The sequence below is a fragment of the Cyprinodon tularosa genome, unplaced genomic scaffold (genome assembly GCF_016077235.1).
Source record: "Cyprinodon tularosa strain WSP-4 unplaced genomic scaffold, ASM1607723v1 ctg111, whole genome shotgun sequence".
In the NCBI taxonomy this organism is placed as follows: Eukaryota; Metazoa; Chordata; class Actinopteri; order Cyprinodontiformes; family Cyprinodontidae; genus Cyprinodon; species Cyprinodon tularosa.
Window position 1 is genome coordinate 274,431 of NW_024037905.1, and position 143,658 is coordinate 418,088.

The 143,658-nt window shown below is 37.9% G+C and overlaps 7 protein-coding genes across 10 annotated transcripts; 4 read left to right on the forward strand and 3 right to left on the reverse strand.

Annotated features, from left to right (window-relative positions):
- Window positions 1-2,063: 2,063 nt before the first annotated feature.
- LOC119791961 (neural Wiskott-Aldrich syndrome protein-like) lies at window positions 2,064-23,026 on the forward strand. 3 transcript variants are annotated; one of them, XM_038298370.1, is made up of 12 exons: window positions 2,065-2,503; window positions 11,800-11,934; window positions 12,106-12,192; window positions 12,455-12,551; window positions 14,306-14,329; window positions 17,503-17,692; window positions 18,098-18,140; window positions 19,272-19,425; window positions 20,245-20,262; window positions 21,270-21,793; window positions 21,893-22,001; window positions 22,394-23,026. In XM_038298370.1, the coding sequence occupies exons 1-12, from the start codon at window positions 2,399-2,401 to the stop codon at window positions 22,456-22,458; spliced, it is 1,551 nt and encodes a 516-aa protein (XP_038154298.1). In that variant the 5' UTR covers window positions 2,065-2,398; the 3' UTR covers window positions 22,459-23,026. The 3 variants fall into 3 exon arrangements, with proteins under 3 accessions (XP_038154313.1, XP_038154298.1, XP_038154306.1); XM_038298385.1 differs by lacking the exon at window positions 14,306-14,329 and having other exon boundaries at window positions 2,064-2,503; XM_038298378.1 differs by lacking the exon at window positions 20,245-20,262 and having other exon boundaries at window positions 2,067-2,503.
- Window positions 23,027-28,130: 5,104 nt separating this feature from the next.
- Window positions 28,131-34,094, reverse strand: lmod2b (leiomodin 2 (cardiac) b). The gene is made up of 6 exons (XM_038298395.1): window positions 33,544-34,094; window positions 31,861-32,427; window positions 31,465-31,725; window positions 31,181-31,390; window positions 29,991-30,443; window positions 28,131-29,257 (listed from the first exon to the last, which is right to left on the reverse strand). Exons 1-6 carry the CDS (start codon window positions 33,817-33,819, stop codon window positions 29,231-29,233), a joined length of 1,794 nt encoding a protein of 597 aa, XP_038154323.1. The 5' UTR covers window positions 33,820-34,094; the 3' UTR covers window positions 28,131-29,230.
- A 2,705-nt stretch (window positions 34,095-36,799) lies between these two features.
- On the reverse strand, window positions 36,800-43,569 carry asb15b (ankyrin repeat and SOCS box containing 15b). The gene is made up of 14 exons (XM_038298327.1): window positions 43,424-43,569; window positions 43,115-43,223; window positions 42,963-43,015; window positions 42,245-42,376; window positions 41,992-42,156; window positions 41,031-41,137; window positions 40,667-40,805; window positions 40,385-40,556; window positions 39,893-40,053; window positions 37,719-37,863; window positions 37,485-37,640; window positions 37,294-37,396; window positions 37,060-37,213; window positions 36,800-36,981 (listed from the first exon to the last, which is right to left on the reverse strand). The coding sequence occupies exons 1-14, from the start codon at window positions 43,449-43,451 to the stop codon at window positions 36,800-36,802; spliced, it is 1,806 nt and encodes a 601-aa protein (XP_038154255.1). The 5' UTR covers window positions 43,452-43,569.
- A 5,590-nt stretch (window positions 43,570-49,159) lies between these two features.
- Window positions 49,160-55,145, forward strand: LOC119791987. Its single transcript, XM_038298409.1, has 7 exons — window positions 49,160-49,352; window positions 51,036-51,143; window positions 51,239-51,295; window positions 51,375-51,533; window positions 51,746-51,905; window positions 52,095-52,195; window positions 53,371-55,145. The coding sequence occupies exons 1-7, from the start codon at window positions 49,341-49,343 to the stop codon at window positions 53,533-53,535; spliced, it is 762 nt and encodes a 253-aa protein (XP_038154337.1). The 5' UTR covers window positions 49,160-49,340; the 3' UTR covers window positions 53,536-55,145.
- A 10,297-nt stretch (window positions 55,146-65,442) lies between these two features.
- LOC119791995 lies at window positions 65,443-79,208 on the forward strand. The gene is made up of 14 exons (XM_038298419.1): window positions 65,443-65,637; window positions 69,221-69,421; window positions 69,556-69,927; window positions 70,003-70,191; window positions 70,278-70,637; window positions 71,137-71,475; window positions 71,546-71,899; window positions 74,652-74,854; window positions 74,950-75,057; window positions 75,273-75,365; window positions 75,462-75,572; window positions 75,798-75,921; window positions 76,941-77,177; window positions 78,149-79,208. The coding sequence occupies exons 1-14, from the start codon at window positions 65,562-65,564 to the stop codon at window positions 78,946-78,948; spliced, it is 3,567 nt and encodes a 1,188-aa protein (XP_038154347.1). The 5' UTR covers window positions 65,443-65,561; the 3' UTR covers window positions 78,949-79,208.
- A 2,059-nt stretch (window positions 79,209-81,267) lies between these two features.
- ints13 (integrator complex subunit 13) lies at window positions 81,268-89,766 on the reverse strand. Of its 2 annotated transcripts, XM_038298445.1 has the most exons (18): window positions 89,397-89,766; window positions 88,934-89,165; window positions 88,726-88,800; window positions 88,411-88,613; window positions 87,440-87,520; window positions 87,234-87,324; window positions 87,010-87,138; window positions 86,732-86,755; window positions 85,617-85,701; window positions 85,084-85,176; window positions 84,798-84,887; window positions 84,535-84,713; window positions 84,288-84,452; window positions 84,028-84,182; window positions 82,095-82,325; window positions 81,875-82,005; window positions 81,591-81,726; window positions 81,268-81,506 (listed from the first exon to the last, which is right to left on the reverse strand). In XM_038298445.1, the coding sequence occupies exons 2-18, from the start codon at window positions 89,153-89,155 to the stop codon at window positions 81,470-81,472; spliced, it is 2,127 nt and encodes a 708-aa protein (XP_038154373.1). In that variant the 5' UTR covers window positions 89,156-89,165; window positions 89,397-89,766; the 3' UTR covers window positions 81,268-81,469. The 2 variants fall into 2 exon arrangements, with proteins under 2 accessions (XP_038154373.1, XP_038154383.1); XM_038298455.1 differs by lacking the exon at window positions 86,732-86,755 and having other exon boundaries at window positions 89,397-89,765.
- A 3,281-nt stretch (window positions 89,767-93,047) lies between these two features.
- On the forward strand, window positions 93,048-117,588 carry ano6 (anoctamin 6). The gene is made up of 20 exons (XM_038298431.1): window positions 93,048-93,329; window positions 100,150-100,220; window positions 102,807-102,935; window positions 104,838-104,903; window positions 104,981-105,268; window positions 106,799-106,912; window positions 106,999-107,114; window positions 108,298-108,432; window positions 108,749-108,851; window positions 109,096-109,156; window positions 109,304-109,449; window positions 109,538-109,615; window positions 113,205-113,436; window positions 113,512-113,681; window positions 114,108-114,205; window positions 114,319-114,452; window positions 114,539-114,744; window positions 114,912-115,108; window positions 116,226-116,331; window positions 116,428-117,588. Exons 1-20 carry the CDS (start codon window positions 93,239-93,241, stop codon window positions 116,653-116,655), a joined length of 2,769 nt encoding a protein of 922 aa, XP_038154359.1. The 5' UTR covers window positions 93,048-93,238; the 3' UTR covers window positions 116,656-117,588.
- The last annotated feature ends 26,070 nt before the right edge of the window (window positions 117,589-143,658 follow it).

Sequence of the window (143,658 nt, forward strand, 5' to 3'; positions counted from 1 at the left end):
CGACTAAAAGCAAATGGTAGCTTTTATTCAGGGGGAGAAAAATACTATGAATATGGAGCTAAGGCAGAGAATTGGGTCAGATTTGCTGAAGAATATAAAGAATCAGCTAAAGAAAGAGGAATAATGATTATTCATTAAAATAAAATCCATCCTGACCCAAAGAAAATGGGTCAACCCAAACAAAACGTGGTTTGTGACACAACTCTTTACATGTCCATTGATAAAATGTGAAATATTCTCATATGTATGTGCAAACAGGGAAGCTCAATCCTATATACACAAGAAATATGGAAACTGAACTGTGTTTGGTTAGATTTTTTCTAAATGATGAGACTCTGTTGAGTAATAATGAAGGGAGGAACAGACTTGCTTAAACTTGTATCTCAGTGGAAAGATTTGTTCTAATTCACTCTCATGTTTGATGCAATCTTCATTAATATTTAGGAGGGGCCATCATAAAATGTTTTCAGAGAGGTTTAATGATGACACTTATGATCTTGGGATGGTTGTGGGAGAAAAAAAACACTAAAAGAATATCAGAGTCTACTGTGCTGCTGTACTGGGAGTTGTTTTCTTAATGAAAAATAAAAAAATATTATTGGAACTTTTAATTCAAAAATAGAAATCCAATAAAATGTGCTGCTGACTTATTACAAAGGGGATAGTGTACAAATAAGCAAATTTATAAAGCCATTGCCCCCCCAGCTAATCCTTTTGGTGGTGCCTCTGATTTGAGGTTAAAATGTTAATTTAAGTTTCTATCAACCAGTTAAAATATTTACGTTTATAGTGACGTGTGCAATAATCTGAGATGTCCTAACAAAGTATAATGTTTAACACATGAATAGGATACGAACATATGACTATACCACCTCAAATTTTATCTGTTGATTTAAATAAAGCCTGAATGTATATGGATCAAAATTACAAACAAAACGAAACTCCGTGTAACAAAGAGCTTTAGTTTGTGAGCCTGACTCAGCGAGTTGCTCAGTGGGACAAATATCCCGAGGTGCATTATTAAAATATGCAAAAACAAGAGACACAGCCTTTGTTTTAGAGCTTATCAATAGCTTCATGTTTTGAAACAATAGATGCTTAACAGCCAACATTTCTGTAAGGGACCAATATGGACATGGCTCCAAAATAGGAATGTTTAAGTGTTTCCTATCCCCCCCCCCCCCCCATGTTATCTTCCTGTATAAATTTTATGCAACAAAAGTCTGGATAAATGGAACTCATATAATTTTGCAAAACTACCCTTATATCCATTTAAGTTACAGTTATAGCAACGCCCAGTGTGCTTTGCCAATAAGGATTTTATGTCATCAAGTAAAGTAGGTCTCATGGAGGAAAGCCATTGCCCAATTAGTAACAAATTATACTAGACTATATCCATGTGTTGACTAGGTTATATTGAGTTTTTATGCTTGACCTACATATTCACTGTAAAGCACATCTGATTCAGCTCTGTCATCCCTAAGGCAAACCTCAGTAAGTGAAGCATTAATAATTATAATAATTTATAAATAATTTGTTTAATTTGAAGGCTATTTATAGCTGGTTGTAAGTTTATTGAATCAAATATTTTATTTCAAGTGGGGAAAAATCCCATAAATAAAGAAAATTCGGGAAGAAGTGGTACTTTTCAAATTTTAAGAACTTTAAAAATATTTTCTTAGGGCAGAAAATAAATGAATTATTATTTGTGAACTTTTATATGCTGATATGCTAAAGGAATTACATCTCTCGCTTTAATAATTCCCTTTTTTATGAAGCTTTATGACATATGTGCTGCTTTACCTTATTCCTTATCTCCTCCCAATTCTGTACACATTCCTGTCAGAAGCCACTGGCGGATAGGATCAAACCATCTTGGAGGGGTGGGGGGGTTGCTATGTTTTCTATGTGTTGTAAAATATATCCTGTAAATTTTTATTGAATATAAAAAAATTATAATGTGTATTTATTAAATACCCTTAATGATTTGTAAAGCTATTTAACTTTATTTTGTCTTATTTCGGACATGAAGGGAAGACCGTATCCCCCCGTTCCCAGATTTTGGAGCCACTCTAACTCTGCCATGTTGGATGGAGCTGGCAGGCTTCTAAAACGGCAGGACTTACAAGGAAAGTTTTCACCTCGTCCCGTCTTCGCTCCGCTGTCTCATTTTCGACCTCATTGCAGGGATCAAGGAGACGTCAAAGCTACACTCCTACACCGTGCAAGCCTTCTTTAATCTCCGTGCATCTTTAATCTCGGCGGAGGAGCGGAATACTTCAGCGCCCGGTGGAGGAGTCGGAGACAGGCCACGGATGACCGGGGGATTGTTTATGTCTCTTTGCTGGGCTCCTACAAGCAGTCAGTGGGCGCAGACTTCATAAACTGAGCCTGAATAATGAGTGGAATACCGCCGCAGCGGCGGCAATCCAACGTCGGCTCCACAGTCCTGTCCCCGCAGGAAAATGAAATCCTTTTTAACCAAGTTGGCCCCAAACGCCTCGTAAGTTCATATTGATGGATTCTTGCATAAGAGCTGGCTAAGAAATGTGGCTAATGCTGCTAACTTGTGACGTCCTGATAACTGATTTGTGAGTTCGTGCCCTACGATTTTACGACTTCTAAGTCAATTAACTGATTATTCTTGGGGAATTTTTGGACTTTGGGGGTTTTAAAAGAAAACTTTCCGTTTGGTTTACATCAAAGTTGGGAGTTGAAATCATCCAGGAAATCCTGACATTCCGCCTTCAGTAGCCTAACCGCCGAGAGCCTGGAGTTAACACAGCCGGTGCTGTTAAACCAATCAGAGGGGGGGGGGGGAAGAAGTGATTTCTGTATTCTCATTACATAACGTGGCTGCTTGTTTTCGGGAAGTGTGCGTCCACCTAGAAGAATGTGCAGTGGAGCAGAGCTGGGTGTTTTTTTTAGAAAAACTCTTCCCAATGGAAAGCAGACCCTAAAATCTGGGAGTAGCCTCCTGTTCTTGCACCATGACCTCAGCTGAGATGACAATGTGCAATGTCACTATTCAGTTTCACTAGATAATCCTATATTACATAGAACATTCTTCATTTAACTGCTTTATTCTCACATCCTGATTGACGGTGCTTGACGCTTCTTGCATGGTTGGTCCCCTGGGACTCGCAGGGGCGGAACTAGATGGGGGGGCAGGGGTGGCCATGGCCACCCTTAGCCAATCTGTGGCCACCCTTACCATTGTTTCCCTCTAATACAGATAGGGGCAGCAGTAAGGCTACGTTTACGCTGCAGACTGAAATAACCCAATTCCGATTATTTTTTTATTTTTTCCATATGCGACCTGGATCTGATCTTTTTATGACAGTCTGAACACAGATCTGATTTTTTTTTTTTTTTTCAATGCAATCCAGGCTGTTTGAATCCGATCCAAATCTGATCTTTTCAAATGCGACCTGTGTCTGAACAGCCAGGTCACATTCATCCGACCTGAACGTCATTAATACCAGACAGTGGTCACTCTTCTGCTTCTTGCTACCTAGAAGTGTCAAGAAAAACAACAATGGTGGATGATGATGTGGAGAGTAGTATTTATGTTTAACCATCTTGGAAAGATTGAGTTTTTAAGGTTGGGAAAGATCGCTAGATATTCTCTGGCACTACCATCCATGTTTACTTCCATAAATACAGAGCACGCTTGCTTGTGACATCATTGCGTCCTCTACTGCTATGCGGGACACTTAGGTTGTATGAAAGCAGTTCAAACAGGAGATCACATACAAGTCATGTATATTTGGAAATGTAAACGGCAATGCAAAAGAAAAATTGGATTTCACTAAAAATCGGAAGTGAGCATCAAGGCCTGCAGTGTGAACATAGCCCAAGACACACTAGAGGAATATTAAAAACATTTGTATTTTTCCTCTATTAACAATTACTTGACAACAAAAACACTGTGGTTAATTATGCACATCAATATATAATATTAAAGTACAAAATTCAAGCAGAAATAGATTTTGTGTGTTATGGGGTAAAGAGAAAAGTCATCTAGGAGTCTTCAGTAAAGTCATAGATAAATACCCATTTTCATAAAAACTTATCAATTTATGCAGAAAGATTACTGATAAAAATAGGTAAGTAATGACAATGGAAAAGATGTTTGCCCAAAACTCAAACCTGACAGAGTTTTATCCACTATATTTCTGTCTAGAAAGCATGGTTGTTTGAATATATTTTTCTATTTGTTAGCAGAGGCTGTGGGAAAGAATAGTTTGTCTTTATCTAGAAAATATGGGTGTTTTGCTCGTTAATTTTCCTGTTGGGACCGTGTAGATTGACCCTGAGATTTTGGTGCCTATCTTCTTTCGGCCACCCCTCTGTCTACAGTGCTTAGTGCCTGGCCACCCTTATAAAGATTCTCTGGCCACTCACCCCAGCAAGTTTAAATCTAAATGCAGTCTCTATGCACAATTATGGATGCAGCATAAATGGTGACTTGCGATGTAATCAAGGCTTTTAAAAACAAATCAAATGCTTAGACAAAGAGCAATGCTGGACATATTTAAAACTGCTAAAGCTCTTTTATATTGCTCTTTGTCTCTCTTCTATTGTAGTGGGATTGTGAATAGAGATGCTGAGATTATTTTTATCCATTTTATTAGCTGTCATTGAACTATTTCTACTCCATGGTGTTAAACCATAATCTACTTTTATACTGAAGTTGAGTGGGGAAAAACTTCTTATAACACCCTATATCTGTTTGATTTTGATTAGAGTCTCCATTTAGGTCTAAAAAAATATATAAATTATTGGGGTCATTGGTACTGAAACTGTTAAAATGTTTCCTGCAGTGCAAAAAACATTCAAATTTGCAACTAGGTTAATGTTTTAAAATGAGGTTTCCATTTCCAGTGGAAAAGATAACTATATAAAGTTGTACCTTCAAAATATATAATTATTTTTTTAGAGTGAAATATGAATTTTACTCTTTAAAGCTGTGGACACCGTTTCAGACAGATGATGATGCAAAGATCCAGAAAGTCACAGTTATAAGCAATTTAATAGATTTGTTTTTAAACTCTTGTCCTAAAATTAAAGGTAAAATGGCTCCATTTGCGGAAAAAGATACTAAAAAATGTCGACAATAGCCTCAATCATTGAGTTTAGTAACAGCCCACTGCTGCTGTTCGCTTTTAAATGTTGTTTCCTCATCTCTCTGACACAAATAGCAAACTAAGTTTCCTTTACTTGATAGCAAAGCTCAAGAAATTGCATTTTTTTTTAATATTACATTTCTGTGTCAAAAGTGGTGATATGATTAATTCTTGCAAAGTATTTTTCTGACTGATTTCCCAGCTGTCCTTACATTATTAGCTGTTAGCAAAAGCAAGGAGGAGTTGAAGTAATGCATCCATTAGTTAGCAGTCAAAGGCCGAGCCTTACTGATGCCTTTTATTGGATCCCATTTATTAATGCTTGTAAATAACTCTCTGATGTTAGATCAATAGTTTGGACGACGGCCTGAACTTATGCTGCTTTTTGCAACAGCAAACATTTAATGATTTACCATAAAATAGTGTATTATACATTTGAGAGTTGACGGGTATTGAAGTAACTTTTTTGACTTTATGTTTTAAGATCATAGTTCCATGTCCATCCTAATGTTTGCTCTGGTCCGGCTGTAGGTATCATTTGCCTTAAACTTGATGACGAGCTGAGGTTGTAGAAATGGAAATAAGTGTTTTTCTAAAACATAAAGCCTATTATTTCACTACATTTTTGACTCAAAAAGAAAGGAGGTCTTTGTGCACAACTGTTAAATATGCATGGTTTAGCATAAGATCCTTGAATTGTGACATCAGTCAAAATTATTCCAGGATGGATCATTTCATTGCAGTAGTTTAAAACAGAAAAGTAACAATTGTTTCTAATCCCACTAGAAAGATGTAAGATTTAAAAAACTAGCAATACCAAAGTAAAAATTAAAGATATTTCATTGGTTCACCCTTTAAACGTCTTCTGTTTCAAAATAAGTCACCTGTTTGCTCTTCTGCTCATAAAGTTGTTCTCAGTGGCAGTTGTTTTTTTTATTTTTCTTAATATCATGCTTTCTCAACCCCAGACATAAATATTAGATTCTTCTATCAAGGGTAGTACAATGCCGATGTGTCGCTGCCAGATTTTGCATGCATGCATCCTTTACTGTTGCTGTTTTGCACTCACAAAAGCTGCAGTAATAGTTGGAATTTAATGTATTGTGCATCTTTCTTCGTGTGAAGTTGAAACATTTGTGAACGGGTTGATTCATGTTGCTTGAAAGCAGAGAAAAGGTTGTTTTGTTTTTTTCAACCAGCTGTCTGGCAGTGTACAGCAGCAAGTAAATTTTTTTTTGTGATAGATTAAATGACTCTCACCTAATATAATAACTCTCCAGTCAGTGTGGATTAAAAGATTTTTGGTTAAAGTCAGCTGAAATCTTTTCCTGCAGTTTCATAGTTGATTTAACTCTGTCTATTCTCTGGTTACTTCCTCGTGGCGATAATAGTTTCCTGTAATTCTGCACAATAAAGGTGCTCAGGCCAGTGAGCCGTTCCATCTCTTCCTCTTTGTAAACGTGGATCAACTCGCTGCAGGTGAACCAACCACGGTTCCAGGTGTGCGCAGAGACTGATCGCTTTGGGAAAGCCCACATTTCCTGTCTCATGACAGACCTGCATGAGGTCACACGGTGACATGCCTAACCTCCTTTCATTTCTTTACACAAGAGCACAGGTTTCTAAGGTGTGGCCTACAGCTTAGTAACCTGTTTGAAATCCAGTGACGACGTGCCTCTGGCTTCCTGGCTATGTTATCTGGCAGCATGCGACCAGAGACGTGGAATGGGGAACATTCCTCCCCAGTTCCACACTCTTGTGTGTTTCTGTGTCCCATGCAGAGACAAAGTGTTTGTGACTGAGTGACGAAGGGGAGACTGGGGGTGATTGACGTTGTGTCTCCATGCTAGATCCAATTAAAATGGCCAACAGTGAGTGATGTCTTGGCTTGCAGAATTATTGCACATTATGTAATGCACTTATTATGCAGGAAATCTAAGAAACACAGAGTCCTCTTTGTTTAGTCACTTCTCCTGTCTCAGCAGTCTGGTTTTACAGTAAATTATGAGAAAAGAATTGAGTTTAATTAAAATCTATGCTTGCTTCCTTATATTTGGATATGAATGGGATTTTTTTTTTTCTTGTAAAGTATATAAATAACATTTGTTTGGGATTGGTGCTGTGCTTTATTTACTGTAAACCCCTTTTCTTTTTTTTTTAAAGGAGCAGATATTAGCCTTCTCTTCCTCAACCTCGAGGGTGTAGAGGAAAAACAAAAATGTAATTGATTAATTCAGATGTAATAAAGCACCAACATATCTAAAAGTAGCCGGACTCTGGCCCCTGAGAACTGGAGTTTGACTCCTCTGCTCCACCTGTTGCGGTAAAGTGGAAGCAGGAAGTAAATTCCTCTAAACATTTCTGATTATTAAGAAACAAGGACAAGGTCTTGGAAAAGTTGGCAGAGAAAACATGTTTCGATTCCAGCCTTTCCTGTATTTCCAGCTCTGAATTGGTATAGAAGAAGAGAATTGGGAAAATATTTGTTCCTTTTTGTGGTTTCTTTCTCTTTGCAGGACTCCTTCCTTCTTCGCTTAGGTTCTTTCCTCTGTTTCTTTCTTAGAATTCTCCTCTTCTGGTCTTCTGATTCTCAGTACCTGTGATTGTCTTTTCCTTTGTTCCTTTCTTTCAGGCCTTGTGTCCTTCTTTATTTCTGCCTCTGTCCTTCCATCCTTGCTCTCCTTGTGTAAACACTCGAAGCATCAGCCTTATAATAACATATATTTGTTGTCTATATCCTTTTTTAAATTTATCTTCCTCTCTCTTTCCCGACTTCCTCGTTTCCCTATTTTTTCTTTCTGTGATTCATGCCAACTTTTTCACTTTATCCTCTCCTCTTTTGTTTCCTTCCTACTACATGTCCCATATGTTCTTTATTTCCTCTTTTTCCATATAGTTATGGTGATTTTTTTATTAGTTTAAAGTGAACAGTAAAGGACTGCCGATTCTGGGAAGATGTTTAGGAAAAGTCTGGAATCTGGACCTATAAAAGTGTAGGAACTGTGTTTTTATTGTATTTTCAATCTTTGATGGGTTGATGATAAAACTGATTCTGATTTTGTGATCTTGTTCCAATAAAAAATAGAAGCGCACATATCAGCCTTCAGGTTTTAGTTCATTCCTAGTTGGATGAAAGTTTTATATCTCAAAGGCAAGAATCAAAGTAGCTGTTTTTAATGGGACAGAATGTGTCTGGTTTTCTTTATAGTGATGCTCTAATCTTGTTGACATGCCAGACACTGACAGGTACATGCTTAACAACGAACTCACTGATTGGTTTACTCATTAGTATTCCTCCTGCTGGTTCCAGCATCAGAAGTGGCGTCTCATTGGGCAAATGGTGGAACAGCTCCACTTCTGCATGCGTGTTTGTGTGGACTGCCTAATCAGCAGTCGTGTCCTACAGGAAGTTCATAGTCGACCTCCTCTGGATTTTTCTTCTTTTTTTTTCTTTTATTGGAAGGGGGGGTCTGTTTTCTTTTTCTTTTTGCTGGTTCAGATTTTCTCATTGCCTTCTGTTGTTTTTCCTGAGTCATCTATTTTTTATTTCGCTTAGACAGCTTAAGTTTTAGACATTTAGTTTTCTTTTCTTTGCCTGCCTGCAAATCACATTTACGATACTTTCCTTAGCATTTTTCTTAATGTCTCTGTAGCTTTTACAGGGAGAGAGAGACGGCCTGTAGAGCTCAAGGGTTTTAGAACAGTGAAGTCATCTTGATCTGAATAAATAAGGACAGACTGTGCAGAAGTTAGGCTTACATCACTGGATCATCGCTATGTTGGAGAAGTAGTACATGAATAAAGAGGCCGTTTGGTGATGTCACACACCCCCCCCCCCTTTTTTTTTCTGCAGCCTTTAGCTTTGTCAGGAAAAATCAGAGCTTTGTGGAGACATGAAGCTCTTTGACAACATTGTGATGCATTAAAAAAATACTCGTAAAGCTGTTGCATAATATTACCAAAGGGCCTGCAAGCATAATAAGAACATGCTGCTTCTATGTCATTTAATTTCTCACTTTTGGGCGTTTTTTGTTGAGTTTCTTAGGGCAGTTTGTGAGCAGATGTTGTTGTAAGCAGTGATTCCTGGAACTGGGTGCAGTAATGCAGACCAAAAGCCCCACCAGGTATTTCCTTTCCTGATGCTCCTGCTTTCATGTGTGTGTGTTTGTGCGTGTGTGTGTTTTAGTGGCTGTGAAACCAGATCCAAGCCCCAAACGCCCCAAGCAGCATGTAAAAACTATAGGAGGCTAATCTGGCCTTATGATCTTGCTTCTATGCTCTACAGGTGTTAGCCTATGGCAGACTTTTCCACTCTGAAGCTGATGAGCTTTCTGTAAGTCAGACTCCTGTGGCTTCATTTGCAAGAAAACAAGGAAGCCTTCAGTGTTCTGCTGCAAATTTCAACGCGATGTGTTGATATGGCAGATTCTGCTCCAGAGATTGCTGGGAAGTCTGCTTTGCTTATCCTCATATGGTTTAAAGGAGGAGGCGAACACAGGTTTAGGGTTACGTAAAAGCCTTTTGTGTTTTAGGCTTCGGATGAATATTATTTTTTTTGCTTTTAATACCTTTCTAGTTGGGTACTTTAATGCTGTTATGATTAGAGCAGATAATTATTTAAGCTAAAGGATGTCACCATCCGACAGCGTTGGGGAAACACAGGAAATGCTCTAAAAATAAGTAAACATTTCTTAAAACGTTTATTTAATATCAGCATTTGTATTTTTTTGAACTTATACCCTTTTTCACTGGCCAAAAAAAACATCTTTTAGTTGCGGTGAGAACAGCTCACTGACTCGTGTCTACCAGGGTCAAACGACTCTGCAAGCAACCCGTGCTAAAATCACCTTAGCTCTGATCGGCGTGTTGTGGGAACACCAGAGCCCGGTTGACCTGCTAATTTAGCTCAACCTGCAGACCTCAACACACTGCACCAGTTGCATCTGATCTAACAGGCCAAAACAACATTGTTTACATCCGATAAACATGGCGCAGCGCTGGTAAGAGAGATTTGGACAGATAAAAGAGCAAAACACGCTTACTCACCCTTGCATCCTTACGTGTTGCTCTCCATTGTTTACTTACCTGGTTTCTGAGACACTGGTGACATCAACGCTAACCCAACATGATGGTGTCACCAGACGTGCAGCTGTGGGAGGACAGACGGCATGCAGCTTGCCAGCTACAGATTAGAGCCAGCTTTTTTTGCCAGTGTGAGGGGAGCCAAATGCCGATTGTTACCGGGTCGACTCGTGTTTGAAAAACACGCAGTAATCCGGTCTTTTCACTGTGAAAGAGGCTTTTAAAGTAAGCTAATGGAGTTTTTTTTTTTTTTTTTTTTTTTTTTTTTTTTTTTCAATTCTAAACCTAAATAGGGCTGAAACAATTAATCGGATTAATCGAATATTGAAATAATCGTCAATGAATTTAGTAATCGATTAATCAAAGACTGGAGCATAGAGACTCTAAAAGATGCCTTTAGCCGACAAAGCAACCCAATTGGATCAATTATACCAAAATTGTAAATTAAAATATGTAAATATTTTGCTCTATCCATTGAGTGATGGCCTAGTGGATAGAGCAGTGCACTTGTGCTCTGAAAAGGTTGCAAATACCTTCACCTAGTTTAATTTTGTAAAAAGTCTTCTTTGAGGAACCTTTTGGCTGTACGATTATTAATCGATTAATGGAAAAAATAATGCCTTTGGAGAACTGTATTACCTATTAAAATAGAATGGAAAAACACATATATCAAGAGAAACTTCCTTACTTATGTTTAAGTTTTTGCTGCGTACCATCATGTTCTGCAGTGAAAAGTAGTAAGAACAGAACTGTATGATGGGGATGGAAACCTCAAGGATTGGTTTGACCTTCCCTTAAGGCCAAAACCAGATCTGTTTTTGTAGTGGCTCGGATACCAAAGCTCATAGATGGGATGAAGAAAATTATTTGATAAATTATTGAACTTTCCATTTTTTTTTTTTTTTTTTTAACTGCAAATTTCAACAGTTGTGTTGCAATAAACCTTGCCACTCTAGTTTCCAGCCAAAGGCTGATGTTTTTGTCTTTGTATTAATATAACCAAATTAAATCCTTCAGAGTTTCCCAAGGTTTTAAAGTTGGATCTCCACTATTCCAGTTATCCAGTCTCCATTAGCATAATCTCATCTATACGAAGGTTTTGAGCTGTTTAAAAATGGAAAGCATTAAAGATGGATTTATATTTGGTACTAGGGTTGATCCACTGTTGTCGCCAAAGTAGAATGTGGTTTGTATTGAATAAAAGGTAATAAAAGGGTTTTTTTTCTGAAGTAATTTGAGCTGTAATAAGCCCAAATTAAAAAAAAAAACAACCTGCGATTATCTTAATATGATTGTAAAGTAATTATCAAGACCTACATGGCTGCTTTGTTTGAAAGGCTCTATGATTTCAGTAAAACTCTGCTTTCCAGTAATGGATTTGACCTTTTGGCTCAAACTTCACTGTCATCTATGCCCACTGCTGAGGGAAATCTCTGAGGAAGATCACATTCGGGGGACAAAAATAACTAAACCTCTGATCATCCTGAAGATGATCACCTCACCCAGTATTTTTTTCATGCGTGTCTGATTCTGTGGTTATCTTTAAAAGTGCAGAAACCTGATTCTCTTCCATCCTTCCCTCCTCTAGGCATTGGCTTCAGGAGTGGTCCAGGTGTTCCACGCAGACCGTAACGGCAGCTGGAACAAAAAAAGCTGCGGGGCGGCCTGTTTGGTCAAAGACAACCCCAAACGCTCCTATTTCATCAGGGTCTACGACATCAGGGTAGGTGCTGATATGTTTGTATTTAAGCTGTGGAGAGGGCCCACTATGAATGTAAAACGTGATTTACACCCACTTAGCAGCTAAGAATAGCCTTAATGGTGTTTTGTATCAGTCTGATCATTGCTGAGCTAATTTTGTTCATATAACAGCTTGTTTTTTTCTCTTCCACAGGAGTTTAGGATGACATTTGAACAGGAACTGTACAATGGATTCACTGCTAACCAACAGAGACCTTACTTCATCACATTTGCTGGAGACGTAAGTCGTCTCTACCTGTTTTATTTTTCCTGGTGTCCAAGAGTAGTTCTTTCATATCATTGGTGTGTTCCCACTTGAGATGAACCATGATGATTTATCTCCATATGTTGAGTCACATGTTGGTGGGTGCAGTGGCCCACTTTGCAGCATGTTGTGTGTGGGATTGCTCACGATGGCGGTGAAGCTTCGTTCCCTCGCCTTATGCGTCATTAACTGAGGCTACATTTTTATCGTTTTGTTTTTTATCCATGTGCTTTCTCAGACGTGCCAAGTGGGTCTGAACTTCACCAGCGAAGAGGAGTGCAGGCGTTTCTATAACACCGTAATGGACCTGACAATGAGGAAAAGCAGGAGAACCGGTACCACCTTGCTACTTATTTACCCGCTTAAATCACCACTTACACCATTCCTAACAGAAGTATTTACACACTCTGAACTTTTTCACATTTAGTCATGATGGTGCCGCATTTCTTATTGAATCTGGTGGAGATTTCATGAGATGTTCCAACACAAAGTAGCACATCATTACATCAAGGATGTACCCCCAAATAAAATACATTCCTGTTTGCTTTTTCTACCATTTTTGAATATTGTGCTACTGAGTTTTGGTCCGTCACATGAACTCATCAATGCGTGTGGAAAAGTTCATGGTGTGCTAGGCTAAAAACAGTGACGAGATTAAGGCATTCTATCCTGTGCAACGACAATTTTTACCTTGTTCAAAATTATTTAATTATTAATTATTGTGTAATTATTACAACAGCTGTTAGTTTAAACTTCTAGGAGCACAGAATTAAATGCATGTCTAAACTTGTCAATGTTTAAGAGCTGATTTATGATAACAATTTGTTTTTGTTTTTTCTTTAGCTCCTCTGTTCCTCTCCTTAAAATCTCTTCCATTCTCAGTCCTATGTTGCACTTTAAAAAAGTGTACATTTAGTAAGAAAATCAGGAAGATACAGGTGCCTCTCCTTAAATTTAAACATCTTAAAAAATAATTTCTATTTGAGTAATTCAGGTCAGATTCATTCTATAAAGGGATTTATTTTAAGTGATAGTGTTCATTAACTTAAATCCCACTGATACTGAAAACCTAAAATCCATTTTTTAAAGAAGATTTTAAGATCATACATCTCCAATAAAGCATTTGAAAGTTGAATGGCTGATAATGGGAGTGCAGGGAACGGGGAAAAGGTCGAAGTCTGTACTAGAAAAGCCATTGAAGAGTAAAAATTACAAGTATCTTGATGCTGTTATTGATCCTAAATCAACTCAAACTGCTGATACTGTTTAGGACGTGAGCGTAGTCATTTTAGATGGCTGATATTTCTATTTAAATTACATTTTTTCACTGGCATTTTTTAAGAACTTCAAATTTTTTCAAAGCACATTTTCTTTTTTCTTTTTTTATCAGCTGTAAGCCATAATCATTTAAATTTATTGAATTGAATACTTAAAATATATCCCTGTGACTTTAATAAACCTATATGATCCATTTAATCTTTTTTGCATTGAAATCCTGTAAGGCTGTTATTTGCTGAAAATGTCATCTTTGTCTAACAACACTCATTCTTCAGCACCACTATCATTTTTTTTTTGTTCAAACTTTGGACCATGCTCTGTCTTATCTTTCCCTCGGACTCATACTTTCCCCGTGCTTTTATAAACTTATCAACACCTCTTCATCACCGCTGTCGTCACAAGCTTGATTTTAAAACCAGTTTCATTTTAACTCTTTAGCTCATTTCATTGTCTTTATATCTCTTCTCTTTTGAATCGTCTGCAATTTATGACTAACGGCATTCCCTTTTTAAATTTTAACTTCTGGAAGTCAAACATATTTTTGAAGTCACCTTTTCTACCTTGTTTTCCTTGCTTTTTATGCACAAGTATATCTTTTCAAACTGTGACTTGGAAGATTCGACTTCTAAACTCTCTAACATCAGTTTTCTTGCTGACTCCACTCCAATTACTGACTCCTCCGCCGGAAATGCAAATACCCGGCACTCTTCTTCCACATCTGGGCACTCTTTGGCGCTCTCTTCCTTTCTCCACTAATTAAAAGAAGGATTAAACTCTGGATTGTAATGATGTGATTTATTTTTGTTCACAGAGAAGAGGCGGGAACCTCCAAATGGTAGGTTTTTGATTGTCTATTTTGAAATGCTGAATACCACATCCAAATCCTACATTTTAAATTTTTCTTGGTGAAAATCCATTTTGCTGCTGACAGAAACTTGGTGATTAACGCCCCCCTGTGGTTGCAGTAAGCAATTACACCCAAATACTTTGACCAGATACCCTCAGATCCTTTCTTGCTTTATTTTAATCATTTATTAAATTTTTTTTTTTTATATATACAGTTTGTGTTTTTTCGGGAGTGGGAGGGCTTAATTAGTAGATTAGTAGAGTTTCATATTTTAAAAACAAACTAGCGTCCTTAATGAGTACCTTTTCTTTTCGGCTTTGTTGCACTAAAGTTTTCACATTAGCAAGCAACCTTTTTATAACAGCCTAAAAGAACTATAAGATGCCATTTCCATACACACATGTGGATAACTTGTTGGTACCCCTCGATTAATGAAAATGAAAAAAAAAATACTTTGGTAACAGAAATAACTTAATATTAAAAAGAGGTAAATAAAAATTCTATGAATATTAGCAAATCAAAGTCGGACATTGTTGTTCAACAATTCTTCAAAAATTTAGCATTTAATTTGGGGGGGGGGGGGGGGGGGGGTATGTGAAACAGGCCTAAATAAAAATGGTGACCTTAGAAAAGAATGAAAATAACGTGACCAAAGGGACATCTTAAATCAAGGTGTATTCACTAATTAGTATCACAGGTGTCTACAATCTTGTAATCAGTCAGTGAGCCTATGTACTATATAAGGCTACAGGTAATCACTGAGCTGTTTGGTGGCATGGGCTAAATCCCAAACGTCCCCTAACCCAGGGGTCGTCAACCCAAACGGCTCAAAGAGCCATATTGGACCTAAAAAAACAAAAAACAAACACGGGGTCCCTAAGTATTAGACCACTTTTAAAAAAATGACTACTTGGGCTTAAATATATAATAAGCCTTTATGATTAAATGTTTATCCTGAAGCAAATGTCACATAGCAGCATGAGGTGAGGGAGGAGCAGTGAACACTCATCGCACGCTGCTTCATCGCCCTTCACCGCGCGGTTTAAGTTTTGTTGCATTGATGAAATTATGGAAACGCATTCAATGAATCTTTCTATGGTGGACGTGTTTCTGTTGGGTGGAGTTGATTGAGTCATGAGGAACCAAGCAGGAATTGCGCTAAGACATGTGTTGCAGGCTTTGACCACTGAACTCTATGGCTATGATTTTCATTGAAATAAATGTTTACATATATTATTTAAATGTATTTATTATACAAATGTTTACAGCATTGGGAAACATAATGAATGCCTGTTTGACCTCCTACACACCATATTAAAATAAATAAACAAAAAAAAATACATTTTTCATTTTTTTTAAAGTTCCAGGGAGCCGCAAGGGGGGTGCTAAAGAGCCATGGCTTGCGGACCCCTCACTCACAGCTGTGGAAGGCGCCTGGATTGTATAGGGGGGGGGGGGGGTTTAAACATGAATGGCGTGGCCTCTTCTCTCCAACTGAAAGGGAAAGCAGTCATTACTATGGCAACGCAGTAACTCTTAAAAATAAATCTATCTAGTCAAATAAAACCATTTCAAACAGGATCTTCCATTTAGGAATTAATCGCATCTTGTTTATTTTTACCTAACCAGTGTTTTTTTGCCTTTGAAATCTACACCTAATAGTACTTTAAATGATTTCTCTCATTTAAAAGAAAAGGCTGGCTTTTTAACAGAGGTCCATTGGATTTTCATGTCCGCTGTTTGTTTTGGGTTAAATGTTCAGTTGTCATTTTCCCATCATCCCAGCTGTAGTCTTTTTTTCCCTTCCACCTTCTCCTGTTCCAGCCATTCTCTCCTAATCGATGACCTCAGCCGCTCCCCCTCTTCACTCATTTAATCTTTTCCCCATTTTCATCCCGTCTCTGACTGTCTGCCTCCTTTCCCCCCCATCCTGTAGAATCATCGTGTTTTTGAAACGTCAGAGATTAATATGGGATTATGCCCCGGATAAGTTTTAGTGGTTACGTAAAGGCCAGCAGCAGTACGTCCAGAATCCCTTTCTGGGATTAGATGCAGTTGCGTGTTTTGCAGGGTGAGACCAGGAGCTGGTAGTAGAGGAGCATGGCTGACGAACCCATCCTGGCAAGCCAAACTGAGCGTTGTGCTCCCACCAGTTGGGAATGGAGTGGGATGGATGTACGTCAGCTGCTGGCTGGTGATACTGGACATCTGCCTTTGTAGTTCAGCTTTTGAACTTGTCTTTTTCAACCAAGGTTCATGCAGACAAAGTCTGTAGAGTGGGACTAAAAACAAGAGGATTTTCCCATCTTTTACCGGCTGTATACCCCACTATCCTCCTTGCTGTGAAAACTGGAACCTCTGGAAGTCTAAGTGGACGTCCTTCCTGCTTCACATATTTAATTTAAATTTTTCTTGCATCAATGCTGATTTTCACCTGGGATCCGGTCCAAGAGCTGCAATGATGTTCTGCACAACCTTTCTTTCTGCCCCCTCTGAGGAGCTTTATTCTGAGGGTGGGATTGTAGGAGGAGCAGCTCCGGTAGCTGCTGGTTGTGGTGGGTTGGGTCCAGGCTGTCTTTCTTCATTTCACTGCCTGGTTCTCCCTCAGGATGAACTCTATCCGACTCTTTCCGACCGCCCCGTTGGCACAGAGGGACGAGCTCAGAGCCTGGCTGGTAAAATGCTGGTAGACGTCGGAGAATGGGGAAGGGTGGGAGGGCGATGCGCTCGGGCGGCGTCACCATCGCCTAAATGTTTCCATAACCACAATTCAGATGCTCTCTGTCCAAGTAAGCAGAGTGGAACAAAACAAAGACAGAATATGTCTTTAAACCTGTATCCTAACCAAAGTTTTGGCAACTGGTATCAAAGTCCTATTAGAAAACTTAATATTTGTCCTTTATAATGTAGAGATTACCCAAAGGTGCTCATTCCTGCCAGTTTAAGACTGCTCTACAAAGAATATACCTTAATTTAGATTGGAGTTATTGTCTTGGGGGGGTATAAACAATTAAAAACTAATGATTTTCATTTTAGCCTGTCGCCTTGATACTTACAGAATATACAATGTAAAAACCAGGCTTAATGTTTGAAATGCCTTATATTTATTTGTTTAATGATTGAGGTTAACATTACCATATCCGTACAATCCGTTTCTCCAGGACCGGCGTTGCCCATGGCTACCACGGACATCAAAAACCCCGAAATCAACAATGTTCATCGCTTTCACAACAACTCTCAGGTGAACAACCTCATGCACGCCTCCTTCCCCAGGAGGATCAAAAAGGACAAAGACAAGGGGAAGAGGAAGAGGCTGACCAAGGCAGACATCGGCACACCCAGCAACTTCCAGTGAGTAACCTTTGCTGCTCCTAAAGTTGATCCAGGTCATGGATAGATACAGTCAACTCGACCCACTTCCTCATTTAGTTTTTGTTCTATGACCTTGAGCTCATTAGATCCAACATCTTACTTAACTGCAAGGATATTATAACCTGATTAATGGATGTTAAGGACAAAAAAGGGATTTTAATTGGAATTTAAACAGCTGATCATCTTTATTTCCTGTCCAGTTGGTTAAATATTCTCCTTCACTGCATTCTTTCTCAACTTCTGTTCCTTCCTTCAACCTTTCCTTTTTGCCCTAAACTTTTTCTTTAAACCTGGCTTCACATTTTTTTTTCTTCAATTTTCCTCCATAAACAACAGTTTAGATCTTACTGGATTAACGTGCACTTTTTTGTGTTTTTCTTACAGGCATGTCAATCACGTAGGATGGAATCCAAACACCGGCTTTGATGTAAGCAGCAGTTATTCAGAGTTCATGTTTGTTTGCGTGTCTTCGCATGTCACAAGTGCATGACATTTAGACCTTCTTAAAATGTATCCGTCTGACAGTCAGGCGGTTATTTGAAATTTAATATCAGCCTCTAAACGCTAATCCGGGCTGCGTGCGGGGGAAGAGAACCAACCTGCATCTGCATAATCTGCAGTTCAGGTTCCAAAGAGAACAATCGGGGAAACTGTTGGATCCAAGATGGTAGATTATAGCTCATGCAGGTTTATTAAGCCAAGGACTTAAGATTTTTCTTTTTTTTTTGGTAGCTCATTTATCAGTTGCTATTTTTGCTCCAGAGTAATGGTTCAGTTTCAATGGCAATTCTTTTCTCCTTTTAAATATTTAAAGCGCTTTTGTCAAGTCATGTTCAGTTAAATACTGACTCTAGATTAGAGGAGCCTTATGAAAAGTGGAATCATCATTAAAATGGCTAGATCGTGATCCAGTAATTGTGAAATGAAACCTTCTGACTTTAACTTCAGTATCACAGTGTGAGACTGTCCAACATGGGGTTTGATTTGATGAGCAAAACAATCCAGTTCAAACATACACCACTAGGTGGAGCCAGAGCAACAGGTAGTGGTCTCTTATTTCAGGAAGTTTCCAAGAAGTTTAGCTCAAAACATTAAACAAATGCATCAAGTAAAATGTCTTCTGACCTTCAGCTTTGAATAAAAAAATCATGACTTCTCTAAAAATGGAAGCATGATAGAACAATTTATTTTATTTTTTTACTAAAATCTTTAACATTTACATATCTATTTATGCTAGTGTAAAGATGCACCATTCAAATTTGAGTTATTTTTCAGTTATATTCAGATTTTTATTTTATTTTTTCTTCTAGGAGGGGGCTAGTTTGTATTCTACCACATTTTTGGCTGGCTGTAACCACAAATTCAATTGTGTATAATTTGGATTTCTTTAAAAGAGACAGAATTTAATCCAATTGCCTTCATAAATCCGGTATGGGTAAATAATTTATCAGAAATGAATTTAAATTTAGTATAATACGGCTGATCTTTGCAGCCTCTGAGGTTATTGGACAAAACATTTGTTTAATTATTTTTTCTCTCAACTGTGTTTGTTTGTTAGATGAATAACCTGGACCCAGAGCTGAAGAACCTGTTTGATTTGGCCGGCATCTCCGAGGCCCAGCTAAAGGACAAAGAGACCTCGAAGGCCATCTACGACTTCATTGAGAAAAATGGAGGCGTGGAAGCGGTCAAAAACGAGGTACGGAGACAAGGTAAGACGGTCCCACTGTTGCAACCACACCCTCTGCTCTCCGTTCACATAAAATTTAGATTCACGGTGGGGTTTTACCGTGTAGAAAACAAAACGTAGTTCGAGATGAATTGGAAAAAATAGCTGCTAAATGGGTTCTACTGTCATATTCAATACATTTGAAAATCCAAATGTATGGTCTATGACTGTATTTTACGGAAGAGGATTAGGGCCACTGGAAAAAAAAATAAAGTTAACTGATTTTTAAATTTTATTTCAGTTTAGTATGGGGGAAAAAGTGAGAATTCTGACTTTAATCTCAGAACTCTGACTTTAATCTCAGAACTCTGACTTTAATCTCAGATCTCTGACTTTAATCTCAGATCTCTGACTTTAATCTCAGATCTCTGACTTTAATCTCAGATCTCTGACTTTAATCTCAGATCTCTGACTTTAATCTCAGATCTCTGACTTTAATCTCAGATCTCTGACTTTAATCTCAGATCTCTGACTTTAATCTCAGATCTCTGACTTTAATCTCAGATCTCTGACTTTAATCTCAGAACTCTGACTTTAATCTCAGAACTCTGACTTTAATCTCAGAACTCTGACTTTAATCTCCAAGTTCTGATTTTTTTTGTCAGAAACCTGGCTTTTTTCCCATACTAAACTGAAATAAAATTTAAAAATCAGTTAACTTTTTTTTTTTTTTTTTTTCCAGTGGCCCTAATCCTCTTCCATAGTATTTGGATGTTTTATTTTTAAAATAATAGGAAGTTCTCTTAAATGGGTTGATTGTCTGTAACTGACAATCTAACTGCTGTGGTGGTTCTATCCCCAGGTCCGCCCAGGTGGAGCGGTAGGTTTCTGTGCATGACCTGCCTTTAAAAATGACGCTGCATGTGCAGTGGTGCTCAGAGTCCCACCATGAAGTGTTTGTGGTCTCTGCAGACGTTCTGTGCTGTTCCAAACTTTAATGATACCTCAGCTGGCTGCTCTGTCACAAGACTTGCTGAATATATTTTCTGGTATTTTATTGAACAATATAATGAGAATCTAAAGAATTTCAATACCCTGGTTGACTTTTTTAACTCTTTGCATGTTAATTTATGCAAGAAAGAATAGATTTTTACTTGCAACTGGAACTTGATAACAGTTTGTTTCTCAAGTTTTGTTTATCTAAACCGTTTTGTCACTTTATGACGACAAACTTCAAAGTATTTTGAGGGGATTTTATGCATGGGCCACGTTAACTCTAACATTTACATTGTTCTCAGTAAAATATGCCCAGATTCAGTTGGAAGGGTCTTTCAGTCAGTCTTTGACTAGGCCACCCAGAGCACATTAACGGCTGCTTCTGTAAATAGAGCCAGTTTCTGACATTTTTTTGCCTCCTGCAGTGCTAATCTCTAAATTCTTTAATCTGTATTTTCTTCACCATGTTTGGCTGGTTTTGCTTTATGCTGAGCAAAGAACACAGCGTGCTAAACTGACTTTAGCAGTTAGTTTAAATTTGCTGAACTTTGACCTTAGTGCAGTGAGACACAAACTGGTCCCCGTTGTAGCCTTACAGGCTTTAAGGATTCTGCTGCATAAAATCCTGTTAAAATGCGAACTGTTTATAATGACAAAGTCAGGGAAGTCTTACTAACACGGTTGAGATCAGCTGCAGGTTAAAAGCTGATCCTGTATGGCTTAACGTTTTGATTGCATGGTTTGGTTTGGCAGAGCCGCCTGCTGATGGCGACTTCCTCACCAGAGGAATAAGCTAAATGAAACTCTGTGCTCACAGCAGCTGACATTCGGTCATGAAAAGTGTCCCAGTTTGTTCTGTTTTTAAGGTCTGTTTTGTGTTTTTGTTTTTAGCTCCTCCACCACCTCCGCCCAGGAGTGGCCCTCCTCCCCCTCCACCCCAACATCACAGCTCTGGCGCTCCTCCTCCACCTCCTCCTCCATCCCGGGTTATACGGGGCGCCCCGCCGCCCCCTCCCCACTCCAGGCCTCCCGTCGTGGCACCCCCACCTCCGCCTCCATCCCGTCCGGGTTTGTCCGCTCCACCGCCTCCGCCACCCAGCCGAGGCGCCCTCCCACCGCCCCCCGCCCCGGCTCATGCCTCCATGCCAGTGGCTCCGCCGCCGCCACCTCCTCCGCTTTCTTCGGGGTCATCCAGCAACGGCGCTCCTCCGCCACCACCTCCACCTCCCCCACCCCCTGGACCTCCTCCCCCACCCTCTATAGAGGCTAACGGAGGGGATGGCAAGTCTGCGCTGCTGAGTCAGATCAGAGACGGAGCCCAGCTGAAGAAGGTGGAACAGAAGGAGCGACCGGTTTCCTCCGGCGGCAGAGATGCACTTCTGGACCAGATCCGACAAGGAATCCAACTGAAATCTGTTAGTGCCAATCTCTCTCTTTTTCCAGTCAGCTGCCTGTAGCTGCAAACAATCCCTGAATATGATGGACTTATTGATGATGCTTTCCCATCTTTGCAGAGGGATGATAACTCTGAGCCCGCGCCAGCTGACGCAGCCCCTACAGCGGGCATCGTAGGAGCGCTGATGGCGGCCATGCAGAAACGAAGCAAAGCTATTCACTCCTCGGGTACATAAACATTCAGCATTCTCCATCTGCCATTCTACTCTCTATATACTCTATAATATAGAGAGTACTATAGATTAATTGAATGGATAAAACAATTTTTAAATATTTTCGAAGTTTTTAACTGCTATTTTATAGATTACATTCTTTTATATAAGAGAAAAATTTGGAGCCTTCCCCTATTTTTTTTTATTGGCTTATCATCTTAGATTATTTTATCTAATCTCAACTCTACTGCTACTTTCCCAGCATTCCTCCTGTTTCTAAATAATGATGTTCGTATTTTTATATTACTAATTCATTTCTTACACCAGTTTTAAATCTTTGAAAATATTTCCACCGTCTCCTTATAAATAAATAAAAACAACGATTTCTATGTTTCTATTTCTCCTCAGATGACGATGATGATGACGACGACGATGAGGACTTTGAGGAAGATGATGAATGGGATGACGAGTGAATCTTTTCTTTTTTTCCCCCCTCCATGACACTAAAATTGATCCCAGTTTCTTTAAATAAAATAAAATCAATGACTTCATGATTATAATTATAAATGTTCTATTAGTTTGTTGTACATTTCTTGTTGCCTTTATGCTTTTTTTTTTTTTTTATTAATCTGTGCAATACCTCGTTTAATCTATCAATGTTTGTCGGTCTAATCTTAGAGGTTGTCCTTTATCGTTGATAGGGTTATTTTTCCTTATTTCCTTTGTTCCTATTTTTGTTCCTCTGTTTGCCTTTTTTCAAATCTTCCTTCACACATGATCCTTATTTCTCTCCTTAATGTGCAATTTTAAATGTCTCTTAAGCGTTTGAGCTAAATGTTTGCTTTATTTCTTCTTTCTGGATTGATGATGGTTTACGTGAAAGCGAGACAAGTTGCCACAGATTTAGATATTTGTAACATTAATAGAAAGTGAGAAAAGAAAGTTATTTTCATATCCTGTTGCTCTGTAGTTTATTTTTTACATATTCAAATAATAAATAATTCTAGTTTATTGGTCATATTTTCTTAAGAAAAAACTATGGAAAAAAAAGGAAGATGGCACATTTTGGATTTAGCTCCATTCACTGTGGAATTTAAATTTACTCCAAACTTTGAGTCTTTATATTTTTGCACGGATGAAAAAAGTGGAGCCTTTCTGCGGGATTATAGATTTTAAGGTTTGCATCATGATTTAAAATACATACTTTAAATAATAAGGATATGAACTGGTTATCTGTCACACTATAAACCGTTTTATCTCTGCAACACTACAGGTTAAATTGAACTTGAGCTCATTTGTTCCTTTTTTTTTACACTAGAAAGTGGAGTGTTAATAAATGTATGTTTATTGTAATCAGGTAAATCATCCTGTGATGCTAAAATAAAGATATTTTAGTTTTGCACACTGATTCTTATAATGGGTTCATGCTAACCTTTCCTACATCTCACCATGTTGGTTTTAGCTGCTTTATAATGTAAAAACATCACAGCATTTCTCAACTGTTACTGGGATTGGTGCTCACTGGCATCTTAAAAGTAAACGTTCCCTTTATATCTGGTTCTGCTTTAGTGAAGTTCAGCATAACGGTGCAGCAAGCAAATGGCTGCAAAACCCCTCACTGCTTAGAACAGTGAAATCTCTTATGGTTATTTTTGAGGAAACGGGCATTATTCATTTTGCAACTTGAATGTAATGTTTATTATACCCAGAAAAGTCACTCCAGGAATTAATAGATGTGTAATTTTAACAGGAAAAGCTTCTATCGGCTGCAGGAAACTGACTCTCTTTATTCCAGCCTGTTTAGGAAAGTGTTTTATACCAAAGAAAGATAACATTTCTAACTGGTACAGGAGACTTGAAAGTGGAAATTTGAGATTTGCAAAATAATTAACTTATAATCTGTAAAGCCCAGCCAACTAGCTAGGTTCACAGCTAAAAGCAGTCTTATTTCTGCTACTTTCAAAGCACATGTATCTGGAAATGCAAAATGTAATCTAATAAATAAAGAAGCAGAACTTCATTGTGCAAGATAAAGACCATCTTCTATTTCACATCTGTACTAATTCCGCCTTTCCTACCTAAATAAATCAATTTAAGTAAAATCAGCCTGCAGGGGAATATCTAACTACTTTGATCAGGAGTAAAAAATATGGAAAAATTAAGGTTAATCAGCCTGAATGATCCAGAAACACTGCTGATTTAAATTGGTGTGTTGCTTAAAAAAAAAAAAAAAGCATGTTAAAAGTAAATCCTAAAGAAAAATAAGCAGAAGTTAGATTTGCGTACAGCTATACAGTTTAAACATTTGTTCATAAGGAAACTAAGCTGATGGAAAAACCTTTTTTCCTCTTTTAAGTTGCATTTCTATTGGAAGCTGTTCTAGCTCAACCCCACATTCTAGGTTCAATAAGCAGCTCATTAAGCTCTAAATATTCCTCTTAATTTCCCTTTAATGACGTGTCATTGATTAAGGTAACTTTGAAATAAGATTAACAGGTGTTTGATAATAACCTTAGTTCTTATGCCAATTGCCTGAGAAATAGCAGCTTTTACTGATAACTTGAGTAGCTGACCACCAGATCACAAACAAATATATATTTTCGGGTCCTTTTCTGCTGGTTATGATCTTTTTTTTTTTCTTTTTGCCTTTTTACAAAAAACAAACTGTCGATCTTAAATGTTCTGACCATGAAAGACAAAGTGCCACTTGTTTGACTGGGGTAGAGACCTGTTAAAGTGTAATAAAGCTCTGTGGCAAGAAACAAAGCAGCCATAATTCTCTGTTAGCTACTTTAGGACAGTAAAAAAAAAAATGACACCAGGTCCTTCAAGAGACTTGAGAAGTATTGAACTCTAATGTTGTAAACTCCAATAAAAGTTTGATCTTCACAAAAAATGCTGTGTATAATTTTTCTTTGCACCATGCTTCTTAAAATGGGATTTTTTCAGAAAAAACACATTTTATTGAGGATGTTTTGCCCCATAAGGCGGGTAGGAGTAGTAACTATGGAGGAAAGTAAAGAATAATAAACGTTGCCCGCTCTTTAAATTGATCGCTCTTTATTATGGATGCAATAAATGATCTAAAATAAGGAACCTTTTATTAGCAGGCTATATATTTTTAGGTAATGCCCACATCAGCTGAACCTTCATCAGCTACAGAGCTTATAAAAGGGATTAGAGAAAGAATGGCACTTTCCACTGGTGTTACGACAGAGACTCACAGAAGCTTTTATAGAAGCAGAAGCAGCATTTGGGTTTTGACTTGATGTTATTCATCTAGCTGGGTAATTTGAATAATTTTGTTACATAACATCCTGCATCAATGTTCCTACTTTAGGTAATGGCTCTTTTGCAGGGTAATGGATGCATTCTTGATAATCTGCCTCCTTGAGGTGGAAGGCTTTTTGGAGTAATCGTAAAACACCATTTATTTATTTTATGTTATTTTTTTGTTCGCCATCTTTTAACACTAGCAAGACTTGGTTGTTTTGAACTTTTTTGTTTAGCTTAAAGAAATTCTTATTGCCTTGATTTATATATTTATGCTGTATTTTATTCTTTATTGTGTTTTATTATTTTTTTAGCTATGTTCAGCACCTTATTTTCAACTGTTGGCTGTTTTAAAGCTAATAACAAATAAGGTTGTTGATGATGATGATCAAGAAAAATAAAAAAAAATCTTTAAACATTATTTAAAATCTACTTTTTACACAGACTCATTACTTGAAAATTGCTCAAAACATTACACACACAAAAAAAAGAAATTGCGTGAAAAAAATTCCTTATACTCTTAATAACTAATGGAGTTAGCAAGTTTTGATTGGTATTGCACCCCTTTTAAAATTGCTGACCTGCTGTTTGTGTGCTTCTGATTTTTTGGACAATATATGTTGGGTAATGATTTCCAAGTGGTGGAGATATTCAAACCTCCTTCCCCACATGTATTTTCCTTACAGATTAAGCCCCATTTAGAGGGAATATGTCATGCTTTCTAATAGAATTAAGATGAATTGCCAAATAGTAAGGTTACCACACAGATTTTCTAAATGAGTTTTATTTTTCTTAAAATAAGTGCATTTTTCTTGAATCTAGGAGTGAAAGTGAGTCACTTTACTATTGGAACAAGACAACTTACATTGAAAATAAGTACAAAAAAATCCATTGTTTCATTTTAAGTGCATATTATCTAATTATTTTAATAATTAAAAGTAAAAGTACTCATGCAATCTAATTTACCCTCTTAAGAGTAAATACACTTAATTTAAGACATTTTTAGATATATTGTTTCTGCAGTGTTGGCTTATCACAAAGACTCATTTTTTAAATTTGTGTGAAAAAAATGTGAAAAGTGCAAAATTAGACAGTGAATTGAAGTACTATGATGTGTCAATCAACTTAATGACAGATTGTAAAAACCAGCCTGTATGTTAAAGTTGCATGTCTGAACTCCTATGTAACCCGGTTTCCTTTCACATCATGCCAGCAAACGCTGTGTGGAATACCCAAAGATAGTTGAATATGAGTTCAGCTGTTAGTAGAATGATAATTTGACACAATAGACTCATGCACTGCACCGACAGAGAAATCAGGGGGCATGAGTTTATGGCTGATGATCTTAGCAGCCTCAGTGATATTGTGTGGTTTTCAGAATGGTGCTAACATTCTTTAAAAAACAATGAGACTTCTGTAGAATCCTCAAAGTGAGTCTTTATAGTAGCGATATAATTTTGCACTGTGTTTTATGGAAGGATGCCCCGCCCCTCGGCATGACAAACCCAACTCTGGTTCTGTCAGTTAAAAGAAACCTTGCATACAGCAAGCTTCCTCCTCAAAGCAAAGCAAAACAGCTGCAAAAGATCAGTTAACCACATATGCTTTATATTAAAACCTAAATATAGCCTAAAATTTAATTATGTCGGTAATGACCTACCTTTTAAGATCCTCCTCCTGAAGTCTCTGTTATACTTTGAACAGTTGTGCAGTCAAGGAGAAACAGACAAACAGGAGACCAGGATTAGAAGGCTTATATCTCTCCATGCTTCCAAACAACCCGTCCCATCATAAGCTCTTCTTTCAGTTTGGGTCTTTTATTATGCTTTTTTCGTTTCTTACCAAATATGAAGCGGAAATGTTTCATATCATAAACTAAAAGGCAAAGAAAACATTCCCTCCATTTACTCGATAGAGGATAAATGGTTTTGTCATCTCTAAGAAATATATGTAACTAGATCCTTTTCACTTCACCGGGCTTTAAACAGCAACTCTTCTACATGGGGAAGAGGAAAAAACAAAAACTGAGCCATGAGATTAGTGAAATATTCACTTACATTAACTTTTATATGTGAGCAGCTGTTAAAAAGCATAAACACCCAAGTTTATCTCACCTTTAATATAAGGTAACATTCACTTAGAGAGCAGGAACGTGTCAGGAATGAGTTTTGGATAAATCCAGAGATGGTGCCACAGTGGCTCACTGTATTTATTAGAGAAGGTAATGATTTTAAGTGCACATCTTTTAGGAAAATCTAGGGAAAAACCATCAAACTATGGAGCAGCGCTAAAAAGGGAAATTTGTCTGAGTGAAATTTACTCAAATGTAAGATTTTTTTTATTCAAAAAGGGATAACATTTGCAAAATATAACAGAGTTGAGGGAAATCAGCTCTTTTGAAAGAAAGTAGATTATCTCTGAAGAAGGCTAAAACTGTTGCCCTAAGAGTTTGTCTATAAAATGAAAACCTTTAGCTGAAATATAAATACCCTTATCAGACCCATAAGCTCATATTCTTGTCTTTCTGAAGTCCTTTAGGAAACTGCACAGAGCTTCGACAGTCAGAGCACAAAAAACTTAATGTTTAAGGGCAAACCTCCTTATAAAATGTGCAATTTAAATAAATAAACAGACTCTGGCAAAATCCTAGATATCATGGCAGCTGACGTAAACACAACACATGAATAATATTTGATCAACTTTAAGTAAATTGAATTTTTATCAAAAATGATATACAAATCGAAGCCTCATTTTGCAATTTCAGAAAATGTCCAGTTTTTATAAAATGTAATAAAACAAAGTTTCCTCTGCTGACCCTTTGATAACATTTGAAATTTACTGCTTTTATCACATCTTGTGTGCAAAGTTAACTCTGCTTCCCTGACTGTGTTAGGATCTTAGCACGTTTCCCTGTTTACATAAGAACACAAAGAGGAAGCCTTTTAGGTGACGCTGGTGATATTGGCATCAGCACTGATGTCACCGTTAGTTTGTTTTCTCTCCACTGGCTCTGTATTGCAATTTGATCAGACAAAGTGCGCAAAAACACGGCTCAAAAACACGCTTAGATGAGTGGGTGTGTTGTCCACGTCTTTGAGAGGGACTGTGCATCAGCGGCTCCTCACCAGTAAGCTGACTCACTCCGAATAAAAAAAAAAAAAAAACATAAAAAACTTTTTATAACAGCTTGTCCACTTTTCTCCCCTTTGATAAAACTCATCCAATAACCAAAGAACAAACAGAAAAGTCTCCCTCCATAGTGCTACAAATAAGCAAATGATATATTCAGAATTGAACACACATATTTCAACTAAGAACAAAACATATTTACAGTCTTACAAAGAATTAGACATGTAGAAAACAGTAAACATTTCAGAATAAGAAGACCGTAAATGTTAAAACAATGTTTTCCCCCCTGATGGTTTTGTGCTGTTTTTGCTTCCTGTCACACTTTAATGTTAAAGATCATATTTCAGGCTAAGGAACTAGAGTATTTAAACAAAACACTGTTTTTTAAGGGGAAATCTATCCAAAGCAACCTGGCCTGTGTTCAACTTATCACATTCAAACTAGACATTTAATATATATTCTTTAAATAGAAACTATCTGATCATACAATATGGCTGATGGATATAAAAAAATTCACATCCTCCCCAAATTTTGAAGAGATTTAGGAGCAAATTACTTTCATCCAAAGCCAGGTTGCTTTTAATAAATTAAATAATCATTTACGAATTGCATTCTGTATTTACTCAGGTTTAAAAAAAAATCATATTACTTTAAGAATAAAACGTTAAAAATGGGTTATTATATATATTTATGAAACGTAAAGATATTTCAAATTGAGTGCAAATTCCCAGCATATATGTTTTTATCTTTTCAGAGTGGGAATTTAGGATGGTCTCATCCTCCATCATCGTCATCCTCATTATCACCATTATAGTGCAGAGCTGATCACTGTTTTCTGCGTCCTCATCGTAGATGATGTGGAACTTCCACCTGGAAAATGACAAATTATGTTAAAGGACAAAAATGAGACAAATGATGAAGAACATTAAAAGTTTGTCACTGAACAGCAGCATCCTGACTGTTTTCAACCAGGCTAATGTGATAAAGTGTCAAGTCTGCTGTTATCGAAGCCCCCAGCGAACAGTTTCTATAAATACCTGTGCTGAGTGGATGGAATTTACCAGCTACAGCCAGAGACCCCATTATCTGAGGGCACGGATGATTTTCCAAAACAATGTAACAAGCTGTGCTCCAGCAGCAACGGGAGGCTAATACTCAAATCTCCACTTACTGGTGGAAAAAAAGCAAGCAGAGCTCTCAAAAATATGCGCTTTTGGTTTCATTATTTGCCCTGCTATCTATGTTTTCCATTCCTCTGTTATGGACGCCAGCTTATCATCTACTTCAGGGTAAAAATGCAGGCTGGATGACTTTGTCATTGTCTGTATTCGTCCTTTCCTGGCTCTAAAAGCAATGTGCTCACATCAGTGCAGGCTGGTGGTAAATCAGCCTTTACTACCTACTGCTGTCCAGGATCGGATTATACCACATCAGCGACTAAGATGAATCAGACACCACTGCTGTGTGTCATCTTTGTCAAAATTAAACTCCTAGATTGGGATGTTTCCCCTTAGAGAGTTTGTATGCTTCTACTTTTCAAACCAGAATATCCAAATAAGGAATTTGTTTTATGATCTTGGCTTTACAATGACCCCCTCCTCACCCGTCTGAGGTTCCTGATGCTGCTGCCGCGGATGGACTCCATCAGATGGTCGTGGGCAGACCTCATGGGCGTCGATGGCCTGCTGCCGCCCTCCCCCCCTCGTCTCTCTACCGACACAGGTCTCAGGGCGTTCTTGAGCTCCTTCAGGATGCAGCCTGTCTCCTCTTTCGCCGTCCCTTTCCCCTTCTTCCCCTTCTTCCCTTTCGGTTTGGCCACCTTCTTGCTGCCTGCCTCGTGGGCCTTGATGACCTCTGCTATCATCCTTGTAGGTTTATTCTTCTCCTGATGCGATGGCACCAAGGGGGGTGGGGGTGGTGGAGGAGGTGGAGGAGGAGGTGGAGGAGGTGGTACAGGTGGAGTCTGCTTTTTCAACTCATTGTTTCGGGGAAGTTTGGGTGAGGACCAAGGGGAGGCCCTGGGTGAACTGTAGGGCGATGAGCTGGGTGTTCCTCTCTTTTAAAGAGAAATTAAACACAATAGAGCAGTTTAATGAAGGCAAATGAAAAGCAGTTTATGGGTAAATAAAAACGGGTTAAAAAGATATTGTTTTTTTTCTTTTGATTTGACACAATAGACAAAAAAAAAGGCAAGTGGGGAAAAAATGGCAAGTGGAAAAAAAAAAGATATGGGTGTATTATAAAGCAGTTATTACATGAATATTACAGGTGCATTTTTAGGGGGTTTCAATGTTTTTATTTTATGAAATACATTTTCTTTTTTTAGCATTTTTAAAGTTCATCCTGTGCTGTTTCCCTCTGATCTGGGTGAATAAAAGATTTAATTTTAGTGGTGACCAGATTCTAAGAGTAAAAGGCTGAACCACAGAAACAATAAGCAGACCAATTAGTAGTTTGATCCTTAAGCACATATAACTGTAATCCTGCACTTCTCTGGGCCAGACAGCCAATCTAGAGATTTTAATCTACTAAATACTTTATATGGATGAAATATTTATATAATTAGTAATTCAGCTAGATGAGAATCTAGAAATACATGAAATAGAAATAAATCAAATTAACTGGGGTGAATTTAAAAAACAGCGCTGGGCTTTATAGTGGGAGTTTGAGCTGAAATCAGGTATATTGAATAGGAGTGTAATTTCATTTTATTGTTTTTTTCCCTTTTTTTTATGAATTGAGTTGAATGATCTTGGTTTAATCAGTCTTGCAGCCTGAAGTAAAGATGCTCACCAGAGCAGAGGTTCTGGAGTTGACGGCTCCATCTTGCTGTTGGCCCTGTTGTTGTTGCTTTTGCTCCTGCAGTCGTTTCTGCCGCTGGCGGTCCTGGTTTCTGGTCAGTATTCCAGTCATGCTCATTCTGGGACCAGCAAGGTTAAACTGGTAACCAAGCTTGATCAGAGTGTGGTTTTCTCTCAGAATCTTCACCATCTCCATCTCTACCTGCAGCAGGCCGTTGTGTTTATTTACAACTAATAAAAACTGTAATGTTTAAGGGGTTTGAACTGAATACAAACCTGTCCTCCACACATGTGCCTCTGGTTGTGAAAGCGAAGCTCGGTGAGGGTGTTGTTGCCTGGAAGTGCTTGAACCAACGCCAACACGCCTTTCCCACTTACATAGTTGGACTCTATGTTCAGGCTGGTAATGGATGCGTTCTCTTTCAGCATCTTAGCAATGGCCAGAGCGACGTGGTCATCAGCCCGGGTGCTTGCAAGACTGAAGACTCGAACATGGGTGTTGGATCTTAGTGCTTCAGCAAATCGGATAAGAGTTTCCTGATAAAAGCAATTGAAAGAAACAGAAGGATCTAAAATGAAGGAATTTGATTCTAAAATGAAACTAGCATACAGCAAAGATGAAAGCCTTGGTATAAACTGCAGGGATGCAAAGAAGACATTTAGTTTTTTTACCTGTTTGATGTCATCAATGTTGTTCAGATTCACTTCTGTGAGTTCGGCATCATCATCAAGGACGCGTTGCAAAGCGTCATCAACAACTGTAGGGTTACCAGTGGAGTTCAGGTCAGCTGGTGGAGGAGGAGGAGTCAGCCTGGTGGGCTCTACCCTCTGAGGTCTCAGTAGGGTTGGTTTAAACGCCTGAATCGTCTCTGGCTTTGTATATCTTGGTGGTTCAGGTTTTGGTTTATTGTCTTTAGTTTCTTCATCCTCCTCCTCTTCAGTTACAGGATCCTCTTCCTCACTTTCATCCTCCTCTTCTTCTTCTTCTTCTTCTTCTTCTTCTTCTTCTTCTTCTTCTTCTTCTTCTTCTTCTTCTTCTTCTTCTTCTTCTTCTTCTTCTTCTTCTTCTTCTTCTTCTTCTTCTTCTTCTTCTTCATCATCATCATCATCACTATCTTCCTCTTTGTGATTTTCCTTGTTTGAAATGTCCAACTTTTTCCTTTCTTTTTCATTCTCATCATTTTTTTCCTCCTCTTCACTGTTTTCTTCTGTCAGACAATCATCTTCTTGTTCTTCCTCCTGTGTTTGGATATATTTATTAGATTGGGCTGAACATGGGTGATGTTTAAGGCTAAACAATCAGAAATGTTCAATGTTGAATTATTTAATACACATTTGTCAGATCTCAGACCAGGAAAAAATATGTGTATACCCCAGAAAGATTTGCTCTAATTTCACAGTCTCTGTCAAACTCAGTTGCCATCAGATATTTACCTGCAATATATAAAAACATGGGCTGCTCAGTGGAACAGTGGGTAGGACTGCTTTCTTGCAGCAAGAAGGTTCTGGGTTTGGTTCCCTGATTACTGTGCATGGAGTTTGCATATTCTCCCTAAGCATGTGTGGGTTCTCTCTGGGTACTCCTGCCTCGTCCCACAGTCCAAAAACACAACTGTTTGTTTGTCTCTGTGTTGCCCTGCGATAGACTGGCGACCTGTCCAGGGTGGACCCCATCTCTCGCCTGTAGATAGGCACCTGCACCCCTCGAGACCCCACTTGGGATAAGTGTGATGGAAAATGGATGGTTATAAAAACCCATATGGCCTTTTCTGATTGCCTGACTTTTAACAATGCTAAACATTTGTTTTTGGTCTCCTGTGATTGCTCATGTTTTTTCTATTGGATAAATACCAGGACAAAGAGAGAGGGGTTTTATCATTTTGTCAGGATGTATTTTTTAACTCATTTAATCTTTTCTTCATCTTTCAAGCTTCTTATGGAATTTTCATGCATTTACTCTTAACTTAAGTGGTGTCACTGATTCAGGATTGAAGGCTCTAAGTGTCTAAGTGTCAACAAATGATCTTGACCTTTAACCACTGTGGAAGGACTAGCTTCTGGTTATTTAGAAAGATCCATTTGCACCAATATTTTCCTCTTCCTGACTAATTTCTTGAGAAACTCCAAAGACTTTTTCTTGAAATACTTTTCCTGATTGCCTTAACAAACTGTAATTGGGCTTCTTATGTTGCTTTATTGGTAACGGCTTCTTCATCCCTGAATGGCATTTCAGCACAGGTGAAAGTCAGAAGTGTGACAGAATAGCAAAAATAAAACAAATCTTTCCAGGGCCAAATACCTATTCAGTGAACCATACAACCATTTCTGACAACCCCATCTAAGTGTTTTTCTCACCAGTTTGGGGCTTCCTCCTGCTATCTCGTTCTCCAAAAGCCTACGGGTCTCATTTTCCCAGTACTTCATGAGGGCCTCTCTGCTGAAGGTACCAGTTGGGGTTTTGTCTGTCTGATCTCTCTGTCTGAGTCCAATGGGCACGTTGGCATCAGGATCAATGTCCACCAACTCCTTTTCCAACTCAGCCAGCTCCTCTGGGCTGAGCGATGCCAAGAGCTCGTCCTCATCAACATCTTCATACTTACTCAGCTCTCGACGATAACCGAAACAACTCATTGCCAAAGCCTGATAAGCACCTACCAGGAAGAATTAGTCAATAAAGGTATAACTTAGCGGAGATCCCAAAGGGAAGAAGTTTGAACAAAGAAACTCAAATTAAACATAAGGTCCACCATAAGATTTGATGAGATCTATGAAAATCTCTAGAAAATCAGATTAAAGATAAGTTGATCCATGCCAGGAGAGATTCCCGCAAGTTGTGTCCATTCAGAAGTATCCCTGATGAAAAGGTACTCCAGTCTAAACTGGATTCGTTGTGGCCGACTGACTTTATGTAAGGGTGAGTGTGTGTGTGTGTGTGTGTGTGTGTCAGTGTCCTCTCCTTTCTAATCTCACCAGCTGCTGTTTAGGCTTTCAGAGGGGAGATCAGAGGGGAACGCACAAACGTGTGGGCCCCATGATGCAGCGTCTTTTTTTGGGAGTCGTTGCCCTGAGAGGCAGAGCTACAAAAAGCTTGTGAGCTCAGAGTCTCCGCGGTCAGTCATTGCAGCGGTCAGTCACTGGGACTTGGAATGGCTTTGTTCATAGCCAAAAAAAGACTCAACTTAATGAGAGAGGCAGAATAAATAAGGGATATGTTTAATAAATCCAAAAAGTACATGTGACCAACCATGTACAGTGTTAGCTGCTGTGAGCATGATATTAAAAAAAAATTACTTCAAAAGGCAAAAACTAGAGGCATTTGGTTTGCATTTTACAGCATCACACTGCTGACAGTAAATTATTAGGGGAAATTATTTTACCCACTTTCAGATTTATTTAACTTTTTATCCTTTTTAAAATGTTTCACATCAATAAAAACATGTTGGTATCAAAGATAACCAGAGAAACGTCACTTGCCTGCCTTTTTTGCCCCAGTTGTTTAGTAAATTAACTGTTATCAATTATATTTTCTGGTTAAACTATGAATATTTCAATTATGAGCCGAGGCTCTAATGAACCACTTTTACAAATGTAGAAAAAAAATAACGCATTTTGTAAGAAGTTTGTTTGGATAGTTCATGTTGCAGACTTGTCTAGTCCTTTGTGTAAAATACTTACAATTATAAAGTCATTTCAAGTCATATCAAAGATATATATATATTTTTTTGTCCATTATTGTTTCTGTACAAATTAAAACAGAACTTTTTTTTCATTAATTGCTAATGGATGTTGTTCTTGAAACTGATTTTAAAAGTTACATGGTTTTGATTTTGTTCAAGTTTTATTTTGAATTTTTATTGGTCTTATTTTTCATTCTTGTGTTCTAGGTATTTGAGTTCTTAGATATTTCCTGTTTGCCCTCTTGTGTCAGTCTCCTTTTCCCTAGCCCCCTGCTTGCCCTTTGTTCACACCTACTCCCAATCCACTAATTAGCCTGGTCTTTGTTTCTCTCTCCCATATAATCTCATCCTCTTCAGTCAGTCTTTGCTGGTTCGTTGTCATTTCTTTGCCCTCTTGTTTTGAGTATTCCTGGCCTTCAGTATTTTTGGGTTTTTGTGGATTTATGTTTTGGATTTTTGCTTCTGTTGAACTTTTGGTTAATTAAGCTTCAAGAAACTCCTTCATCTTCAGTCTGCATTTGGGTCCTGTCAAACCTCCAGCACCATTGTGGCAAAAGGAAATTCATATGGCCAAATAATTTAAAGTCAATCTTTGCTCAGGTCAAAAACATTTTTTTTATTAATCAATGGTGTCAAAAGTACATACATTTGTTACTTAAGTAGAAGTATAGATACTGATGTTTAAAAACACTCTGGTAAAAATGGAAGTATCAACTTGACCTCTTTACTCAAGTAAAAGTGAAAAAGTATGTGCTCCAAAAACTTCTTAAAGAATAAAAGTATAAAGTAACCTTTTAAAAAAAAAACAGATGCCACTAAATGAATTAATAGCTTAATTTTTTTGACAATTTCGAAAAATTCTTTGAGATAGGGCCAAGGATGAGGGAGGTCTTGTTGGTCTCCATGTCCCGATACGCTCTCGCCTGTGTCTGACCTTTCAGACATTTCAGCATCTTTTTCTGAATCCCACATCGTAGCATGGCATAGACAATTCACGTTTGCAGTTTGAAGAACACCTGCTTGCTTCTGATGATTTCCTTTAGCTAATGAGTGTTTGCGTTATATGACTCATCCAATTACAATATTTTTCACTAGATGTGGATGGAGCCAATGATCTGCATTGGATGGCGCACATGACGTGAAATAAATATTTATTAACATTAAACCAAAGCTAAGAGTAACGTGTAACGTTTGTTTTAAACATGTAAGGAATAGAAAGTACAGATACCTGTGTGAAAAAGTAATGAGTAGAAGTCAGACGTAGGAAGAAAAATAAGTAATGGAGTAAAGTATAGATGCCTAAAAAGTGTACTTGAGTACAGTAACGATGTATTTTTACTTAGTTGACACCTCTGTTATTGAACTTTATTTGAAGATTAGATTTGCTGAAAACTGCCAGTGGAAAATTAAAAAAAAGACATAAAAACTAAACATTTCATCAAAATTATGAGCTGCATTTGGGACGGTTTGGTAATATTGCAATAATATAATGCAGCTTTATGAATCTTCCGATCCCCTATTATCAGGTTTAAAAAAAAAAAATAAAAATAAAATAAAAAACCTCTAAATTTTATGTAGGGATGTAACAGAAGGATTCTCCATTTCCTGACTTTTCTTTACTGTGTGAAAAGCTGAAAGGTACATACTGGTTGCAATATAAGCAGCTTTAGCTGATTTCTTATTTCTGAAATTCTGTTTCACTTGTTTAACTACATTTTTGCAGTCATCCAATTAGTAAAACAGGAAACCCAGATTCATCAAATATCAACTTTTTTAATTCACCATGGAAGCATTTTTCAGCTCTCTGCCAAGCTGTACACTTAAAGAAGCAACAGTTTGGTAAAGAAGATAAATATACATGTTTAAAATGGAAAAAAAAAAACTGCACAAAGTGCACACATACATTTACAAAATCTTGAACAAGTGTCTGCAGATTAAACCTTCTCATCACTGGAGTCCCCCATACAGGTGATGGGGGGTTCTCTGTAGGTCAAGCAGCTGATCAGTCTGGGAGGGAAAGGAACAGCAGCCATGGCTTCTTGGTTGTTCAGTATCCTGGTGTCCATTCTACTTCTGACTACGAGTCGACACAAATGCTGCAGGGAACGGGGCTCACCTGGGATAAAGGTAAAATTAATCTCACTCCATCTACCCAGTATATCATATCAAATCAGTGTCACGTGTTCAGATTTACTCAGTATAGTAGAAATCTCTTCCCACTGTGGAGTCCTCTCCAGGATGCGTTGCAGGTTGAAACAGATGCTGATGTGGCTCACGTAGTCCAGAAGGATCCTTACAACGCTGCCTGCCAGATGAGCAAGCCAGGACACCGATACAAACTCACAGAACTGAAGAAGAAAAAGATCAGGAACTTTTATTTTCCCCCACTGTAGCGAGAAGATAAGGATGCATGTGTGTCAATTCATACTGATGTCACATTAGGCTGACAGTAAATCTTGTAGGCCTGGTTGTGGAGGTCAGTCCAGGTACTGTCCATATCTTCACTTTTATTATGGCAGCACTCAAAGCACCTAGAGGAAGCATGGGAGGTAAAACCTTGTTTATATTTTGTATGCATTTCATAATTTAAACATTTTGATGATGGGTTAGAATACGTGCTTGTGAGCCTGATAGCCGCTGTTGAGCAGCAGTCGTAACATGGCGGGGTCTCTGAGACAGTAGTGAAGGGCGGTGGGGAACACCGTGTTGTTGATCACTCGGAAATAACAGTTCACATCAGCTCCGTAGGACAGCAGCAGCTTCACCATCTCATACCTGGACACAGTGGCTCGTTTTAGGGAAACCAGCATTAAATGTACATCAGGAAAAACACGCTAAATACATCCTGCAGACCTCTCTGCCCGTACAGCAACCAAGATGCAATGAAGAGGGTCTAGGTCTGTTCTTGCTCCAGCCTTCAGCAAGGTTTCAGCACAGGTGATGTCGCCGTTAGAAACAGCAAAGTACAAAGCGGTCTTCCTCAGGTCGCCATAATTCTCTGTAAGATTTTAAAAGGTCATTGGGAATTGTGAGTGTGATGTTATTAATGGTAGCCCAAAACTGGACATCAATACAAAACACAGTAGCTGCCAAAGAGAAGTGATAGCATTCTCTCTGACTATAATGGGATCTTATAAGATGAAGATCCCTGTGATAGATTATGCAGTGAAGGTGAGGAGGAAAAAAAACCTGAGAGCAGTAACTTTGAGACCTAACAAACCGCCACCCTACATGAAGAGTTAAAACTACCTTATGGAGAGTTCAGACTTACTACCATTGCTTCACATTTATGTCAAAATCTCAAAGAACATGTCATACTTGCAAGGAACTGCATCTTTGGGAGGAGAAAATAGCTCTATGGTGCCCTCGCTTGTGGACACCTGCACTCTGAAAGGTGCCTCTGCCCTCAAGCTGATTTTCTCCCCATGCAAAACAAAAGCCCAAACCGGCCCCTACACACTAACCCTCTCTTTGCGCGTTCCTGCAGATGGTCCACCACATTAAGTGCCATCCCAAACCACATAGTGGGTAGGGTTGACCGTTTAGCCCTTAAATAGCGAGTCTGCATCAGTGCATGCTCGCTGGAATTTGGCAACAGGTTTTACAGCGAAATAGTGGCGTAAGGAACACATTCCTCCATATGTAAGTTGGAGGAATGTTGGTTTGCTGCATCTTCGTCACGCTGACACAAAATCACAAGTTAGGTATATGAAAAATAAGTAATTAATTGAAAAATGGAAGGTCCTCTTTGAAATAGATTTATTTGACCGTACACATTCCTTTTAAGAAAGGGTCAAATGTTTAATTTTATGTCACCCTCAGCCACAGAGCTACAGCCACTCACATCGCATGTTACTGTGTTGCCATCCCAACCGTTGGGGAGAAGACGCTGTCCCATTCTCGTTTATACCCCACACCTTCAATTAAGAGGCCTTCCACTGCTGCGAGTGAGACTTCATTGGGAGTGACACTTGCTAGTTAAGGGTTAGTGGTTAGGGGGCAGTTTGGGATTCAGCCTAAATGTGTTTTGACAGACGGGTGGAGACAAAGCTCTTCTGTAAGCCTCTCCCTGATTGGCCCGTGCAGACATAGTCACACAGGGAGTAGCGTCAAGAAGACTTTAATTTACAGCTTCATCTTATAGGTGAAGACAACGGCAGAAGAGTGGGTTAAGAGGAATTCACAGCAGAGAAAAATAAATAAATAAAAAAGTTAACTGATTTTTAAATTGTAATTCAGTTTAATATGGGGAAAAAAGTTAGAATTCTGACTTTTTTTCTCAGAATTCTGACTATTTTCACAGAATTCTGACTTTAATCTCAGAATTCTGACTTTAATCTCAGAATTCTGACTTTTTCTCAGAATTCTGATTTTTTTTCTCAGAATTCTGACTTTTTTTCTCAGAATTCTGACTATTTTCACAGAATTCTGACTTTAATCTCAGAATTCTAACTTTTCTCAGAATTCTGATTTTTGTCTCAGAATTCTGACTTTTTTCTCAGAATTCTGACTTTTTTTCTCAGAATTCTGACTATTTTCACAGAATTCTGACTTTAATCTCAGAATTCTGACTTTTCTCAGAATTCTGATTTTTGTCTCAGAATTCTGACTTTTTTCTCAGAATTCTGACTTTTTTCCCATATTAAATTGAAATTAAATTTTAAATATCAGTTTTTTTTTTTTTTTTTTCAGTGGCCCTAATCCTCTTCCGTAGAGCACCAATGTAGTGCTTTTTAAAAGTTTTCACCTCTCTTAAAAAACATTTTCTTTTGTATGTAATCAGACCAGACTATACATGGATTTCTTTTTTTTATGTAATAAACCAACTCAAGGTGGAATGTAATCGTGAGCTGAATGTAAAATGCAAAACTTAGTCATTTAGTTGAACTGTTCCACCTCTTAATCAAGTCTATAACCCACTGCCAAAAAGACATAAGCAACTTACATGAATATCTGATGTAATCTAATCTCAGACTGTATCGGATGAACGTGGTGATGCAAACATTTACTTATGTGGTCGCACCTACCAGAGATGTGTTTATCTAGCTGAGCATTTATGTCAAAACCCTTCTGGATGAGAAGTTTGAGGCATTCAGTCTGTCCCCCGTCTGCAGCAGAGTGGACAGGGCTCTGGCCTGAGAGACGGATCGCTCTCTTTGTGGTGACAGGGATAAGAGTGCGTAGGACTCTATGGGAGAAAAAAAAGAGGAAGCAACAAAGTGAAAAACACTAAACAGGAATTAGTCAGTGGTTAGAGTTACAGTGTTATTCAGAAACTGAGAAATTATATTAAACAAAGGGCCCTTTGTGGAGATTATATGGATCTCTGTTCTGCAGAACTTTAACTCTGTTGTTTGCGTGTTGTGATGCAAAAAAATGAGTAGTAATTGTATTTAATCTTGAGCAAGTCTTTATTCCAAGAACCGAATCTGGTGAAATATTATGAACTGTGTATGATTTCACATCTAATGCATCAGAATGATGCCTGGTGTTTCACCGCTGCATGGAGCAGAACTCACAGAATGTGCCCCTCATACGCAGCTCTGTGGATGGGGAGCTGACAGGCGTAGCTGGCAACGTTTGGGTTGGCTCCGTGCAGCAGAAGCAGCTTGACACAGTCCAGGTTCCCTGACCCAGATGCATCATAGAGGACTGTGTCCCCATTGCTGGCCCGGACATTAACATCCCCACCTGGTGGAGGGCAGAAAAATTACAAAAAATATGGTAAAAAATAAATAAATTATATAAAGTTGGATTATATGCTCATTAGAGAATTGAACAGTGGTATTTTGAGGTTTTACCATGCTTTATAAGAATTTCTAAGGCTTCAGTCTTGCCGTGCTCAGCTGCAATTCCCATAGCAGACACTCCATGACTGTCTCTGACAGAAACTTTAGCCCCATAACGAAGCAGCAGAGTCAGAATAGCGGGACAACCTACCTGAAAAATAAGAGAACACACCTGTTTAAAAAGGATTTAATATAGAAAATATTGCTTTCTATGCAGTTATGTATTTATTCCATTAAAAGTGTCTAATAACAACAACAACATGTATGTTTTTGTAAATTCCTTTTAGAAAAATGAAATGTCCTAATGTAGTTTGTTCTGTATGTGTAGTGAGTTTGATTGACTCTATAGAAAAGTCTGGATTGTAGCTCCGCTCACCTTTGCAGCTTCATGGGTTGCTGTCCATTTTGTGAGACACACCTGTTCCACGAAGGCCCCGCCCATGATGAGGGAATAAACGCTGTCATATGAACCCTGTCTCACTGCTACAACATGAACAAAACACAAGATGTGAGATTAAAAATCAAGTTTTTCTTCTTTTTTTTTTTTTTTATACAAATGACTAAAACTTTGACAAAATGAAATGATACTCTCTTGATCTTAGAAAGAAAAAAATTATGCCTACGTTATCACACAAATAAGAAATAGCTTACAGATACAGTTCAATATTGTTGTTTATTTTTATTTTTTTGGCATTTAAGTAGAAATTTGTTGATTACAGTATTCAACGAAGCAATGAGTGTATCATAAATCCTGGTCATGTGACATTTATTTCAGTAAACAACTATCGTTTTTATTAAACAGATATTCTATTAAGTCCAGTAGTGGTGCTTTCTTTCTAAACTAAATTACAGAGAGTGATAACATCTCATTTTTACAAGGGTTACAAAGCATAAAAACATTCAATTGAAGAGTTCATCGTGGATTAATATATGAAAAATAATTATTATTGCACCTGCATAATTTCTAAATAGAAATTAAGAAAAATCCTATTTTTGTTTTTGGAGATTTCTTTTTTTTTTATCTAGCTATGGCATTTTAACATATCTCTGAAAAGAAAAAACCTACAGACCATGGCAAAAAGAAATGTTTAAAATGAGGCTAATAGGATAGTAGTAAAGCTCAATGTTCAAGAACTGATTAAGAGAGTTTTATCTTTTTATATTAACCATTGGTCCCAGTACTCTTCACTCACCAATACACTTTTTTAACTCTTACGAAATACTTTATCACAAATATTAAGGCTATTTTTTTGTTCTATTCCCTTCACTCTTCATTTAAATATTGGGCCGTGTAGAGCTGACTACCTGTCTGTTTTAGCAGTGTGATTTTGTGTTACCGATGAGCAGAGGAGATTCATTCCTTCTGTTCGTGTTGTGTGGAGAGGCTCCGTGCTGCAGCAGCAACTTAATGTTTTCCACCCAGCCAGCCTTTGTTGCCAGCGTCAGAGCTGTTTCCCCATCCTTCGTCTGCTCTTCCAGGGTCGTGTCTATGGATAGCATCACTGCAGGAATGAAGAATAAATAAAGAGCGGGTATAGAGATCTAACATTCAGCTAAACTGCTCAGTTACCCCCTGGTTTGCTTTCTTACCCTGCAGCACCACATGCAGCATTTCTGTCTTTGGTAGTACAGCTGCTGCATGCAGAGGCAGCCAGCCCCTGCTGTCACTCTCTCTGAAGGCAGAAACACAGCAGGACAGTGCCTGCAGTGCAACCACATCACCTGTGATCCAAAGGATAATATTTGCAATATTCAAAAGTGTGAATATATTAAATCTTTATGCACTGAAATAAAAATCACCATTGTGGTAGCATTATAGTAATATTATGAATGTGTTCATATACCTTAAACCTTTGCAAACTTTTTCATGTTCCAACCAGGAAGCTTGATTTTTTTTTTTTACAATTTTATATTAAACTCCAATTTAATGGAGTTTACAATTACAAAGTGAGAAGAAAATTTAAAGAATTTATTTACAAAAATTGTTGTGTTCTGCCTCCTTTCTTCTGATAATCATGAGATAAAAGCCACTACGACCATTTCCCTTCAAAACCAATACCAGTAGATATCCAGAAAGTGATACATGGTGATGGCAGCATCATGCTGAGGCTTTTCTTCAGTCAGAATAAGGAGGCTTTTTTTTAAGTTAACAGTAGAGTAAATTTAATAGAATATGATAATGGTCCAGTCAAAGTCTGCACAGAACTAGAATGTGCTTGTTTAACAGGATAAAAGCATTAACACTCAAGTTTGTAACGTTGCACAATCAGAAAGAGTTTAATGGATGTGTTGCTGTTTTTTCTTTTACCTTTGTTAATAGCCATCATTATGTTCTTAAAGTTTTCACTGTTTGGTTGTTTCCTGGTGAACAAACACAATTTTACTTCAACACGTACAGTATTGCTCAGAAAAACCTTCATCAGTAATAATGACTTTCATGCATAATTCGATTTTCCATACCGATCTGCTGACCCTGAACGTTGCAGCTTGTAGGCCTCCTGAATGCTCTCCAAGATGGCAAACTCAAACAGCTCTTCGTTAATGTCTTCCTGTTCAAGGTCGTCCATTTCTACATAGTGGTAAAATATTATAAGAAAGCTTTGAATATGACATGTTTTAAGACACACATACCTATAGCTTGTTTGCCTGTGGCATGCAGTTTGTTAAAATAACTCTTGCTAGAGTTAAGGTTAAAAGCATTTTAGCTCCATGCAGCCATATCTAAGAATAAAGTTGTGTTTTATATCATTAGTAATGTTTGTCTCTCACCTTGAGTTCTCTGGTGTGTTGCCTCCATGTTTTTGTTTTGCTGGGACCTAGGCGGTCTGGGTTATTATTAGACTTGGCCTACTTTAAATGACGGAGTGTGCTGTCTGTCATTTTTTCACTTCTCTAACAGCCACACTGTGGCATTCAGATCTAATAATTTCAGTGACATGTAGATGAAATCCACATGACAAGTTTGTGCTGCGATGCCACACTTTATCTGTCGAGCACAGCGGATCTATTGTTGCAAAAAAAATCTGCACTTTAGGTGGTACTGTTTTTAGCTCGAATATGATAAAAGCCTCAAAGACAAGAATCATGTAGTAAATTTGACGAAAACAAAAAAATGCTGCTTTTAATTTAGTTTTGAGTAACTTTTTTAGATATGATCTTATTGGATCAGATGCAGGTCATATTTCCCTGCTGGGATCGAGAAAATAAGAACCTACTCTTCTGGACCAAGAGCATCAAGCATGCAGAATGAGGAATTTTTATTGTAGTTATGAAACCATTTTGAGATTTCATAAAGGGCTGGGATTTCCTTTAATATGGGGGCTGAGGGGTGGAAACGCCCTGCAAAAACATGAAAGCACAGCGTATTTAAAAAGTTCTGCAAATACAAACATTTAGTTTGCAAACACAAAAAGAAGCATAGAAAACAGTTGAACTGTGACAGCAGTGTTCCTCTATTGCAAAATTTAGCTGTTGCATGCTTTTTTAAATCTATTTTTGTATGTTCTAGTCTTAGTTTTGTTTTGCAATCATTTTTCTATTTGCTTTTACACAGCAGGCTACTGTAATTTAACATTAAGACAAGAAATTGTGTTTAAAGCCCCAGTCTATTTGAAGTCAGGTTAGGGAAGTTTAAAGAGACCCGTACCCAGTTGCAGCATCCATATAACCAGGTACAAACTGACATGTTTAAGCCTGTGAGACTACATAGACCTTGTACAGGGAATGTTAAGACAACACATTTTGTTTTTCTGTTGTCAGGACACACTAATGCCTCTCTTCTCTCCCCTGAATTTGCTGCTTTTCTTTTTTTCTTATTCTTCCCACCTTACTAGTATAGACGTGTCTCCAGCTGGTAAAGCTGGCATGAAATATTGTGTTTATAGTCATTAGTTCACCTTCTTTTTCAGCTGTGATATTGTGGTGCACACACAGCTTAACCTTCACTGGCTAAAAAAAAAAAAGCAAGAGAAAATGTAAAATTAGTTATCATTGTTATTTTTGTTTGAGGTAGTAATTTAGCCAAGCTGTCATCTCACTAAGGCAGCAGTTTCTTGGAGCCTTATTGTAACAATCATGACAACAACAAACTAAAAGGGTCAACGATTCTCAATCAATTAATCAATTAATAAAACATGTTAACTTCTTCTGAGTCTCAGTCTGGTTCACTCCAATCACACTAGTGATAATTTTATTAAGGTAAGATGTCAGATAAATCCTTATTACCCATGCATTTCAGAATTAAAAGTGAACCCGTCTATTCACTCAGAGGAATGATTACATGGCTAAAAAAGTTGAATGTCAAAACAGCCTCAGTCATGAGGCAGTTAATTTGATTAAAGGGATTTATTACTGGAACTAAAACATATCTCTCTGACATTTTAAGAAGTTTTTTTTTTCATTTAAACTATTTATTTTTAACCCGCTACCATAAAATAGTTCTTGACTAATTATTAACTGATTAGCTAAGGCCTTGTTATGACTACTCACCTTAAAACTCAATATTTAGATAAAATTCCAGAGAGTGAATTCCCCCAAACCAGACAAGGATTCAACCACTTGAGATCATTCTGGCTTAAGAGGGTTATTCTTTATTGTAAGCTAAACTACTTTTATCTCTTTCCATATAAAGTTGTGCAAAATTCAACTTTTTCCTCGACATGCTTTGGGAATTTGTTCAAATAGTATTTTTCATTGTGATCTAAATCAAACGAACATTAATATGATTTTCCATAAGGTAGATTCCCCGGTATACCTAATAAAACACCGGCAGCATTGCTTATAGCTGGCAGACTCTTTGTTGATGTGATTAATAATCGCCAGTGGGAAAGCAACATCCTTTGAAAATATTTATATAATCTTAGGACTCTTAAAGGAAGTCTGGAAACGTCCAATAGTGGGTCACTGTGCTGCAGTGAAAAAACAAGTTTGTCTGTTTTAGGAATTTTATTCATATCATTCTAAATAAATAATACTTAAGGATATATATAGTTATAATTTAGGTAACACTTTAGTTACAGGAAAAATGCTCTATTTTTGCAGGTATTTATTAAACATTTTCATCATTTTCTCTCTTTCATTTACAACATGGGAAAAAACATCCTGAGAACCCTTAAAGCATTCTTGTGATGCTTTTTGACAGCCTGTAGCATCTAGTTATGCTGCTGTAATAATACTGGATTTTCAGCCAAATTCTGCAACTTTATTTCTGTCACCTTTTATAATGATGTTCTCCAGCATAAAAGTCAACTTAATTAACTTACTGCTAAAAAATGTTATCAGATGTGAACAAAAAGTCATTAATGTCCAAAATGAATTAAACTGCATTTGCCATATGCTTATAGCTCCTGCTGCCATCCAGACACTGGAAGCCATACTTAATTCGAGAGGTGCTCCTTATTGAGGGGACTGTTTATTTTCACTATTACAGTATAAGGTATATTAGGGCTGGAACTAACAATTATTTTGCAAATCGATTAATTTGTCGATTATCTTTTCAATTTATCGATTAATAATTGAATAAGAAGACTTTTTACGTAATTGAACCAGGTGAAACTACACTGGAAAAAATCTAAATCTAGATAAGTAATTTTTCTTAAAATTAGTGCATTTGTTCTTGGATTGAGGAGGTAAGAGACATTTTGCCAATAGAACAAGAATATTAACACTTAAAATAAGAAAACACAATTACATTGTCTTACAGGTGCTGGTCATAAAATTAGAATATCATGAAAAAGTAGATTGATTTCAGTAATTCCATTTAAAAAGTGAAACTTGTATATTATATTCATACATTACATACAAACTCATATATTTCAGATGTTTATTTTGTTTAATTTTGATGATTACAAATGACAACAAATGAAAATCTCAAATTCATCATATCAGAAAATTAGAATATTGTGAAAAGGTTCAAAATTGATGGCCCCTGGTGCCACACTCTAATCAGCTAATTAACTCAAACCACCTGCAAAAGCCTTTAAATGGTCTTTCAGTCTAGTTCTATAGGCTACACAATCATGGGGAAGACTGCTGACTTGACAGTTGTCCAAAAGACGACCATCGACACCTTGCACAAGGAGGGCAAGACACAAAAGGTCATCGCTAAAGAGGCTGGCTGTTCACAGAGCTCAGTGTCCAAGCACATTAATAGAGAGGCGAAGGGAAGGAAAAGATGTGGTCGAAAAAAGTGTACAAGCAAGAGAGATAACCGCACCCTGGAGAGGATTGTGAAACAAAACCCATTCAAAAATGTGGGGGAGATTCACAAAGAGTGGACTGCAGCTGGAGTGAGTGCTTCAAGAACCACCACACACAGACGTATGAAAGACATGGGTTTCTGCTGTCGCATTCCTTGTGTCAAGCCACTCTTGAACCACGGACAGCGTCAGAAGCGTCTTGCCTGGGCTAAAGAGAAACAGGACTGGACTGCTGGTGAGTGGTCCAAAGTCATGTTCTCTGATGAAAGTAAATTTTGCATTTCCTTTGGAAATCAAGGTCCCAGAGTCTGGAGGAAAAGAAGAGAGGCATTTCATCCACGTTGCTTGAAGTCCAGTGTAAAGTTTCCACAGTCAGTGATGGTTTGGGGTGCCATGTCATCTGCTGGTGTTGGTCCATTGTGTTTTCTGAGGTCCAGGGTCAACGCAGCCACATACCAGGAAGTTTTAGAGCACTTCATGCTTCCTGCAGCTGACCAACTTTTTGGAGATGCAGATTTCATTTTCCAACAGGACTTGGCACCTGCACACAGTGCCAAAGCTACCAGTACCTGGTTGAAGGACCATGGTATCCCTGTTCTTAATTGGCCAGCAAACTCTGCTGACCTTAACCCCATAGAAAATCTATGGGGTATTGTGAAGAAGAAGATGCAATACACCAGACCCAACAATTCAGAAGAGCTAAAAGCCACTATTAGAGCAACCTGGGCTATCATAACACCTGAGCAGTGCCACAGACTGATCGACTCCATGCCACGCCGCATTGCTGCAGTAATACAGGCCTAAGGAGGCCCAACTAAATACTGAGTGCTGTACATGCTCATACTTTTCATGTTCATACTTTTCAGTTGGCCAACATTTCTATAAATCCTTTGTTTTTATTGGTCTTCAGTAATATTCTAATTTTCTGATATGATGAATTTGAGATTTTCATTTGTTGTCATTTGTAATCATCAAAATTAAACAAAATAAACATCTGAAATATATGAGTTTGTATGTAATGTATGAATATAATATACAAGTTTCACTTTTTAAATGGAATTACTGAAATCAATCTACTTTTTCATGATATTCTAATTTTATGACCAGCACCTGTATTTCAAGTGCATATTTATCTAATTATCTTATTTTAAGAGTAAAAATACTAATTCCATTGGCAAAGTATCTCATTTACCTACTCAAATTAAGGGTAAATACACTTCATTTAAGACATTTTTACTTATTTTTAGATCGTTTTTCCAGTGTAAAACTTTTCCACTTGAGTTCTGGATAGAGCTCATTGATGGTTAAAAAAAAAGATTTTTATCTTAAATGCAAAATATAAAAAAAAAAAAAAAAAAAGGGCAATCTTGGTATAATTACTGCTCTTACTATGTTGCTTTGTCAGCTTAAGGCATGTTTTACAATCTGTTGTTTAACATTAATTGATTATAAATTAGTGAAAGATTATTTCAAAAATCGATTAATCATGATTTATCCGATTCATTGTTTCAGCCCTAGTTATAATACTGTAAAGTATCAAGATAATCATATAACTTCTAAGGGAACTTTACAGGTTTTTTTCTAACTTATTGCAGCATTAAGCTGTCTTTAAGTGAAAAGGTACATTTTATTACTGGCACTTTGAATTGTTTCAAACCTTTGAACTGTCCTTCTGATTATTATCAATGAAGCTGATATTTCTGTAAACCCATTAGCAAAGACTAAGGCTGCTAATCTACTGCACAGCTTAATTAATGAATAATTAACCTGACATTAGCGTCTACTGTCCCACAGGGATAACCCCGACATGAGGGCGAGCAAACAAAGTATACTGTGCTCAGGAAATAAAAGAGTTTGGTTATCATTTGCTTTCCTCATTTCCTGAATCTCTCTCTTGTGACAGCTATTGATTTGATAATGGAAATCAATTATGGATAATGGCTTTTACGTGGGTCCACTTACTGGGGAGTATCAGGAGCAGGTTATGCTGCAAAACATTTGCAGATGCACACAAAAAATAGAACAGACAAATCCTCTAAAAAAATGAAATGAAAGTTTACATGATTAAATAAAGCAAGAAATAGCATGGAGGAACATCTACTGCAATCTTCATCATTCTGTTCTCACTTCTACAAACAACAGCTTGGGGAATAACCCTGACATAGTCCAAGTGAAATATTCTTACAGGAGAACAAGCACCCACTTCTCCCGATGACCAAATTGATACGTGGGAGTTTATGGAAAAGTCTCAGACAGCGTCAGAGCGTGACATAATGACTCAGCTTGTAGGCGGCCTCTCCCCCACGTCAAAAGACCCCACCAGTTTGTCTGAAGTCAAAGCAGACTGCTGGCCAATCCTCGGGTTTCACTACACATTTGAACATCATCTACATGCATGCAAACATGCACAGAGATCTAAGTTCTCTTTTTAAAGACAAAAGGCTGGATTTCATGTGCTGGAGTTAAGATACCTTTAACCTTTGCTCCATATGAGGAAGAAAGTAAGTACATCCTTTACATTTTAAATGCTATTTTGCACAGAATGTCTAACTGTATGCTGGGCGCTTAACATATAAGATAACAGTCTCTTCTATATTCGTACACAGCTGTTTCAACTACTAATGGTTTTGCAGAAACCGACCTTTTTTAAATAAAAAAATACAGACAAAGTAATAGAAATGTGAGATATTTTAACAGCACAGCAGGAAAATGCCCTTCCTAGAGGGAAAACAAGACATGGTCATAATACAAAATGCTCCCATCAGGAGATAATTTTCTACTCTAAGGACTTAATGGTTGCTGCATGCAGTAATGTAAATATTTTATTTGTGTTTGCAGTTATTTTTTTCTCAAGAAAGTTACTTAAAAATAGGATCCTAAATAATGATTCTGATTATATATCTACTTTGATACTTTGATTTGCTAAATTAAAAATTTTACAAATATTCTTTTATGTTCTATAAAAAGAAATCAACCAAATAATCAATGTGAATCAGCTGTAATCAGTTCAACCTATTAACATTTTAAAACTTTTTTGCAAAAATAATAAGTTAAAGTTTATGTAGGACTTAATCTGACAGCTTTACAAAACCAAATACCCTGCTTCTTGTGTTTGTAATATTCTCCTTTTAAGGATTTAATATTTGACACATTTATATTTACACTGCAGTTTTTCACCAATTCACTCACACACTTACGGTTGCAAGCTACACTGGCCACAGCTGCCCCACAGCTGACTCACTGACAGAAGCCAGGCTGCCCTGTGACCACCATTAGTAGTCCATTTGGGTGAAGTGTCTTGCCCAAGGACACAACAACAAAGAAAACCAGAGCTTGAACTGACAACCCTCTGGTTGCAGGGCAAACTCTTGTATCCAACACCACTGTCACCCCAGTTTTTCATATATATGAATATGAAATATCTTAATGATTGTTTTGAAAGCCAATTAGCTTTAAAAAAGGGTTGATTCGGTACCGGTTAAAGCCACAGAAATATTGGAATTTCTACACTTTCAGGTGCTACTAATGCTAATTATTCTTTGTTTAAAAAAAAAGAATCTAAATCTTTAGACCAATTTTTTTTTTTTTTTTGCAATAGTGGATACAGATGTCAAGATTTTAAATAATACAAAGGTTTTAAAAGTACATTAAATATAGGAAATGAAGTCTAATTCAGATTACTGACATCACGGGAGCTGTAAAGATCAAACTAATCAGCTTTCTTTAAAATGCTATTATAATAAAAAGAAAAAAACTGAATCTGATAGAATAGTATAACAAACAGAAGAATTTACTGGGTGATAAGAAAAAAAATCAAAACAAGTTTAATTTGTTTACAACAAAAAGGTTTCTCTTGGAGCCTAAAAGTAGTGCAGAACAATGAGATCAGACGATTTTAAATTCAGTATTACAGAATTCAAACGTAAAAAAAAAAAAAAGGTTTGTATAGGTGTTTGAATGATCAAACACTAAGCAAACTTCTGCAGACATTTTTTTTTCCTACTGTTCAAAACCCTGGAAGAATAGCACCCCTGGTAAAGAGCCCTTGCCCTCCACAAGGTATCATCTTCAGTGCAAGCTGATAGTCACTTTCTACTGTAAATACAACCCAACTATATATGTATGTTGATGTCATCTAATCTGGGGTGAGACAATAATCTTTGGTATCAATATTCTGGATTTAGATCATCAGCACAACTTGTGTCCTCTGGGGTCTTTTTTCAAGTTTCCATCTCTGTTCTGGGAAATTTGGAACGCCTATCACTGATGATGTGAACAAGCTGTCCGTGTTGGTGAGAGTATTATCTTGCTGTTCATAACACACAGAAAGCATACCTTTCTGAATTGACTCTAATGCTTTTCTTTTCTTTCTTTAATTCCACTGCAGAAGCAGAATATCCCCTCTGATTATGAGATTCCTGTTAGTTATATTCCCAAAGATGTGGTACGTATAACAAACAGATGAGAAAAGAGGAATTTTATGATAACTTAGAAGGTTTTCTGATTGTTTGCGTGCATGACAGGCCGGCACGTGCTGGGTGGTTCTAAATATCTATCCTTTGGAGCAAAGTCTTCGAAAGCTGGCCAATATGTTTGGTTCCATGTCTTCCAACAAAGATAACATAATTGTCTTCATTGCAATGCTGAAGAGTTTACGCTTCACCTTTGAACACGAAGAGCTGGTGGGTAACAAGGAGCTTCACGCACTGCATGCCCTTTAAATGCAAATGTGATGTTTTACTTATTAGGTCAAAAAGATTTCAAATGACTTTTATTCTGAGAGGCATCTCTGAAGTCAAGACAAAGCAACGGTTTAGGGATTGCTTTGCACATTTAATTGCATTAGTGAACAATTTCAGGATGTTTTTTTTTTTTTTTTGGCTGATCCCCCCAGGAAACAGCAATGCAAGTCTTCCAGTGCCACTACCAAGAAAAGAGCTTACTTTCTGGACTTTACTTTGACTACATCCAAGACCTCTTACATGTTGCAACGCATGGAACATCAACCTTATCATGCAAGCCACCACCTTGCCTTAATCATCAACAAACACCAGGTACATGTTTTATCTGGATTTCTAAACAGTTTTATTTAAGCAGACACTTGAAAAATCCCAAAGGAAAAAAAAAAAAATACAGTTATTGATTGAATGTTGTTCAATAAGCATGATGTCATGCTTACCCACTATCTTATTTCTCGTGTCTAAGCATATTTCATTACAGCTGCAATGATTCTCTTTTCGCAGAAGGTCAGGAGAAGAGTCGTAAACACAGCTGGTTAAAGAGAAGCCCCTTGCTTTTGGTGATAATACCGTTCATAGCCTGTGTTGTGCTGATAGTTTGGCAGGTAAGAAGAACTATTTAATGTTTAGGGGATTATAACTATTCCTCAAAGCATATATGTATATTTTAAAATGCAACTTGGAAATAGAAATAAGGACTTTTACTGATCCTTAATCAGCAGTTTGTTTGGATTTTTATTTTTATTTGTATTTGTTCCATGACAATTTTAGTTTTTTTATAATGCTTTCAAATGCTTTAAAGTATCTTATTTCGTCTACAATAAAAAAATTGCTGTTAGCAAAGTAGTAATTATACCATATGGTATTATTACTTGTTTATTTCATCATATTGATCAGCAGATAGATGGTGTTTACGAAACAGTGTTTCAGGGTTAAAATATCAGCTTTAAATCAGGTTTTCCATTATGCTAAAATGCTAAAAAAAAATTCAACATCCATATCAAAGAGATATTTGATACTTGATACCATTCTTAATACGGCTGAGATTAAAATCGGCAAAAATATTAAAGGCATGAAAGAAAGTCTAACCATGGAACAAGCTTTCTTGCTAAATAAATATGCAAAATAAAAACCCAGAAATCTAAAATCATCAACAGCAAAAATATGCAAAAAAAAAAAGATTTGTCTTTAGTATCGATACTATGCAATAATAACATCTTATCTAGATCCAGTGTTTGGGCATCAGGTCTTTGGTGCAGCATGAAAAATGTAGTGGGAAATGTAATAATAAGTTTGATCATACTCATTAATGCATAACCTCTATTTGTGAGCATACTTTTAAAACTTGGACGTACAAAATAAAGAAGACATGGTTATGTTAAGTGCAATTTTATTCTCAGATTTGTTTTTAACTTCCGAGGTAAATTGAAGGCAGATTACATGGAACAAACTGTTTAACCTCAGATCGTAGAGTAAAATCGGTTAATTGCCTTTTGGTTTTAAAAGCCTCAAAGTTTTCTTTAAAAGGAAATTCCGGACGCTGAATTTCCTCCCACATAGATTTTATGTGTTTGCATCTCCACTTCTACCAAATCACATGAGATTATCTGCCCACATTTTAAAGAGCATTTTTCAGGAAGACAAGGCTTGTAAGTTTGACAGCTCATTAAATATTTAGGTGGTATTTGGAGCCCTGGTAATATCGAGCCCACTTTTACGATCATCTGCCATTTGCGCTTCTTGTATCTTTTTATGTTAATTTTCTGAATGTTTTCTATAGGTGAAGTCTAGGAGAAGGCTGCTGGCGTGCAGCACTTCAAACAGCCAAACCGCATCTCCTGATATGATCCCAACTGTGTCTGTCTCCATCCCACTTCAAACAGTCACCCACGCCGCTGACAGCCAGCCAACGGGGGAGGCAGTTTCTGAACATGAGAGTGGATGAAGCGTGATAAAGCGTGGAAAAATCAGTGTGGTCTGTCACTTTTTTTGCTCAAGCACCAGAGAAACTGGATGAGAGAGAGCTCATGTAAAGGAAAGGCGTGTTGGCAAAGTTCCCCCCCTGCTCTTGGGTCCAGACAGGACTCAAGAGCAGCTCCGAAACTGGATACTGAAGTAAAAACATGAAGGTGTCTTGACTGGTGAACAGCAGCTCTTAGCCGGTTGGTTTGGAGAAGTTAAAAGCCACTTTAATGTTTCTCAGGGTGGTGTTGGGTCTCATTTTGGAGCTTATCAGCAGGCTTCACATCAGCACAATGCCACACAAGTCAGACACTGTTATTTTAAACTGGAAGAGTCTTGATGTTGAAGTGATTATCTTTTCATTTCTCTATAGCTGCACATGAAGTCAAAATAGCTCCTATGCCGACATCTTTGGAAAGTATTCTGTAAAAAGTAATAACAACAACAAAAATGGGGGCTGGTACAACTTATCTTGTACTTGTTGTTGACATTGCGGAGATCTGTTATCCATCAGGAATTATGGACCTACTGGTCACAAACAACACTCTAATTGGTTCAACAAATCCCTGACTTTCTGAATCAAAGATCTGAGCAGCTGGCAGATAGCCATGGCCAGAGGCCCTTTGAATTTGGTCATTGTGCTTCGAAGCTGTTGAACAGTGAACTATTGCCGCTCCTCAGCCGCTGCGAGTGTGTTGGGAGGTTTTTAATGCCTCAGTTAAGAAGTCAATCAGTTTCAGTCATGAGAGCATGACTCTTAGAGTGTGAGTGCTCTTGTACTTTATGTGTCAGAGTCCGGGAGCGAGAGACAGGACAGGCACAGCAAGGCAAAGTGAGGGAGATAGAGGCAGACAAATAGATGAACGGATGAGCTCAGTGAGGAGCATAAGGAGGGATTGTTCTCATCACAAAAGAGCAGGCCGTAGGCTGGAGGAAGTGCCAGTTACAAACATGACCAATGTCGACAGATCTCTATGAATCAACAGGCAAAGAATCTCTGCAGACCGCAGGCTATATAGCCCAATCTCCAGGGACTGGTTGGTATTTCAATAAAAATACACAGGATTTATTTCCGTAACAGTCCAGTAACATGTAGTTTGTTACATAGTGCAATGTTTTGGATAAGGTTAAAAACCTAGAAAGCCTTTACTATCTTCAAAGATATTCAAACATTTTGATTTTGTAACTCTATGTGTATTTGTGTGTGTGATGTTTAAGATATTTTGTTACACTTTTGAATGTCTTCAAAAAACATCTAGTGTTTCCAACAGTTTCAACAACAGACTTAATTAAAATCCAAATGTTGTAGAGTCATGGTTTTCATATTGCAGTTCATGTAACACTGGTGTGACTTTGGCTTTCTTTTGGCTACAGAAAATAATCTGTTTTTTTATTTGTTTTTTTTTTTATTATTGATTCAAGTTGAATGTGAAGTACTAGTACTTGTCCACTAGGTGGCAATGTTACATTTAATTAAATCTAAGTTGATAAGGGAAAATCCAGATCAAGGTTTGAATTTCAGGGATAAGAAGGCAAGCCCAAGTTCAGGATCAAATATGATCGAAATGTTAAATAAAATATCACTGGCTCTTCCTTCAGTGTTTTCTTCTAACCCAGAATCATGTATCACCCAGCCCGTGTTAGTTGACATTTTCAAAAAGTATTTGAATGCTTAAATTGCAGTTAAACATAATTTGAATCAACAGAATGCAACCTGATTACCTTTTCCTTCTGAGACAAATGCAATCCAAAGCAACACTGGGATAAAAAACAAAAATCTTCTAAAACTGATTTTAATTGTAGGTAAATGAAAACAGTGAAGTTAAAGCAGGACAGATTTGGAATACATTCATTTTAAGCTAAAATCCAAACTGAGCCTGTGCCAACGGAGCGAGATGACGATTTCATCACTTTGATATTTTATACCTTGTACTTTTGGGTATAGAGTAGTTATAATTTAAACGATGCATCACCCATTTTTTATTTGATCTCAATAACTTATCTACATGTATAAAACTCCATGGTGAAGTGGTTTGTGCTTCACTGCAATGCAGATGACCAGAGTTCAAATCCTGGGAGCCCCACAAAGGGCATCCAGTGTAAAAACTTTGCCAAGTCTAAATGACTTGCTGAGACGACACAAAAAATGTAATTGTAATCCACTTTGGTAACAACTGTGCTATGGTTTGAGTAAATTGCATTTTGCAATACAGCATCAGACAGAGCTAATTTGGTTTAATTTACAGCCTATTATGTTTTATTAGTGTACAGGCAGCAAAACAACATTTTCAGGGAATGATATTTATAGATTTAAATTTTCATGTGACATTTCATTATTTTACGACCAATTATAGCCAAAATTAAATAAATACTTCACTACCACAGAATAAAATCATAGGTCAGGGTTTAGTACATGGAAAAGAAAAAGTTTTATTTTACGGTTATGAAAGTTAAGTAGAAAGTAGCATTTTAACATTTGAGTAAGAATTTTGACATGGGCCTAGTGCCTAGTTCAACACACTTCAAATATAAACCAAAACTTGAAACATGTATTTTGATTTTCAAATAATAAAGCATTTTTTTGATGTTTGTTTTTGTCGTCATCAAAAGGGAAACTAGAAAACAAATCAAATGCCATCTAAACGTAGTAAGTTCTATGCGTTAAAAATATAAGCTGTTTAAATATGTATTTATCTTTGAATGCTCCAAAGGATTGTAACTCCCAGGATAAATTAAAACCAGGAACAAACTCAAGAGGCTATTTTTGCAGAAAAGACCCAGTGTTGAAAAACTGAAAGTAACACCTAATCAGTTTGTTTCATGACAGAACAAACTTTTGTTAGAATTACAAGCTTTAATGATCCATTTGTCTGAATATTTGTACTCTTACAAACTGTTGTAAATGTATTCACCAAAGGAGTTTGCATGGTACATTGGTAAAAAAAAACTTTCCAACTTGAATTCTGACTTTAGAGGCCCTTTTAAGTTATGCAACGTAAAACTTGAAGATATTATCATATGATTAAAAGATTATCTTCATTTTATGTTATGGGTTAATGGGTGAAAATAGATAAAAATATATTTTTTTTTTCTAAATCCCATCTTGGCGGCATTGTATTCTTATTGGGAAATATTTGTAAAATAACTCATGGAGAAATACAACAGAACTGAGATTAACTATCAATATGTCAGGCAGTAACATATATTTGAGAATATCAAATATCCTGTATGCTGTTGTCTATGAAGTATTTACATTATTTATTTCTGATCCATGATGGATAAATGGATGAGTCTCTATTAAAGCAAAGTATAAAAAAGACAATGTCTCCAGGTTCAATAGCTTTAAGCTATAACTTATTTTATTAAATATTCTTTTAGACATTACATCACAGAATTTTTGATTAGTCACTTTCAAGTTCACTTAATTCAAGCAGATAAAGGAACCTTACAGTCAACAGTATCAGTTGCAACCAAGCAGGCTCAGTGTGCCGGCTTATTTACATAGTTACAGTATTTACCACTTTAGATAATATGTATATTATAACTCTGATCTAAATTAGACAGTGGTCCCAGACATTGACCAAGGCATCTCACAATAGGAATTATGAAATAGCAGGATCATTTAGTAACGCAGGCAAAAAAAAAGACTATAAAGAAGGCATGTCCAAAGTGGGTCCTCGAGGGTCGCTGTCCTGCAGGTTTTAGAGGTTTCTCTGCTTCAAAACAGCTGGTCCTGATTATTGCATTTCAACAAAAGCCTGTTGATCCTCTATCAATAGAAATCAGCTTTGCTGAAGCAGAAAAGCTCTAAAACCTGCAGAACAGCTGCCTTCAAGGACCAACTTTGGACATGCCTACAATAAAGAGTTCACAAACAAATTAATAATATGCTTGATTCTTTCATATTTTAATTTATTTTCAAAAATAAAACAAGTATTTGCTATAAAATTATTGAAACTCCAGACTTAAATTTACAGAAAGCAAGGATGACATTATATAAAAAAAAAGACAAGATTATAAACAGAAAATCCCAGAACTATAAACTGTACATAAAGGATGGATCATTTGTTTTAGATAGGGGATTGGGAATTAAGTGTATTTTTCATGCTATATATCATATTTCCACTGTATATAAACCCCATTATTGACCTTTAAACAAATTTTACAGTGTTGACCTTGTCAGGTGTGCTCTCTTATTGTTTGAAAGAAACATTCAAACCGTATTATAATGTAATTTTTTATTCTCCTAGTCGAGCTGATCTTGTTAGAACCGAAACGAATGCAACATATTTAAAGTCGGTGCTTTTATTTTATACAGAAACTTCCGGCGGAAGTAGCCAGGCTTTTGTTTTGGAAGGCTGGCACTCGGTGGCCGCCATTATTCTTCGTGACTTGACGCCCGAGATAAGACGGTTAAATATTTTGAACTATTATATTCAAGCATAATCTGTTGGTTTATTTGTTTACCTTGAGTCTCGCTTAGTTGGGTGAGCCAGGCGCACATTTATAGGCCAGTATGGACAGACGGACCAATACAACAGGTAAGTTGCTAAGCTAACTGTAGCTGCTGTCGATAATGGTATAAAAAAAGAAATTGGACGAAGCTTCATTTGCTTCGAGGAGTCTGTTTCTTCCTTATCACCAACATAAACACATACGTTTACTCCGTTTAAGGCAGATGTATAATAAGAAGGTCGGGTAATTAACAAGCTGTGAATGCTTTGTGATTTTTATCTTCTAAATGAAGCCATCCGAATGCGCGGTCCGTCTCAATATGTCACGCTATCTGAAGCGACTAATGAAACATTGGGGTAATGGAGTGATATCCGATTGTAAAGTTTGAATTTAAGTCTGACAGTAGCTTGCTTGGCGCTCAATCTCTCCATCACTGCACGGGCACGCGCAGACGTGCACTTTTCTAAAAACAACTCCGTCTGCACTCTGAAAAGCATGCGCTCCTTGCTGCAGCGCCCCCCTGCGGCAGCACTGGATTTTACCTCGAAATGGACCAAAACATAGGACCTGTGCAATCAGGTTTTAGGTATTTATTTAAACTACATTACCTGTGCAATTAGATCTGTAAGCGTTTGTTTGTGTCTCTGTAGATATTAAATCATATTGTTTCCCATTTCCTTTTCAGGTCAATACTATTTAATTAACCCCAAAGGGAAATTAAATGTTGCAATATCTCATACGTCATTTTTTTAAACAGGTGTTGTAGGTGTTGATAGCTTTAGGCAGGAAGGATCTTCTGTAGCTGGTCTGTCTTGCACCGGATCTGGAGAAGCTTCTTACTGAAAAATCTTCTGTAGAGGATGCTCACAGTTTTACATAATTTTCTTCATGTTTTGCAGAGTGGCTCAAGCTCATTTCTGTCACAAATCTAGTTGATACTGCCCTTGACTTTGACTAGCCCGTATAGCCATTGTTTGTGGGTCACACTCCTTAATGTTTTTGCTTGTTGCCTGACTAAATAGGAGACTGTCCAGGGGGTTTATTACTGAGAGCTTCAACATTTGACATCATATATTAGTAGTTATGGTTCTGCAGAAGGTTTCTTCCTGCTAAAAGGGAGTTTTTTTTTTCTCTCGCTACTACCCTGCTCGGTTTGAGGGATTGCTTTCTAGTCAATGGTTCTATGCAATCTGGTTTTCCTTAGATAGATAACTCAATCAACTGAAACTGAATCAATATGACTGTATGATCTGGTTTAATTATTAAGTGCCTTGAGATGACATATGTTGTGAATTGGCTCTTTATAAACAAAACCTGAATTCAATTGAATTATGCTTTTGTCTTAATTTGTTGATTGTTTTGGTATTTAAGTCCATGACAGAAGCAACAGATTAATGCATACTCTAAACTCCTTCAGATCTAGACTAAAGATCTGATTTGGCAGACTTAAGATCTAAACTCTTAAGTCTGCCAAAAGACCACAAAGACAGAAAATAAATCTTCAGCAGACTCATTTTGCTTTATGATTTGTGGATCAAACTGGGTTGAATGTTTTCTCAAATGTCAAGAATGTCAATAATTAATGTATCTTGAAATATATGTTAATTAGATCTTTTGGTGACTGAAAAAAGCAGAGGTTTTAAATCATGAATTGTGTAATGTTTTATTATTGCACATCTAACCCGCACTAACTGTTTTCATGCTTGCTTCCATCTGCAGGAGGTGCCCTTCCGCTGCCCTCCCTCCGCCTGCTGGCCTCCCCGCTGCAGCTGACCTATTCATACATATGGCAGGTCATACGGCAGAAGAACGTGAAGCATTACTGCAAAGTAGAGGAGTTTGTGACCATGGTGACGCAGACTGTTCCTGAGCTTCTGAGTTTCAAGCAGACTGCACAACTTATCCTCGGCTTAAGAGCGAGGGTGATTTTTCTTTTTTATGCATGCAACAGGACACTCAGATTCTTTGTTTTCTTCTTTTTTTTCCTGATTACATTGCATTTCTGTTTGCTCACTTAGATAATCTTGGACCTGCTTCAGAATGACGGCCCACCAGATTCCAAAACTATTCAGACCCTTATAAATAAATTAAAGATAACCTCCTCGACAGTATGTGTGCAACTTGTTCATACACCAGTTATATGCGTGTTTACCAACTAATCGCAATCTTCTAGATCACTAAGCATAGATAAAATCTGATTGAAATGTTGTTGTGCCATAGAAGGATAGGGAGGTGGAGAAATCCCAGACAAACTTCATGGTCCTGATCCAAAATCTCCTTAAAAATCCCACTGAGAGGAAGCGCTTCTTTCAGGTGAGGCCTGCCTGTTGATTTTAATCTTGGCTGTAAATCAAAAATAAGAAAATTAAAAAAACGATCCACTGGACTTTGTTTCAAAGTTTGAAGATATTTCGCTTCCCATTCAGGAATCTTTTTCAGTTAAATTCTCAATGGGAAACGAAACGTCTTCAAACTTGGAAACAAAGTCCGGTGGATTTTTTTTAATTTTCTTATTTTTTTTTTTTTTTTTGAATTACTATGACCTGGATGACTCATGATGTTCGCTTAACACATGGATCAACCTCTCTTCGCAGGAAGTTTTCCCTGTTCAGTACGGCGTCAAGTTTGACACAGCCCTGCAAGCCTTGATTGCTGGCCTGGTGTGCAAGCTAGAGCAACTTCTTCCCGTTCCTAATCTGTCCCAAGTATGCACGCCTAGCATTTTTGCAGACATTTTTATATATAATCAGATACAATATAGTTGTTTAGAAGAGACTGTTCTCCTAATTTCCATTCTCTGTGCTTCTGCTTTAGCTTGGTGCCATGATCTCAACAGATGCCACCGTCCTTGATGCATGTGGGGGTTTCCTCCCTGACCGTGGAGATCTAAAGACTCTCCTGCAACATCATCAGAGCAAAGGACTCCTAGGAGTTAAAGGTAGACTACACTTCAATATTTCTTAATGCGATTTATGGGACATACCAACACGGATAAATTTTTTTTGTGAGGTTAAGGTGAAAAAGAAGAAACTTGTTTTATTTTGTATAAAATCCTTTTTAAAACTGCTGTTTTTTCCACAGCAACCGTCTCCACCTCTGTGGGCGACCCGGTGCTCTCTTCCCTGGCCTTCATGCCCAAACCAGTAGAAACGCCGCCTCCACCACCACAGCCACAAAAGCAGCCCGAGGTCCCAGCTGCTGAGAACAGCCCCGCCCCTCTCAGTGACAGTGAAGATCTTGGTGCTTTTTCCGATGATCTTGCAAGCCCGGCGGGTTCTGTTGATGCGCCTCAGCAGGAAGGGTCAATTAGTGACAAAGCACCCTCTGGAAATGAAGCAAAGGAGAAGGCTGCCACAGCAACGGGGCAAAGCCAGAACCCCCAGATGGAAAAAAGTTCTGAACAGCAGCAGCAGGCTTCAGCGACTCCTCAAAGTGAGAGGAGAGATGGAACACAAGCGGGGCCTGAAAGGCCAGAGTTACAGAAGCTGCCTCTGAAATCCATCCCTTTCAGAGTTGTTCAAGTGCCAGTAAAGACTGCTTCCAGTTTAGCGAAGGACAGCCAGAAGCCACAAACCCAGCGGGTCACTTTACATCAGTGGGTTTCACAGATCGCCACCAACTCGATGTCTCTCCCAGCGTTACCGCCGCTTCCCCCAGGCAGACTAAGCGACGACGACGACCCAAGGCCGAGCATAAGACGAAAGAGGCAGCTGAGACTCCAGAATGATCGATTTACCTGCTCCGTGTGCGATAAGAGCTTTCCCTATCAGTCCAAGCTTTTGGACCATGAGCGCATCCACACAGGAGAGAAGCCCTTTCAGTGCTCAGCGTGTAACAAGAGCTTCCGCACGCAGGCTTTCCTCAACAACCACCTGAAGACCCACAGCACGATGCGCCCCTACGCCTGTGGTCAGTGCGGCAAGTGCTTCACCAAACTGCAGAGCCTGACGAAGCACATCCTGGCCCACAGCGGGCAAAAACCCTTCTACTGCAACATCTGCAATAAGGGCTTCACGCAGTCCACCTACTTCAAGCGCCACATGGAATGCCACACCAGCCAGATGACGTTCCCCTGCAAGCACTGCAGCAAAACCTTCCCGACGGCGTTCAAGCTGTCCAACCACGAGCGCTGGCACACCCGGGATCGCCCGCACATGTGCGAGCGCTGCGGGAAGAGGTTCCTTGTCCCCAGCCTGTTGAAGAGACACATGGGCTACCACATCGGCGACCGCCAGTACCTCTGCTCACAGTGTGGGAAGACGTTCGTTTACCTGTCTGATCTGAAGAGGCACCAGCAAGACCACCTACCAAAAACAAAGATCCCATGTCCCGTCTGTCAGAAGAAGTTCTCTAGTAAGTACTGCCTGAGAGTTCATCTGAGGATCCACACCAGAGAGAGACCCTATCGATGTCAACTGTGCGACAAGAGCTTCACGCAAGTCGGAAACCTGAAGGTCCACATCCGGCTACACACCAATGAGCGTCCCTTCAGCTGCGACGTCTGCGGAAAGACCTACAAGCTGGCGTCCCACCTCAACGTCCACAAAAGGACTCACTCGTGCAAGAAACCCTGGACATGCGAGACGTGCGGGAAGGGCTTCACGGTCCCCGCCCTGCTTAGGAAGCACGAGCAGATCCACGTGAAGGAGGCTAACCCCGATTTCGCCAGCAAGAGACGGATGAAGGGTAAGCACAAAAAGCAGTCCCTAAACAGGAAATATGACGAGGAAGAAGAGGTCAGCGATGAAAATTATTGAAGGAGACGTGAGCTTGAAGCTGATCTTTGCTCAGATGGGTCAATGAGAACTCCTACCACGAAGGACACAATTCATCATGCCAATGTGGATTCACATGGATTCATGACTGAAAACACTGAACTGATTAACAGACAACTGAATCTTCAGATTATGGTTAGAATTTAAAGAATAGCTCCTAGATGTACATGTGCACCAATAATGGACTTTCCTCTTGATCAGTTTATTGTTTTATTAAAAAATTAAAACGAAAAGAGAAGATTTTGGGAGATTAATGATTACAAAAAACTATGCTCCTTTTCCTGGCAGATGCTCATGTCTTAACTTTTTTTTTCATCAAAAAACTTTAAAACATAGAACTGCAGTGCAGCTTTTAGGTGCGACGTTCTTGGATCCAACAAAATTCCAGCAATAACAATGTTATCCCTCCCTATTCATGTATTAAAGACACTATCTTTAACAATTATGTTATTTTGAATAAACCAGAGTGTTGACTGATGTGTTTATAGAATGAAAGCTATCCATATTAGTTTTGATGTATTTACTGAATAGTCTGCCTACTATTTGACGTGCTGGTAACCAATCAGAGATGAAGAGAAAATTTGCAAGACCCTTAACATTCATCTGTTTTTTTGCTAATATGAGACGATCAATTAAAAATCAGCCATTTCCAATCTCTTGCTGATTGGTCAATCTCTAGAAAAGTCCAGAATCATCCCTCCCATAAGACTTAATTTGTATGGTAATTTTTTTTATCACATAAACACCTTCTAAACAACATGCTTTTCAAAGACACTTCACCCGCATTGTCTGACCTGTGGCACCTGTGTACGCCAGCCTCGCTTCTGTCAGTGTGCCCCAGGGCAGCTGTGGCTACAATGTAGATTGCTACCATTGATGAGTGGGTAAATGACTGAATGTAGTTTAAAGGGCTTTGGTCAAGTTCTCTTACTTGAAAAAGTACAGGCGGTATATATACATATATATTTTTTTTCTGTTTGATAAAATGCTGTAGCATGTTTTTACTCCACCATAAATATAAACATTTGAACTTTTTCTTTTTTTTTTTTTGTTGTTGAGTACCATAAGCCTTTTTGTCTTGATTTATGCAACACCTTCCTCTTTTTTTCCCTATTACTGTAAATGTAGAAAGCGACTCGATTTAAAGTTCTTCACAGCAAATGATGTAATTCAAATTTGCTGCTCGTATCTTAGCCTATATGTATATACCCTTTAAATAACATACCCATTTAGCATTTTTTTGTGTTTTTTCATGCTCTGATAAAAAATAATAAATGGTTAAAGCCCCTTATTTGCTAATGCTGTATTTTATAAATTTGTTGTAGAGGAAAGCGAATGTATAAAAAAAATGTTTTTTGTTTAGCCAGACTTGGACAACTTCTATTGTCATTTTGTATACACAGTGTGTAGACAAAACAAAATTTCGTTTTGTACAGCTTTCATGACATTTCCATTCCATCAAGTGTACCAGTAATCAAATGCAAACGGTGAGGGAGAAAAAACATGGTGCAAATAAAAACCCCTGCATTGATATGGAAGTTCAGAGCATTAAATATATATGTGCATTTATGCTGTGTTTTGGTTTGGTGTTATCAGTGTGATGTAAAGTCTGACATGATTTACACAACAGTTCACTTTTCTAAGGGCAGTGGGGTAGAAGCTGTTGCAGAATCTGCTGGACCTGCGTCGGATGCTGCGAAACCTCTTCCCACAAAGGCAGCAGGGATAACAGTCCATGATGGGGGTGTGAGGAGTCATTGATGATGTTACGGGCTCGGGCGCTGGGGTGAAATGTATTTTATGGAGGGAAGAGGAGCCCCGATAATCCTCTCAGCTGTTCTAACCACTCTTCTAATTTTCCTCCAGTCTGAGGCGCTGCAGCCTCCACACCTCACAGTGAGACAGCTGATCAGATTGATCTCTATGGTGCTTCTGTAGAAGGTCGTGAGGAGTGAGAGACTAAATAAATGAGACCTATTTTGAGAGTTTGTTTCATGTAGGTGAACAAGGACTGTAAATCGTTGATTGCAGTAACATCAAACCTTAGTGGTTTCCTCTAGAAGAATAACAGTTAAACAGTGAAGCTTTGGGCGATCCTCTGCACCAAACAGGGCACTATTAGCCATTAGCTAATCTGTTATGGTTAATTATTTTACTTGTTGAATTCAATTATGTTTCCCAGTGTTAACTGTGGTATTAGATCATAGCCCATTTCTTTCTCTCTAGAGTTAATATTGATCACAGCAGTAGATATCTGATATTTTATCTGCTGTGCAAAACTGTTGAATGAAAGTGTTTTTTGTTCATTCAAACTCTCTTCAGAATTACTTAAAAATGTCTATGCAAAAAAAAACAAGAAAATAGCTAATCAGTATTGAGTAAATTAATATACAATAGGAGTAACGTTATTATACACAATGTGAAATCTTAAACTTCAATTAATATTCTGTTAAATGCATTCATTTATTTTTGAAACACAAAGATATCGTTTGTGACAGTCTTTTTTAAAAGTTATTTGTAGGCCAAATACTTGCGCGGAGGCCTCTCCTCCCGTACCAAGATGGCGGCTTCATTAACGTTTCGCTTCATTGAACTGCGACCAAGGTGACGTCAAACCACATTCCTATTGGTTCACTTCTACCAACGTCACTTAAGCGACGGGCGGAATACTGGGCGCCATTTTGAAAAATAAAGAAGTGAAAACATTCCATATTAATCTTTTGTATTGTTATTATTGTTTTTTTTGTTAACTTTATATTTAAGGGACAAGAAACGGAAAATGGAGCCAACGGTGAGCTGGTCTCCCGAACAGACCGAGGCGCTCCTCTCCCTGTGGTCGGAGGAAAAAATTCAACGTGAGTTGGCAACACCGATAAGCAATAAGGAGCTTTTCAGGGAATGTCAGACAGTCTGGCTTCACAGTCAGAACAGAGTTCCTTAATTAAGCAGTGGAGGTAAACCTTAAACGCTTAGCTAACTTTATATGGGACCTTATAATCAACGAGGGAGCTGCTGTCGACAATGGGACAGAAACTCGATGCTAGATGCGGAAACGGATCCACTGTGAAAATATATGAGCAATCCATCATTTATCTACAAGCCCAATGCACTATCAGTAGCCTCATCCTTTATAAAAGAAGATATCTTTATTATTCGTTTATTCCTTGGGATCTTCTTTCAGAACATCAAAAATGTTCATTTCATTTCTTCTTTATATTAAATCTGTCCCCATCATTAACCCTGGTGAATTTTTAGCCCCTTAGTTTCTTAATTTGGTGATTTGCATCAACAACAAAAAAAAGGGGGGGAGGGGGTACAAAAATGTTGAGTTAGGGTAGTAGTTTCGAGGTGGATACTCTCTGATCTGAAGAATATCAACAGGTATATCTAAAATAAAAGATTGCAACAGAGTGAAATAATTTTTAGTCCTTTATAGAAAGTGAAAGGCTACACAAAATATTTCAAGGTACTGTTTTTGTATTTTTGATTATTATAGCTTAAGAAAACCCAACAAAAGAAGAAAAACTAAAGAAAACTTTTAGGAAATAAGAATAAGGCTTTTAAGCTCAAATGTTAAGTTGCTGAAAACTTTTGTCCATTTCTAGGCACTCAGTAGTTGGTTGTGTCGCATCTTAAATGAGTCACCGCATCATTGCGGCGTGGGATGAAGGCGATCAGCCTGCAGAGGTTTGATGGAAGCTCAGATTTGTCTATCTGCTGCGTTCAGGTCATCTGTCTTGCTTGGTTTGGTTTCTCATCCTTTCATCAACAGCCCATACATTTTCTACAGGGTTCAGGTCAGGGGAGCTTTTTGGTTAATCAGGTGCAGGAACATCATGGTCATTGAACCAGCTATTGGTACCTTCAGCAATGTAGGAAGGAGCAAAGTCCTGTTTAAAAAACAAAACAGCCTCTTCAGTTTATCAGCTGAAGAAAGTGGAAAGAATTCCCTACTATGATTTACTTTCTTCAGGAAACATTACTTATTTGCTTTTTTTCCATAGCCCAGGTTAGACACTTCTGAGGTCTCTGATCAGGATTTGCTTGACCTGAGGAATGTATGACTTATAAGTAGGGCTGCAACTAATGATTACTTTGCTAATCGATTAATCTGTAGATTATTTATTCTACTAATCCATTGAAAATCAGATAGCAAAAGGTTCCTTATAGACGTTTTTTACAGAATAATATCAGATGAAACTAAAACTTTTCCACTTGAGATTTTCTGGATAGAGCACATTGAAAGACGAAAAAAGTTTTTTTTTTTTATCTTAAATGCAATATATATATATATATATATATATATATATATATATATATATATATATATATATATATATATATATATATATATATATTAGTGCTGTCAATCGATTAAATTTTTTAAATCGCGATTAATCGCATCAATGCCTGAGTTAACTCGCGATTAATCGCATTTTAATCGCAAATTTTTTTTCTGATTGAAAATCATTTAAATACTCTCGATGACATACAAAAAATACATACAGGCTAGGTTTGTGCCAATGTTCTTTTTTTTAAATGAAAACAGGTCACAGACACTGATTTATGCCATAGAAACATATGGCAAGAAGATGGGGAGGCATGTAGCAAAAAATAACAAATATGTAGCCAAAAAAAAGGCCCTGAAAACAGGCTGATGTAAAAGACAGTCTTTACAGTTAATACAGTCTTTTGAACAAAGACAAGCATTTTACCCTACTGCTATAAAATGTAGTACAGTTAACATTAGATGTTAATTAACCAAGATAATAATGAACAATTTTCAATCAATACATCAAAATCAATAGACCGACATCACTAGATGGAGGTAGTCTATGCTCCAGAAAGTTACTTTTCAGCCTCTTAACAAAAATGAGAACACACACACCCACCCACACACAGACACACACACACACGATACCGACCTGTGGCGTACACAGACAGCAAGTGTGCCGTAGCAGATTCCATTTCACCTCAGTAATCAGTTTTCTCAGCGTTGCTACTAGTTACCAGACACTCAACTTGTTTGTTGGTGGTGGGGCTTAAAGAAAAGGCACTAGCGTCACCCAGTGTATGAGCGTCTTTTTTCCTTGAGGAAAAAAGACGCTCCATAGGCTTCAAGAGCGGAGGCTCTTGAAGCCTATGGAAAATGCATACACTGGGGGGAAATAGCCCCGCCTTCTCGCAGGCTGCAGCGGGATATACTTGGAAAATTGTACCATAAAACTACATAGCGTTAATCTCACGTTAAAAAAATTATCGCCGTTAAAATGGCCTCGCGTTAACGCGATAATAATGCGATAATTTTGACAGCACTAATATATATATATATATATATATTACAATTTCGGTATAATTACAGCTCTAAGAGGGTGCTCTGTCAGCTAAAGGGATATTTTAGAGTCTCCATGCTAGAGTTAACAATCGATTACTAAATTAGTTGAAGTTTATTTCAATAATCGATTCATTACTATTAATCCGATTAATTGTTTCAGCCCTACTCATAACCCTATTTTCAGCCTTGTTTGACTCCCATTTAAATTCCTAAACAGATCTTGCTTGACTATTTTCTCACGCCACCAATTTTTGCTGGTGCACCCTTCCCTGCCAACCTTCTTCCTTCCACTGAAGTTTCATTTAAAATGCATAGATTGAAAATTTCTGAACAACCAGCTTCTTAAGAGAGTAAATCAGTCATTTTAAACTTCAACCCTCAACAGCTGATGTTATGCTTTTATTTCTCCAATAAGAGCTCATTAGCAGAGCTTGACTGCAGCTTGTGAGATAGATTTTTGATTCAGCTGTGTAGGAAAATAGACACAGAGCCTGGAGGATTTCAGTGTGACATCCCTGGTCTAAAAGCTTAGGAATTGTTCAGTTAATGAGCTGATTAGGGTGTGAAGCTATGAGTTTCAGAAAATAAACTTCTTCATATTTTGTTTTATTTTATAAAACAGATTTGGGGATTTTCAGAATCTGTAAGGAATACTCAACATTAAATAGAAGGGAAAAAAAGTTTTAAAGAGACATTGGGACATATTATTATTCCGCCAATGACATTAGCTCTTTTCCTCAACATTATTAAAAAAACATCATGAATATATTCTGCTTTTATCAAAACACTTAATCAGATGATTTTTTTTTATGTTTTTTAGAAAATTAAATTACACCACTAAGGGATTGTCATAAATCACAACATTGATTGATCTATTTTCATTGTGGTGTTACGCAAAATTTCAAGTAGATAAACAGGCATCCCTGGAACCTTGAACCCTATATAGCAGGACATTTTGAAGCAATTGCTACAGGAGAGGAATCAATAAAAGATAATAAAAGGCACTTTAAAAAAGGATATTTATGTCATATGCATCATGATATCCAAAGCTATGCAGCATTAAAGTTTTTAAATGTAATGTTATTCTTTTTGACCCCTCGCAGATCAAGCTGCTGTGGCAAATATTTCGAATTCCTTCACCGGGAGTCTCCAAGGATCTAAAAAGAAGGAAAATACACGAGATGCTGTTTTCTACCCCATCAAAATGGAGGACTCTAATGCTTCGTGTTCAAGCAACGGGGCGGCTGAGTCTTCCTGGCAGACCTCAACCCTTTGGCAACCCAGCACCGTAGAAAGGAGAAGAGGTAAAGGCAAAGAGCTCGATTGCTGTTGTGGAAATAGAAACTTAGCTGTGGAGGTATAATGGTTGGGGATCACCTAACCTTAGGAGTGTTTGGATCTTCACCTCTGATTGTACTCTCTTGTTCTTTTTTCTCAGATAAGCCCACATGTAGTTGGTCAAAGAAGGAGGTCCTAACGCTGCTGACACATTGGGCCAATCCAGCCGTTCAGCAGGAGCTCAGTCGCAACGTGAGAAACAACGCCGTCTACAGCAGCCTCAGTGCCAGGCTGGCAGCGCTGGGGTACAACAAAACGGCCCAGAAGTGCAAAGAGAAACTGAAGAAGCTGAAGCAGGATTACAAGAGAATAAAGAACAGCAATCATTTGGACGGCGGGAAGAACATCTGGTTTGACATTATTGATCAGGTCCTCGGCGCGCCGCGTACCGCAGCCAGGAATCATCCAGAAACATCTGAGCTGTCCTCCGAAGAGCTCGCTCTGCCCGCTGTGTTTGAGGAGAACAGTAAAGGTAACCAGATGTAAATCCTACACTGCATTGTGCAGAAGTGAATGTTATTAGCTTTAAATGTGGAATTTATTTCAGGTAATTCACCTTCAACAAATGATTTTGAAACCTTCCCTGAGCCTTCACCCTCCGACATAAAGAAGGAAACAGATATCTTCGTCGTCAGAATTGAGGATGATGACACTCCATCGACAAGCACAGCGGGTTCCTCCTCTGCTCAGCAAATATCTGACATGTTTGCAATCAGCCGCGTTGGAAAAAGAAAATGTAGGTATACAAAAAGCTTAAATAGAAGCTAACACGGTAGCTGCCTTAAAGAGGAGCATATTCATGTTTTTTTTTTTTCTAAACAGATGTCCACACATGTAGCTGGTCTAAAAAGGAGGTCCAAGCATTATTGGCATATTGGGCCAATCCGGCCGTCCAGGAGGAGCTCCGTCGCAACGTGAGGAACAACGCCGTCTATAACAGCCTCAGCTCCAAACTGGCTTCGCTGGGATTCAACAAGTCCGCACAGAAATGCAAGGAGAAAATCAAGAAGCTAAAGCAGGACTACAGGAGGGTCAAAAACAGTCAACATGTTGGCTGGGCTAGGACTGCCTGGTTCGGGATTCTGGATGAAGTCCTTGGTTCTCAGGGCGCCACATCGAAACATTCAGAAGCTCCAAAGTCTTCATCAGGAGAGCCAAATGAGACGGACATGGAGCCTGAGGGTTAGTGAAGAAATACAATCAGTAAACGACTTAAGTTAATGTCTAAAAAAGATGTTATATTTCCACCTGCTTATAAGTTCATAGCAGGTTTACACTGGAAAAAATCTAGATAAGTAATTTTTTTCTTAAAATAAGTGTATTTGTTCTAGGATTGAGGAGGTAAAAGAGACATTTTGCCAATGGAACGAGATAATTTACTCTTAAAGTAAGAAAAAACAATTACATAGTCTTATTTCAAGTGCATAGTATCTAATTATCTGATTTTAAGAGTAAAAATTTTCATTCCATTGGTAAACTACCTCATTTACATACTCAAATTAAATAAATACACTTAATTTAAGAAATTTTTACTTTTTTCTAGATAGTTTTTCCAGTGTAGTAACAGGGTTCATGTGCAGTCTGGGAACGTTTAGAGTTTGGTTTTCCAGGTCTGAAGAAAAGCCTTGACAAATATTCTTAACCCCTTTTCTCTCTGTTCTGGTTCTGTATAATATCACAGATGCATATAAGTGGTCGCCTGATGAGGTCCAGGTGCTCATCACCCTCTGGGCGCAGCCAAACATTCAGAAGCAGCTTCTCACCTCAGAAGAAAACGATGAAGTCTTCACGTACCTCAGCGACGAACTGGCTCAGGTTGGCTTCAGCAAGTCGCCCCAGCAGTGCAGTCTGAAAGTGGACAAACTCAAGCAGGAGTACACAAAACTCAAACAAAGGGGGGTAAATGTGAGTGATAAAAGTGACTGGTTTGCCATCATGGATAGTGTTCTCTTCCCCGAAGGAGAAGCGTCCACAGAGCGTAATTTATCCGCTGTGCTGACGGCCTCCAACCCCCATGAAGGTGAGGAAGAACGTTTGGTGACAAACATTCGGTTTTATATTTGATTCTAAATTTGCGTCACTTTGAATAGATTTTTCACACACCGTTTGGGCGACTGAGGAAGTTGATGCGCTTCTCACCAAATGGGCTGAGGAGCATGTCCAGGAGCAGCTAAAATCCACCCAGGATGACGAGAGGGTGTACGCTCAGCTGAGCTCAGAGCTGGCCACGCTGGGCTTCGATAAGACCACCAGCCAGTGCAGGACAAAGCTCCGACTGCTCAAACAAGAGTATGGAAGGATAAAGGAGCAGAAAGACTCCAAAGCGCAAAAGAGTAAATGGTTTGCCATCATGGAGAAGATTTTTGGCTACCCTAAGCCAGAAATGCTGTCAAATCCTGCACCTCTGGAGACATCACAAAATAAAAGAGCTGAAAGACTGGAGGGTAAAGATGAGCACCAACATGTAGAGCTAACCACGCTATTATCGTTTGATTACAGAAACATAAATATTTACTAGTTCATTTATGTTGCATCTCACTTTAATATAATATAATGAAAAACATTCATTTATTTAAGACATTTTAATCAAAAGCTTAATTTGTTTTTTGTTAACGTTAAGTATTTTTAAAGTTATACAAAAAGAAAGTTTTAATGTGGGGCCTTTAATGTTGCTTTTTATTCAGAAGTGGCATTTTTTTTTTAAAGTGCAGTCTATAGCCCGTCTCTTGAATCAGTCTGTGGTACATATTTAAGCACCACCTTAAATGAATAGTACACCCAAAACATGATTAGCCTTCATTTTCTACTCACCCCCATGCTGAACAACACCCTGGAGTACTTTTTTGATATCTCAAATGCATCTGGAGATCTGGGAGGCTTCTTGCTGTCTGCTGACATTCACATAATGGAGGTCTATGGCGCCCGAGACAGAAAGGTCCATAAAAGTCCACAAAAAACGTGTCAATATTCCTCCATACTGCTCGTCCAATGTATTCCAAGTGTCCTGAGTGGGTAGCATCCAGAATTTACTCGAAACGAAGTCATTTAGAATGTTTTTAGAGCATAAACAGTAGTGTATAGAATTTCCTGAAAGCGCGCACATGCGCGCTCACGACGCTACGGAAGCCGGCAGACCAAACCAGATGAAAGTGCGCATTCAGCTCGGCAAAGAACTGATGCTCTTCCTCAACACTGAAGTCCTGAGACATTTTTCTTTCGTTGTTTCTTTCTTTGCACAGGTAAACAGCACATTTCTTCTTCTACGGTTGCATTATTGGCAGAGCAGACGCTGAATGCGCACTTTCATCTGGTTTGGTCTGCCGGCTTCCGTAGCGTCGTGAACTCGCAGGTGCGTGCTTTCAGGAAATCCTATACACTACTGTTTATGCTCTAAAAACATTCTAAATGACTTTGTTTCGAGTAAATTCTGGATGCTACCCACTCAGGACACTTGGAATACATTGGACGAGCAGTATGGAGGAATATTGACACGTTTTTTGTGGACTTTTATGGACCTTTCTGTCTCGGTCACCATAGACCTCCATTATTTGAATGTCAGCAGACAGCAAGAAGCCTCCCAGATCTCCAGATGCATTTGAGATATCAAAAAAGTACTCCAGGGTGTTGTTCAGCATGGAGGTGAGTAGAAAATGAAGGCTAATCATGTTTTGGGTGTACTATTCCTTTAATCTGTTATACACACCTTATTAATTTCCTAATGCTTGTATGAACCTTTCTTCAACATAAGTTAACCTTATCCTGCAGTTAACTTTGTCTCTACACCTTTTTAATCACTATATTTGCTTCCGCCTAACTTTTCTGTTAATATATTATAATTTTGCACCTTTTTGTAACTTTTTTTTCTTCCACTTTCCATAAATATGCACATTTTTAGTTTTTCTCCCTTTACTTAACTTTCCAATTAATATACCAATTCACTTTTATCTGACACTGTTTCTCTTTTCACCTAATTTTCCATCATTATGCTTTCTTTTTTATCACTCTTTGGACGTTGGGGTTCTTTAGCTATTTCTGTTTGTTGGTTCTGTACCCTTTTTCGTGAGGAATGCTAGTAACACTGTGCTGACAGACAGTGAAAGCAGCAGTCTTCCTAATTCCAAAAAAAAAAAAAAAAAGAAAAATAATAAAAGTTCTTTCTTAACCCTCTCAGGCTCAAATTAAGTTGTAGTTGCAGGAAAAAAAACTGATATTTGGAGAAAATTATCATATGGTGCAGTAAGATACAATTCAGACTTTTTCTTGAGAGAGACCTTCACATGCAATGAATTCTGGGATGTTGCAGATTTGCAACAGTGGCCCGGAGTAGTACATTAACACTGAAGACTGAATCTGATATGAACGTTAACTTTATTAGAATGTCACAAACAAAAAATTAACAAAACAAAACTTGAAAAAAAAAAATTTTCCCTCACAAAATTAGAGACTTTTTCCTCAAACCTTTTCTCCACCGACATCTCAAAACCTCTTGAGAAGGGCGTTTATGTTAAACTGTTGCTCAAAATATTGGCAAACTAGTAGATAAAGCATGTAGCATCCATTGGTACCTGTTTGGGCACACGTTGCAAATCCACAACATAGAAATCGAGATTCCTCTGGTGAAAAACCCAGAGGAGATCAAATCTATTTTGCATGTGCCATATCTATACACATTCGTGATTCATCTTATGTAGTTTTGATTTCAAAATAATGGAAATTGGTAGTGATACTTGCATGAAATTGGTGCTTAGAAAATCTGTTTCAGTGACATCCTGGACTCAGCCATGTTGAAAGTGAGTCATCAGTGTCATCTGGTGAGCTGGAGAGAATCTGTTTGTTGCAAATGCACAACTAAGTCCTTCTGTTGTACTTCTGAGTAACAAAATCTCTTAAAATATGGATGTGGAGTAATTAGCCTAATAGCATTTAGCTGTTGCAGATCTGCAACATCTGCCTGGAGAGGGTTAATTGGTCATATCTAATAATATCTAAATCTAATAAATGTCACTTTTTTAGATTTAGTTGATGTTGAGGTTTTTCTAAACTGAGATGCATCCGTGTTGTTAAAAGCTCTTCAAAAATAGATGTTTAATGCCTCACTAATAAAAAGATGAAGTTAGAACACATCAGCCTCAGTAATTTCATGGTTTAGTGCATTTATGGCCATCTGCTGATGTTAGCGTATCCTTTTGTTCTCAGGCTGTGGCTTATCCATCCCCTCTCTGTGCCTCCTGGTTCCCACCCTACGCCTGATGTGTGCCTTTGCCTGGAAGGTGATCCAGAGCGGTAATGTGGCACATTACCGGAAAGTGGAGGAGCTGGTGTTGCTGGTGACGGAGCTGGCTCCAGAGCTGCTTACGTCGAGGGAGAGAGTGCAGCTCCTGCTCAGACTGAGGGCACGGGTAACTGAGCAAATCAACATCATGTTGAGAAATACAATACTTAAAGATAAATGAGAAATAAAAACATATTAGGCTTTTTTATACCTCTGTTTCAGTTTGTGCTTGAGTTGTGTCAAAATAAAAGCACAGCTAACCTGCTAAACATCCAACCCCACCTGAAAATTATTAAAGATCTCAAGATGAGCGCTGACTGCAACCAAGAGGTAGGTATAATCAACCTTTTTTAAACTTTGCCAAAAGCAGTAAAACTATTTCTTCTATCAAATTAACATGAGTATTTTATGGCTTTTATGTTTTATAATAACATGAATGGTTTATTAGTGTCTTTATCGTGATAAAGACACTTTTTGCATCAAACTATTGCAAAGGACAGCTAACACTTTTTAACTCTTTTTTTGGTTTTCACTCTACCTTAAAGGACCTGAATGAGTTGGAGAGTTCAAAGTCAAATTTCGTAGAGGTTGTTTATGCCTTGGTTGAGAACGCAAAGGAAAGAAAGAGGTTTTTTACGGTGGGAATCTAAAACAGCGGTTATGATTCAAGCAGGATCTCATGGTTAATCACTTTCATTAGAAGCTTAACTTGCTCGTGGTGTTTGTTTTCTCAGGACGTCTTTCCGATCCACTACGGACAAGAGTATGAAGCCACCCTGCAAAGACTGGTTTGGAAATTCATTTCCAGATTGGACAATCTATTGCCCATTCCTGATATAAAACAGGTAAACTTCCTTGTCTTGTTCGTGCCAATATATACAGATTTACATTCTACAAAGATGAACACTTCTTTGTATATTTTTGTTCACAAAATATGTTTTTTAAATTGCCACTCGTTCATTTACCTTTTTCCTTTTATTGCTGTTGATGCCAACACTAACTAATTGCCAAAATGAATGGCATTTCTTTAAATGAATTCATTTTTGTTATTATTTTGATACCGGTTACAGACTGCAGAGTGGCTCAGCAGCGCCCCCTCTGTCATGGAAGAATGTGGGAAGCTAGTTTTGGATCCAGAACAGCTGAAGACGCTGCTAAACTTCCAGGAGCAACAAACAGGAAATCCAAACAAAAGTAAATTACCAAAGCCTAAAAACAAAACAAATAAAGTCTATGGCAAGCCTTTTTAACATAGATTCGGTTTCGTCTGACCATCCATAATTACGTTCCAGATATCTTAAAATACATTTTGACCATACAAAAACCACATTTTGACTATCTGGAATGGTAATTTAAGATATCTATGTTTACATTCTGATTAGGAAGAATAATAATTCAAGATATCTTAAATTACATTTTGCCTAGTCAAAATTCCTTTCAAGATATCTCAAATTACGACACCGGATTTGTCATTTGAAGCATCACACGCTGATTTAACTTTTCCTCCTTTGGATTAAACTGACAGTAAGGAATGTTTTAGGAATTATCTCCTGGAAGCCAATTAAAAAGATCATTACACTTTTTGACTGGTCAGGATGTCAATTTAAGATATCTTTAATGGAAAAGCTGAATAATTCAAGATATCTTTAATTAATTTAGAGATATCTTAAAAGGAATTTCGAATAGTCAAAATTACAATTCGAGATATCTTTAAATTTGTTTTGTCTAGTCATTATTTGCTTCTAAGATATCTATAATTGAGTTTTCACTAGTCAAAACTGCATATCTCCTATCCTAAAATACATTGAAGATATCATGAATTGTGGTGGCATTTGAGATATCTTTAATTAGAATTATGACTAGTCAAAACTAAAATCAAGATATCTTGAAATTACTTTATGACTAGTCGTAATTTAATCGTAGATATCTGAAATGTGTATCCTAAATTGACGTCTCCAAACAAGTTAATGGTAAATCTGAAATCATTTCGACTAGTCAGAATGTAATTAGAGATATCCCGAATAAGTATTTTGGCTAGTAAAAATATAATTAGAGATATCTTAAAATCGGTAAAACGTCTAGTCATCAAACAATTTGAGATATCTTGAACGTAAAGGCGGTACAACCGAATTTATGTTAAAACGACTTGCCATATAAAGTCAGCTTACTTGTTCTCATGTGTTTTTTAATATTTATCTGTTTTTCTGATACAGGCCTGCCACAGGCTCAGAAAATGTTTTTGCCTTCGCTCTCTCTCCGTCTGAAACCGAACTTGAAGCAGCCTTCAGCAGTCCAAAACAAAGGTTCAGCTGCTGTTCCTGCCCCTGCTGCTGACGACGATGTTGATTATGATGATGATGATGAGGAAGAAAGCCAAATGTATGACCATTCACGTCTACAGAACCTGAAAGATAAACAGACTGATGGTTTGGTAGCTGCCAAATGTTCAAGTAGGTATCCAGAAGGGTATTCACACTGTTTTTTACAGTTGAATGCAGAAGAAACTTTTAGCAGTTGTCTATTTTTTTTTTCCTGTTTTGGAGCAATGTTGGTTTTTGTTTTTTTAATCATTAATTTTGGTATAAGGGATAAACAAAAGAATCATACAAGTTGTCGTCAAATAATGGTTTTTATTTAGGAAAATAGGCGATCTAAAAAGACCTTCCCTGACAAACGTTGGTTGGTTTACAGAAAAAGCATTTTGTCCTGATCAACGTCAGAGCTCAGGATTAAGCAAACCCTGGTAGAATTGGCAAAATGGAGAGTTTCATGGGGGAAAACTCAGCTGAACAGAAGGGAAAATGAGGCTTATCTTCACATTTGCCAAATCATATTTTAATGAACAGAAAAAGGGTAGAAGTTTTGCAAGGTGTGGGTCTGATTACATTTGGTGTAAAGTTAGCTCAGCTATTCTGAAAAAGACTGTACTTGCATAGCAGTGGTGGTGTGATGGCCTGGGACTACTTTAGGCTCCAGTGTCTGGACAATGTGGGGAACCTCATAGAAAAACGAAGGAAAATGTTCCAACCCTAAGCTCATGTGAAGCAGGACAACAATCCAAAGACCCTAACAAGTACAACTCTGAGTGGATGACATATTTAAAGTGGCCTAGTCAAAGCCCAGTCTTAAATCTGCCTTTATGACATCAATATTACACATCTGTTGGCAATTATTACTGCTAATTGTGGCACAGCTACCATAGTTATTACCTTTATAAAGCAATAATGTGTTCACATAGGGCCAGGTTGGTCTGGATAGCTTTTCTACCTTATATGAATACTTGCAAAAATATGTTTTGTTTTCTTAAAAATTAGAGTTGTCTTTGTTTTATGATGACATTTATTTGTAGAACTAAAATAAACCTGTAAGGTAGAAAAAGTTTGTTCTATAAGAAGTGCAGCTGATAGTTTTTCTCTTGCAGGTGTCGTCTCTGCACCTTTAAAACTGCACCGCTGCTCCATGTGTTCCTTTACTGACACCAACGTTTCTGCACTTCTCAGTCACATCAGACAGGAGCATCTAAGTCCGTTTGAAGATGCTTTTGAAGAGAACCTCTTTCAAAACACCAGCATGGGGCTCAATTGTGAGTTTTCCAGCGAGCTCCTATCAAATGTAGCAGCCTCAAACAGCCAAGGTCCTCCATATCAGTGTGACAAGTGTGATAAAAGGTACCTCTCCAAATCGTCCCTGATCGTTCACTATCGGATCCACACGGGCGAGACTCCGTACCTTTGCTCCCACTGTGGCCAGGGGTTCAGGTCCTCGGCCTACCTCGACTTGCACATGCGCGTCCACACTGGAGAGCGACGCTACAAGTGTCATATCTGTGGAAAGACGTCTAACCAGCACCTGACGAGGCACATGCGCATGCATAGAGGGGAGAAGAACTACCTGTGCACCGAGTGCGGAAAGGCGTTTCTGTCCAACGGAGAGCTGAAGCTTCACATGCGGTACCACACGGGGGAAAGGCCATACATTTGCAAACACTGCGGGAAAGGCTTCATCGCCAAATGCCTGCTGACGGTGCACACTCGTCGACACACCGGAGAGAATCCCTACAGGTGTCCCATGTGTCCGAAATCCTTTCCCACACTGAGAGCACAAAAAAAGCACCTGAAGATTCACTCCAACAAGAAGTCCTTACAGTGTTTGGAATGTGGTCGGATCTTCAGGCTGGAGGACACTTTTAAACTTCACGTTAAAACACATGAACTGTTATAGACTCATTTTAGTAGGATTCTGGAATTTCAACATTCAGATTAGATGTTTGCCAAATATTTAAGGTTTTAAAACTTCACAGCCTCGGTTGTCTGTTGAAATATTATGTCTTTAAAGAAAGGAAAGAAAAAAAAACAGTTCAAGTTTGCAGTGCAATTATTTCATTATACTGTAAAGCTAGCATTCCAAAAATAAAAGAACTGAAATGACTGAAAATTTTTATTTTGTGCTGATGGTTTTATGATTACTCTGAAAATAAAAAATAATCACGATTTATCCTTTTCTTTTATCTATATTTTAAGTTGTACATGATTTACCCAAAAGAAAGAACTTAAAGTGAATATAAACTAACATAAAATGGTTATAGCTTATAAGACCTGTTGAATATCCAAATGTTGGAGTCTAAACTTTGTCATAAGGCCCAAAAAATATATATTATTAAAAATAAACAAAGCTTTTTATATTTTAATTAGACAAACAGTGGTCCAATGTTTGTTTAGGAAAACAATGTGCAAATCATCAGCATAATGAATGAAGGATAAATGATATATTTTGCAAACATTAAGCTGATTTTATTTTCCAATGTTGAATTGTATGTTTGCTAAATGTCCTCTTTAGCTCAACATTTAGCTGAAGATGAAGTGAGATGTTTAGTAAAAATGTATGTCGCAAATTATTTGAAGATAGCTTATTTGTTAAACTTTTTAATAAAAGAATCTGCATAATTTAGCTAAATGCAGCAAAGCATTTTCTACACATTAAGAAAATTTTGTTATAATTCATTAAATATTTAGCTAAATACTCTATGAAGTATAGAATCCCTTAAGTCGGTCCTTGAGGGCCAACTTTGGGGATGTCTGGCGTTAATAAATGTTTAACGTGCTAATATGAGGAGTTTATCAAATTAAGTGTAATATTTTCACATTGTGTTTTAAGTTAAATACATGTGTGAAATTAGAAGATGTAAGGATTTAGGTTTTAATCCTCTTTTTGCCTCTACAGTCAGATTTTGTTGTGACATCTCATCAGTGATCCCACTGACCTTTCCCCCTCACCGTGCGACTTCCATGAAGCCCTCAGCAATGTTGCTCACCAGTCGTCTGACCCTGTGACCTCACCGGGAAATCCCCGATCTGAACCGGGTCCAACAGAGCCCACCACAGTTAGTCACACAGTCGGTCCACAGTGAGTACATGGGATGTGTCTGCTGCTGTTCCCTCCTATATGAATGTATGGGCTTGTTCTGGGCGTTAGTCACGTAGATCATATGCTGGGATGACTTATAATGAGAACTGTTTGCATGAATAACAGAGAATATATGGGTTAATATAGTGAAAGAAAGCTATACAGATGACACTGAGTAATAGCTGTGAGATAAGCAGCAAGTATTTTATACCTAAAGATGTCACGTTTCATTAAAGTTAGAGCATATACATCATTAAAAAAATAAAACTACAGCAGTGTGGGTATAATTATGAAATAAATAAAATAAATTAAGCTCAAGTCTTTAGGGTATGTCTCTACTCACTTTGCAAAGCTATAAACCAATAGTTTTTTTTCTCCTTACCAAGTAGCTCAACCTGGAGAGAAAAACAGGAACTTTCAATTCTTGCCACAGATTTTCAGTTAGATAATGGTCTGGACTTTAACTGCGACATTTGCATGAATATTATCGGATTTCAAACCTTATACTGCAGGTGCCAGTGTTTAACTGTACCTCATTGTAAGGTTAACATCCACCACAGTCTGCAGTTATTTTTTTCTACTAGGTTATTGCATTTAACTCCATCACTTCCAATCAAACGACCAGTTCTTCTCACCCTACTTAGTTATCCCCAAAGCTTGCTTGGTGATGCTCCATCACCGTGTTCAATTATAGGTATGGTGTGTCATTTTGGGGATCTCCAAAGATAGATTTTTATTCAATTTGCCATATCCTGATATCAGCTCTTTGCTAAATTAACACACATTTTAGAAAAAGTTCCATTAATGCTTTATAAAAGATTACAATAAACAACCTGAAGTGAAATCTAAGCTGAGAACCAGCTTTATCTTAAATAACATTGAATTCATTCAAAGTATTTCTAATAAATACCTTTTAAATTCCTCACTAATAACACCTCTAAGAGAGGCTAAACTTTAAAAGTGTCTAAAGAGTCCACTGCTCCCCCTGCTGCTCAAAAAGGTTCACTGCATTCCAGCGACTTCATTTTAGGGAATGAGTATTTTATCATTTAAAATAACATTTAGAAACAAGCCAAACAGCAATTATTTGTATGTTTATAAATATTTCAATAAAGTAAAATACTAAAGTAACACTGATGGATTTTTCAAACAGTAAAAAGCAGAAACTTTTATTTTCTGGACAATTTTTATTGAGTAATACAATATGTAAAGATATCTACAAAATGATGGGTAAAAAAATTTGAAATTTTGCTGTTACAATTCACTGATCAATGCTGTTAATGTCTACTTTGGAGAATGTTCATGTCTTCGCCGGAGAAGCTGATGAGCAGTTGGGAGATCATCTAGAAGCTTTTCCATTCTCATGGGCATCCATCCTGTGATACATAAAATAAAAAGGACATTTAATCCCCTAGAACAGGACAAGGGAAGAGGTGAGATGAGGAAGGATTTGTTTTTACCCGTTCTCCTCTTTGAGGTTCTGGTAGAGCTCGAACTTGCTGTTCACTGAACTTGCTCTTCCAAAAAACTCCTGGTGCTTCCTAGAGTTGGCCACAGTGATCCGATTGGTCCACATGCTGAGGAGTGTGGCAGGCCCTGCAGAGAGGAAAAAACGTTCTAGTTCTAGTGTTTGTAAGACGGCTTCTGTGGTTTTCCTCAGTTCTTAAAATAAAACATTTTAAACCACATGAAAGAGCTATTTTAGATTTTATTGAGAGAAAAGATCCCATAGTAGGGCTGGAACCTTTTGCTCTCTCTGGAGGATGAATGTCCTCCGGGATCAGGCGAGGCTTCTTGTTGAGCGGCTCTGGTGAGTCCGGGGAATCTTTGATCACTTCTGATTCTTGTTCGTCCTTCTCCAGCAAACCCTTTAGTCTGCAGAGGAGTGGGAAACAACCAGATATCAGTCGAGGATTAGATTAAAAAAAGAGCTGCACATGCTGACCGGAAAACATAAGCCTGACCTCTCAGATTCCTGCCAGCTTTTATCTTCCGTCTCTTTGCTGCCGTTTTTCTCTGTCCGGTCCTCCCTCTCTTCCCTCTTCCTACCCCTCTTCTTCCTCTCCTCCTCCTCGGGAGGTTTGCTCCGGCAGGCGACGATGCAGTCCAGAACCCGTTGGTGTCTGTCGGTTGCGCCGGCGTGAGTCTTCACCAGAGTTTCCAGCTCGTTCCACATAATGCGGTACTGCTCGTCCCTGGTGATCACAGCAGTTCACATCTGTCACTAATCCTACTTACCTCTAGTATCTCCAACCTTTCAGCAACTTCTGTTTCTTTGAAGTTTTATTTGGTAGATCAACACCAAGCAGAATGTAATCATATTTTTCTTAATCTTTTAATCAAAGGCAAAATCTAATAGGTCTGATATATACTGTATTCACTGCCCTTCATCCTGTACTAATAAATAAAAATCAAGAACTAAGGAGCCAAAATGGTAATAAACTAGCAGCAAAAGATGGAAAACACTAAAGGGCTTTAAAGGTACACAATGCAACCGGTGTTGATTTTCCAGCGAGACTCCCCCCAGAGGGCGAAAGTAAAAGTGCACTGTTGTAAATATGCACAGCTGTTCTCCTGGTTTCTCCGTCAAGCCAGGCGCGGTTGTTTTGAGCTTAGCAGACAGGCGAACGCAACGAATGACTAATGCTGCGTTCACACCGCAGCTGGCGCGACAGAAGCAGCGAGTTTACATGCAAAGTCAATGGTTGACGCGCGTCAAGGCGCAGCAAAAGGTCCCGCGGCGCGTTTTGAGCAGCAGGCGCAGCACGTCTGAGCAGCTGAAGCAGGGAGAGAGACACAGCGCTGATGATCAGAGGCTATGATCTCTCCTCTTAAACAGTTTATTGACGCCTAAATTAACTTAAAATGCAGAAATCTGCCGGCAGAATATGCAGTTTGGACTATTTAGATCAAAAACACCTACCAGCTGCCGCGGTGAACCGCGAGGAGGTGACCTGGCCAGAGGCTGCTGATGAAGGGATTCCTTCTGTCGGCGCACCGCTGGTAGGTGGGGGTCTGAGCGGCTCCGAAGGAAAAAATATTGAAGGCAGGATAATAATCTGAATGAACTGACGGCACTGATTACGTTTTCAGGTGTATTTTCTAATTTAAACACATATTAAAACTACTTTATTCCAAATGATCACAGCAAATATAGCTGCAAGGCAGAGAAAGGATAGTGAAGCTCCGCCCAACGCGCGTCAGACACACTTTTGCACCGCACAGCCAGAGCGTCAGAACTAACTGGTACAAGCAACAAAAATGAAGCAGCAGACACGATTTTGCTGCTTTTGCTGCGTGAACGTAGCATAACTGCACAAGGATCGCCACTGTGCTAGCAACGAGAATGCTTTTAACTGGGGGGGTGTAGCAGTTCTCGGCCGTAAAGCAAGACTGACTCTCACGAGACTTCTGAGCCTGTGGGTGCGGGTCGGTTCTCCTGCAATTGCAAGTGCAGTATTTCCCCCACAGACCACCAGGGCGGCCGAGAATACCTTTGTTCAACCTGAAATGACTCATTTAATCATCCAAAACGTTATGGAACACATTAATTAACTGAAAAATGTTGCATAGTGTGCCTTTAAATTAGGTGACTTAATATTTGCATTTAGTTATTGAGAGATCAAGGACCACTGGTTAAAAGATGTTTATTATTTACAAATCATTGCTGAAACCCAACACATGTTAAAAAGCCTGTCATTTTAAATGTGCTAATTTTAAAGGTAAACCAAAGCTCTTCTAAATCAATGTGAGAACTGATGATCACGTCTGCAGGGAAACATTAAAATTCCACAAAATCTCACTGATTTCTGCTGTTAAAAACTGACAAAATGTGTGTGAAAAGCAGACACTTCAGATGAATAGTACCATTTATTTAACTCCTATGTGAGCAGTTACCTTTTTGGGCCTTTGCCTCTGGATCCAACAGTAGAAATGGGGAGGGGGTCGTTTTTCCTCTCCATGTCGACCAGGTTATAGATGGTTTTCTGGCAGGTGAGAACATCCTCCTCAGTAAGAACCTCTTTCACTATCAGATTAGCCAGAGGGACCACCTGGTGGTGGGATAGGGAAAAACACACATACAGAAGTGCCCAATGATTACTGAGATCATCTCTGTAGATGTAATAAACCCTCAGAGATCTCTTAGTGATGCTCACTGCCTGCATGTTAAAGATGGTGGTCTGGGAGATGATCATTGGCCAGTATCTGGTGTAGCGTTCCAGCTGAGCTTTGGCCCTTTCTACTGGCAGCTTCCCTGAAGGATCATGAGAAGATTCTGCGACAGGAGTGAGCCGGTTGTCCCTCATAAATTCACCAAAATCCTGAAACGAAACAGGAAAAAAAAACAGTAATTAAGCCACCTAAATCTCCCATATCAGCTGTGGTGCAGTGAGCTGAGCGCACAGTGATTCTGTAGTCCGTCACTCGTCCTCCGCAGCCCTCGCTGATGGAGGGCGGGTCCTCCAAGGTGGAGCGGTTGCTGTTGAGAACATGCAGGAAGATTTCCCCTCCGTGGCTGCTGAGCATGTGGCTGATGACCTTAGACCCAGACTTTCTTGGCTGCTCCAGTAACACTGATCTCCCTGTTTCCCAAAAAAATCAGAATATAATGTTAAATATTAATTATTATTACATCTAAAGAGATAGAAGGGTTTCTTGCTGTTCACCGTTGAGGAGAAAATTTGTCAGACATGACGACGGACGACTGTTAACGTCAGTAGGGGAGATGCGGTAGGCTCCTGTGCAGTAGTGCAGTTCTGAAAAAGTGAGAATAAACAGCATATTGTTAGTCTCATTAAGGCACTGGGGAAGGGCAGCAGATTCTCAACAAACTGAGATTTCAACTTAAAAAGAGACGTGCATTCTCTCAAGGCAGATAATATAAATAATGTAACTTAAGCAACAAGCGTAAACCCTCCAAATGCTTTCAGAAGTGGAGCTGATTCTGCTCACCAATGCTGTTTGTGCGTGGGGTGCACCATTTCAGCGTCATCGTCTCTTTAACGCCATTTTCACGAGTACTCGTACCTGCCATATGCAAGTCACCTGCACATACAGACACCATTGACTAGTGGTTTAAACTTGAACCCAACAGAGTAAAGAGACACAATATTTCGGGAAAAAATAGGGCAGGAAAGAGAAATATGTGGAAAGAAATGTGGATTAAAAAAAAATTGGCACAACGAAAGCTATAATTAATTATGTCACAATAACCTTAAAGAGCAACAATTTGAGTGAAAATCAGAATCTTAAATTGGGGGGAAAAAATCAATTCATTTCATGCAGCTCAAAATCTAGCTAATCTGATGGTAATTTGAAAAAAAGCGATGTGGCATCCAGATTAAATGCTTTTGGGAAAATCTGGAAAAATCTTTGCTTTAAGTGTAAAACAAAACCTGTTTTATCTGTAAAGGCTAAAGTATGTATGTGAACCAACCTGCTACTAAGTACCCGTTCTGTAAATGTGTATATAAACGAAGACCTACCGCTTTTAAAGAACTCCATGTGAGCGTCTCTGTGATGCAGGAGCTCCACGTCATAATTAGCAGATGTGTTGGCGTGCTGCTCTTCCTGCCCATCATGGTAGAAAGTGACAAACACAGGTCAGTACGGAAAACTAGACTTTAAACAGCTTAAACAACGTTAACTCTGCTTGCTGATTTCATGTTCAGAGAGGAGAACAAAGGATGGACGGATGGGTCTGAAGATTGGCTGATGTTTGGGATCAACTGATTCTAAGGCTTTACAAACCCAAACGGGAAAAAAATCTTTTAAACTTGTCAACAATGTACAGAGCTTTGCAAAATTATTCAAACATCCGATAAATTTTTCTTATGTTAAAAACAGTCTTTAATACATCATTGGGGGATTTTTATGTAACAGCCGAAAAAAATAAATAGAAAAGGATGGTTTTATAAAAAGGATAATGTTTCTCTATTGGATTTGCACATTTACTGACTAAAATTTGTCCCATTCAACTGAAATTAGGGTGTAGGCTTTGAGTAGGCCATTTTAGCAAACAAATCTGCTTTGATCTCAGCCTTTACTGTGGTTTATAACAGGTTTTCTCTCCAGACTACAAACCACAGTCTGCTGCTGCTATAGAGAGTGTTTAAGGCCGTCTAAATACCAATGCATGTCACACTTTTCAAGAAGTTGAATATTTTTGCAATGAACCATACATCTGGATAGTAATCATGGAGATTTAACAGCTAGAGGCTAAATAAAGTTCAGATTTAAATCGGACGGCACAAGGGAGAACATGAACACTCTAAAAGGAAAATAGTTTTCCATTGGAGAATAACCCAAAGGAAGGGATTTAACAACAAAGTTGGATTGGAAAACTTTTAAGGAATACACAGTAGTAACTCAGAGGAGGCAACGCTGGTCACATTCAGACACAACAGCAACATTATCAAGGAATTATAGACGCTTATCCATTAGAAATTTAAATACATGTCAATTTAGGCTCTTTAAGAGCAAACCTTTCCAGACCAACGTTGCCTTTTCTCTACTTGAGAATGACAGCTTTCAACAGCCGAGCTACATGCTGTGAACTCTTCCCTACGCCTTACGTTGATGTGTGTGTGAGAGTACTAACCTGTTCGCAAACATTTAATGTGGGCTAGCAAAACAGAAAATACAGCATGAAACCAGCAGCACGGTCACAGTCATATCGACATGCAGATGGGATGAACAAAAAGATAGGAGCAGAGAGGATTTATTGGATGATTCGGCCAGCGAGAGAAAAAGAAGCAGCAGAAATGTGAGCAGTTTAACTAGGAAAATAAAACAAGCAGGGTGATGTGAGAAGATAGTGTCAGCGTTTATGCTGGTGGACAAAAAGTGCACGCTAAAGGAAGGAGAGGAAGGCTTTACCTTCATGGGGATATTTGTTATAGTGGTGGAGGCCAAGTCAAAGTGCTGCTGGACCAAAATGTTGAGTTTAGAAGCCAGGTGTCTCCCAGCGTGCACGCTGTGAACCTCACTAGTGAGCAGTGGGGAGATCTGCAGGAGACACAGGTAGAGGGTGGCGTTATAATAAGAGCTGATGGGTGAAGATATAGGTATACATGCCGCCCCGACCCCGGGGTTTCATCCACCTCTTTCTTGGGCCGGTCTGACACCAGAGTGTCTTCCCCCTGGGGGTAGATGTGAACTAGAACCAGCTCACACTGCTGGATGGCCATCAACCTGAAATTAACACAGAACAAACCAACTAGAGTCACATTTGGCGAGAAGGCTGACTTATCCAGGAGTATGAACTAATTTAAAAAAGTGGCACCACCTTAGCATGCTGGCTACTGACCTGTCAGAACCCGCTGCCAGTTTGTTTTGCTCTGAAATGGTCTCCTGGATGCAGTCCTCCAACATCCGAACATTGGTATTACTGACAGAACAGACAGATGTTAGGGATCTCTTTTCTTTTTTTTTTTTTAGTAGTCGTCCAATAAAGAGGATTTTTGATTTGTATTCTTCATCCCTATTTGTATTCTTCTTCCCCATTTCTTTTTTCATAAATGTGGCTCTTTAGTCATCTTGTTTTGCATCTCTGACATTTTTTGTCACATCCAGATCATATATTGGAGTTATTCTTTTAAAACATTACACGGGGTAAGGTCCCCTCCATCACATAGCAAGGTAACCCACCCACTCGGCAGACATATTAGGACTGGGCCACCCTTTGATCCCCTGTTAAAATCCTGTTGTTTCACCAGGGAATAAAAGAGGATTCCAACTCCCGCCATGTGATTGAAATAAACATGCTACTTCTAATGATTACTTTTTCTTTAACGCTAAGCTGTTGTCTAATTTTTCCATTTTATTCATCTGAACAATTATTTTCATTTTTTGCCTGAAAGGGGATAAAATATTTAAAGTTTCAGCATGCATTATCGATTAGGTCCTTATAATCTATGCATTTTACAACAACCCCCTCCTCCATGAATTATGAAAATATCAAATATGATCAGACTGAACTGGAAATTAACAGCATAAATGAATGCAATTTTATTTTCAATCTAATCCTTTAATCCAAATGTTAAAACCCAAATAGCTACTTTAATATAATATTTAATTACTTGATGTTTTCTTTGGGTGTATATTTGATTTAAACCTGATTTATTTGGATATTAAATGTGATTAATACAGATGAAATGTATATATTTTTAGTTTGGCTTTATCCAGAGGGTAAGCCTGGTTTACCAAAATTTAAATGTACCATTGCATAAGGAAGTAGGTCGTATAGAACCGAGGAATTCACCATTTTTTATCTTTTACCTTTTAGCATTGGTTAAGCAGATAATCCGACCTCTGTTGGCCACCCTCTCGGCTGTGTCCATTAAAGCAGTGCGCTTCTCGTGTTGCAACTCTGTGATCTTGCACAAAGCCTCCACGGCGGCGACCAGGCCATGCAAGATGCTGCAACATTCTGGGTCCTCGCGTGGATTTGGCGGCCCGACAGCTGCCAGAGCTGACATCAGCTGTTATTAGAGGGGGGGGGAAGCTTTATGTAAGAAGGAAACTTTATGGAAGTGAAACAGTTTTTTTTTCTTCAAAACAGCTAAATTAATTGAGTGACAGGCAGCTAGTTACTTCATGAGTGCTCTGATCTTCTCGCCTCCAGGTGTTTAAAATGTGGAACTCTGAATCGCTCACGATATAATTCACCTGTGAATGACAGCAAGACACAAACAAGTTCAATAACTTTTGTTTACTATATTTTAAATATAAGGTTTATCATAATTAGTGTGCATTGTCAGTGCAGAAAACAGACAAATGAGCAAATCAGAATAGATCGAACCAGCTTGTCCTTTGGGTAAACATCAAACAGGATTCTGCAGTACTCCATGGAGCACTCCACAGCACAGGTCCACAGGGACTTGGACACAGGGGCCAGAGGAATAACTTGAGCTCGGCTCTTGGTCAGCACGTCACACTCAACCTGCTGCCGGCTGGACTCTGCCATGTAAGGACAGTGATCCACCACGAAGACGGTCTTATGTGCCACTGAAAACATCTTCATTTTTGCAGATCTGAAGTGAAAAACAACCCAGTGAGATACATTTATAAACGCAGGAAAGGCATTTTTACTTTAGTTTACAGTCACAATAATGGGGATCATTTCAGATTCAAAGCTGTGTCGTTCTGTCCACCGCTTTACATAAAAGACAGAGGTTAGTTATCGCATTCAAATAACACCGGATAATTTAGACTATGGAGCTGGTATGCTTTATGGTGACTGATAGGCTAAATAATTATCTCACCTGATCAAAAAGGTGTCTGGTCTTGAAACGGACGCGTCTATAGATGGTAATAACTTTTGCCCTGAGTGCAACTCGGTCTCAGGACATGTTTATAACTGCTAACAGCAAGCTAATGTCAGCCGATCTGCTAAGCCAACCGCTGCGTTAGCTTGTAAGCTAACATCAGGCGTTTTGATTAATAACGTTCAGTGCAACAGGCTGTTAGTTGCCCATTGTGTCAGCTGTATAGTGCTTAAGTGTGGGTCTTCTGATTAATCCACGGTCTCACAATCCGTTGAGATCTTGTTAAAGCTAAAAAAAAAAAAAAACAACCACAAAACACTTCAAATTAATTCGGTGTGGCTGCTTTGTTGTTAGCGGAAATGGATTCGGCTAGGTCCGTCGCCTTTTTAATTCCCCCTCTCTGTTGACGTCATTGCCCACTTACTTTATGGTTTACCAAACCTGTAATTTTAGAGTTTAAAAAAATAGTTTTTAGCCAGTTTTAACTAATTTAACAGTTTAAAAAAACAAATACACTAAATTAGCTTCGGTATGTATTAGAAAATAAATGATTAACGTCGTAGGAAGAAATGAAGGAGAGAAAGAAGGATGGAAGATTGCAATAAATTTAAATACATTTATAACGTTTCTTTACTGCAGTAATATAACAAACAAAAAATGTAACTTTTAAATTGGTTGCATTTATTGAAGCAGGGTGATATACTTCCAGATGGTTTTAATCCTTTTAACTCAATAAAATTTCAATTCACTTTATTTATATAGCGCCAATTCACAACACATGTCATCTCAAGGCACTTTACAGTTCACCAGACCATACAGTCAAATTGATTCAGAGTTTTCTATCTAAGGAAAACCAGTTGATTGCATCGACTCATTGACACGAATGCAATCCCTCAGACTAAACATGCTTGTAGCAACAGTAGAGAGGAAAAACTCCCTTTTAACAGGAAGAAACCTCCAGCAGAACCAGGCTCAGTGTGAGCGGCCATCTGCCGAGGCCGACTGGGGTTCAAGGAGACAGAAGCAGAGATACAAAAAGCAACTGTTAAAGGCGGCCCCGTACATGGAAACACACAGCCAGGCAGATGAGCTCTGGGCCAACTCCCATGTCAGAGGATAATAGAGCACAGCCGGCCAGTCAAGCACATTCCGCCAGTACGTGTATGGATACATTTTGTGTTCCAGAATGTTAGAATAATTAACAAACACATTTAACCCAATGATTATTTTTAAAATAGAATGTTTTTTATATCATACACAACCATGGGAATACTATCGTCTTGATAATTGATCCACAGACAACCAATGGCTGACATAAAAAACAATCCAAGCATTCTTAAATAAAGGATATAATTGCTGCTCGAAATGTATGGCGGGATAACTGCTCTCTACTTCCCTCTGTTACCCCACTCCCTAACAAGTGATATCCCTTTTTTTCTTTCTTTAAAAGTCAAGTGCTTGTTTTATTTGAAAATGAAAGTGTTGGTAAGAGTGTAGAAGCACAGAATTCAGCCGTATATTTGATTTACGGAGATGTTAATTTGATTTTCCAACAAGACAGTACTACTGACTTCACTGACAAAGAAGCAAGTACCTGTATTGATAACAGGGTAATACTGTGCTTGATTGGCTGGGAAACTCACTTAAAATTCATAGAGAACTGTTAAAATTTTCTTGAGGAAGGTGATGGACCCAACATCACAACCTTATAGCTACTATCAAGGGAACCTGAGATCCCTTTAATATTTGCGATATTAAACACTGATCTTCTCCACAATAAGGGGCCCTGACCACAGTACACAGTACAGGGACATGCTTTCAGTACGTTAATTCTTGTGCAATAAAGTAAAGCTCTTTTAATTTGCTTTGGATGTAATCAAATCATTATTTTTTTTATTTAAATATACCAAAGTTTCTCAAATGTTTTTTGCCTCAAAATCCTATCAAGCATCCTATCAAGTTATATGATGCTTGTGAATCCTTATCTGCCACTCTTTTTCCTTCCACTTAATGTTCCCATTACCACATTTCAGTATTGGGTATTGTGCAAAATTGGATTTGGGGCTCCTTTTCTTCAAATAGCATCAGCACCAGCATTTTCCATAAAGATTTAATGGAATCTATGAGAGACAAACTGATCTTAAAACCAATCACAGATCATCGGTTATTTGTTAAACTGTATTTGTGAACAAACTAGGCCAAGATGCCAAGAAAATATTAAACTCATTGCATAGTAACTATGTTGACAGAATAATCAGTCAATTAAGGTTTTTGTTTGTACTTTTACAAACTATAATTATGAATTCCTTTAAATATGAAAAATATATACATAAATCTATGTTAAAACTATTAAATCATAAGAAGGTTACAGTTAATAGATATAAGCGTCTTCTAATCTTCTACAAATAAGCCAATTTTGGGTTTTTATAGCTTTTAGGGCTGCAACTAACGATTATTCTGTAAATTGATTAATCTGTTATTTATTTTTCCAATTAATCGATTAATAATCAGCTAGCCAATGGTTGCTAAAATATTTTTTTTTACAGAAATTAAATCAGGTGAAACTAAAATGTTTTCACTTGAAGAGTTCTGGATAGAGCATATTGACAAATGAAAAAATGTTTGTTTTTCATATTAAATGCAAAGTTTTTAGATATTTTTTTATATGATTACTGCTCTAACTGGGCTGCTCTATCAGCTAAAGGTAGGTTTTACAGTCTCTATACTCCAGTTAACGATTAATCGATTACTAAATTAGGTGACAATTGTTTAAATAATCAATTAATCAAGATTAATCCTATTAATTATTTCAGCCCTAATAGCTTTTAAACGTACTTTATATCTAGCCATATATTGTTCTATGTTTATATTATTTCACCAATTTCTTTATATTTTATTCTGATACACTTCTACAATTGTAAACAACAGTTGTAAACAGTGGCGGATCTAGACCAAATGTGTTAGGGGGCCAGAGTGCTTTCATGGGGGCACAGAAAAGCATGAAATAAAAAACAGGCAAAGGGATTCAAATATATTAATAGAGCTGCATGAAGTGAAATTTCTGTTCAATTAGGTTTAATTAAAATTCTATTTCTTATGAGGTCAACATACATTCATAATTTAGGAATTTTACATATTTTTGTAATTTTAATTTAGGCGAAAATTACTGTTTTTTATTAAATCTAAATTAGAACTCAAGAAAAAAACGTATAAATTCACCTGTTCAAATTAGAGCAATTTGTTTTTATTATTTAGCAGATGAAAACTGGGGTCCTATCTCAATACCACTGAAGCTATCACCCTATTGTTTTTAAATAATTAGTAAAACAGAACTTGTAAATAAAAAATAAAAAAAAAGAAATAGATCCAAAGAACCTATCAGTAACAATGTCTGTTCCAGTGCATATCATCATTAGAATTTCTTTGAGTATTATGTCTTCAGTTCAGGGGCCATAACAGGACATTATCTACAGGGGCACTGGCCCCCTTTGGGCCCTGTCTAGAACCGCCCATGGGTATAAACAACCATCAATACTTTTTTTATTATTATTTTCAAGTTCAAGTTTATTCCTTCGTAGTTACAGAACAGAGTCTTAATTTATGAGATCTCTAACCTCCTCCTCCTTTCTCCTCCAGCGCCTCCCCTTCTTCAGCCGCCCCACCCTTACGTATGATTTTCATTTTCTCCAGCCTGAACTTGAAAAAAGTTTGTTTTTCTTCCGTTGTTACGCTGATAGTGCGGGAATAAAGCAGGAATGTTCAGGAGGCCGAGTTGCTCGCTACCTTTCCTTAAGTACTAACTGGATAATTCTCCAGCTGTTCCTCCTCACGCGCTCACCATGAACGGCAGCGACATACTGGAGATGGATTCCGCGTCCGACCAGGAGGATTTTGATGATGCCAGGCTGGGAATTATAGAGGGGGAATTTGGTAAGAGCACCACTTTGCATTTCACAATCTTACTTAAATCTTCTCAAACTCATCTAAAGAGCTTCATTTCAGCTTATTTTCTCTTTAAATAGGTTCCACGCGCACTCTATTGTCCCTAATGTTCTATACTGCTGTGAAAACTTTACATATTCAAACTATGCTAAATGCACGCAGGGGAAACAACTGTTCAGCAGTGGGCGTGACGTGAACACATTTCAGGCCTAACATGGCCCTGTTGCATATGCTCTTTATAAAACTTTCCCTTCAAGCAGGCAAAAGTATGGAGTTCCAGAAATGCCAAAATCTAAAAATACTTCTATGTGGAAATACTTCTGCTCACTGCCACATCCTCCTCATGAATTAACATCCTCACTAGACATTTGGGTTTGTATCTATAATTTATTAGGTTAGTATTTATGTTGTGGTTTGTGGTGTATGGGGTTCCAAAAATGACTATTTACAACCTTGATTGCATTGTTTTTTCTTATTTCTATCTACAAATAACATACCCTTGTAGATATGGTATTCCATTCTTTTTTTCCCCCAGCATTTTTATTGTCATTACAATGACACAAGTACAGCGCAATGAAATTCACTCTCTGCATTTAACCCATCCCCTTTTGAGGCTTCTAGGTAGCAGTGTGGGGTTGATTAATGATCTTTGCTCAGAGAAACAGAGTGGCAGTCTGTGGGAGTGGGTTTTGAACTCACAACCGCAGGATTCCAAGCTCTTAGCTCTAACCACTAGGCCACCACTCTGTAAAACATGCCTTTAGCTGATAGAGCAACCCAGTTAGAGCAGTAATCATATACAAAATGTGAAAAAATATATAAACATGTTGCATTTACCATAAAAAACAAAAATGTTTTCATCTGTCAATATCCTCTATCCAGAACTCTTCAAGTGAAAACATTTTAGGATTAAACGCACACCTTCAAAGCTTTGAGGCTGTCGCCTACCACAGTGAGCTATACAAAGAAGTTTGTTTTTGATAAGAAGGACACCTTCAAAATGTTTATAGGCCAATTAACACCTTATATAGGTCTAGGTATAGGAAAATATTACCTTCTAAGTTTTTATACAGATTTTAAAGGTATAGTGGAGGATTTTTGTGATTTTTGAAAGGAACCGCCCTCTCCACTTTAAAAAAAAGCACATGCACAACCCTGTGCTCGCTCCTGAGAGGGAACGCCTATTAAACGTATGCGAGACCATGCGCAAGCCCATTTCATGCACGCTCTGTTTTATAGTTGTTGTTTGCATCGCTTATACAAGCTTATCTTCCAAAAGAAGATTTGTTTTTTCCACTATGTCAGACTCACCACCAGTAAGTGAAAATGGGGACCAGCACGTAGGACGGCCTTAAGCAAAAACTGCTTGCCAAACTTGACAGGGTTTTTTGCATGTTTCCAGTGGTATTCTTGACTGTAATGCTACATATTTCTGTCATGAGCTACAAGAATTCTAGGTTGGAAGGCTTTCTTTTAATCATGACAACATTTAACCATCTCTTTAGAATTTCTATCAAGTTAAAGTAGCTCAGCCTTGCCAAGCATAAAAAATAGTTATTCCAGTTATTATTGATCAATTAAGATAACCTGCTGGTAAATTTGCACTGTTGTTTTAAATCTTAATCAGGTTCTGGTATGAGTTGTTTAACATTTCTGTCCATCTATGCTGTTTTTATGGATAGGCTTTAAATTCAGTTGCAAGCAAGATAAATTATTGTGATATTAGTGAATTCACAAGCTCAAACATCTTGTCTAGAGCCATTAGATGGATTCTCCTCGATATGGAAATGTTTTGGACCAAGAAATGCAGTGACGTGTATGACATCAACCAGAGACAGAAGACAGAGACAAAACAGACATGGTTGCAGTGTTTTTAGGTGGAATAGCCTCTATTTCTTTTTGAAAAATGGGCAGAAAGACGTGATTTGTGCCTTTGTGGATGGGAAGATGCTTGGCAAGAGTTTGATTTGTCAGTTAACTCTGCTTATTGTAAACAAATCAGCACAGCTGCTACTGCTGCTGCGATTGGCTAAAAGCACGACATGGGAGCCAGGTGCCACTTGATTTACACAATCAGCTCAAAGAATTGTACTGAATGTCCCTCCCTTTTGCGAACTAGCTTATGCTAGGTTAAGATTTAAAAACAGTTAAAATTGTTTATACATGTTTATATAAACCTGCACCGACCCAACATCTTCAGGCCAGAGCACGTATTTACAATTTACAACATATTTGCCCTTCCTTATAGCCTGGGTGCCATTCCGAACTTAGTCCCGCCCGCAACATTTGAGGTCGGGAAGTGCGGTCTGGCATTGCTCAATAGTAGCGCGAGTATGCTCGCACAATATCTGGCGGGCCAATCAAATTGTCAGGGTGGGCTTTATACGATGATGGACAGATGATCAACAGTAACTTAATCAACCACGTCACCAAAGCTCGCTTGGGTGACAACAACAATGGCTGCCGCTGGAGAGTTGAGGTGAGTAGATTCTGCTATTAGGTCATTTCTAGAAGATATCGACAGCAAATTAATTTTAAAAGAGGAACAGAGAAACGCGATCAAGGCTCATCTTCTTAATCTAGGTGTGCAACTGCACGCTTTGATTTTTGTTGACAACAACTATGCGTCGCTTAACATACGTCACGCACTCCGTTGCTCTTATTGGTTGTAGGTCTATCCAATTGAGTGCAGAGGCCTTTTTTTTCCTGGTTCGTTCGAAACACGCCCCATAATCACAGCTCTATGGAGCAGCATCAGACTCATATTCTGACTAGAATTGGGTACGACTACGTCAGGCTACCTTCCTTAGCACAGCTTGTCGGAACAGCAATGCTTTGTGGGATGTCATCTACTGGATCTGGCTGCATGATTCCAGAAAAAGGAGGAGATGCATCGCAAGAGATCCCCCCACCTGGCCAAAGCACTGTTTCCTCTTCACTCAGGAGAAGAATTCAGGAAGATTAAATCTAAAACAAATAGACCCAGGAACAATTTCTTTCCCAAACCTATGAATGCAATCACCCCCCTACAGGCAGACACTAAATATCCCTGCTAAAAACCAAATAAAACTTTCATAGTTTTAGCAAGCTGGACAATATAAATACTACATGCCACAATCCATATAAGGATTAATCATGATTATTTGATCATTGAAATGATCGTCAACTAATTTACTACTCGATTAATTACTGATTGGAGTCGGCATGCTTTGGTGGCTCACTTAGCACACATGACCCATTTAAGGAGGCCTTAGTTTTTGAAGCGGGCCGACCAGAGTTCGAATCTGACCTGTGGTCCATGTCTCTCCCTCTCTATCATATCCCCTTTCCTGTCAGCCTACTGTCCAAAAAACACCATTTATACCAAGATTGTCAAAAAATGTGTAAAACTTTTGCATTTAAGATAAAAAAAAACAAAAAACTTTTTGGCTGCCATTTTGTTCTATCCAGAACTCCTCAAGTGGAAAAGTTTTAGCTTCACCTGGTTTACCTTTGGAAATAATCCTCTTTAAGGAACCTTTGGCTATCCGATTATTAACTGAAAAAATTATAATAATAAATAATAATGGTTAGTTACAGCCCTAATATATATATATATATATATATATATATATATATATATATATATATATATATATATATATATATATATATCTATATATATATATATCTATATATATATATATATAATTCTTTTTATATTTTGTTGTCACTAAATATGATAAAAATACTTTTTATTTAAATGATACTATACCGAACACATCATGCAACATTATAATAATATAGCATGATAATAATAACATCACACGTAAAGGTTACAATTATACAATGAGCACGCAAATGCAGAGAATAAACATTTTTAAGCAGAGAGGATTTTGAGTTTCTGTTTCAACAAAGAAAGGATCTAAATATTGCAAAGGGATAAATTAAGGGAGAAATCTCTGGTGCTGAGGCTGGAAAGAGAAACGGTAAAGTGAGTAGAGGAGAGAGATCTGAGGATGTGGGAGGGAGTAGAGATGTGAAGAAGATCAGAAAGGTGAGGGGGAGCGAGGTGGTGGGTAACCTTAAATGCGTACAGTAGAATCTTCAATCATATTCCTGGTTTCTTAGGGAGCGAGTGGATCTGCTGGGGGGATTTGATGAAAGAGGGGGGGGGGGTTGTAGTAATAATGCAATTAGCTGAATTCAGGAAAACTTGGAGTTATTGGGGGATTTTTTTTTAAAGAATAAAGAGGAGAGTGATACAGTACTTAAGGCAGGGGGAGACAAGGAACTGATGCAGTTAGCAGGAACATGGATGCTTCTTCCTTTTTGCAGATATTAACAGTTACACTGATTTTTGATTGCTATGGACTCAAATACCCCTCAACATCGTAATACTACACAGATATAGACATCAGTTGGAATGATCAATGTCCTTTTTTATTTTATTTTCACATACCTGCAGCAGCCAATAAGTTATATATCTGTGTGCAGACAAATCCTATCAGGATATTTAGCTGTACAATTCAAACTTAATTACATTTGTTTTTCTGGCACCAAATATAAAGTCCTATTATTTTGTCTTAATTTTAAACTCTTCTACATTTTACATTTGCTTATTTCTTCTTCTATGGAGAAGCTTGAACTAATTTCATTTGTTGATTTTTTTTCCCAATTTGCCATTTCCATATTTGCAAAATAGTTCGAGTTAGTCATGTTGACTGTCTCTCAAAATAGACGTGGGAATCTTGCCACAGATGTTTTAAAGGATTTCATTCTGTGATTGGAAAATTCTGACGCTGAATTTGTGTTGAACTCTTTTTTTTCGTCTCACTTTAAAACCAGGAAGCTGTGTTTAGGGTGGTGTGCAGTCATGATGTTCTGTAACACGTTTTCACATGTGTAAAACAGATCCACTTTTAAATGGTGCAAAAATGAACATTAAAACTCAGTTTCATTAGAGTTGGGAGTTTTCATGTGAGAATTCTTTAAGTTCTTCATCGCTCATGTTGCCCACCATAACGTGCATCCCTTGTGTGTTCTGTATATTATTATTAGTCATCAGTAATGTGATGCAAAGCGTGTCTGCTCTGAGCATAAACTGAAAACCTTGCTTTCACTAGACCATACTCATTAAATGTTAATGCATGTGTTGATCACATCTAGCTGAAAACCCAGACACTGTAGCTCAGCTGTATGACCCATGTACCTTAATGTAGCTGTTTCTCTCCCTCTCTCTCGCACCCCATTTACTGTCAGCCAACTGTACAAAAATAAAAGAGCCACTAGTGCTGTCAACGCAGCACAAAAAAACAAACAAAAAAAAGCCAAGACTTCCTTCAGAGATATGCTGTTTCATTACGTTTTTCTTGGAAAATGTGTAAGATGGCAGAGAATGGTTCTTGCCAAATGCTCAACAAGATTTTTGAGCTGATTGTAGTCATGGCGATGGCACTGGAGTCTATTACAGCCGTTACACCAATCCCTAATGTCTAATTGAGACGGCTGCTTCCTGTCAGTTTCTAAAACTGACAGATGACATCTTCGTTAGCTTTTCTATTTTTACTGTTTAAACAGTAATCCTGCACTGGAAAAAGGTGAAATCAAAGTAAAATGCCAATTTCCTGTTAAGGTGGGTCCTCTTTGCATTGCGTGCGGATGAGCGTGGTGTTTACTCGACAGGAAGTGAAGTTTGCACTGTGGGTTTTTGCATCAAAGCAAAATGTAACAGGCGACTGCATCTGCTTCAAGTAGAAACTGTATCTTTTCAGATGAGTCTGGGTTAATGGGTTTTTGTAATTCCCGGGAAGGATTTTCACTCCAGCTCTCTCACATGTTGAGAATGATTGTGATATTTCAGACTCCTTGTCTAAACATGTCACGGCATGAAAAACAAAGATGAAACCTGTTTTTCTTAAGGGTTTTTTGTGAAATCCATGTTAAAGCAATGTTCATTTTATCAGAGTTGAATTCTTTTTTGATGACTCACGATTCCACAGTTATGTCCCCTGCTTGTTTCTACGGCTGGTGCTGTAAAAACAACATCTGTCTTTAATTATTGTTCCACTTCACAGACCAAGAAAATATGACTCTCCATATTAGAAGCCTAGTTGTCTTCTTGTTGTCAGCAATTAGTCATAGTGTGAAGCTTTTTCCTCTTTTCCCCTTAGTCTTTGTCCCCAGCAAACAGTTCAGCAAGTGGGAAAATTCATTTTATAAGATTAAAAGGTATGAATGAGGGCAAACTTGAGGACAAAGAAAAGGGAAGTATTTGCAGAACAGAAACACTCCTTTGCTCAGTCCCCTGACTAAACCACAAGCAGAACATAAATGCAAAGAAAGTGACGGAGCAGCTGCATCTAAATACAGTTTGAACAGAACAGGAAACTTAAATATCGAGCACATCATTTAATATTTGGTCTTTTCTCTGACAAAATACTAAAAATTCTGCTTCAATGTGTGGATCTGTAGCTTAATGATCTGAAAGCAAAGGGTCGAATCAACAGCAAATTTGATTTAATTGAAGTTTTTCACATTGTGTTGCTTTAGGGGACAGGGAGGATAGGAAATGGTGCTTTATAGAAGACTACTCAGACAGTTTATGTTAAAACACACTGTAAAGCACCCCCCACTCAGCTAATTAAAGCTACAATTTTCTATTATTTTTTAATTAAGTGACTTCTTCCTGTAGACTTTTAGCTAGCTGCTTATTCTTTATGCTCTATATATGTTGAGCATTACTTGTAAATATTCTTAATAATCTGATTCTGATAATTTGATCTTTATTTTCTGTATCTGTGTCTGTATTGTTCTCTCTCTATCACAGTTTACCCCCAGGAGTTTTTACCCACCTATCAGTCAATCGAAGAAGGATCGGTTGTGAACAAAGTAAATCAGGTGAGTCAATGTAATTGAATATCAGTTAAATTTAATCACTGTACTCTGATTGGAAATATGTTTTCCTTTTTAGAGATTTCTTGTTCTTTTGTGTTTTTTTATTTTTTATTTTGAACGTTCAGGTGGTAAAGTATTGTTGTTATTAGACGGGGATAATCCATGTAAATAAACATAACATTTTAATTAATGTTTTTTAATATTCAAGGGGAAAAAATTTAACTAATCTGGAACTAAATAAGTAGTGTTCTCGTTGAATGATGAATTGCCCGACCAGAAGCTGGAAATATGGTCAAAACTTATATCACAATACATTTCTTAATTTTAGTCGATGACGCCTGTACAGTAGCAGCCATTCAAAATTTCCATACTTTCCCTGATGGGCCCTTGGCTGGTCCCCTACAATTCCTTTTTTAAACATCAATATTTGTACAAAAATATTCCTTCTGTCATGATTTGTGGACATTAAGATCTAAAGAGTAGCGTTATATCCTGGTCAGACCCTGCAATTCAGTGAAAGGATGGAGTCAGAGTAAAATAATATGCAAGAGGGGTTCACTCCAGAGGCTGGAAGTTGGAGTTGATTTCACTGGGAGTTTTAGGGAAGTAGGCTGCCATTCAGCCGGCGTTTGACTGGGAAGGGCTATTTTGAACAGCTGCTACTGTACAAACCTCTGAACGTTATTATCCCAAATCGATGAAACTTCTCCAATATAACATTTCAGAAATTATTGTAAAAATCATTAAAAAATGTAAGTTATATTAAAGTTATAATATATATTAAATTAAAGTAATGTTGGAGGAGTCTGGTAGAAAGAAGTAGGCTTATCTATGTAATGACTCAGAACAGAGGCAAGACAAACAGTGGGATAACTTAAAAAGCATTTAATATAGCAATGATGGATGGTTTGCGGATCTGCAGGAGCAGCGGCTAGGGCGTCCAAGGCAGGTAACTCTGGTGAGAGGAAACACAGATTAGTGACCACAAAAACCTGACAAAGGATGATCTGAATCCGTGAGTCACTGACCTGGTTTAGATCAGAGAACTTACAACATACACTGTTTTCAAAAAGCATCTAAAAAATTGGGTCATAACACATCAGTCATGTCAGCATTAGTTGAATGTCTATCATTAACAAGCCATGCTGCCACTTGTGTCTCTGCTGTGTGTATGTATATATGTGTATGTGTATATATATTTACATGTACATAGTTTAAATATTTTATTCTATTTTATGAACCTCTGTAGTCCAGCGAACACTTATTCTGTATTTTTTAATCAGCTTTGAGGAGTTATAGCTGTTTTTATTTCTTTTTATATTTGTATAAAAAGTTTTATTGTTGTGTTTTATTTAGGTAGACAATTTTAAGATCTGTCCAGGGACAACAGATGAAAAATACCATTTTGGCTAATTCTGGTGCATTTGCACCAGAAAATAAATACAAATAAATAAATTAATTAAAAATATTAAATAAAAAAAAGATTTCAGTCGCTCAGTTGCTCTGAGAATGAGGTTGATGCCAGCTGGTCAGCTGCCAAGAATTAGCGATTACCACACTGAGTGTTTCAGAAGCTGTAGCCTTGAAGGACACAGAACTGACAGGAGATCAGATCCAAGCAGATGACGGAGGAGGGCAGGATAATCCTGAGGGTAAAGTCAAGATGCAGATCCAGGTTCAGAACACAGTAGAATCAGACAAAATCCGAAGACAGGTAGGGCAAACAGATCAGGACTGTGGCAGGCAGGCTTAAGGATTTAAAGACAGAAACGGGTCAGCATCAGGCATCAGAGCACTATTGGTCTAGTCAGAGTCTCGACCTGTTGAGATGCAATGGCATGACCTTAAACATGCAACAAAAAATGAAAACTGATGCAAGAGACACAAGACTACTGTAAAAGAAAAAAACGCTGTAGTCATGAAAAATAGCTCAAGCCAAAATTATCAATAGTAAAATACTAAAAACAACAGAAAGTTTTGCCTCGCCTTGAACACTTATTAAAATCAGATATAAGTCTAGTGGGATTTTGACACAATAGCAGATGCAATAAAGAGAGTGCTGTAAATGCTGTGTTGAGTAGGAAAAGGTAGTTTTAAGATTTTTTTTAAGCAAGAAAGTAACCTTTAGAACATCCAAGAAGTTAATTAATCAGGTTTATGATTAAATATTTAATTATTCTCTAGTTGTTCGAAGTCAGTACCTATTTTTACTGTAAAAATTTATCGTTTGGACTAAATTAGGGGAAAAAAGTGGGTTTTATTTTATAAAAAATTCACTTTTTCCTTTCAAACTTTTATAAGTCTCATTATATTCAGTTATTTAAGTAGCTCTACTGTAAAACAAGTCTCCTTGTGTGGACAGTGGGAAGGAGAGAGGGAGACAAAGGGCGGGTATCCTTTGGTTTGTTGACTCTTCCCCTTTTCCCGTCACGCCATCACAGATGAAATCAGCTCATCAGGGCAGCAGCTGCCTGCAGAATCTATTGTCCATTTTAACTCGCTGTCTCTAACATGTATGATGTTATGGAGGAAGATTCATACGAGTACCATGATGTAGAGTTACCTGATGGGCCATGTTTCTGCCCTCAGGTAGAGTACAACGGCAAACCGGACTCCTTATTCTTCAACGACGGAGTGAGGAGGATTGACTTCATCCTGGTGTATGAAGATGAGGATAGGAAGGACTTTAAGAAGAAGCACACCTTCCAGAGATATAAGGTAGAGTTCTCATTTTTCACACATGCATCGGGTACTATATTTGCTAAAAACTTCTTTTTTCATTACTTTATAAGCTGTAGATTATTCTTTTTTCATATGTTATGATGACCATAGCATTTTTTTTATCCAGTTATATCTGTTCAGACAAAAAAATCTCTATAACTCTAGATTATCAAGCTGTTATTGTTGCATTTCTTAAAAAAAAGCATGAAAGACTTAGAGTAGGAGATGGATTCCATCGTTCAGATGAATTGAGTCCTTTGTTTGCACGTGGAGATAAGTGTCTGCTTTAAATCCTCCCCTGACTGTATGTACATATGATTAACAAAGGCTTTAGAAGGTCAAGTTACTAACAAAAAAGACATTTTGCATTTAATCTTTGCTGATCCAACAAATTCAGACTCAGTTAAATGTTAAATTTTGTCATTTATTTTTAGTTAACTGTAATAAATTAGTGCATTCAGTTGTTTTGGAATTCAAACAAGCAAAAGATAAAAATAGTCCAAATTAGGCACACCCTGGCATGTTTGTAACCTTTGAGTCTTTCCCAACAGGCTTACAGTACAGCTTGTTTTGAAATATTGAACATCCTTAGAATGATTATAAAACACTGCAATAATTAGCTGATTAAAACCATGACATTTAGGCAGAATCCCTATCGGGACTTTGATTAACTGATGTGGTGTTTTTGGCTGTTTTAAGGAATGAGTGGTAACTGAAAACATGCCCTGAAACAGCCTGTTTAATACAGTTTGTTAAGGCACTGAGACTTTGCCTAAGAGGTGGCATGAATGCTTCCTTAACAGCATATCCCCCGCGGCAATTCATCTGTCACAATGTTCGAAAGAAATTCCAGCGGCACTCCCTCTACTCGGTTGCTCCATTATGTTTCTGCTGTAACTCTGGTTCCTGGGGAGTAAATTAAGATGCTTTTAACTCATTTCTGGGATAAATGACATGAATATAAAGGTTTTTATTTAAAGATTAGATTATTTAGATGATTTATTTTGCATGTAGTTTTTTTTTGTTGTTTTTTTTTTTTTTTTTTAGAAAAACAGGAAGAAGAGGGAATTAATTGCCTTTCCTGTTTTTCTTGGAAACAAAAGTATTTCTGGTTATAAATAAGGAAGTGACAACAATGGTGCTGGAGGTGACAACAGAAATATTGTCAGGGACACATCCCACTGGACATATACCTACAATAACTCAATTGTTTTTAATGATCCTTGAAATATATGTAAAAATAACTTTCTAAACAGAAAACTTCAATTTAGTTTTATTAACTCTATACGTAAAAAACCTAAACTCATGTTTTTGTATAAAGACAGCATGAAATGCAAACTCACGCCACACTTTTAGTGTTTTTTTTTCTCTAGCTAATGGTTAGCTGAGGAGTAAATTTGGCTATTTATACCAGAGATGTCCTGATCTGATATTACTATCATATATCTGTCTGATATATGCGAAAAAACTAATATCGGATTTTATTTTCATGGTAATAGAAGTTTCTGTAACTGATCAGTTAATTTTACATACAGTAGGTAAGTTGTTTTCATACCTTTTATTGTTGACTTTTGTTCCATATATTGGTTATATTACTTTATCGAGCCTGTTCTATCATTCCACAGTATAAAATAATTAATAAAAGCTAGTATGATACATCCTAATATCATACCGGGTTAAAATCTTATCGGTATCGGCAAATTCTCAATGCTGCAATATCGGTATTGTTTTGGAAAAGAAAAAGTTGTATCTGGACGCCCCCTAATCTGTGCACAGATGGTCGGCAGCCGGTGAAAAATAGGTGTTGAGCTGATGCCATAATGATAACAGGAAGTCAAGGGTTATTATTTAAGGTTTGTTTATAACAACGTAACTGAATAGTCATTTTCTTCCCCGCAGAGACGACGAGAGTACTTTGAGGCCAGCCTGATGAAGATGGGCCTGGAACTAGAAGCCACACCTTCTGTAAGTAAACCTCAAAAGCTTCTTTTTCTTACATCATGTCCCTCCTACTTGAAACTAGCTTTCATTGCATTCTGCAGGTCCATAATGACAACCTTATATTTGTGAAAGTTCATGTGCCCTGGGATGTGCAGTGCACATACGCCGAAGTCCTGCACATCAAGGTTCCCATCGAGCTCAACAAGATCTCCTCCAAACCGTCGGTTTGGACCATTTTCAACTGTTTCACCAAGTACTTCAAACCTGACGAGAATCTGATAAAAAAAGAAACGGATTACTTTACTGCACCCTTTGAGAAGGACCGTCAGGAATGCTTCCAAATTGTGAACCAGGATCAGTTCTTCACTCCATCCATGAGGAGTAGAATGGCAAGTTGTTGATTGTTAAACACCTTTGGATCTCCCTGCATTTTTAACTACTTGTATTGAGCTTTCGTGATATTTTTTAAATTCTTAAAACCCATCAGACTATTTAGGTTTCTGCAGTTTATTTTCTGGGTGTAGGCATACAAGATAGGAAAACAAAAAAGACTTTTACACCATCTTACCAATGCAAAATGTAGCTTACATAGTTTAAACAGCTGGTTATTCCAGTGCCGGCTGCACTGATGAGGAATTTAATCCTGGATGCTTAGAACCTAAAAGAGGAACTGACAGCTCATAAACGTTTCACCACTTGGAGGCAGTCTTAGAACACTGAAATGTTATTTACATTCAATTGACCTTTAGGTTTAAAGAAAGAAAAGAAAGATAAAAACAGGATGCAGACCTGGTGGCAGGAGTGACATACCTCAAACTGAAATGCTTTAGATCCCAATAGCCAGGCACTATTTTGTGTAGGACTCATCTAAAGAGACAAATCCAGTTGAAGCCAGATTCTACACTGGATAATAAGACATAATAATTGTTGCATTTTCTCTGTAGTATTTAAACAGTTTTCTGGTTTAGGTCAATTAGAATTAGCTAATTGCTTATATCTCCGCAAGACCTAGAAGCTACACCAATGTAGCATCTCTAGACCTCCTACGTTACATTAACACACAGCCTGCTGTGTAGTTAGTGCATAGCTATAAACTATATGTTGTATATGGTATATTGTATGTTTTATATTGTACAAAGCTATAGATTCGGTATTCTATATATATATAATTTTTCTGCACCATCATCACCAAGTCAAATTCCTTGTAAGTGCAAGCCTACCTAGCAGTAAACCTGATTCTGATTCTGATAAATGTCCCAAATAGCTTAGCTTTTTTTAATATTGCAGATAATTCCATTAGTTCCGTCTGTATTTAGTAAAACAACTACGCAACTTGAGGCTTCGCAGTTGAGGTGTAACTTTGCATGCCTCCAAATATTCCAGTGCTCTCCGTCAGTTAGCTGTGTCTTGACGTTTAATGCTACTGCTGGAGCAACAACTTTTTCCCAATCTGAGTTGCCTTTCAAACCAGGAGATGCAAGTTTTGTTGAGTATAGGTTTACAAAGCCTAAACATAATGTAGGTTTCTCTAAATATATATATATATATATATATATATATATATATATATATATATATATATATATATATATATATATATATATACACTTATCGAATTAAAGCAATTTTGTCGATCCAAATAGGAGAACTTAATCCGATTTAAGGTTACCTTTTGCCCTAACCTCTAAATAGCTGATTTCAGCTTCAATTACAAGACTTGATGTTACAAAAAAACCCACAAAGTCTCCTCTGTTTCCGAACATTCAGACATACTACCAAAATAGATCATCTATTAAAGGATTAGTAGTCTGACAGCAGAAACTTCTTTACTTAAAAACCATTATATCTATCTTGACCTTAATGTTGATGGTAGGATTTACCCAGAAAATAAATGTTAATCCTTTTTTTTTCTATTTCAGGCATACTATATCCTGTGCAGAGCTCCCTATGAAGTCAGAGGAAACATTAAAAAGTTTGGCATCACCAAACTGCTGGATTCTGGAGTGTACAAAGCTGCCTATCCGCTACATGACGTATGTGTGTTTGTTAGTGTTCAGCCATACAATGGTTGGTTGTTGTAAAGTACATAATATGTGAAATGTTTTGTTTGCTGTTTTAGTGTAGGTTTAATGTCAGGTCCGAAGAAGAAAGCTGTCCTAATGAGAGGTTCCTGCTCTATAAGGAATGGGCTCATCCCAAGAACTTCTACAAGATACAACCTCTGGACCTCATAAGGTTGGCAAACACTTTTAGAATCAGGTTTTATATGCTGTTATACGCTTACTAACTTCTTATGACATTTACTTTAAGAAGTGTTTCTTTTCACAAACAAATTATATAGTAGGAAAAAAGAAATTTCGAAAAAGAATACCAAAGGTCAGTTAAAGTTTCTGGAGACATACGACACTAATTTGATCCAGTTCAGTAAACAGGTCATTGGAATTCTATAATATTTAAAAATTTGGTACCGTATAGAGTATGTGAGATGTGGCCGCTGCTCACAAGAGAGTGTATGTTGCTTTTCTCATCGGTCATTTTAGCTAGTTTTAAAGGCGGTTACATCTTTTTCAGTGTGGTGTTTCTACTGGCTTGGGACATTTCTTATGAATAGCCAAAAACCAGGAGCAGCTGATTAACGGCTCCAAAGCTGAAATAATATTTTAACTGCATTTGTGCAATTATTAAGGGCTTATACATCTCTAAAGCAATACCTTCTCTCAGCAAATTAGATTCAATCTCAATCTGCTGTACTCAGAATATATGCCCCTTTTTTAGAAGCAATCAGGAAAACTTTGAAAGGATGCTTAGAGGAGGCTGATACAGCCCTCCGTGGTTGTGTTGAGGTAACCGACTGGGATGCACTGTGTCAGCCACATGGAGAAGAAATGAGTGCATTGACTAAAAGACCAAATAAACTACTGTGTAGATAAAACATTCCCAACAGAACAGTGAAATGCTTCTCCAATAGTATAACCCTGGATCACCACTGATCTGAAGATGCTGCTAAAAAAGAAAAGAAGAGCCTTTAGGAAAGGAAACGGGGAATTATTGAGGATTATACAGAAATAACTTTAGGTCAAGTCAAGAGAAAGAAAAGGAGCATAGAGAGAGAGGCTGGAAAACAAACTTCAGATTCCTTTAACCCAAATATTCCCTCTTACAGCTCAACTGTTTCATCTTCCCCCTCTGCCACAGAACCTTCTGTTTATATGTTTTTATTCTTAACAAATAAGAAGATGGCGCTTCTCCCTCCCTATTTCTGTACCTTCAGAATGAGAACCAGAATAAAATTTCTCCAAATTTTTCCAACTGTTTTAGATTTTATTTGATTAGTAAAATGCTTGTCTAGCTGGTTCTAAGGCAGAAAACTGTGTTTATCTCATTGCACTTATTCAAAGCGTATCATTTATTTTTATAGGAGGTATTACGGCGAGAAGATCGGGATTTATTACGCCTGGTTGGGTTTCTACACTATGATGCTGGCTATTGCTGCTGTGGTCGGACTGTGCTGTTTCATTTATGGATACCAGATTCAAGAAACAAGCACATGGAGGTATTTCAAATTAGTATAAGGATGCTTTCTAGATTGTATACTTCTCACAATTGTATTTTAACCAAAAAAATCAGAAAAAAAGTAAAATAAAGTTTATGGCATTTAACAATAGTTAACAATTGAAGTATAACTGGGAATAGTTATTAAAATGCATGGGCAAGGAATTTGTATTGAAGGGATGTAAGATTAAATTAGAGATAAAATATGCAGCAAAGGCCAGAGTATATCTTTAGAAGTTGATTTGTTTGGGGTTTTTTTGTCTGATGTGAACTTATTTCTTTTTCTAATGAAATCTTCTCTGTTTGAAATAATGCAGCAAAGAGGTGTGCAACCCCAACATAGGAGGAAAGCTTGTTATGTGTCCACAGTGTGACCTCTGCAACTACTGGATGTTAAACAGCACCTGCGACACTTCCAAGGTGAACTTCTTAACAATAAATCTATTTAACTGCCCTTTAACCCATGCAGGTCTGTTTGCATTTTACTGTGGGCTTCATTACTAAAAGGTCTACATGTGATTCATGACTAGGGCTTTTACTGACCTGCCCAGGCGTACAATTAAATATGTTTATAAATGCAGCAATAATTAAAAAAAAGTATTGGTCACCCTTACGCCATTAGAGTAATAGTGTTTGAGTTTGGTTTTTGTATTTCTCTTTTCAGACACTTATTATATTTGATAACTTTGGAACCTTGGTGTTTGCTGTTTTCATGTCAGTATGGGGTAAGTTTAGATCAACACTTGCTTTAATTCTGCTAAATTGTTTTATCACCAATTTTCTGTCTATTAAAGGCAATCAACAACAAGCATCAGCTATATTTTGTAATTGTTCCATGTCTGCCCTCCTGACTGTTTTATTTTTCTCTACAGTGACTGTGTTCCTTGAGTTTTGGAAGCGGTACCAGGCAGAGCTGGAGTACGAATGGGACACGGTGGAGTTTCTGGAACAGGAAGAACCGCCTCGCCCTGAATATGAGGCCAAGTGTATTTATGAGAGGACCAATCCTGTCACAGGGGTAGAGATAAATAAAAAAAGAAATCTGATTTTACTGTTATTAATAATAATTATGTTGTACCGTACTAACGTGTGTTTATGTGATGTAGGTGCAAGAAAAGGTGCCTTATACCTTCTGTGGACGATGTTTTCGATTGTCAATAGGAATTGGGACAGTCCTATTCTGGGTAATGTGATTAAATTTATTGTTACTTTATTTTTTACACTTTCATTTTAACATAGAATATAACAGAATAGAATAGAAATAAGTCTTTATTGTTCACCCATATGGAAAACTGTCTTTAGCTGAAAAAATGAAAACAAACTATAGAAAAAAAAAAAAAAAAATCGACAATAAAGTACATGAAGCTAGAGCAGTTCAGTTCAGATTAGGGGATGCTTTACTTTTTCATTTTAAGAGAGTGATGGCGTTTTTGACAAAGGCTCTTTTTAGGGAACCTCTGGTTAGGGGAACCTTGTAGCGCCTCGCAGACCTTTAGAAGCTCAAACTGAAAGGGTGAGACATGTCTGCTACAATTTTCTCAGCCTCCCTCCTTGTCCCATCATTGATGTGGCTCAGAGGCGTCTTGGGTTTCCCTTAAATCTTACCAGACATTTTCACAACTTTAACTTAGTCCATTTCTCAATTCAGAAGAAAGCGAGTACGGACTCGTGTCCTTGTCAAGTATGTTCTTGACAAGAACACAGGAAAGTATGGACTTGGGGAAAACGGGAGCATGTAGCATATATATGGGTCAATTGGAACCGATTTCGCCTCCTGTTATTAATAATCTCTAGATAATGTTAAATTATTACTTTTTTCATTTTATTGGGGGAATAATAATAAACACAAATCAAATGAACATTTTGCCAAATAAAACAGAAAAAGAGTCAACGGTACTTTACACACGGCTATGCCGTCAGAGGGTTGCTGTAGACAGGCTAATGTTAGCCCTGGCTGCGGTTAGACTCGGAGGTCCGCTGTAAGCTGTGGTCCTCTCAACATTAGAACTTTTTTTTTTTATTCATGCTAAATCGGTCAATGGGCCATATGGTGACCGTGCCTGCACCAGCTTATCTTAATTGTCACCGCTGTCATTTAGCAACAGACGTAGGCAACAGCAGGCCGCTGTGTCAACAAAATCCCATGATCCTTTGCGAGAAGAGCTCTCCTCGCAAAGCATTCTGGGATATATGTGCTCTTATAGTGACCATGGATGATCACTACTTTTCAAGGTGCATTGTGGTAAAGTTCGTGTCAAATGCTTTTCCGTCTTTTGACGTTCGGACATCTAAAATGGGGGTGATCACTATATAGTGCCCTAAATAGTAATTAGGGTGGACATTCGGACACAATCTGAGTATGGGCATTTCTTAAAGATAAAATCTGTGTTAGAGAAGCTGAGGTGACTGTTAAGGACTCTCCAACAGATATTAAAAAGACTTTAGAGTTTATATGAGCTGGGTGTCAAAATATACTGGGCCTATTGTCAGTTCATGTTTTGTGTAAGCAACAAGCTCCTTTGTTAAAGGCACAAATTGATTTCTAGCTGCTATTAAGACCTTTCATGAGCTTTAAGACGGGTAGAGTAGGAGGCCTCACCAGAGAAAACAGTTTTCTGAAGCATCCTATCTAAAAACATGTCATCTGCCTATTTAATCCACATTATCTGTAGTGTTAACACAAAGAATTTAAACTAGTTTTACTTTTCTATTTAGGCACATTACAACAACAAAGATAATTTTATGCATTGAAGGCCATTTTGGACCTTTAGTTGCAAAACGTTTAAGCTCAGACAATGAAGAGCATCTGTGCGTTTCAGTTTATCCAGATCCAGATGGTTTTTATTGGATCATTTTAAAACATAAACAACCTATATAAGAGCTTTAGATTTTACCATTAGTAAACTACTCTTTTTGCAGTTTATAATAGAATTTCCTCCAGTTTTGCCCATTTTAAATCATACCTTAAATAGCTGGTTAAGATTTTCAGTCATCCAGGTCACAGTCATTCCAAAAAAGTAAAAAAAAAAAAAAAAAAAAAAATCCACTGGAATTTCCAGGTTGGAAGACATTTCGCTTCTCATCCAGGAAGCTTTTTCAATTCAAAATGTATCGCTACCGTGATACCACGTGACCGCTTCGGTAAGTGGTTCGGGAAGCGCAAGAATTTTGACAGGCATTTTAACAGCCTCAGTGTTCAGTCAAGATGTGGGCGTTTGGAGGAGAGCTGCTGTCAGCTGGAAAAAGTTTGGATAGATTCTAAGAATAAATTGGTTGTTTTTCCAACAAATCTAGTTGCTTAAAGCTAATTTGGTTTGAATAAACAATGTAATGATCAAAATTTAAGCAAACCAGACAAAGCCAGTGTTAACACGTCAGTGTTGTATTTTCTCCCAACTATCTACATGAGTGGCGTCTTCTGTAAGGGACAGCCTCTCACGCTGGAGGTTGATGGTTCAAGACCCGTCTCTGTCTTTTGAAAGTTGCGATTAAACTTAATTATTGTGGCTGATGAGACTAATTTGCATTGTTTTGCCCGAGTAAAAATATAGATTGGGAAAATTAGGTCGGTTTAGTCAAAAGATTGGTTTAACACAACTTCCAACCTGATTAAAACCAAAAAACATGGAAAAACTATCATGTTTGAATAAAAATGACTAACACCTTTCATTTTGTTCATCATTGCCCAATTTGCACAAACACTTTCACTGTCTGCTTGAGTTTATTTCACTAAAATGGCAGAAAAACTGTGCACCTTAAATGATTGTTTTAATAAATTTTACACAAAAAAAAAAAAAAACACAAAAGATTTTATCATACACACCAACCATTAACAATTTGAAGGGAACTTAAAAGGGGAAAAAAAAAAAAAAAAAATTGCAAAAAAAATAAATAAATCAGATTTTATTACAAACTGTAGTTCTGCTGTCCACCAGTAGGTGGTGCACATGTTCACTTGAAGCCTCATGAACTGTGGGGATCGTTGAAGCAATTTGGCCAAACGGTTCAATGCCTCATGAGGCTTCATCTCACCATCACTACCAATTTGTTCTGTCAAAATACAGAAGGATTTCAGTATATTAGGACTCAAAAAGCAGAAAAAGAAAGACACTTAGGTGTAAATAACCAAGATGTTTTATTCACGTTTTACTATGAGCAGAATAAAAAAAAACTTACTACAGAGAAAAAGCTGCCTCTGTCACGTCTTGGTTGACGTTTGGAGGACCCAAATGCAGAGGCAGACAGGCTGAGGTGAATACTTGTAGTTTTAATGAAAAAAATGGTTAACAAAGGCAGTCCAAAAATCCAACTAAAATGTAACAGACCAGAACCATGGAGACATCAAGGGAAAACACGTAGAAGGAGCCAGGGAGACGATTGCAGCGATGACAGGACCAGCAACAACAGAGGAACCAATAAAGAGTGAGAGCAGAGGGAGAGCATAAATAGCTGACAGAGACAAAGGGAGGGCTAACGAGCTGACAAGGAGCAGATGTGAGGAGACAACGAGGGAGCCAAGGGAAAAGGAACACGCACACACACAAGAGGGCAACAGAGGACAACAGAAAAACATGAGAACTAACATAAATTTAGAAATTACAACAAAATAGGAATTAAACCAATAAAACTAGAAAGCAAGGAGCAAAGTAAAGCACATAACCAAAACAATGACAGCCTCCTCCTTTTTGTACCTTCTACTTTCATCTTTGTATGAATTAAACCAAAGTTGGTCCAAAGAAGAGAACATTAATCTGTTTGCTTTTTGTCCTTCAGATCATGTTGATCCTGGTTTCCATCGTGGCCATCATCGTCTACCGATTGGCTGTTTTCGTCTCCCTGTCAGTCAGTCTTAAAAACGCAGGTGACCTGAAGAATTTAGAGCCAATAAAGGAGTATGTAACGCCGCAGATGGCCACCTCTGTCACAGCTGGCATCCTCAGCTTCGTTGTGATAATGGTCCTCAATATCCTCTACGAGCGGGTCGCTATCTGGATCACAGACTTTGGTGAGTTCTTGGACTTTTCTCTTTATTTTCAATTGGTGGAACACATTTTAAATGTAACGTGTAATGTAATGGCAGAGCTTCCTCGGACAAGAACGGACTACGAGAACAGCTTGACGCTGAAGATGTTCCTCTTTCAGTTCGTTAACTATTACTCCTCGTGCTTCTACATTGCTTTCATAAAAGGGAAGATAGTCGGCTACCCAGGAGAACCTGTTAAGCTCCTGGGACGATTCCGGAATGAGGAGGTAATATTCATCATTTTCACTTCTGACCTTTCCAAAGAGAAAAAAAAAAAAAAAGCAAATATTTCAAGCAGTTCACACTGAAATTAATTTCTTCGTCATCTTAACACAGTTGGCTGGTTAGTTTGTTCAATAGATATCAGAATAAGAGAGGCTCAATATGAACATACACCATAACTCCTAGATTATTATTATTAAAAAAAATAAATGTAGTAACTGTTAGTCTATTTCCTTCCCTTTTTACCATTGGGCTCTACTTTGTGTAGCTCTGTCAGAAAAAAAACAGCAATTAATTCCAGAAGGTTTGTTTTAGTAAAGTGAGAAGATTTGAAACATTTAAATGTTGAACATATCAGGTTAAAGATGTTTCGGTAGTTTTTTTTCTTCTCCAAGTTTGCCTCACTTTTTTTAGTCTTTTCCACCCTGCAGTGTGATCCTGGGGGTTGTCTGATTGAGCTGACCACGCAACTCGCCATCATCATGGGTGGGAAAGCAATCTGGAACAACATCCAAGAGGTCTTGCTACCGTAAGCTGTAGTTAAAAGTTTTCTTAAGAATCTTAAAACATTCAATACAATCCGTCTCCCTGTGTGTCTGTAAAAGAAACGCAGTAACGTTTTTCCTACTTCAACCTCCATAGGTGGGTTAAGAACCTAATCTCTCGCCATTTTACCCGTCCGACCTCAGAGAATGTGGACCCACCTCGCTGGGAGCAAGACTTTCAGCTTCAGCCCGTTTCAAAACTTGGTCTCTTTTACGAATATCTCGAAATGGGTAAGAAGCGTAAAGTGTTGGCTCGCTGTGGTGTGAACATGGAGCCCGCCCAGCCTGATCTAGGTAGTGTCTGTTGTTCCTTACAGTGATCCAGTTTGGCTTTGTCACCCTCTTCGTGGCATCATTTCCTCTTGCTCCGGTTCTGGCTCTGTTGAACAATCTGTTTGAGATCCGCGTCGACGCTTGGAAAATGACGACTCAGTTTCGACGCAATGTGCCTGAGAAAGCCCAGGACATAGGAGCTTGGCAGCCCATTCTTCAAGGCGTCACCATATTGGCAGTAGCAACAAATGTAAGCTGGATTATGATTTCTTTTTGATGGTGTAATTTTTCAATTATTTTGCAGCATAAATACATTTATGTCTAATCAGATTAATTGCTTGAACAAAGAAGTATTTCAAATTTTACTCAGACTTCCTACTTTCATTGAACTCACCTGTTTCTCCGGTATCTCTACAGGCCATGATCATCGCTTTTACATCCGACATGATTCCCAGGCTGGTCTACTACTGGTCATTTTCACTGTATGAGGGTCATACTAACCACAGCATGCAGGGCTACATCAATAGCTCCCTTTCTTTTTTCAACACCAGCGATTTCGATGATACTAAAATTAACGCTCAAGTGGATCGCAATCCCAACATCACCATTTGCAGGTACAAATCTGGGGTGGGGTGTGTTTCTACAGTGCTCCCCACAATCATTGAGTCATCTGGGAAAAAAAAAAATTTAAATAACAATTTTTTTAACCCCTAACAATCCCTGGAAAATATAAATGTGTTAGCTTATTTTTTACCTTTTTTAAGTTAATCACAGTTAATTTGGTATTTTGCTACCGTGCTGTTTCGCTAGCATATACAGATGCAAACTTCAGCACCCTCCATAATGTTCTCAATCCATAATGTTTTTATATTATGTCGGCCCACCCTTAACAGTTATTCCAACTTTTGTTTTGGAAACTTTCCACAATTCTAGGAAGTGTGTTTATGGGAGTTTGAAAGTGTTGTTCCCGCAGTACATTTGTGGGATCAGACACTAATGTTGGACAGGAAGGCCTGGCTTTGCGGTTTTTGACTTCAGTATCCCAATGGATTTGGACCTTTTCCTTTGTTGTGGGGCACAAGTTTGTTGGAAAAAGGAAAGAGGCCTTTTGAAAGATGTTTTTGCCCAAAATTAAATCGCTAAAAATGTCGTACCATGCACTATTAAAGGTTTTGTTTAACTCCTGAAAAACAACCCCATATGACAATCCCCTATATATCCAACATTTGTCTATTCATTGGCAACAACTGTTTTACTGACAATTAAGAAGACTGCCTATTTAGATAATATGCCTAAAAGAATGAAAAGAACATCCTCCACAATACCTTTAAGAAAATTATGAAGATTAATTACACACAAAGGAATGTTTTTTAAGTCTTCAGTTTTGTTCATGATTTTTCTACTTATAATCCATTCCTATACAAAACCTAAGGGGTGAACAGAAGAGACAAAGAAATAAGACACCAACTTGGATCCTGAAAAATCTAGCAAAATATGCAAAAAACTGGTTTTAAAACTTGAGGAAATATATTTTATATATCATTTTATGTGTTTATTAAGTGATTTTCCTTAGCCAAAAAGGGGTTAAAATAATAAATGGAATAAATTAACTACATCATGAGCAATTCTGTCTTTCTTTATTTCGGTGAAGACAGAATCAAATTCTTAACTGATGTCCAAAACCATCTGTTTCAGTCTCAATGGTCAATTGAAATGTTTTCCCTTCTCCAGGTATCGAGACTTCCGGTTTCCTCCTGGACACCCCAGACAATATGAGCACAACATGTCCTACTGGCATGTGATCGCTGCCAAAATGGCTTTTATAATTGTCGTAGAGGTAAGAAGGAAATCCTACTCCTTTATAAAGAATATATTTAGCTCTTAAGTGGAATATCATGGGTAACAGTACTTACTCTCTATGTCCTCTTTGTAGCACATTGTTTACCTCACCAAGTTCATCCTCTCCTACGTGATTCCAGACGTCCCGTACACCATCAAAGAACGGATCAAAAGAGAGAAATACTTGACTCAAGTGATCCTTCACGAGACCAACCTAAAGCTGGTGACTAAGCGTTTGAAACCAATTTCAGAAGGGATTTCAAGTCACTTAGATATAAGTAATAAGAAAGAACTGGAACTGTCAGAATATGGACAGATGTAAGCTACAGAGAACACTTTGGTTTATACAACACATCAGTTTTTTTTTGTTTTTTTTTTGTTTTGTTTATTTGCTCTCCCCCCCAAGATCTTGTTAAACATTCCTGTGAAAACACTTATGATCTGAAACTCTTTCATATGGAAAAATGTTTGTTTTTAAAGGCTAAAACAAGATCAACTTTTACCTCCACCTCTAACCACTAGGTTTGGTTTCTTTTGTTTGTGTGTCACTATATAATTATAATGCTCCAAACTGCTGGTAAAGATGTGTGACAAATAAGCTTTATTAGACTTTTTTTTCTTAAAAAGATGGTTTTACACTATCCTGTGCCTTCAACTGACTGTTAGTTTGTTTGTGCTGTATCAAATAATAATGTTACATTTGGAGCTTTAAAAAAACAAGCTTTTGCCAAACCCTGTCATAAAATATCAGTATTGCCTTGGAAAAAAAATGCAAAGGTTGTTTCGTTTCTTGTCATATTTTATACTTGATAAGTATAGGGTTGTGCACCACAAACTTGTGAACAACCAAGTGTTAAGGTGGTATTTTTTAAGCTGTTTTACCGTAATGGATATCATAACTGATTTCTGGGGATTATATGTGTGTAAATGTACACACATTTTTTAATTGACATGTCAGTTGTTTGTAGACTATTGTATGTTTATGTGAATTTAACCCAACTCTCTGTCTGTTGACATATTTTTATATACTGCACGCTTTCTACAAGCAAAAACTGTCTTGCTAACCACTAACTGCCTTTCAGATTATTCTTTGGATAATGCACTCAATTTATTTTTTTATAAATCTTTAAAAACCAAAGTTGTGTTATTACTGGTGTTAATCAATGGTACTAGAACCATCATGTATGCAAACAGTATCATTCCTCTCTTAGTTGTTATCAAATAATTTCTTTAAATAAACAAACCACATGATCAATTCTCTGAGGTTCTTTTTTGCTGCTCTACCTGTATCTCTTGGATACAAGAAAAGATCCTTCTAGTGCCTTTGTCAACTGCAAGCATTTGCGTACAAAGTGAATACTGATTTTTTTGTTTTTTTTCTGTGTTGCTTTAATCCTACGAAAAACATTATATATAGACACAGGAATATAATATGGCACTATCAGAATGCTGCCACATCAGTAATGTTGATAATTACATCTGGGCAATATCTGTGTGTCAATTTCTTAAATAAAAAAGTATTTTTTCCATAGCTTTTATCAAATATATGTATTAATTTCTTTTATTAAAAAAAATTGAAACCTATGACTTACAAAGGAAGAATTTAAGGGCCCTTGACTGGGGGGGGGGGGGGGGGGGGGGGGGGGCAAAAGAAGAAGAAAAGATATGTCTCGCTATATATATTTTAGATAAAAAGAAAATCCAGCAGTAAATTAAATTATCTTTGTGTTCTCCCTCATTTTTCAGCTCTAAACAGCGATAAAAAAGCATGAATATATCGATCCCCCCGAAAGCCAAAACCTATTTTCTTTTCATGTGTACATAGATCCAGCTGTGTTTTTTTTGTTTTATATAAGCTGTTATTATTTTGAAAGGTTGATTTTTAATGTGAAGTTTAAAGTTAATGTATATTTGACTTTTTCACGTTATTATAATTTATCTTTGTAGAAATATTACAATAAAAGTTACATTGAAAATGTAAATGATATTCACCAGTGCAACTTTATAGCAGGCAGGTTCCGGCCGGCTGGTTGGCTGCCAAAGCGGCGGGGCGATCGCCACACAGAGAGTCCCAGATTCTGTTGTATCGGAAGTCGGAGGACAGGCAGGAGATCAGAACCATGCAGACAGATGAAGGCAGGATGATCCAGACCGTGAACCCAAAGACGAAGTCGGTGAAGTGGTGGTTTCTCAGAGATCTGGTGAGGCAGCGAAAGAGCATCCAAGTAGGATTCAGGTCACAGTTCCAGGTATCGTACATAGTGGGGCCAACAGGCTCCATGAGGGTGGGCAGAATCAGTGGTCAGGAAATGGTTCCTGTTGTTATACAAGCAGGCAGAGACCTGGTAGGAGTCAGAAGACAGATCAGGCAGGCTCAGTGGTCGAGAGGCAGAACAGGTCAGTAGTGATGGCACATCTCAAGCCAGGCTCCGAGGTGTGTGCCGGATAAAAAGTGGGTGCATCTAATAAAGCCCCGCTTTACATTACATTAATGTTTCCTAAAATTTATTGACCCTCTTATTGAAATTGTCTTAATTTATTAATGTATTCTTTAAACTGTCTAAATTAGCTGACAAAAAAAGCCTTAAATCACACACAAAAATTACTAACACCCAAATACTCATCCACTAGTATTATAGAATTGAGCTGTTTGATCGACAATGACATAGTCTCACACAGGAGAAATAGAATTATTTTTTGTGGGATCTCAATTATCCCCATGATAAGACAATTTAGATTAAAGTTTTCTAGAAAATATGCAATGAATAGACAGCATACAGAACATCTTCTTTGCAACAATCAGTTCATGACATCAACTAAAATCATTGAGAAAGTCAACATATTAGATGTTGATTTTAGTAACTTAAAAGTTAAAAAACTTGTGTGTAACAAAAAAATTTATTTTGACAACATTGCACTCATTTCTGTTTTCTGATTTTGGAAATATGAGGGCTGTCATAGTGTCTGGGCTGCAGCAGATGTCACTGGTTAGCATCAAGTAAAGGTGCTAACCAGTGACACTAGTAAGTAACTGTTTTGCTTAAAGGTTTACCTTTAAAGTATTGGGTTGAAAAGTTTCATGGTTTCATGAGGCTTCATTTGGCCATCACTACAGGTCAGGGTCAGGTAGTCAGAATACAGATACGCTAGAAGAATTCTCACCCATGGCTGGTTTGAAGGCTGGTTAAATAGAAACAAATGCAAGTGAATTAGATGTGTGGTAACGAGAATTTGGCGGAGATAAGCAGGTGTGTGAAATGAGTAATCAGACCAGGCATCTGTGCTGAGATCATGACACATTTCCCCATTGTGTTGACTTTGACAGGTGTTAATTTTGGTTATTTTAATCTAAGAACTTCCTCTTTTCTTCACAGACACTCTCAAACTGCCAGTTGCACACTTAGTTTGCTCATTTAAATGGGCTGAACCACACCTGCTTTAATGTCTGAACTTTCCTATTTTTGTAGATCACCTGTAACACACCTCATTGCATGTGTAATTTATTTATTCATTTGCTTCCATAATTTAGCCCTCATTATTAAAAAATCTTTGATTATCAGTCTGTAACTGATTTGGTCTCAAAAATCCACGTTTCGTACTGATATCCAGTTTCATTTTTCTGCTTAAGAGCCTTGGAGCTCTGAAAACTGGCTCTAATTTCCGCATTGCTTTTGAAAAATAAAGCTTCAGGACTAGGAGAAGAAAGTGGCTAAGAAGTGACAGGTTGCCATGGCAACCATGGGTGTGGCAGTTGAGGGGGGTGGAGTTGGTGGGAGGGATTTGTGGAACAATGGGCTCATGATGTCATTACAGATTAAAGTGATGACATCACACACGGAATGTTTGTACATACCTTCTATATAAAAGACCAGCTGTCTACTTCAAACAGAGACCTTGGCAGACAGTGAACATATGAGTTGCACTGGGTAAGTACACCAAATTGTTTTCATTTTAGGAAATTATCAGTTCTTGGAAATGGCAGGATTTTATAAAGATATGTTATTGCTGTCAAAGAACAGCATTTTGTCCAGCAAAACAAGCAATTACTGCTTTAAAAAATATTTGGGCTGTGGAATGTCAGCAGTCGTTACCCAATGTATAAAGCAAGAAACTGGAGAAACAGTTGCAATAAAAATTGCACATCGCAGCTATAATCCCTATTTGAATATAGAAAAAACTAACTTAATCACACTCAAAGAACTTGGATCAGACAACCAAAGCATAATCAAGTTTTATGAGGATTTTTACTTCAGAGGACATCGATGCCTTGTGTTTGAAATGCTGGAGCTCACCTTAGATGATTTCTTAGAGAAGGTTGTAGGTGGTGGACTTCATTTGAATGATATCCGAGTTATTACTCAACAGTTACTGGTAGCTTTAGATTTTTTACATGGTGTGGGAATGGCACATAGAGATATTAAGCCTGACAACATAATGCTTGTAGACCGCTATTCGCTAAAAGTGAAGTTTATCGATATGGGTTTCGCTGAGAAGAAAGAATATCTGAGAACTTCTCACTGCAGCCCTCTTCCATTCCGGCCTCTAGAGGAATTTTTATTGGGTCCCTTAGATGTAAGTGTGGATGTGTGGAGTCTTGCCTGCACGTTGGCCTTTCTCTACCTTGGAGACACTCTGTTCCCTGGAGAAAATGAAAACGACACATTGTCATCCATATTTAAAATTGTGGGTTGTCCAGATGCAGATTATATCAAAACTTTAGATGAGGTGCAATGGGAAGAATCGAAGCTGTCTATGAAGGTTCAACCAAATATGAAAATAAAGTCTCTGGATGAGTTGCTGGAAATCCGAAAAGCAACACAGGACCCCATTGAAAGGGAGGATATAATATTTTTCATAGAGCTTTTAAAACAAATGCTAAATCCTACACCTTCAAGACGTATTACTGCAGCTGATGCACTTAAACACAGTTTTATCACCATGGAACATCTGTCTGACTATGACAGCAACAACCCTTACGTTTGTGATGCCAATGAGAAGATGAGAACCTATGGATCCAAAACACCGATAGATCCCAGTAGAAAGACGACCGTTAAGGAAGATACTTTAGATGTCAGTTCACCTAAACAAAGCCCCTCTTCTGGAAGCTATCACGGTGTTGGAGAAAGGAGTCAAAATACAGCCCATTTCAGCGGTCAACAAGAAAAAATACCCACCAGAACAAAAGTCCAAGACAAGGAAATACAGACCGCTTTACCCCAAAAAAATGATAAATCACAAGAATCAGCTGATCTCTCTAAACGAAAACCAGGCTTTTTTCAATTCATGAGCAAGAACAAGAAACCAAACTCAAAAGAACCCGTCATAAACAGATCCGAAGAAATCAAAGGCCACGTTGGAGATAACAAAACTTCAACAGGATGTGAAAATATCTCACAGTTTGTTGAGGTTAAAACCCGAAAAAAACATTTGAATAAAATAAGAAAATTCTTCTCCAACATGAACTGTTGTTGGCCAAACAGAAGAGTGAATACTGATAGCTGTACTTCAAACTAAAACTGCGGTAAAGCTAGCCGCCTCTTCGAAACTTTGTGGTTTTTCTTCAACAGAACATATTTTATTTGTTCTGATGAAGAAAAGGGTGGAAAGAAGATAAAACAAGAGAAAAACAGCAAAGCTAAACTAATAAGGATCCATATAGATGCTGTTTATTTTTCCATCTGGAACAATCCATGTGGAATTTGGGTTGGTAATTGAGAGCAGAATAAATAAACAACCTAAATAAAATACTAAATTATGACTAAACCAGTAAAGTAAATAAATATGGGAATAAAATGGCCTTATAAAGGAAAATTATCTATTAAGGTAATTCTTAGCAGCAGAGGACAGAAACGACTGCTAGACTGCTGGATAAAGTTTGAACACCTCAGCCTGACTGTCTGATGTGCGTTTGGGAAAAACCAGCTTTGTTGATGTTTGTTGATGGTTCAGCTTCTTGCACCCCTGGTTTGGTGTTTCTTCACCTCATGAAACTCTTGTTTCTGGTTCTTTGATTTTGCTTCGCCTTGGAAACATCGTTCTTGAAATCGGATGGAAAGCCTATATTCTTCTTCCACACACATCATGTCTGGTGGAAGCAGCAGAGAAGGGAAAAAAAAGTGATCAGAGCTCATCGGAGCTCTTCTGGAAGGAACCAGGAAAAGCTTCAACAAAACAAATCAGAATAAAGGGGCAGAATAATCCCCTCTGATTGGTTAATTAACACATCAGTAGTCCACCTGATGTGTTGAGGACCAGCTGCTCTGCAGACCACCCATTGAACCACGTACAAAATGTCGCCTGTATAAGGGACCAACATCAACAGAAAGATGAAGACGCCCACCTGAAGATGTCTGACATCAGTTTTGGCTTTTTGATTTTTTTAATCATACAACATGAATGAAAAGGGGAATGTGTTGTGTTGTGTTGTATTTTAATCAAAGATTAACATTTTTAGTATCTAAGTGTTTGATATTACTTTTCTTGATAATAAAAAGAAAGTCCAAGTGTTAGATGACCACCTGATGGCTGATGGTCAGTATTGGCAGAGATTTCTGGATTAGAGAATGAACTCTGATGATCGGGTCGTCTCAGCCACCATTGGGAAAAAGGGGCGCTGAGATTAAATCCTCCAACTTTTCAATGTGTGCTTTGACTGACCCTGATTCTGAAGAGCTGAACTCGTCATCTGCGTGAAACAACTTTGTGTTATGATTTTAACATTTTGCATAGAGATTGATCTTTTTTTACTTTTAATTAAATTCAGATTAATAATTTGACTTACACTTTGTAGACATGAAGGGGTCTATTGTTTTGACTGATTTGAACTTTTCTCTTTCCAGGGAAACAAAAAGGGTAACTGATAATGATAAGAACTAAAAATTTAAATTTTCAGCAAATAGATATTTTACCATAAAAGTATTATCATGGGAAAAAACAGTAAATATTTTTGCCAACTAAGGTGTGATTCCAGGGCTCTATTTATTGGCAACATATTTTAGCTATCATAATCCTTTCCATAATTTTTCCATCTATTATAATCATTTAACATTGTCCACCGACTTAATGCAGTTGTGGATTTTTGATTCATTATTTTTTTAATTATCATTATTTTTCTTCTTCTTCTTTTTTTTTTATATTTTTAATGTCTTAGATTTTAGCTTTCTTTACATATATTCAGTTTCTTAGTTTTAGCTTTCTGTATATATACACTCACAATTTTAGTTTCTAAGTTTTTTATATTCATAAATTTTCCTTTTTTTTATGATATCGATTACACAAGGATAATATCCTTTTATAATCGAAAGGGTGGACTGTTGTGGGAAAATTTATATCTTTCTCTCATCTATATATTAATATTCATATTTACTCACTATAAAAGTTTTCACTCAGTCTGTTTCTCTGTCTAGGCCACACCATTCCCTGCAGAATGTTGTTTGTAGACCAGACATAGCTTCTTCCCATAACAATCCAGATTCTTTCTCAAGGTTTATTCATAACATGTTACTGTTAAGCAAAGTGTGTGTAATTTGTTATGACTCTGACTGCTTTCGATTGTTGTAACTAGGGGGGGACGAACCCTGCCCAGATCAGAACAGAGCAGAATGCTGTGCCATGATGACTGTTCTCTCTTTGCAAAGATGATTAATAAATGTGCCGACTGAGTGAAATCCATCGATCTCCGTTTATTTAACTAGGATGAATAGTTGAATACTTTTTTCCCACGACATTCACTGTAACATTCTGACAGAATGTATTGTTTATGAAGTGCCGTTCTTCATTTACATAGAACGTTGTGATTCGTTTACATAGTCACATGATACAGCACGCATGACGTAGTTGGACATACGTAGTGACGGTTCACGTTGTAACTGTATTCTGAGTATCTGCCGAATAAAGAAGCAGCTAAAACAAATTAGCTCATGTCGATTTATGTACACACTGTACGCGACGCAGAACACAACATGGTGTCAGAATAAAAGGCTTATCGACGAAAGATGGACGCCTCAGGAGTACCTTCGCCCCGCATGGACTGGGATGCAAAAAACTTACCCGACACATGGCGGAAGTTCAAGCAACATGTCGAACTTATGTTCTCAGGGCCTCTAAAGAAAAAGGGGGAAGACGAGAAGTGCAGCTACCTCCTTCTCTGGGTCGGAGAAAAAGGCAGGGACATTTACAACACATGGACATTAACCGAAGACCAACGTAAGTTATTAAAAACGTACTATGATCACTACGAAGCATATGTTATGCCAAAGAGCAACATCATTTTTGCCCGATATAAGTTTAATGAAAAACTACAAGGGCAAAACGAGCCTTTTGAACAGTTCGTCACGGATTTGAGGCTGCTAGTAAAGGATTGCAGTTATGCTAATAGCGAAGAAATGATACGTGATCGCATCGTGTTTGGGATCCGTTCCCCACGAGTTAGAGAGAAGCTGCTTGATGCCGGATCAGATCTAACGCTGGATAAGGCAATAGACATTGTACGTTCTCATGAAGTCGCACAAGAACAACTCAGAACCATATCAGGCAGCAGTGAACAGTCAGTACATGCTGTTAGCCGACAGCCGCCGAGAGCAGCGCCATGGAAGCCGCACCATTCCAACAGAGGAAACGGTGGAGCAACAGGCTTCAACAAAGCTGATGGTGACAAAAGAGTTAAAAACACGTGTGGTTATTGTGGAAATAAGGCGCATGCACCAAAAGACAGCTGCCCCGCAAAAGGAAAGCAGTGTAAAGTGTGTAACAAATGGAATCACTTTGCCAAAGTATGCCGCTCAAAACTGAGGAAAACCGTGCATGCAGTATATGAAAAGGAACCAGACGTGTTGACAGATGAGGAAGATCTTTTTATTGATGCGGTAACACAGAAACACAACTGCTACGACAGAGAGCAGGTTTTTGCAGACATTCATGTTGGCCACACTAAAGCTGCAGTCAGATTTAAACTGGACACAGGTGCTTCAGCTAATGTAATTCCTACCAGCGTCTTCAGAAGGCTAGGAATACAGCACACCATAGAGCACTCATCACGCCCCCTCTATGGATATGGAGGTGAACCGCTAGCAGTGAAAGGGAAGTGCAGCATCGAATGCTGTTACAAAGACATTAAACTGCCATTGAAATTCCATGTTGTCGACACCGATGCACCGCCAGTATTAGGACTCAAAGCATGTCTTGACTTTAAGCTAATACAGCTGATAATGTCAGTCTCAAACAACCCAGGCATGTCGATCATGGAGGAGTTTTCTGATGTCTTTACAGGAATAGGCCTGTTTCCTGGTGAATGTACCATCCACATCGACCCAGATGCAGTTCCAGTAATACACCCGCCAAGACGCGTTCCAATCGCACTGAGAGACCGTCTTCACGAGGAACTGAAAAGTATGGAAAAACAGGGGATCATCACCAAAGTCACAGAACCGACTGAATGGGTAAACTCGATGGTCGCAACAGAAAAACCACGCACGGGCAAGCTGCGAATATGCTTAGATCCCAAAGATCTTAACAAAGTGATAAAGCGCCCGCACTATCCACTGCCAACACTAGAGGACATTACATGCAAACTAGCAGGAGCATGTTACTTCAGTGTAATGGACGCCAGATCTGGGTACTGGGCAATTAAGCTAACTGAAGAATCTTCAAAGCTAACCACCTTTAACACTGTGTTCGGCAGGTATCGATTTCTGCGCTTACCATTTGGACTTAAGTCATCACAAGATGAGTTTCAGCGCAAGGTGGATGAGACCTACGAAGGTCTAAATGGAGTCACAGCCATAGTAGATGACATCCTCATCTACGGCAAGAACAAGGAGGAGCACGATAAAAACCTACGTGCAATGTTGCAGCGCTCCCGTGAAAAAGGAGTCAAACTTAATCCTGACAAGAGCGTTATCTGCGCCACAGAGGTTAGTTATTTCGGACACTTGATCACAAAAGACGGCATTAAGCCCGACCCAGCTAAGATAAAAGCCATCAGAAATATGGAGCCACCTAAAGACAAAGGGGAACTGGAAACCATACTTGGGATGGTCAACTACTTGTCAAAGTTTGCCCCCATGTTATCCGACATCAATGCCCCGCTCCGCCAGTTACTCAAGGAGTCGAACGAGTTCGTTTGGGACACACAGCACGACAGAGCTTTTCAAAACATGAAAGAGCTAATCACACGTGAGCCTGGACCAATCCTCACATACTATGACCCCAGTAAAGAACTCAGACTACAAGTTGATGCATCCAAGCACGGTCTAGGTGCAACTCTGCTGCAAGAAGGAAAGCCCATTGGCTATGTCTCCAGGTCACTCACTGAAAGTGAGGTGAATTACGCACAGATCGAGAAAGAGCTCTATGCCATCTTATTTGGATGCAAGCGTTTTCACCAGTATGCATACGGACGACACATCATAGTGGAAAGTGACCATAAACCACTGGAGTCCATTCTACGCAAGCCGCTCACTGCAGCACCCCCGAGGTTGCAAAGAATGATCCTCCAATTGCAGCGGTATGATGTCACAATCACCCACAAGCCAGGTAAAGACATTCCGCTTGCAGATGCCCTCTCTAGAAAGTCTCTACCTGATCCAGATAACAGTCTCTCAGAAGGCATGGACTTACAAGTACATACAGTGTATAGCAACCTGCCAGTCAGTGATGCTAAGCTGAAAGTGATACAAGCCAAAACTGAGAAGGACACACAATTAACACTCCTAAAAAGGACCATCAAAGATGGATGGCCTGAGGAAAGGAAGCAATGCCCCAAGAGCATTACAGAGTACTGGAATTACAGAGACAAGCTGTCCCAGATGAACAACATCCTGTTTAAAGAGGAAAAAATAATAATACCAACATCACTACGTGCAGAAATGCTGTCCAAAATCCACGCAGGGCATATGGGCATCGAAAAGTGCAAGCAGCGTGCACGTGACGTTTTGTTCTGGCCAGGGATGAACCAGCAAATTGAAAATTTGGTTGGGAAATGCTCTATATGTTTAGAATATAGACCGTCAAACATCAAAGAGCCCATGATAAGTCACCCCATCCCTGACAGGCCATGGCAAACGGTTGCCACTGACCTCTTCACGCTGGACAACGAGAACTACCTAGTCACAGTCGACTATTACAGCAGGTATTTTGAGTTAGACAAGCTGTCCAGCACAACCGCAACTGCAGTAATACACAAGCTTAAAGCACACTTCGCACGACATGGTATTCCACAAACTGTGATCTCTGACAATGGCCCCCAATACAAATGCAAGGAGTTTGAAGAATTTGCAGACGCATGGGAGTTTAAACATATAACTTCAAGTCCACACTACCCGCAGAGCAATGGTTTGGCAGAAAAAACTGCAAATCGCCAAGTCGCTCATACAGAAGGCAAAAGCTGATCATAAGGATCCATATCTGAGCCTCCTGGAGTTCCGCAACACACCTGTGGATAACTTCAAAACACCAGCTCAGCTGCTCATGAGTCGCCGCCTGCGCTCAATTATTCCTAACACGCATCAGCAGCTCAAGCCCAGAGTCGTCAGCTGTCAGGACACTCGCACCAGAAGAACCCTCCGTCAGGACCACCAGAGGAAATACTACAACAGATCTTCAACACCGCTCTCACCGCTAAAGACAGGACAAAATATTCAGTTTTCAGGTACACGGACATTGGAAACCAGCCGTTATTGTTCAACCAGCTGATACTGCCAGGTCTTACCATATTCGAACACACAGATGGAGCTGAGTACAGGAGAAACCGCCACCACCTCATGGACACTGGAGAAGCACCCCTTGCTCAACCCAGTGACCACTCTAGCAACCAGCATACACCTGAAGAAACAGCTCACACATCACCAACACCAGCCACTCCAGGGCCGGTCACATACCACACACGGTTTGGCCGTGTGGTTAGGCCCCGAGACATTTTAGACCTCTAATTAGTTAACCACTTTGGTGTTTTTCTCTTATATATTAAGTTCTCTGTGGTATGTGTGATGATGTACTAAATGATTATGCGCATACTCAGAGGATGTATATTTCGCCTGGTGACAATTTTGAGTTTCAAGTTCACACTATCCAGCTTTTCAGACGTTTCATATAACCTGTTGTAAAATGTGTTAATTTCGAATACTTAGCACTCTAGTGCAACATCTTCAACTTCTATGTACAGTAGTTTATATCTTTAAAAGGAAGGGGATGTAACATTCTGACAGAATGTATTGTTTATGAAGTGCCGTTCTTCATTTACATAGAACGTTGTGATTCGTTTACATAGTCACATGATACAGCACGCATGACGTAGTTGGACATACGTAGTGACGGTTCACGTTGTAACTGTATTCTGAGTATCTGCCGAATAAAGAAGCAGCTAAAACAAATTAGCTAATGTCGATTTATGTACACACTGTACGCGACGCAGAACACAACATTCACCTTTAAGTATTCTTAATAATTAGTGTTTCACTTATTCACTTTGCTACAGTAAGACCAACTTAACTCAGGAGTAATCTAATTCTGTCATCTATGTGCAAAGAAAGGATTCGTCTAATCATGTGGGGTTTATCATAATCAAATATAAGCTCCAGAATCAGTCCCTTTTCATGCCGTACACAATATCATTCTAGTGTAACAGTCTGTACATTGTTTTCAGTTAAAAATGCTTCTAAATCCTCGGGCCCTAATTCTATTTTGATCGCCCCTGTGTGCACTCTGGTAACTGTGCTCCTCCTTCTGCCTCTCAGTGAAAACAAGCAGCTGTGTGTGTGTCAGGCATAATGTCTGTGTGTAGAAAATGTGTGTGTGTTGTGTTTCCGTTTGCCTCGGGCCAGAACTCAGAACCATTTTGGACCTTACTGTTGGGTGGGAGGGGGGGTTTACAGCACTTTTAATACAAATTGATTTTCTAACCTTTAACATGTTAATTTCAAGACATAGTAGGATGTAAATGTATAATTCAATATATTTCTTATAAAATCGACCATAGTTTTTCACTTTTTATAAACATTTGAAAAAGAAGATCAACACTTTGCATAAATTTCAGCTCCTCTCAAGGTTCACCTCCAGAAATCACAGAAACATAGGTAGCATTTGCAAACCCACAAACAAAATATAACCAAAACCAAAAATTTTATAATAGAAATTGTCTAGACCAGATCGTATTTCTTGTGCACATTATTTGTATTTTCTTTTTAGAAAGTTTTGTTATTGTTTGTCCTGTAGTATTTTCTGATGACTTTGATCCCACTCATTACTGAATTACTCAAAACGCATCCAAATAGTAAGAATGTGCAGAAATTCGACTTTTTCAGCAACAGGTTTCCTGCATACCTTTCTTATCATATGTCCGGACGTGGATGCATAGAGAGAATCCAGTTCTTCATGGGATTTTATGTTTATTGCCATATTAATCTATGTTTTAACATAACTGTAATCTAATTATCTGCTGTTTAATTCTCCTATTGATCTGTTTATACTGAAACATAATAGAACAAATACTTTATACCCCTGACAGACATTTTGACATTGAACAAACAACATAGAACAGACACAAAGACAAAGAACATAAAGACACACAGACAGATAGACACATGCCGGCTTCTAACATAGTTTTGTTTATAGTAATATATAGTCCTATTTAACAGATACAGAACGTCATGGCATTTTTAAGCTTCCAGCGCATGTGTGTTTCAGCGCACACACAGACAGGCTCATAGGAGGAGAGAAGAAGAGACGGGAGGGGGCTTTTGCAAAAAAAAAATTGTTTTGAAACTTTTAACTGTTGTCTTAAAGAATTTGAAACTTCTCTTATATCCACTGTTTATGTAACAAATTGTTCTGTAATAATTAACAACTTTTCGGCCAAGTATGTTTAAACATTGGGCACAATTAAGCTGTTTCTGTTAGAACAAACGACTGGACACCTATTTTTCATACAGGTCAGTTATTAGAAAATGTAGGGCAGTTACAATTAAAGTGAAAGCAGACGTCTTTTGCAGATATAAAGTGATCACTTTCTTTCTTTTGTTTAGTCTTTTATGTTTTTAGACTTATTTATGTAATTATTTTCACTTTTTATGTTTTGTTTCCTTATTTAATCACTTTTATTACCTCCTTTTATTTTGACCTCTTATGTCCTCTGGGACACTTAGGAGAGGTTATTAAAGATCTCTACATTTTGTAGGGACTTTTGTAGGGATCTTACTTTACACTGTTTTCAGTCTGATTAAATTACAGTGATTAAGCAGATCTGATTACAGATTCTGGAAGGAGGTTTGAATTTAAACAGATGTTTTTAGTGTACACTTAGATTTCAAACACACATACAGAATCACACAGAGTCACACGTTAATACAGAGTCACACAGAGCTCTTTAAAAATTCATACCATTAAATGCCATGGCAATTAATTATTTGTGCACATAATTCTTTAACTTCATAGACCCAAGCAGCCAATATAAACTAATTTGCATGCACCTTTTAACTCTTTCTAACAACTTTTGGTCTAACATCATCAACACAGAGCCAAACTGCTCTCTGCTGCTTCTTTCTCCGGAGATAAACAACAGCAACATACGAGATCTCAATACAGTCCCTCTGGACTCAGGCCTATTTTTCAACAACAACAGCCCTTCAGGCTCAGTCGACCTGCAACTCAGAGACATATTCTACGAAACTTAATTCGTCACTAGGGTTAGCTATTCATTAATAGTTGCATCATTCATAATGATACATCAATTATAATCCGTGACCGCTAGTTTCCACCAAATTCTAAAGTTATGGTGCAATCTCGCTTCAGCAGATTACTGTTAATGATTCCATAATCTGAGCCAGGTCTGGACAGCTAAATTTATCTCCAGATGCCAATTTATGCTGCAGCACATCCGGTGACAGAAAGGTGAATCGCTTAAATTAATTCAGTGGCCAGTAAGAGCTTTCTGCCTATACTAATTAATAAATAGGAGGGTAAATTTAACTCACCTCTCCTTTTTCTTAGTTTTTCCTTGTTTTCACCCGGGAGGTCCTGATTCAATTCGATCCGGCCAAAATGCACCAATTGTGGAAGCTCATTGGTAGAATTCCCTTATGACAGAAAGAAGGCCTCAATTCACTCCATTGTCATCCGGAGGGGGGAAACAATTATTTACAAAACCGAATTCATACAGCTGTCTTAAACACTTCATACATTCAGCGCTATGTCCTCACATCTGTAGTTTTCCCCCACCTTCAATCCATTGTGGGCGGCCTTTTATAGGCTCCACAACGCACTGTGCACGTGCACGACTGGACGCTCTGAAGAGCTTCCTGGAAGTTCTTGGCCTGTGACCCGATTGCGTGCGAGTGAGCCAGTAAGAACCCTGTTTTGGCCAAGATTCGTACGTGACTCCCAGCTTGTAGACTCTCTGTTTACATGTTGCTAAGTGGGCATAAGGTCAGAAACAGGACTACACAACGCAGTACAACTGCTTCCATATTTGGCAAGCCAGCCAGATATTTATATTCTACAGCATTAGAGACTTTATTATCGCTAAGACTCATACTTGAACTTCAAGATGTACTGTTTTGTTGCTAAGTAAGTATAGGGCCATGTTGTAGGATATATTCTGATTCTGATTTCTGATACAAGACAATAAAACTGCTACTACATACTATGACTCATTTTATCCTATTTCTGACATCATACTATACTATGACTCGTTTTAGCCTATTTCTGACATCATACTATACTATGACTCTTTTTAGCCTATTTCTGACATCATACTATACTATGACTCGTTTTAGCCTATTTCTGACATCATACTATACTATGACTCATTTTAGCCTATTTCTGATGTCATACTATACTATGACTCTTTTTATTCTATTTCTGACATCATACTATACTATGACTCGTTTTAGCCTATTTCTGATGTCATACTATACTATGACTCATTTTAGCCTATTTCTGACATCATACTATACTATGACTCGTTTTAGCCTATTTCTGAGGTCATACTATACTATGACTCATTTTATCCTATTTCTGACATCATACTATACTATGACTCTTTTTAGCCTATTTCTGACATCATACTATACTATGACTCATTTTAGCCTATTTCTGATGTCATACTATACTATGACTCATTTTATCCTATTTCTGACGTCATACTATACTATGACTCATTTTAGCCTATTTCTGACGTCATACTATACTATGACTCATTTTAGCCTATTTCTGACGACATACTATACTATGACTCATTTTATCCTATTTCTGACATCATACTATACTATGACTCGTTTTAGCCTATTTCTGATGTCATACTATACTATGACTCATTTTAGCCTATTTCTGACATCATACTATACTATGACTCGTTTTAGCCTATTTCTGACATCATACTATACTATGACTCGTTTTAGCCTATTTCTGAGGTCATACTATACTATGACTCATTTTATCCTATTTCTGACATCATACTATACTATGACTCATTTTAGCCTATTTCTGATGTCATACTATACTATGACTCATTTTAGCCTAAATGGGAGACTTCTATTGTGAAATTTGCTTCGGGGTGTGTTTGAAAAGGTCACTAGAGTCTAATAAAAAGAACCTGGAAGAGTTTGGGTCATAATGTTGAGCCATTTGCATTAATTAATGCATGAGTATGCACTGGCTCAGAGCTCATGTACTTAACGATTTCCCTCCCAGACAGAGCCACCTGTGGAGCTACTTTACTGTTAGCTTTTCTAACATAGAAAGTATTTATAGATCAGAGCTTCGATGTTCCTTTTGTCTCCTGGAACCCCAGTTGGCCTCAGCAGATGGCCGCTTATACTGAGCCTGGTTCTGCTGGAGGTTTCCTCCTGTTCAAAGGGAGTTTTTCCTCTCCACTGTTGCTGCATGCATGCTTGGGGTGAGGGATTGCTGTAGAATAATTAGAATAAATTTAACATTCAATTTCCTCAGACTCTGTTTTCCTTAAATCCTCCAAGAAATGTGAGGGAACTTCTGCTAAGTTTAGATCTTGTTGAACAGGAAGACATGAGATGGAGGAGAAGCCATTATGAAAAGTTTCACATAAAAACACCAACCTGTTGGGGTTTGGTTCTCCTCTTCTGGGACACAGCTTTCAGCATAAAGACCTTCTGAAACTCTCCATTATATATCAGCCCAACTTCCTTTACATAAAGTCCTGCTTTTCTCTCCCAGTCTATTTCTCTCCTTGGGAACCTGCTGCAGAAACATCCAACTCCGCCCCAACCATCCAACCTAAACCTCTTCTTTCCATTGACCATCAGGTATTGAACTAAGTCTCTTTTCTGGCAGTTTTTAACAAAAAAACTTAAATCTTTAGTTTTGCTGCTCCAGAGGAGCACAAGGAGCACAAGGAGCGACTATAGGACACAATTTCATACAATATATATAGTTAGGGGGTCCCCGCTCCATCTCGCCATCAGTTTGGGGGTCCTTGGTCTGGAAAACATAGAAGACCCCTGTTCTTGAGGGTTTTACTATCCATGTAACTTGTTTGTTAAACCTGCCTGGTATAATTTTCCAGGATTCCAGTATTCCTTTTTAGTATGTATTGTAATGGAATTTCAAATGGAAAAAATTATTAAAATAAAAAAAAAAACATTTGCACCTTAAAGACTACTTTCCTATTTTTCTTTTAATAATTACTCATAAAAAAGACCATTCAAGCAGCACATTTTTCCTGATGTTTTTGAGAATATACTGTAGGGGTGAAAGCTGCAGCTGCTACTAGTGTGAAGTGAATGGACAGCAACAAAGCATTAAAGCAACAATGGGGAAATCTGTCCCCTCAATGCTAATGTAAACCCTGGTTGGATAAGGATTCAAAACTGGATATGAAGATGAAATCTGACGCACAGTTTCAGAGTTACAACTGATAAAATAATTGCTGTCTGTGGTTCTACAGTAGGCTATGGTGTAATTGAGCAATATATGAAAAAAAAAGAACTATGAACTAGTTCATTTTTTGGTTTTGAATTATGAACTATGAACTGAACTAGTTCATTTTAAAATGTGTGAACTGAACTTTGAACTAGTTCACGTAGAAAGAGAACTTTCCCAACACTGACCAGACTCCATTCATCTCATCAAATCATCATGTTAAGATTAGACTCACTTGATGAGATGAATGGAGTCTGGTGTGCTATTGCTTGGTTGGAAAGAAAACCTGCAGCCACGCGGCCCTTTCTGGAACCAGTTTGACACCCCTGGTCTACGCTGTAGTTAAAGGTCAACTATCCTCATTCATTTTCCCCTAAATTTATAGATTATATGTTTACATTATTTTTTTCCTGCATTAAAAAAATAAAAGATACTTTCAATATAAACATAGATTTGAAATACAATATAGCCTACAATAAGCTGATATTGTACTAGGTTATCAATTCAATTCAGTTAAAGGAATAGTACACCCAAAACATGATTAGCCTTCATTTTCTACTCACCCTCATGCTGAACAACACTCTGGAGTACTTTTTTGATATCTCAAATGCATCTGGAGATCTGGGAGGCTTCTTGCTGTCTGCTGACATTCAAATAATGGAGGTCTATGGTGCCCGAGGCAGAAAGGTCCATAAAAGTCCACAAAAAACGTGTCAATATTCCTCCATACTGCTCGTCCAATGTATTCCAAGTGTCCAGAGTGGGTAGCGTCCATAATTTACTCGAAAGGAACTCATTTAGAATGTTTTTTGAGCATAAACAGTAGTGTATAGCATGGGGGTGAGTAGAAAATGAAGGCTAATCATGTTTTGGGTGTACTATTCCTTTAAATAAGCTGCCTGTAGTGTCTTTAAAGGTCCAGCAGGTGTCACTTTTCTGAAACAATTTCAACACAGAATCAATAGTTTGGCAATGTGTCTAAACGCTTTAAGATGCCTCATTAACTCATCACTAATCAAATCTAACAACCTTAAAGCAAACTTATGAGAAAAACTACAAACCACGGAGCAAAAACATCAGAGGACAAAACACCAGGATCCAGACAAGTCCCATGATTCCAGCTGCAAATGAAGTTACAAACCAGACCTAAGGTTTAAATAGAGTTCTCTGCAGGCCCCACAGCTGCAGATAATCAACTCTTAATTGGTTCTGCTCTCAAGAAACTTAACTCACTCAACGTTTGCTGAGGTCAGAAATGGGATAGATGTAATGTAGTGGTGGAGGATGTGCCTCCTTAATTAAGGAAGGAATTGCTTACAAGAAAAACTCCTTAAATAAAAAAATAGAATGTGTGAATATAGAAATATTTAATTTAAGGAAACATGGAAATATTAAAATCATTAATTATTATAATCCATGTAAAAATCTAGATAATGAAATATTTAAGGAAATAGGGAAAATACATAGAAGAGAAGTTTGGTGTGGAGATTTTAATGCTCACAACAGTCTATGGGGTAGCAAGAAAACGGATCATAATGGTGAAATAGTGGAAGAATTAATGGATGAAAGGTCATTAGTTTGTCTTAATAATGGAAAAGGGACAAGAATAAATATACATAAAAATTCAATCTCATGTCTAGATATTACATTAATATCTGACTGTCTTGTTAGTGCATGTAAATGGGGAATCTACACTAGGGAGGGATCACTTTCCAGTGAGTACAATAATTAATGATAATACAAATAGACAAGAAGAGTTTACATTAATAAGATGGTGCTTTAATAAAGCTGATTGGTTTAAATTTAAAACAAAATGTGAGGAAACAAGACATATAGTAACATTAAAAGGTAATATTGAAGAGTGTACAAATCAAATAGTAGAACATATTCTAAATGCTGCAAATTACAGCATACCAAAAATAAAAGTGAAAGGTCAGAAGAAAGTAGTTCCTTGGTGGAATAATGAATGCAGTAAAACAATTAAAGATCGTAATAAAGCTTTTAAAATACTACAGAAAAATCTAACAATCGAAAACCTTATTGATTATAAAAGGAAAAGAGCAAAAGCTCGGAAAACGATAAAGGATGCAAAAAAGAAAACGTGGAGAGACTATTGTTCATCAATAGGTTCAGAAATTAATTTACAGAATGTGTGGTCAATGTTTAGAAAAATGACGGGGAAAAAGAACAATGTTAATATTCCATCCTTAGTCAGAGGACAGGAGGTATTGGTTTTAAATAAAGATAAGGCAGAGTTATTAGGAGAGACATTTGCGGCAGTTCATAGTGGTGATCACTTGACAAATACTCACAGAAGGCAGATGATTCAAAAACTTGGAAATCATAAAAACTCACTAGAAAAATGTCAAAAATATATGTCAACATTAGATATGAATATAACCATGAAAGAAATAAAAACAGTATTGAAAGGGACAGGATATTCAGCTCCAGGGGAGGACCAATTATGTAACGCTATGTTTCGACAGATTCCGGAAGTAACACTGAAATTAATATTAGAATTATTTAATAAAATATGGAAAGAAGGAACAATACCAAATAGTTGGAAAAGGGCAATAATTTTACCATTTAATAAGCCAGGTAAAGATCCTTCCTATCCAAATAATTACAGACCAATTGCTCTTACTTCCCATTTAAGTAAATGGATGGAGAGAATAATTTAATTAATGGATATCAATGTGGATTCAGAACTGGAAGATCAACAATAGATGCTCTAACTAGAGTCAGTAATGACATAGAGAAAGCTTTAAAAATGAAAGAAAATAATGATTATAGTATTTTTTGACATAGAAAAAGCATATGACTCACTATGGAAAGAAGGATTACTTATAAAAATGAAACAGATGGGAATAAGTGGGAGAATGTATAATTGGATAGCAAATTTTCTGCTAGATAGAAAAATAAGAGTAAAAATTAGGAATGACTATTCAAATGAATATAATGTTGAAAATGGAATACCACAAGGTAGTGTAATTAGTCCAATTTTATTTAATATTGTGATCAATGATATTTTCTATGAAACTGATAAATGTATAAAATCTGCACTATATGCAGATGATGGGGCCATATGGATGAAAGGGAAAAATATTAAACATGTTGTAGAAAATATTAAAAAAGCAATTAGTAAAATTGAAAAATGGTCTTATGAATGGGCTTTCAAAGTATCAGCAACCTAGTCTTGTTATATGGTTGTCACAAAGAAGAGAAATATTAATATAGAAACAATAACATTATATGGACAGACTTTAGAAAGAGTAACAGAATATAAATATCTAGGTTTATGGTTGGACAGTTCTTACTCATGGAAAACACATATAGATAACTTAGAAACCAAATGTAAAAAAGTTATTAATATGTTAAAGGCTGTGGCTGGAAACAATTGGGGGGCAGATAGACAGTCATTATTAAGCATATACAGGGCTCTCATGAGAGCAATAATAGATTATGGCAGCATTATATATGGAGCAGCAGCTAAAACATCATTACAAAAAATAGAAAGATTACAGTGTAGGGCTTTACGAATATGTACAGGAGCAATAAAAACAACACCTATTAATGCTCTCTTAATTGAAAGTGGGGAAACTCCACTTGAAATGAGGAGAATTAAATTAGCTTTAGCATATTGGATGAAAATTAAAAGTAATATAGATGATCATGTGAATTCAAATATTCTACAAAATTGTTGGGAATATGTGAAGTTCCAAAGTAATGGATTTGGATGGATGGTTAGGAAATGGATTAAAAAGTATGGATTAGAAGACAAGGAAATAGCTCAATTTAACCCAATTAGCGTTATTCCTCCATGGCTAATACCTGAGGTTAATGTAGATTTGTAAATTAATACAATGAAAAATGATTGGAATTTAAATGAATTAGGGATAAAAACTGATATTTATTTAAGAACTACATATAATAATTACCTTAAAATTTATACAGATGGTTCTAAGAATTTAAAAGGTTATGTGGGTATAGGAATATACTGTATATCCCAGAGTTTAAAAAACGTATTCATAAAAGAATATCAGATCAATTGTCGGTTTTTACAGCAGAAATGGTGGCAGTTATATTAAGCTTGCAATGGGTGGAGGAGATTCGACCAATCAGGGTGGTGGTGTGCACAGATTCTAAAGCAGTAGTGGAAAGTATTAAGGGAGAAGGAAATAATAGAAAAGATTTGGTATTAGAAATTCATCATATTTTATTTAGATTATATAGGGATGGCATAGATGTTTGGTTTTGTTGGGTGCCGGCACATGAAGGAGTAAAAGGCAATGAAAAGGCAGATAAATTAGCTAAAAGGGCTTTAGAGGGGGAAATAACAATTTCAATTCCTTTTGGAAAAGGAGAAGGGAAATCACTTATTAAAAGTAAAGAAATGGAGGAATGGCAAAAAATATGGAACGAAGATAGGAAGGAAGAAGATTATATGAAGTGCAAAAGTCAGTTCGAATTCGAAGCATTAATGAAAGAAACAGAAGAGAAGAAATAATAGTTAGTAGATTACGAATAGGTCATACCTACTTAAATGACATACTTTATTTAATAGGGAGGAAAAATAGTGATAAATGTGAGAAATGTGGTGAAAAAGAAAATGTAGAACACATACTGATGAACTGTAAGTTATATGAACACGAAAGGAAAGAATTAAAGAGAATAGTTAGAAGTATAGGGCATGAATGGAATCTTAAAGGAATATTAGGAAATGAAGGAAACATAACAGATATTCATAAACTAAGGAAAGCATTGTTTATGTATCTTAAGAATACAAAATAAAAAAATAGAATCTAATAGATGTGAAGTAACGCTGCTACATACTCATGTACAGTAGGTGGCGGTATGCACCTTAAAGTTGCTTGTGATCCGCCATAATAGAAAAGAAGAAGAAGAAGAAGAAGAAGAAGAAGAAGAAGAAGAAGAAGAAGAAGAAGAAGAAGAAGAAGAAGAAGAGGTCAGAAATGTATTTCCACAATTCACTGTTTTGCTTTAATCATGTTTCCTTTAACATGTTTTTCTCACTTTTCAGTTTGAGGAGCTTTGTGGCTTTAATTCTCAACACAAGGCTGCAGCTTACAAAAAAAAGAAGCTGTTGCTAAAAATAACTTAACAAAAGGGAAATTTCTCCTGACTCAGCCAGTCTGTTTCTTTAATGGCACTTTCAGTATAGGGCTCGGGATCCACGTTGCATTGTGGGACGTCGCGGTCATATTGACGGCTACGCAAACGTAAACATAGCTCTGACACAACGTTGTTGTTGAAAGAAGAGACAGAAGTAGAGAGAAAAAAGATGTTAAAATCCCGAAAAGGATCTGGAATTTATCGGGACACATTAAATAGAGAAGCCAGGGACCGGTATGTTGACAAAATCAGCATTATTAATCATTTGGATCCATATAAAGTTCCAAACAATGAGTGGAGCACCGATGAGTGAGCGCCTATACTTCAAAACAGTTCCCAAGCTACAAGTCCTTGGAGTCTCATGTGCAGTTCATGAATGGATGGGTTCAGGAGCTTCAGATCATAAAGCTAGCAAACAGTGGGAACAGAGTAATTCGTACGAAGGTAAGCTGTGATCAGACGGGCTCTGGAACCTGCTAGTTTAGCAACTGCTAACCGCTAGTGCTAACAACCACTCACGCATGTAATGTACTTTTAACTAGCTGCTATGTGTTTCAAAGGTGTAGTTAGTTACGTTAACTGCCAACCCTCCGGGTTTCTCACGTATTTGAGCATTTTCCCGCTGCTGTTTTTATTATTTTCCCGTAAAAGATCCCAACTTTGAAGGAAAGAAACAAAGTAGGCTATAAAATAAAACCGTGCATCTTTAACTTACCAGAATGAAAATGCAGGGAACACACTCTCAATGACATTGGAATACTGTGGAAAGTTATGTTCGGTCGTCTTACAGCCGCGATCCAAGCAAGCCGACGACTCTTTATCTCTGTCGCTTGGTCGCCATGGTTACGCGTCCATTCAGGAAAGCAGTGGAAAGTTAACCCATTTTCTATGTTTCCATGGCGATCATGCGTTGAGCTGTTACAGCCCACAATACAGCAACGGTTTACCATGGTTGAAATCAAGTTAAGGTGAAATTAATCAAATTAAAACACGGCTGAGAGGGAGTACAGTACCCGGTAGTCATAGGCAGTAGTCTGAGCCGCGGTAAAAGACGCATTCAACATGGCGGCAACGCGAAGTGCCTACGTCACGACGACCAAGCCCTATTATGATAAAAAAAATGTAACCTGATTAGAAGAAAAAATCCCTCTTATGATCCATAACATGAAACATGTGGATTAGAGATGGTTACAGACAGAAAAGCTGTTAGTTCAAGGATGTTAGATAAATATTATATTTCAGTTATTTTTCATTCTGAAAATTACCCCTTGATACTAAATAAACCGCAAATTATTTGATCTACTTTTATTAAAAACAAACGTCTGTTTAGAGCTCAATACAAGAAGCAATTGCTTCTTAAATAAGATTGTAACCCGGTTAAAAACATTGATTAATACTAGTTCACAAATTAAAGAATTAGTCTGATTAAAAAAAGGTTTGAAATTCATTAAAAGGTTCTAAACATGTTAAAAGCATTTTTAAAATAAGTATTTTGCTTATTATGTTTATTGTTTTTCTTTAAAATGTAAAAAAATGTATCTGTATCTGTATGTATCTGTAAAACTGTTTAAACCAGCATTTATGGGGTTAATGTAGACAGGCCGGAACGTAAGAGGACTGGTGCGGAGAACGGAGCAGAGTGACCCCAGGCTCACACCGACTCCGGTCTTACCGTTGCGGTGCGGTAGGTGCGCGCCGCAGTGATTCCAAGTCATTAAAAAGACGTAAACCTCTCTCACCGGCTGCTGAGCTGTCCGGCTGCGGTTACCGAGACACTCCGGCGCTGCAGAAAATTCCGCAAGAAAGCTATCCTTGCGGCGTGCCGGAGAACCTCCGCAACAAGCTCTCGCAAATATCCTTATTTGGGCCGTGTTATCGCGTGAAGTTACGTGAACTCAAGTGAACTTCTGTTAAATCTCCGGACCTGTTGCCGGAGCCGCAGAGCCGCACCGCACCGTAGTCAAAAGGGCGGTGTGAGAGGGGGTGTGCGGGAGTTGCGGTCTCTGTCGGCTCGGTAACCGCACCGGAGCCAGTGTGAGCAAGGGGTAAGAAGGAGAGAGACTGGAGAGAAAAGCGAGAAGAAGCAGTTAAAGAAACAGTAACGAAAAGAGACTGTTAAACAGATGTTTTGACCAAGTTTGTGGAGAAGAACAACACGGACTCTCCAAAAGATTTATAAGAGGCTTTTTGTTGGTTTGAGTGAGCTACTCAACCTGAGAAGACAGAACTTTGCTAAGCTAGCAGCAAGCTAACTGTGTGGCAGAGACTGTTAGAGAGGCACGTGGAGCTGCAGACGACGAGCGAGCACCGCATCTTCGGCAGTGAAAGGGTCTTCATTTTCCTCCGGACGGACTTTCTTCTCAACTCACTTTTTTCTACCATCCAGCTGTGTGTTCTGAGGTTTCAACGAACTCAAGCTACACCCAGGCCTGCACCGAACACTAAAGGGTACCCATTTGGTTAAAAAAACTAATACTATTGCCGGCTTTAGTACTAAGGTGTGTGGGCCCACAAAATTTAGGTTTTTATTATTTGTGCATATTTCTGGTTCAGTGTTTTAATAAACAAAAAATTAGGATATCTCATTAACCTAGAAAAAAACATTTCAGTTTGATAATTTTCTATAAAAGAGGGAGAATTAAGTTACAGTTCCTGTGTAAACAAAAGAAGAATTCATCAAGAGTTTAACAATATAAAAGTATTTATTTTGAATATTTGTTTTCTTTAAAGAATAAGAAGCTCTGATATTTTTATTTCATTTTTACATTGCTTTAATCATTTGGTATTCAGTAAATAATTGAGAATTGATTTTCTAAAACAGTGTGTGGTGTATTTTTATTACTTTAAATGAGTAATTAATTTAATTTTGGTTGTATAATCTTGATTAAACTTGTTAGTTCAAAGGTAAGTTAGTATAGTCCATTGGTATAAACTTAAAAAGAGAAATTCAAAACAAATATTAAACGTGAGTTAATCAGGTTTAAGCATATTTGGACATTTATTTTTTAGACGAACCCAAAAGCCCTGCCCTCATCTCTATGATTACTGAGGGGAGCGCTACATAAAATGGAGGCACCGCTGGGATAGTTTTGGATTTCTCAGTCTTAAAAAAATAAAAAGGTTAATTTAAAAAAGTTTCAGAGTTAAAATAAGTAATTTAAGTACTAAGCTTTATACAAACAAAATAAAGATGGAAAAAACAGAACTAGTGTCAGAGTTAAAACGCTGGTGCCGTGGTGAAGGGTTAGATGAGACTCATTCGCTTATGACCATCGTCCCAGAAGATGTAGAGATCAGTGAAGTAGAAGAAACACTGGGAACTATCAAGTCTTTGGGACGGGTGCGTGTCCGTGGAAGAAACTTCAGTACAAGACTAAACCGACGGATGGTTTTGTGTGAGTGTAAAGAGATTGTGAACGAGGCGAGTGTTCCTCCTGAGGTTGTGACAATTGATGGTGGAGAGGCGTGGCCTGTTATCATCATTGGAAAGGCGCAGGCAGCTGCTGAAGAGTTTAATAATAAACTGAAAGGGTTGCTGCAGGCTGAAGGTAAAACAATGGAGGACCTCAAAACCTTGTTCCCCGGTACACCCCCACCCACTACCTCCACTGAATCTATCTTTCAAGTTGTTGGAGAGTTATTGAACAAGACAAGCAGACCAGCTGATGGTGGGAGCTACATCAGACTGCGCATATTCTCAGGAACCCTACCAACACCACCAGGTGAGGAGACATTTGATCATTGGCTAGAGCAAGCATGGCTTATGGTGGAGGAGACTGAATGCTCCGACAGAGAAAAAAGACGCAGACTTATTGGAAGTTTAAAGGGGTCCGCACTAGAAATTGTGAAAGCAGTGCGACATGCCAACCCTGAAGCCAGCGCAAAAGAATGCTTGGAAGCCCTTGAAATAGCCTTTGGAAATGCAGAGTCCGGTGATGATCTCTATTTTTCTTTCAGATTAATGCAACAACAAAAAGGAGAGAAATTATCAGATTTCCTTCGACGTCTAGAGAGGTCTCTAACTAAGGTGGTTCAACGAGGTGGTCTTTCTGCAAGCTGCATGGATCGAGCGCGCTTGGAACAGCTGCTAAGAGGTGCTATTGCTTCAGACCTGATGTTGATCCAGTTGCGCTTGAGAGAAAGGAAGACCGCACCCCCAAACTTTCTGCAGCTCTTGACTGAGATCCGTGCTGAGGAAGAGTATGAAACTTCTAGAATGAAGCTCAGTGCCTCAGTACATCAAGTGCATGCTAATCCTGAAGTGGATACCAGGCAGGCCGAGATCCAGAGCTTAAAGGTGGAA

What these genes read in the sequence shown, in the direction of transcription:
- LOC119791961 (XM_038298370.1), top strand. Translation starts at nt 2,399, where the DNA reads ATGAGTGGAATACCGCCGCAGCGGCGGCAATCCAACGTCGGCTCCACA. An exon ending in AAGTTGGCCCCAAACGCCTC is followed by an intron (nt 2,504 to 11,799) that starts GTAAGTTCATAT and finishes TCCCTCCTCTAG; the next exon opens with GCATTGGCTTCAGGAGTGGT. An exon ending in TCAGGGTCTACGACATCAGG is followed by an intron (nt 11,935 to 12,105) that starts GTAGGTGCTGAT and finishes TCTCTTCCACAG; the next exon opens with GAGTTTAGGATGACATTTGA.
- lmod2b (XM_038298395.1), bottom strand. Translation starts at nt 33,819, where the DNA reads ATGAGTTGTTTCGGTTATCGTCGAGAGCTGAGTAAGTATGAAGATGTT. An exon ending in ACATTGATGACATCAAACAG is followed by an intron (nt 31,726 to 31,860) that starts GTAAAAAAACTA and finishes TGCTTTTATCAG; the next exon opens with GAAACTCTTATCCGATTTGC. An exon ending in ACTCCAGAACCTCTGCTCTG is followed by an intron (nt 30,444 to 31,180) that starts GTGAGCATCTTT and finishes TCTCTTTAAAAG; the next exon opens with AGAGGAACACCCAGCTCATC.
- asb15b (XM_038298327.1), bottom strand. Translation starts at nt 43,451, where the DNA reads ATGGAGGCAACACACCAGAGAACTCAAG. An exon ending in AGAAATTCTTATAAAGCATG is followed by an intron (nt 40,557 to 40,666) that starts GTAAAACCTCAA and finishes GCCCTCCACCAG; the next exon opens with GTGGGGATGTTAATGTCCGG. An exon ending in AGCGGCTATCAGGCTCACAA is followed by an intron (nt 37,397 to 37,484) that starts GCACGTATTCTA and finishes TGCTTCCTCTAG; the next exon opens with GTGCTTTGAGTGCTGCCATA.
- LOC119791987 (XM_038298409.1), top strand. An exon ending in TGAACAAGCTGTCCGTGTTG is followed by an intron (nt 51,144 to 51,238) that starts GTGAGAGTATTA and finishes ATTCCACTGCAG; the next exon opens with AAGCAGAATATCCCCTCTGA. An exon ending in GTTATATTCCCAAAGATGTG is followed by an intron (nt 51,296 to 51,374) that starts GTACGTATAACA and finishes CGTGCATGACAG; the next exon opens with GCCGGCACGTGCTGGGTGGT.
- LOC119791995 (XM_038298419.1), top strand. Translation starts at nt 65,562, where the DNA reads ATGGAGCCAACGGTGAGCTGGTCTCCCGAACAGACCGAGGCGCTCCTC. An exon ending in GACGGACATGGAGCCTGAGG is followed by an intron (nt 70,638 to 71,136) that starts GTTAGTGAAGAA and finishes ATAATATCACAG; the next exon opens with ATGCATATAAGTGGTCGCCT. An exon ending in AACAGGAAATCCAAACAAAA is followed by an intron (nt 75,922 to 76,940) that starts GTAAATTACCAA and finishes TTTCTGATACAG; the next exon opens with GCCTGCCACAGGCTCAGAAA.
- ints13 (XM_038298445.1), bottom strand. Translation starts at nt 89,155, where the DNA reads ATGAAGATGTTTTCAGTGGCACATAAGACCGTCTTCGTGGTGGATCAC. An exon ending in CCATCTTTAACATGCAGGCA is followed by an intron (nt 84,183 to 84,287) that starts GTGAGCATCACT and finishes TCCCACCACCAG; the next exon opens with GTGGTCCCTCTGGCTAATCT. An exon ending in AACCTCAAAGAGGAGAACGG is followed by an intron (nt 81,507 to 81,590) that starts GTAAAAACAAAT and finishes TATGTATCACAG; the next exon opens with GATGGATGCCCATGAGAATG.
- ano6 (XM_038298431.1), top strand. Translation starts at nt 93,239, where the DNA reads ATGAACGGCAGCGACATACTGGAGATGGATTCCGCGTCCGACCAGGAG. An exon ending in AACTAGAAGCCACACCTTCT is followed by an intron (nt 104,904 to 104,980) that starts GTAAGTAAACCT and finishes TGCATTCTGCAG; the next exon opens with GTCCATAATGACAACCTTAT. An exon ending in CCCAACATCACCATTTGCAG is followed by an intron (nt 115,109 to 116,225) that starts GTACAAATCTGG and finishes TCCCTTCTCCAG; the next exon opens with GTATCGAGACTTCCGGTTTC.